At 50.1% G+C, this 121,896-nt stretch overlaps 5 protein-coding genes across 14 annotated transcripts; 2 read left to right on the top strand and 3 right to left on the bottom strand.

Annotated features, from left to right (window-relative positions):
* Window positions 1-7,627: 7,627 nt before the first annotated feature.
* Window positions 7,628-35,561, bottom strand: MXRA7 (matrix remodeling associated 7). The gene is made up of 4 exons (XM_026484067.4): window positions 35,279-35,561; window positions 20,017-20,116; window positions 16,849-16,945; window positions 7,628-10,070 (listed from the first exon to the last, which is right to left on the bottom strand). The coding sequence occupies exons 1-4, from the start codon at window positions 35,543-35,545 to the stop codon at window positions 9,956-9,958; spliced, it is 579 nt and encodes a 192-aa protein (XP_026339852.2). The 5' UTR covers window positions 35,546-35,561; the 3' UTR covers window positions 7,628-9,955.
* A 1,276-nt stretch (window positions 35,562-36,837) lies between these two features.
* On the bottom strand, window positions 36,838-47,681 carry JMJD6 (jumonji domain containing 6, arginine demethylase and lysine hydroxylase). Of its 2 annotated transcripts, XM_026484064.4 has the most exons (7): window positions 47,245-47,681; window positions 46,327-46,715; window positions 45,340-45,626; window positions 44,121-44,256; window positions 42,646-42,784; window positions 41,638-41,765; window positions 36,838-40,402 (listed from the first exon to the last, which is right to left on the bottom strand). In XM_026484064.4, the coding sequence occupies exons 1-7, from the start codon at window positions 47,371-47,373 to the stop codon at window positions 40,366-40,368; spliced, it is 1,245 nt and encodes a 414-aa protein (XP_026339849.2). In that variant the 5' UTR covers window positions 47,374-47,681; the 3' UTR covers window positions 36,838-40,365. The 2 variants fall into 2 exon arrangements, with proteins under 2 accessions (XP_026339849.2, XP_026339850.1); XM_026484065.4 differs by lacking the exon at window positions 36,838-40,402 and adding an exon at window positions 43,558-43,651 and having other exon boundaries at window positions 41,349-42,784.
* Window positions 47,682-47,737: 56 nt separating this feature from the next.
* On the top strand, window positions 47,738-53,033 carry METTL23 (methyltransferase 23, arginine). Of its 3 annotated transcripts, XM_057317706.1 has the most exons (5): window positions 47,959-48,157; window positions 50,735-50,839; window positions 52,094-52,331; window positions 52,417-52,501; window positions 52,650-53,033. In XM_057317706.1, the coding sequence occupies exons 2-5, from the start codon at window positions 50,756-50,758 to the stop codon at window positions 52,813-52,815; spliced, it is 573 nt and encodes a 190-aa protein (XP_057173689.1). In that variant the 5' UTR covers window positions 47,959-48,157; window positions 50,735-50,755; the 3' UTR covers window positions 52,816-53,033. The 3 variants fall into 3 exon arrangements, with proteins under 3 accessions (XP_026339848.2, XP_026339846.3, XP_057173689.1); XM_026484063.4 differs by having other exon boundaries at window positions 47,738-50,822; XM_026484061.4 differs by having other exon boundaries at window positions 47,740-50,839.
* Window positions 52,616-56,543, bottom strand: SRSF2 (serine and arginine rich splicing factor 2). Of its 6 annotated transcripts, XR_008961175.1 has the most exons (5): window positions 55,910-56,543; window positions 55,377-55,687; window positions 54,995-55,098; window positions 54,253-54,350; window positions 52,616-53,748 (listed from the first exon to the last, which is right to left on the bottom strand). XR_008961175.1 is itself a non-coding variant. In XM_044378772.3 (3 exons), the coding sequence occupies exons 1-2, from the start codon at window positions 56,269-56,271 to the stop codon at window positions 55,384-55,386; spliced, it is 666 nt and encodes a 221-aa protein (XP_044234707.1). In that variant the 5' UTR covers window positions 56,272-56,543; the 3' UTR covers window positions 52,616-55,098; window positions 55,377-55,383. The 6 variants fall into 6 exon arrangements, 2 of the variants coding, with proteins under 2 accessions (XP_044234707.1, XP_026339845.1); XR_008961174.1 differs by having other exon boundaries at window positions 54,253-55,098; XR_008961173.1 differs by having other exon boundaries at window positions 52,616-54,350.
* A 134-nt stretch (window positions 56,544-56,677) lies between these two features.
* Window positions 56,678-82,512, top strand: MFSD11 (major facilitator superfamily domain containing 11). Of its 2 annotated transcripts, XM_044378770.3 has the most exons (14): window positions 56,678-57,162; window positions 57,446-57,616; window positions 58,154-58,209; window positions 59,757-59,864; window positions 60,804-60,883; window positions 61,002-61,098; window positions 62,326-62,384; window positions 62,883-63,027; window positions 68,094-68,134; window positions 74,559-74,624; window positions 76,379-76,504; window positions 79,980-80,154; window positions 81,051-81,186; window positions 81,874-82,512. In XM_044378770.3, the coding sequence occupies exons 2-14, from the start codon at window positions 57,521-57,523 to the stop codon at window positions 82,036-82,038; spliced, it is 1,350 nt and encodes a 449-aa protein (XP_044234705.1). In that variant the 5' UTR covers window positions 56,678-57,162; window positions 57,446-57,520; the 3' UTR covers window positions 82,039-82,512. The 2 variants fall into 2 exon arrangements, with proteins under 2 accessions (XP_044234705.1, XP_048082420.1); XM_048226463.2 differs by having other exon boundaries at window positions 56,820-57,616.
* The last annotated feature ends 39,384 nt before the right edge of the window (window positions 82,513-121,896 follow it).

Raw genomic sequence — 121,896 nt, 5'->3', positions numbered from 1 at the left:
TGGTAAAGCCCCAGTTAAAAGCTGTGACTGAGTTTTATAAGTTGTTCTCGAGAAGTAACCGCTCAAGGATGTTCTCCCCTTAAGCCCCACAGTTCGAATCTTTGGCTATCCGCAACTGCGGAAACCAAGATGAAACACCCAAAAGAGCAGGAGAAATTTTGAACTATGGGAGAAGCCGATTAACTTCTTGCTAACAAGTATGATACAAAGAAAGAACATGTCAGAACTCCCCCGCCGCCCAGACAGAAACTTTAAGTGTAATACTCAAGTCTCAAGTAATAGTTGGGATGAAAGCGGAAAAGTTTAAATCCTACTACGGTTTGCACAGTGAACATCGATTCTTCAATTGTGATCATCTCTTTGCCACACAATTGATCTTTAATATTTGCCTGTCGCGGGATGGGTTTTTCTTCTTCTTCTCACCATCTTTTCTCCCTACCCCCCTGCCTGAGTGGGAATCTTTGATAAGCGGAGAAAAAAGACAGTTGTATCCTAAGAGAGACACAAAATGCAAGAGGAAAGTGTGTTTGTTCTCGACGTGTTTTGCCCTCGCGCTTGCAAGTGGCCCTAAGGGCTGCGTCCAGAGAGAACAGAGAGAACGTGGCAGGTGTTTGAGGAAGCGTCTGAACACAACGGAGCTCCTGGGGCAGCCAGCCAGGAGGTCCGGGTCCAAGAGTTCGTCAGGCCAGCTGCAAAGTTTGGGTGCTGGAAGCATCGCTGTCCCTTCAGGCCCAGTCTGGTTCTCCTGCCTCATGGTGACTTGATCTCCCAATTTCCTGGTAGCACGTTCCCCTTCCTCTTAAATCTGCCAGAGCTGGTTTCTATGACTAGCATGAACTCTGACCCATACAGGGTTTAAGCGAAAAACAGTACTTCCAGCCTTTGTAGAAACGATTTCCTATCCTTGACCCCACCTTTGGTGTCTGATATCTATATTATCCATATTATTCGTGTGCTCACCTCCCTGTGAGATCCCCTGTCCACATTTACATTAAGGGCTGCAGGGTTGCCTGGGGCGTGGGGAGGGGTGAGTCAGAAGCACTACCTGGCTCTACTGAGTTTCTTCTTGGGGGAGGGGAGCTTGGTGCTTCTGGGCTGATCTAAAGGGGGCGGGGCATGGAGGAGGTTCTCCAACCGGTCACAGGGTTGGTCCCAGAGGGGTCTAGGCTCCAGGGGCCACTTCAGGTTGTGCAGCACCCCCGGAGGGAGCTGTTCTCTGCAGTACCCTGGGCTCTGTGTTCTTTTTTTTTTTTTTTTTTTTAAGGTTTTATTTATTTGTGAGAGAGGGAGCACAAGCGGGGTAGCAGCAGGCAGAAGGGAGAAGCAGGCTCCCCGCTGAGCAGGGAGCCCGATGCGGGACTCGATCCCAGGACCGTGGATCATGACCTGAGCTGAAGGCAGACGCTTCACCAACTGAGCCACCCAGGCACTCCTGTGATTAGAAATTTTTAAAAATCCTCTCAAAAGACCAAAAGAGGCAACCTCAGTGGGTGCCCATGTTACCATTTGGACTGGAAGGCCAAAAACGAACACAGAAGCAAGAACCATCGGCTTTTTTGAGACCTAATTCACATACAATTCATCTATTGGAAGCAGACAGTTCAATGGCTTTTCGTATAGTCACAGAGTTGTACAAACATGACCACAGTCAATTTTAGAATGTTTTCATCACTTCCCCAAAATTCCCTGTGCCCATTGGTGGTGACTGCTCTTTCCTTCCACCCCACCCCCCGCTAGGTAACCACCAATCTACTTTCTGTGTGTATAACTTTGCCTATTCAGGACATTTCCTATAAATGGAATGATACAACGTGTGCTCCTTTGTGTCTGGGCTTTTCACTTAGCATAGTATTTTCAAGGTTTATCCATGCTGTAGTCACTTTGTTCCTTTTTATGGCTGAATAATATTCCATTGCGTGGCTAGACCACATTTCATTTATGCATTCACCAGGTGATGGACATTTGGGTTGTTTTCACCCTTTAGCTCTTATGCATAACGCGGCTATGAACATTCATGTAAAAGTTTTCTGTGGGCATAGGTTTTCGGTTTTTTTCCCCAGCTTTATTGAGCTGGAATTGACAGATAACATTGTGCAAGCCGAAGGTGCAGCACGTGTTGATTTGACACACACGGCAGAATGATCTCTCCCACGGTGTTAGCCAACACCTCCAGTCACGTCACGTGATGACCACTGGGGGGTTTTTTGGTGAGTGTGGACATACCTTTTGATTTCACTTGGCTATAAAGCTAGGAGTAAAATTTGCTGAATCATATGGCCATTCTTTAATTTTTGGAGAAATGGCCACTGTTTCTCAAAGCAGCTGCCTCATTTCATAGTCCCATTGTGAGTGTAAGGGTTCCAACTGCCCCACGTCCTCACCGACGGCTCCTTTTCATCTGTCTTTTTAACGTGCCCCGTGCAATGGCTGTGCAGTCGGGGCTCATGCTTTCGATTTGCATTTGATTTGCATGTGGACCATCTTTTCACGTGCTTATCAGCCATTTGTAGATCTTTGCAGATCTTTGCAGAAATGTCTACTCAGATCCTGTGCTTATCTTAAAATTGGGTTATCTTCAATATATATATATATATATTTTAAGGTTTAATTATTTATTTTAGAGCGAGAGGGAGCATGTATGCGGGCAAGTGGGATAAGGGACAGAGGGCGATGAAGAAAGGGAATCCGAGCAGACTCCCCGCCAAGGGTGGAGTGCCGCATGGGGCTCCGTCTCATGACCCTGAGATCATGACCGGAGTAGAAACCACGAGTCCGGTGATTAGCTGACTGGGCCACCCAGGCACCCCTGTCTTCAATATTTTTTGAATCTTGTTTCCCTCTTCTATAAAAGAAGGTTACTGTGTCCTCCACAGATTTGCCCTGCCGATTTCACGCAGTGCTCCGAACTTCGCATGCGCTCCAAAAAGTTAGCGAAACTTCACCTCACCTTGCCTTGAAAGTAGAAACCAAGTCAAATTCATTTAGCATTACATCACCCAGCGCAGTGCTTTGCATGAAGACAGGCGTCTGAAAGTCTAAATATGCCAATTCACAGCCCTCAATATTCTCGTTGGAATCTTATGTGCTTCGCCCCCTTGCTCCCATCACTTTCAGTGAACCTTTTCTTCTGAGAACAATTTTCTTAATTTTATTCCCCTTGCCAGCTGCCTCCTGTCCTGAAATTTAACTGGCAGTATCACTGAAGCTGATGACGAGACAAGCAGACACCACCCAACAGGCCTGATGTGAATATGAGAACCTTTTGAAGGAGCTAAAGGACTGACAGCCTGTCGATACAACCTGTCCCCTTTCAGAGAGCTCAACAAAAAGTAATTAAAATCATTACAGAAGTGAGAAAAATGAGATTCTCAAAAAACCCTGACTGCAGACTGACGGTTATTTAACAGTTCAGTGACCCCTAACGACCCAGTCTGGTCTGAGGCATGGCCCTCGTTCTCATTTGTAGAGGACCAGGCCACTGGCCGGCCCAAAGATTCGAGGGTGGGGGTCCTGCTTGGGTGTGGACAGGAAAACTCCCAGTGAGTTCTGCTTGATTGCGGCTGACTCAGCGGCGCTTCAGTAAACCTGGCTGAGCTGCCTGGGGCATAACGTAAAAGGTCAAGCGTAGGAGGGGCAAGTCGTCTCTTTCACCTTGCATTGTCTTGAAGGTCAGGCCAATACCAAAGGCACCCTGGTGGGAATCCTGGTGCGTGATCAGAAGGCTCCGGGATTTAACCTCAGGCCAGGGTATAACCAGGAATGTGAAAAACAAGGGGTGTGTGTGTGTTGGACTTAGCTGCGGGGGGTGGGGGGGTGGGGGTGGGGTGTGTGTTGGATTTCCGTGCAGGACCGGGTCTGAAACCCCGAAACCCTGGCCCACTTTCTCGAACCTACTGCAAGGCGGGTCTGGGGAGTGCAGGGATGAACGTGGAGATTGTCGGCTCCTGGGTGCAGGGGCCGACCCGCTTCATCTCCCTAGGCGGGGGTCTAGCACGTGCACTGCTCGGGGGCTGTCGAGCCGGGGGGGGGGGGGGGGGGGGCTCCTGGCCGGGTCGCGGGAGGGAACTGGGAGCCGGCTCCTGGCCGTCCGGCTCGCTAGGCCGCACATCGACGCGGCGGAGTACAGGCGCGGGGACCGACCTCCCGACTTGAGCCGCGGAGGGGCGGCGTCCGGACAGGACTGCGAGCACAGGGGTAACGGCGCCGACCTTGCGCGTTCCGGCAAAAGCAAGACCCCAGACCAGGCACCCAGCAGCTAGCTGTGACGAACGCGAGGCCTGGTGTGGGTGGGATGGGCCAGCTCGCACTTCTCATTGGACAAATGCCCTTGTCAATCACTGAGGAACTGCGACCGGACATCCGCGACTTCCCCACCTCGGGAGGAGACGGGCTCTGGGGAGATGGGCGGAAGCGGTACCCAGTAGCAGTCAAGCTCTTTGCCAGCGCGAGAGATTGGCAGATGCTCCAGCCACTGAGACGTCGCGGAGGGTTACCGGCTCTGCCAGGTGATTGGTGGTGGATCTTGGACTTTTTCAGGTGCGGGGCGCCTCATAGTCTGTAAATGGGGCGCGTAATTAAAGCATAAATGGGATGATGCTGTGGCGAGTTTACCGCTTTTTCTTGAATTAGACTTGAGGCTTTCACGGGGGCTCTTGAGTTTGGTAGGCTTTTCCCGGAATTACCCAGATTTTCTGGACCCCTTAATAAGGCACCCCCTTCCACATGCAGGATCAGGGCTGGACAAAAACGGGCGCTGCGCCCGCACTGATCACCGAGATCCCCGGAAACGTGCGTGTTCCGTGAGTTACAGCGAAGATTCAGTGGGCGACAGTCAGTAGAAAACAGGAAGCAAAGAGAACGGAAGTTTGCAGGGGGGTGGGAAATGCAAGGAGGCCCTAAAAATTTGGATGCTCAGCCTTTCTCATAATAGGAACGATGCATATTAAAACTTACCTGAGCTAACATTTCTTTTCTTTCTTTCTTTTCTTTCTTTCTTTCTTTCTTTCTTTCTTTCTTTCTTTCTTTCTCTTTTTTTTTTTTTTTAAGATTTTATTTATTTATTTGACAGAGAGCCAGCGAGAGAGGGAACACAAGCAGGGGGAGTGGGAGAGGAAGAAGCAGGCTCCCAGCAGAGGAGCCCGATGTGGGGCTCGATCCCATAACGCCGGGATCACGCCCTGAGCAGAAGGCGGACGCTTAACAACTGCGCCACCCAGGCGCCCCTGAGCTAACATTTCTGACCCGTCAGATAGGCAGGAATTCAGAGTTTGACGAGGTACTGCCTTGAGGACCCTGCAGAAACGGGCTTTCTCGTGTGTGGCCGCTGGAGTGCGAACTGGCCCAAGCCCCAAGCGTGGGTGGGGGCCTAACGAAATGTCATGTATTCATGCACCTCGGGCCCAGCGATCCATGTTTAGGGATCTGCTCTGAAAATACGCTCCCACGAGCAGGGAACTCCGTAAGCACAAAGTTTTATTCACAGTGCCATTGTTTGAATGAGCCTAAGATGGGAAACCCCACAAATGGCCATCAGCAGGGGAATGGTTGAAGAGGCTGCGGGACGTCAGTGCTAGGAGCATTATGTAGGAGACCAGGGAGCATTAGAGAGAATGAGGAAGCCAGCGGCACTTTCTGTGGCGTGATCTCCAGAGACCTACAGGTCGCTGCCTGTAGCAAAAAGATGCTGCAAGGGCGAAACCAACACTAAGAAAAATGGTTGCACGTCAGGGTTAGAGGTGGTGGTGGTGCATCTGGTGGGAGCCTTAGGGGGGAAACAGAATAAAAATAAAGTGTTACTTGGACGCCCGGGTGGCTCAGTCCATTAAGTGTCTGCCTTCGGCTCAGGTCATGATCCCAGGATTCTGGGATCGAATCCCACATCGGGCTCCCTGCTCAGGGGGGAGCCTGCTTTTCCCCCTCCCTCTGCCTGCTGCTCCCCCTGCTTGTGCTCTCTCTCTGTCAAAGAAATAAAATCTTAAAAAAAATAATAAAGTGCTGGTAATAATAATAGTAAAAGAAAAACAAAACAAAATCTGTGACCGTGGAAATCTGCCAAGCTTGGCCCCTGTTCTGGGACCCAGCATTAGATCCTGAAAGCACAGGCCTGCTGGGCTGGAGGGGCCTCAAGTTCTCTGTAATAGGGCCGCACTGTAGACGGGGCCAAGGATTCCTGGCATCCTGCCCCTCTCCAGGGCTCCTCCAGGGCCTGAAGACAGAAAGAAAATGACTTTCACCTGCTTCCAGGTAATACAAACTTCCGGTCCACGGTGAGAAGTAGAGACTGGAGGTGGACAGCATGAAGGGCCCAGTATGTGACTGTGGGCTTCTCTGTGCCCAGGCAGCCCTGCGGGTGTGGCTCAGAGGGAGACCGAGCTCTTCACGGCCCTTCTCCAGTGCTGCCTGGTTGCAGAGAAATGATGCCGTGGCCTTCAGAAGGCACGTGGCCTGGCTGGAGTGCTGACACTTGAGGTCTTCCAGGCCCAGAGGATAAACTGTTACTCTGAGTTTGGGGAGGTCCTGTGGACAAATGTGTTTTCTCACAATCAAATTGAGAGGAACAAAACAACCTCAAAGTGATGTTTTTAGGGCAACTATTTTCATTAAAAATTTGAGAACAAGGGACGGGGCTGGCTCAGTCGGTAGAGTGTGCGACTCGATCTCAGGGGTGTGAGTTCAAGCCCCCCATTGGGTGTAGAGAGTAATTAAAAAATTTGAGAGCAAGTACAAATCATCCAAAAAGGGAGGAAAAGAGCTGTATGCACAAGGGGTTCACAGAAAGTTTGCTACAGGTTTTAGGTTTTAGGCTGCCCTTAAAGCTGCTTAGGTCTCGCGTTTTATTGAACAGCCATTTTTAGTGCAGGAAGTGAGGAGACACCTAATTTTGTCCGGATGGTGGCAGTTACAATGGACATTTTTAAAAAAGATTTTATTTCTTTTTTTGAGACAGAGCACAAGCGGGGGGTGGGGTGCGGTTGGGAGGGGCAGAGGGAAAAGCAGGCTCCCCGCTGAGCAGGGAGCCTGATGCGGGGCTCGATCCCAGGACTCTGGGGTCATGACCTGGGCCGCAGGCAGATGCAAACCGACGGAGCCCCCCAGGCGCCCCTACAATGGGCATTCTGAGGAAGATAATCCTGAAGTTTCTAGCAAGCAGAGTTTGGTAAATAGAAATGAATTGTCTGTGGACTTGGTTTTTAGTGCACTGCGGGTGTGTGATGGGTGACAAGCCACTGCTATTTGTGACCCTCATCGAGGCCACCCTGTGCTCAGGGCTCCAAGGCAGAGTGGTGAGGGGGCGCAGGGGGAGGGACTGAGAGTTGCCGGGCGGAGACTCTGGGCCTCTGAAAGTCTCTCAAGCCCCAGACTGGAGAGAGTCCTTCAGATTGGCTTCCGTCAGCCCCTGTGGCTCCGGGCCCTGCACGGCGGTGCCACGTCGGTGGAGCCATGTCGTTGGCGGCCCGCCATGGCACGCCTTATGGAAGTCTCACTCCGTGTTTGCTCTCTCCCTCCCGCCCTGCTGCCTCCTTCCCCCGTACCTTCGCTTTTCAGCGGCCCTAATGGTATCAAGGTCGTTTTCTTCCGCCCAACACTGGGAGCAACGGGGTCTCCTCTTGGTTTTGGCTCAGAGGGTGGGATGGCACCTTGTGGGTGTGTGTGTTGATCTTGCCATCGCCTCTGACTCCAGGAAACTTCTGAGGACCGGTTCTGAATCTGCAGGTCCATTTGTTCCAGGCACTTTGAGTTTCCTGAGCCAGAGCAGTCCTGATTATCTGGTGGGACTCGTGTGTGTCAGTTTGAAGTGGGTTCTGAGAGGACTCTTCTGGCCACAGAGGGACTCGAGGGTGCCCCAGTGAGGCAGGTGAGGGCACAGGAATGGTATAAACACAGGTGGAAATGGCAGCAGAGCCACCCCCACAGTCCCAGAGTGCTCAGTGCTTCCTCGAAGCATCAGAGGCCCAGTGTGGAACCTGGGCAACAGGACCCCCACCCTGGACATGTGCAGGGTGCTGTACGCAGCATCCTTCAGAGGCTCCCAAGTCCCCACCAGGTGACCGAGTGGTCCCGCTGTTTACGCAGCAACCACCTCCCTCATCCCTTTCTCACAGAGTCCTGATGGGGTCCTGTTCTCTGCTTCCGTGAACGGCCCTGTGTTGAGGGGACGCTGCCCCAGCCCCAGGTACCTCAGCCAACCATGGTCGGCCCATCTCCTTGCTGGAGATTGGGTGAGGCTTGAACACATGACCTATTCTGGCCAACTGGGAGCTGAAGGGGGGGGCAGGTGCATGGGTTCCCTAACTCCTAGAGACACAAGCCAGACACGGCTCTTGTCCTGCATCTGGATGTGACACCCAAGCCCCTGCGGCCGTCTTGCAAGCCCGAGGAGGGCTATGGGCCACAAGAGCCCACAACGCGAGCAAGTCTGAGCCACAGGAACGGCCACTTGGGTCCATTCTGCTCCTGGGCTCCTCCGTGACCCAGCTCCTCTCTGGTGTAAGCCCGCGGAGTTGGACCTTTCTGCTCGTTGCTGTTGGAACATCTTAGTGGGTCCAAGGATACGAAAGTTCCTTGAGTTTACTTCCCACAGCCATGGCAGTTTGACTCAAGTACGCACGGGTCTTTCCTGTTCGGTATAATCAGAGAAGAAGGATCCAGGCAGGAGAAGAGGAAGGCCCATCATCCGGCATCGGGGCAACGCGATGGGCAGGGCGGCCCCAGGGGAGGTGGCCCTGCTCGCCGCTCGCATCCAGTGGGTAGGGAGAGGAAACGATGGGGAAGGGGTCCCTGGGAGGTGACAAAGGGAACAAAGAACTCTCAAATCAGAATTTTTTTAAAAAGCAGTGACAAAAAGATAATTTTTAAAAAAGAAAACCACCGACATTGGGCTAGAACAGCAGACCGTCCTCCTGTGCAGACTGTCAGCAAGGACGCAAAAGGAATCACAGCAACAGACAGGAGAGGTGCCCGAGGAGAATTCTAGTGGCGAGCAGAGAGGAAGGAGAGTAACTCGCCCCCCGCCACCCGAATGTCAGGTGCACAAAAGGCCACCGCTTCTTTGAGTTCACGGTGTTGACTTAGCTTTATTTCGGCAAATACACAATATTTATAAGAACTTCATAGCTCTGTCCTCAGCAGACCCTCCCCAGCTCCGTTTGCTACGGGTGAGCGGAAGCAGGGCCCGTGCAGCACGGAGGCGCCGCTGTATTCGCCTCGGCCCGCGCCGGCTGAGGCCCCAGGAGCCCCGGAGGCGTCCCAGCCACGGCCCCGTCAGGTCATTTCGGTGTTTTCGTGCATGCCGTCTGGGCAGGTGCCCTCTCCCTGCACACCCGGCCGTCTCCCCTGGAGGTCCTTCGTCTCCCTACGGGTGGGCACCGTGTCGCACCCTCGATGTCTCTCCCCAGCAGCGAGCCTCGCCCTGGGTGTGTTACAAGCGCTCCAACGAGCCTCCCTCCCTTGTGGGAAGTCAGTCTCAAGCTTAAATGGGAGCAGCGGTTCGCGGGTCTCGGCTCCGATTACACTGATCTGTGCGCCCGTGGAAGGTGCGTGTTGGCTGAGGGTTGCTGCTAGAAGGACGCTCAGGCCGGGGCAGGCAGCAGCTCGCACCCCCGGGCACCGGGCCCCCTCCCCGCAGCTGGTGTGGCAAGGATTCGGGGATGCTGTGGGAAGACGGGTCACAGGTCCTGCTGCCTGGGCGTCCAGTCTAACAACGCTGCCTCCTCCTGCTGCCTCAGAAGGCTTTCTGGAAGCCTCCGTAACTGCATGGGAGGAAGTGGCAGGGGAGCACTGTCTTAGCCGACAGGTCTACCTCTGACGACAGCGATCCTGATTCCTGTAACGTGAGGCCTAAACTGTGGGAGCTGCGCGAGCCGTGCGTCATCCTCCTCTACGGCTACGTATGGGAGAGGGAAGGAGCCCGCTGACGTCCGCCGTGAGGGCCAGGGCCTGGCGGGGCGAGGGCCGTCTACATGTCGTAGAGCCGGAGCTGCTCCTGCACGTCACCTGCGGACATCTCCCCAAACGTCTCCTTGTTGTCCTTCATGAGCTTGAAGATGGCCGCCAGCTGCTCCTTCTGCACTCTGCGGGGAAGAGAGGACACAGAGGAAAAGGGTGCTCCGAGCCCACAGCGGGGGGACGCCACGCGCGCCCGGGCCTGGGGCCCCGCTCTCTCGGCTGCTGCCGTGTCTGCTTCCCAGGACAAGAAGAAAATCAAACCGAAGCGAAACCCACTCAACACCCACGAGCTCGTGTGGCGGAATGACCTCAGCTGGAAGGTTCTAAAGGCGGGATCCACGTCTTGGCTGTTCCCTGCGGGTCTGGGGAGGACCCAAGTGACCCTGTGGGTTCCCGTGCCTCTGTTTTCCCTTGGGCCCCCTTTTAGTGTTGACCTCGCACCTCCTGGGAGATACTGGGGAGAGGCCCGTTCTGTTAAGTGACTGGAGAGCGAGCCCGGGAAGAAACAGGCTCTCGACAGCCTCCGTTTAGAGGGATGAGGACAAAAACCAGTACCAGGCGAGAAGTTGGGGGCGCCCGCGGAGGTGCACATGGGGGCTTGACCCAGGGGCACGGTTGGCATGGGTCTCACTGCTCAGAGGAAGGAGCGCCTTTTCCTGATGTGCACAGAGACCTTATGGCCAGCGGGGCCCTGCCCTTCCTACCACAGAACCGGCCTGCACACGCTGGGCAGCTGGGACTGACGGGAGGCTCGGCCACACCATCTGACCAGCACGGGACAACTCCCAGGAGCGCAAACATTTTGAAAGGGTGGGACAAGACTGCAGCGCAAAGCAGGGACGGTCTGGGGCTTGCTTGTTCTGCTGCATGCACGGGGCTGTCAGCAGGGCTGACTTCTGGCTTCTGTGCTGTCTCTGGGCCACCACACCCTGCGCCCCGGCCCTCTCAGCCCCTCCCTGCAGCCAGCAATGCTACAGACACAGCAGGTCCCGCGTGGCTGGGCTCTGGCATGACCTCTGGCCACCCAGAACGCTGCCAGGGTGGGGTGGGGTCCGAGCGTCTGGTCTTATGCAACAGATTCTTTCAGTGGGACCCCATACCTCCCATCCGGAAGTTGGTTTTCTGGCTACAGCAGCATCTAGAAACTGAAATATTGAAGTCCCAAATCCCAGCCTCTCTGTCACCCTGGGAATGTGATTTCTACAGTCTGTTTTCCCATCTGGAGGCGAAGGAGCCTGCCATAGGTGTTCTGTACCCTGCAGTCCGAAGACAGCACTGTGGATTGAAAGGTGTGTGTTGAGCTCCCTGGATGGAATCACATTCCCGCTGGCCCCGAGCGAACACAAATTCTCAGATATTTTTGGTGGTTGTGGCACTTGGGCATTTTTAACAGGGTGGACCTATGACTTATACTCTGCTAGAGAGTAACAGGCACCAGTATGAGAGAGAGCTCAAATTTTAACGGGTTCAAAGATTATTTCTTAAAAACAAAGCAAAACTGAAAAAACACACAATAACCAAGATCATCTACTCAACGTTTATTGGGCTGAACACAGGCTGAATATACAGATCCAAGCTGCCAGGAGTACGTGAGGCTTGGTGCCTACAAGCCACGTGCAGGAAGATTCCAGACAACTAACTAGTTAGATAACGGACCTGGAGAGAGTCGCCTGCTTACTGTATCAGTAAGATCCCAGCCTGGACACGGCTGTTATTGCTGTGTGGGGACATGTGTGGCGACAAGGGTACATCTGCTTGTCACGCGGCTGGCCCACTATTGCCCGATCTGCACTACACCCTAATCCTAAGCCTTTAGGCCCAGAGAAGGGCACTGGGAACGTAACATGCCCTAGGGGTTGGCATCCCGGCCTTCTTCTCAAACGGACAAATTTTTTCTATAAACTTACTGCTTTAAAAAAATGTTTTAGCCAACACATCTAAAAGCTGCAGATTAGTTTGCTATAGTATAAATATTGCCCAATATAAAATTCCAAGAAACGGATCTGGGACTGATCTCATTACCTGGTGAAATCCTGACTTCTCTGCGGCACCTTCTAGGAAACGGTATAGTCAAGAAATCTGTTTCAAGCAGACTATTCTTACTGCTCCCACCAAAGCGAAGGTGGAGACTCGGCTGAGCCAGTAAGAGCGTCAGTGAAAAGGCCTCGGAGCCGCAGAGGCCTGGCTTCCGGCCTCCTCTACCTGAGGGTCTAGAGCTGGTGCTGGTTCCCTGCGGTGGGGCCATCAGACTGGTGTCCCCCAGGGGGACCCGCAACACCCAAGCCCGCCAGACAGAAAGAGGGCAGTGGGCCCCCAGGGGAAGGAGGGCCGTCCACCATCCCTGAGGCAGCTAACGGACAGGAGCTTTGCCTCGGCTGCCTGCAATGCCTCAGAGTCTCTCACGGTTTGGCTCCAGTGAAGGGAAAGGCCAGTGGGTGGCTGGGTGGGGGGCACTGGAATGAAGCTGGTTTTAAATGACACTGGTGGTTTTAAATGACACGGTGGTTTTAAAATGACAAGGTGGCTGTCGCTGGTGACATCACAGGGGTGAAGGGTGAGTCGAGAGCATAAGAAAAACCAAAGTCTACGAAACCCTTGCTTAAACAAGCTAATCCGCACCAACGGGGAGGAACACCTCTACCCCGGGGCCCAAGGCACTCCCGGCACCCTCCCCGCCGAGGGACAGGTCCTGATGGAGGGTCTGGGTCCCAGCGGATTTATGCAGGCCAGAGGCACCTGGGAGCCTGCACGGCTCCGCTCTGGGGATTTCCATTTTATCTCTCAAGCTTTTTAGATGCCAAAAGAAAAGCCTTTAGCAGGAGGCTAAGGATAACTTCATTATTCTTCAGTTCTGTAAAGAGAAATAGGAAGAAAAGATCATTTATTTTACTTCTTCCATCTAACAAGTATTGTGGGGGAGGAACTGGGGAACGGGGATGAGGAGAAGGGTGTTTGGGATTGCAGACGCCAGGCTGGACACTGGTTTCTCAGACACGGTGCAGTTTGCTTTTCGTCACCTGCAGCAGGACACTATGTTTCCTAGAGCTGGCCCGACCCGGCACAGGACCTCAGCAGCCTGCCGCATCCCATTCTGAGTCCGGAGTCCGTGAGGCATTTAGTTAGGCCGGGAGGACCCTACTGCTCGGCCCGTGGGCAGGGCGGACCGTGGGTCAGATACTGGGTGCTTCTGATCTTTGGCTGTGTGCCTCACTGGGGCCATCCCGTCACGCTCGACTGTTTTGTCCCCCTGGGGACACTGGCACACTAGGGATGCTTGCCCACCTTTTCTAAAGGACACCCAGAAGCACACAGACTCCACAGGGGCTCTGACTTTGTCCCTCCGGCGCCCTCTTCTGGAGTCAGAGTCACGCGCGTTTCTAGACATTGACACCGGCAAATCCTTCGTGGACTCACCAGGTTGCAGACAGCAGAATATCCCACAGCCTGGGTTCTCCACTCCCCCCTGCCTGTTATGCCGTACAAAACACCTTCCACCAGAGTCGTGTCCCCTTCCAGAAAGGTCAGGACATTCTGAGGACCTTCAGAAGGGAGTGGGTGCTGGGGTCCCAGGTTCCCGCCTATCCGAGCCAGCCTGGGCCACTTTGCTCTGGACCAGAAGGTGGGAACAGATGGCGTACAAGGACAGGAGTGGGCAGGGGTGCTTTTTCTTTTTCCTGCCAAGCTCGCTGGCTTCGCTAGCTCTGGGAGCCGGAGGAGCAGTGGGCAGCCTGCAAGCCCACTGTCCCAGCCACACTGAAGCTGGATGTGGCACCTCCCAGAGAGACTGCGCTGGGAACGCACACCCCAGCAGCCAGGCACGGCAACGCCAAGGATGCCATGAGCCCTGAGCCCCAGGAGAAGCCTCGGAGGAGGGGGCAGGCCGTGACAGAGCAGGGTCCTCCTGGGGCAGCAGCCAGCTCTGGATCTGTAAACCTGACCACTTTCTGCCCCTTGGGCAGAAGGAAGCTGACCTGTGAGCAGTTCCAAGGATGGGAAGGTCCATTTAAACACGCAGAGGAACGATCTGGGCTCTTGATTTTAGCCCTGCTTCCTAAGTGCTGTGTCCTGAAAATTTGTAAAGTGACGCTTTAGGGGATGCTGGCTCATGTGACCACTAAGGACTTGGGCTCTGCATACGACTGTTCTGTTGGCTGTGTTGATAAATTTAAAGTCAGGGACTTGCAGCATTTTTTTCGTTAACTAGCTTGCAAGTCAGCTGGGACCCCGAGGGCCAGGAAAGGGATTAGAAACAGGCAGAGTTTGGTCGGAAAGAATCTGACAGGCAAAGAATAGAGCACACTTCGCTGGCCCGCAGTTTTAGTGGTTTGACGATAATGTGCATGTTCTTTTTCATACTGGAATCCCAGGGCCGTTTCCTAGACTCAGCGGGGACCAGAACGAACTTGCACCCGCCAGCTCTCCCGGGCCACAGGGGAACCACAGGAACTGCCGTGCTGGAGACGAAGAGACAGAGCCGAACTCGTCAGCCTCTGCAACCCCAAGCATCACCACGAGAGGGACAGAAGCAGCTGCAAGAGGGGTGCGAGTCAAGGGGCCCCATGCAGTGCCACGTGGGCTGGCCGCATGCAGGGGCAGGAGGCAGCAGGCAGACGGCACAGGCAGACGCGTGCAGCAGCCGCGGGGAGCATGCTGGGGAAGGGCAGGGGTGAAAATGAGCGTGAACTCCAGCTCCACCCTGAGCGAGGACCGAGTTTAAGTGCCTCAAAGTCCACCAGCCCCTCCTTCTCCACCTGGGGCACAGGCCTGCAGATGAGGAGGGAAGATCTCCTCCTTCACCCCAAGAGCAGCCCTGGGGCACGGTCTCCGCCCCACGGAATAGCCAAGTGCGTGAGAGGCCCCACAACCCTGTCGGGAAAGACCCTCTGCCCCCCGCGCGGCCGATGCAGAGTCGGCTGTCTAAACATAACAGAGAAGAGACTTTCCCTCCCTCTTCCTGAGGTCCTGGCTCGGAGCCCAGTGACAGTGGCCATCTGACCCCGCAGCCTGAGGCCTGGCATCCGTCCCCTAACTGTCTGTCCTTCCTGTTCCAGTGACTCCTCACGTCCACCAGGAGCACCTGCCCGAGCCCAAGGAATCAGGCCTGTCCTGACCGCAGCTCCGTCCACAGGGACCTTTGCGGGACCCCAAGCGCATCCAGCCCTCCCCATCCTTAATCCAGAGGCTGCGAATATTTTCGGTAAAGGGCCCGATTCTGACTCTTCTGGGCCCTGTGGGCCACGCGGCTCTCTTGCAACTTCTCACTCCGGTCACAGTGGTGCGGAAGCCACCACAGACCATGGGAAAACAAGAGTGGCCGTGTTCCAGTCACAGTGAGCTTACTGACCAGGGCTGCAGTTGGCCACCCCTTCCTGACCCGGAAAACCTGCCTGTCCCACCACTCGGGAGCACAGGGGTTTTTTGCCACACGAGGCTTTCTTCTTAGGGCGGGCCGAAGCGGCAGGGCGACACCCAGCGGTCCCAGAGGGGGACGACAGTTCAGCCCCAGCCTCACAAGGGGGCGCTAGCTCCCCACCAGCTGGTCCGTGAGGCCCACCAGGAACTTAGGTCCACTGGGTCCCAGAACTCTGCAGCCCTGGGAGGGGGGCGGTCACACAGCATCTCCCGTGCTGGCGAAGAAAGAGGCCACTCGGTGCATGGAATGTATCAACTGGTTATGAAGGTGGCGGAGGAGGGGAGGGCTCGACCGTGTCAGTCACGTTGAGGACACATCAACAGACAGGAGGGGGGATGCACCACTGGTCTAAGAAGTCAATCTCCTTACCAAAAGGATTTGCAAGACTATGTGTGGTTCAGGACCTAAGGAACTTGCTACAGGGAAGTGAGGTCAGAGGTCAGCTCAATCCTGAAATATAAAGGCAGCAAACCAGATCACACCCAGAGGCAGTGTCGCCAGCACCAAGGGGTGGCTCCCCTGGAGGCCACCTTCCCCTGCTCCCAGTCTTCCTCAGGCTGGGCCTGCCACCACCCCTCCACCCCAGGGGAAGAGCCTTCCAGGCCAGGTTTGGAAGAGCTGGTGACAGTTGCGGGAGGGGAAATGGGGATCCTCATGGGCAAAGCAGCTTCTGACTTTGGAGGGACCCTGGGTGGTGTGGCCAGCGGCAATGAAAGAGTGGCTGAGTTATGCATTCGAATAAGCCCTCCTGTCCTCTGTGACCCTAGAATCCCCCCCTGGGCTCCCGTTTAGACTCCTGCTTGAACCGGAGCACGGCTGGCTCCAGGCCGGCCGGAGGCGTGCAGGAGACAGCTGGACTGGGGGTCTGACCACCGGTTCCCTCCCCAGCTGTCCTGCTGCTTCCAGAGTGTTCCTCAGCACCCTAGCGGCATGGAGGGAGGCCCACGGGTGTGCAGTGGGTGTCCGGCGGGGGCGGGGGCCCGATTCTAAAGCTGAGAAGCTAGGCAGCTGCAGCTGTGGGAGCTCCGTGGAGCAGAACAGATAGGAACCGACCGCAGACGCCGGGCTGGGAGGGGCCGGAGGGGCAGGAGAGGAGGGGAGGGGAGCTGCCGAATGGATGAGCAGGAAGAATTGCGCCCTGTCCCGAAGTGATAGATTGGTTTTGTCATGAACTCTCTGGGTGAGGGAGCGGTCTGCTCCAGGCTCTTCCCTGGCGTCTAGCTTCTCCCTTTTCAGTGGGGGCGAGGGGCAGGGGAGGGACTCTGCGGCCCTCCCCTCCTCCCCAGCTATGCCGGAGCACCCCAAAGGGACTGTCTTCAGGGGAAACCGAGCCTGGCTGAACAGAGCCAGGACAGGAAAGAGCCCCTAAACAGAAAATGGGGGAGTGGCAGTGGGTTGGGGCAGCGGTTTGCCGCAGGCTCGCCCTGTCTCCCGGCACCCGAGCGCAGGGGCAGGACAGTCAGGGCTCACGGGTGCTGTGTGGTCCCTACCTCTGCTCTTCCTCCAGCTCCTCTTTGGTCATCATCTTCTTGTACTGGTTTCCCCGCAGCTTCCCGGGGCTGTATTTAAAGGAGAAGACCTCTCCCCCTGCAGAGAGGAGACTCGGTCAGAGCTGGCGCGAGGGTCTGAGTGCTGGGGGCCTCCCCCAGACTCCGGGTCCTCTTCCCCTTTTGTTAGTTTCAAAAGGGCCATCTCGGCTGGCGGGGATTCCCCCATCCCCCCCAATGCCCACACAGGTGCTGCCAGGCCTCAGAGAGGAAGCCATGCCCTTAAGTGGTCCTTCAGCCCAGCAGGTGTAGGGCAGACAGCCCCCCGCCACCCCCGGGGACAAAGACTCAACGGCTTATCTTGTCTAATTCCCATGAAGGCCTAAAGAATTGAGTAAGGGAAATGCGGAGGCCCGCAAATCACCCTCCCACACAGATACGGTCCTTCTCGGTTCTCTGGAGAGTTTACTTCTCTGTCACTCCAACGTCCGGAATCTCAAACACCTCCGCATCCTGCCCCGGGCCACCCTGACCTCCAGCTGGCAGCTGTCCCTGTTTGATCACACAGGCTGATGTGGGCCCAGGGGGAGGAAAATGCCTCGGGCCCTCGGATTCGGCTTCTCTCTGGGCTGAAGGAAGAAGGCTCTGGATGCAAATTCAGAACCCAAGTGTGATGTGATGGGGGCCGTGCTCTCTCCAAAACCTCGCCCAGGAGGAGGACGCTGGCGGGCTCCACAGCCCTCCTGTGGCCCCCTCACCCTGGCCAGCTGTCCAGGGGCTGAAGCCTTGCCTTAGGAAGAAGTGACTACATTTGTACAAGGATTCCTTTGCTCTTCATTCTTTCTGCAAATATTTAGTGAGCACTCTGCTAGGGGCTGGGGCCTTAGCAGTGAAGAAAACACACAGCAAGCAAAGACAAGTCAAATACAGTTAAGTTGGTCATGAGTGCTCTGCAGAAAGGACAGGGGAGTGGGAGGCAGGGCGGGGGCCGCTTGAAGTTTCATGGGGGTGGGGTGGGGGTAGCATCAGGGAGGGTTTTACAGACGGTAGTTGAGGGAGTGCGGTGAGTTGAGCCCTGCAGTGTCCGGGGAGACAGGTGCAGCAAAGAGAGGAGGCCAGTGGCACTGGATGGTAGAGAGGGGCCAGGTCATCATTGGGGCGGGGGGGGGGAGTCTTGGTTCATCCTCCAGGTGAGATGGGGCTTTGCGCAGAGACAGGGGAATCCATTCCCACCCCTCCTCACTGGGGACCCCAGCCCCCATGGGCCGGCTCTTCCTCCAGGCTGAGCTGAGCTCAGGTTGACAAGCAAGGGCTGGAAATTCCAGTACCATTCCTTGTGGGCCCACAGAATCAGGAGCTTCCAACAGCACCGGGTGTGCACTGCCTGCATCTGGGGATCTGGGTACTTTGCTGAGTAATTCAGAGCTGCTGTCTGAGGGGCCTGGGTCCCTGGTGATCAGGAAAGCCGGAAAAGCCTGCCAGAGGGGCGGGATCACACAGAGGCTACGGCCTCAGGATGAGCTCACAAGCAACGCTCGATTCTGGACCTCAGGAAGAGGCAACAGACAAAGAAAACCAATTAACCTCAACATCAAGGTCATTGTGTTGCTATGTTTTAGAAAAATAAAACATAAAAAATTCTGCCAGCTGCGTACGACTCAAGGTTTTCATTCATGGGGCAGGTCTGATGAGTCTGATGTTTTCCGGGCCAGGCAGGACGACTAGAAAAGGATTTCACCTAATCACATCATGTGTGGTGTACCAAGGGGTACACAGTCGCATCTAATTTTGCTAGAACGGGAGGTTTCGATGTGAGGGCCTCCTGGGAGCAGGACTTCCTCCTGCAGCCTTCTGTGAATCACCAGGTCGCTTAGGGAGGGCGTCTGAGCGACACTAATCAATTAGCCCCAGAGCTGAGCTGCTCACTGCAGAAGGGCTGGGGGCCTGTTCCTCTTATCCTCCGACAGCTGCGGCCATAAACCTCCCCTCCCTCACCCTGTCAGAGCTGGCAGGAGGTGGCGGGGGGATGGGGGATGTCCAGGAGGCAGCAGTCAGATAAGGAGGGGGGCCCGTGACAAGGCACAGGGCTGGCTGTAAGGCTGGTGAGCCTCCCCTTGTCCTGGCCAGGGGCCTCTGGCTCCGGCCCCTTCCTGTGTCCCAGAGTCGCAAACAGGATCCTGACTTCCAGCATCCCTGCAGCTGCCTGGGGCCACAAGGCAGGGACACAGGGCCACAGTTCCCGTGCGTCTCTAACCTGCAGATGACGGAGGAGAACCAACCGCGCCAAGGAGAGCAGGTCCCCCTGACCCGCCTCCGCAGCTGCCCGCCCTTCCCTGCTCCTCTGAGGCAGTACCAACAGAAGCCGCAGCCCTGTGGGGCCTCAGGGGAGGAGCTGTGGGCCCCCCCCCCCCCCCCAGCGCTGCCCTGCTGCCGGCCCACACGCCCATACCAGCCGCGGTCACGGCATTCCTGCAACCCACTCTTTCCACTGCCCCTGCCAGCCATCGGTCACGGCAACAGTTTGGCTTTTTAAAAAAATGATGAAATATTTCAAACATACACAGAAGTACAAGTAATAAGTCCTCCATGTACTTTCCACATAGATTTAACAAATGTTGACATGTTGCTTTCGTTTGTTTTTAAGAAATAAAACACGACAGACCCAGCAGACACGCAGACCACGTGTGGTTCTGTCTCTGTCTGTCTGGGGCACTGGCCCCCGTGGGTGCCCAGGGCAAAGCCTCCGCCCTCCACCCAGTCAGGTTCGAAGTGGCCAGTTTTCTTAATGCTCCCCGTCACTCCCGCTCCCTTCTCCTGGCCGGCCAGAGTCTGATGGCAGGGAAGTCCGGCCAGTTAGCCCGAGCTGCTCAGACATCTCCTCCCCTGGGGCCTCCATTGTGCAGAACGCCTGGGCAGCGGCGCTGTGAGCGGCTTCCGTCTCCATCAGATAGATTGGGAGACGTTTGGCGAGAAACCGAAATGCACAAGCAGTGACAGGAGGGGAGCTAGGAGGCAGGGCAGGAAATGGAAGGTCGGGGTGCTCGGTTTACTGGCGAGATGGGCCTTCCGTGTTTGAAGACAACTCACAGTTTAGAGACAGGAAAGTGGGGACAGAAAGAGCAGAAGCGACAGGGCCAGGGGCGTGCGGCCTGGAGGCTGGGTCTCACTCACCATCCTCTTCCTCAGGCCCTGCTTGGGGTGGGCCCTCCTGGCCATCCTGCTCCTGGTCCTGGTCCTGGTCCTGGTCCTGGTCCTGCTCCTGCTCCTGGTCCTGCAAGACAAGGAGAGAGTCAGCCCCGGGCGCCCGGAGCTCGAGACGGTTCATGCGGATACGGTCATCCAGGTGTCTGACTCCTTGGTGAAAGGCACCTGACTCTGGGGCCGCGGTCAACCAGCGGGGGGAGTCCGTACGACCTCTGTGCAAACGCTGTGTGGCCAAGATGACAATGGGGAGCCTGTGGGCCGAGGAGCTGTGCTTCTGACCTTTGAAACTCAGTCCCTTTACCCTTTCCGGGTGGGTGCCTGTCAAAGACTTTGGATGCCATTTTGGTAATGGGACTGGGGACTCCCACGATCCACCACCCCCACCCCCCCGCCCTGCCCCTGCTCCAGTGAGTAGAACGAAAGGCACGAGAGGATGGCTGGCGGGCGTCACAGAGGAGCGGCGCTCGCGGGCGCAGACTCCATCCCTGCCTCCTGGCACCTCGTTTCAACCCCTAACGGTTTCCATGTCCATCTTTCCAAAATTGGAGCTCCGCCTCCTTCAGGCCCGGCGCTCTCCCACGAATGGACTCAATAAACAGATGGCTGGAAGGAGTGTCCCAAGATGGCCTTCTTGGGAGGAAGGAGTGACTTCAACTTGCAGGAATGCTGGGGGGGACCAGGATGCGCCCATCCTCCAGCTACAGGGATTTTAGGGCAGTGGGGACACGCGGCCCAGGGGACTGCGGCGGGAAGCCGGCGGGCAAATACGGATATACCCCCCGGTTTAGAGAGGGAAGCACGCACAGGAGGAAGCCGCCCGCGGCGGAGAGGGCAGCACGCCCAGGCCTTTGGCACGCGGCTCCCAGGGCAGGAGCACGGAGCGGCCGGCGGCAGGCTCCCTCACAGAGCAGAGCGAGCAGAGCTGGCCTGCAAGTTTGCACAAGCCCAACAGCCGGTCATGAGTGGCAAACCCCGAAAGGCCGAGTTTCCTGTGACTTTCTCGCTCTCAGGACCACACAAAATGCAGCCAGGAGGAGCTGGGCGGGAGGCAGGAGCAGGACTTCTGCTCAGCACCACCGAGAGGGGAGCCGTGCTGCCCGGAGCACCGTTGGTCAGTACGTGGGGCTTGTCCAAATGCCCCTCTCTCACCCCCGGTTTTGCACAGGAAAACGTCTTTGTGGCTGTGGAGATTGGGGCAGGACTCTTCGGGGGAGGCAGGAAAAGGAGACAACCCTTTGACCCAGCAAACCCACTTCTAGGGATCTGCTCTGGACGGGAAAATCATCTGTTCAGGTTTTCATGCAAGAACTCTGCTTGTGTGAAGCAGAAAACACGCCAAACTGGAAACAAGGAAATGTTCATCCTTAGAGTTAAATATCTTACAGTTAAATAGATTTGGTTAACCACAATATTAACGGGTTAAATATATCACGGTGTGCACACGCCACGCAACACTGGGCTTTAAAAAGGAGGCAACCATACAAACTGATGTGAGAAATGCATCAGGGTCAATTACCAAGGGGAAAAACAAGAGGCTGCACAGTGTGAGGGGGCGATCTTCTTGCTGTAAATAAAAGATGGAAATGCACATACATGCTCATCAACGCTGAGGAAAGGTTTTCTGGAAGGACCCGCAAGGCACCCTTAGCAGTGATTACCTTTGGGGGTGAGGACCATGGGGGGAGGGGATACCGCTGGGGGAGAGACAGGCCTTCTGTGTTCATCTGATACATTTCAGTATATTTGGATTTTCTAATAAGATGCATGAATATGCATTAATTACTCCTAACATATTTTGAAAATGCTACACAGGGGTCTCTGAACTGTGAAATCTGATTTTTTTTTCTTTTTTTAAAGGAAGAGTAAAAGAAAAAAAGAGACACAAACAGCCATTAACCCATTCAGGGCTGGACCCCAGAAATCAGCCCAATATCGAGACTGGAGAGGAGGCTGATTCTCCCATTATGTGTGAGGGACACCAAGAAAAAAGAGAAATAAGCACAGTCCCTTCCTCAAGGAACTCATGATCCAGTCGGGAAGACATCTACACAAATAGTTGCTGTCCAGAGCGGAGGCAGACCCCACCATCCCAAAGGGACACAGTGAAGGGTGGCCTGCCAACACTGGCCTGGAGAGAGGCTGGTATACATTTGAATCTTGCACTTGACTTCTGAAGTGTGCTGTTTCTTAAACTGTACTTGTGATCCCGTTGGCAGGTTGGAAAGCAATTTAGAGGTTGCTACTGATATTTTTTTTAAATGTGCAACCCAGGGGCACCTGGGTGGCTCAGTCGGTTAAGCGTCTGCCTTCAGCTCAGGTCATGATCCCAGGGTCCTGGGATCGAGCCCCGCATTGGGCTCTCTGCTCAGCGGGGAGCCTGCTTCCCCCTCGCCCTCTGCCCCTCCTCCAGCTTATGCTCTTTCTCACTCTCTGTCTCTCAAATAAATAAAATTAAAATCTAAAAAAATAAAAATGTGCAACCCAAGTCTTAGTGTCATTTTCAGCTTTAATAATTTCAGAAGCATAAATGCTATAAACATACCCAAAAATGACCTTGGAAAGGTTATTTACATTTTAAATATATTGATGTTTCTCATTCAAATTCATGTAATTATCCCAGTCCAGTGCTAGACATGCCTCTAGTTGATTTTCTTTTCGCTCTTTTTTTAAAGATTTTATTTTTTTGTCAGAGAGAGAGCACAAGCAGGGGGAGTGGCAGAGGGAGAGGGAGAAGCAGGCTCCCTGCTGAGCAAGGAGGCCGATGTGGGGCTCAATCCCAGGACCCCGAGATCATGACCTGAGCCGAAGGCAGAAGCTTAACTGAGCCACCCAGGTGCCCCATTTTTTAAAAAAGATTTTATTTATTTATTTGAGAGAGAGAACACAAGGAGGGGGAGAGGCAGAGGGACAGGGAGAAGCAGGCTCCCCACTGAGCAGGGAGCCTGATGCTGGGCTCGATCCCAGGACCCTGAGATCATGATCTGAGCTGACGTTAGCCGCTTAACCGACTGAGCCCCCCAGGAGCCCCTCTAGTTGATTTTCAAACTTCAAAAACATATTCATGGCCCAAGGTTCACTGACCGGGGGATTGCCTTTGTGATTCGAGCCTGTCGATTTTACGAGGATTTGATGCGTACCTGACCGCCTGGACATGACTTTAGGGAGGCTGACCAGCTCACCAAGGTGCCGTGGGAGAGGACTCGTCCACCTGCCCACCCAGCCAGACTCCCGTTCGCACAGAGAATTAAAATGGAGAACTCGGCATTCAAATGTCAGGAAGCTAAGTAGACGAGGAATTTACATAGTAAATACTCAGCGGATGTGTGCTGTAGCTTCGTAGCATTTATACTTCTCAAGCTATTAAAACCTAAAACTGCACTAAAACTTTGGGGGTACCCCCGTATCCCGGAATTAAATGAAAGGTAAATAATGTTATGTGTGTGGTAGACAGAGATACCGTTTTATAAAATTTCTGGCATGCTGTGGCTTTATATACAGGGATGCAATTTAAAACAGACTTTTTATTGGAGACTTCATGAAGTCCGGAAAGCAGTGCTGGACTGGTCACTTACTGTTTTCTGTCTGTGCAGAAATCTCCTTCCTTTGGAAGATGCCTCTTGAAGCCCGTGGGCCCCGTGGGCAGTCAAAACCCCTCCCACAATAGACCAGCTTGCAGGTGGGACCCATGGCCCAACTCTGCTGGGGGAGAAGGAAGCTCTGGTCCTCGAGCTGTGAGCCTGGGCCTGTGGGTGGAGAGGCCCCTGGCTGCGGTTGTCCCGGAGGTCGCTCCACCCCCACCTTTCCCGGTTCTGCGCAAGCTGACCGAGCCGAGTGGCTGTCACCCCCGTCACCATCTGCTCACACTCCACTTTGCAAGCCCAGAGCAGGTCAGGTCCTCGCGGGGAGGGCTGCCCATGTCGGATACCAGTGGCGCAGCCGCTGAGGGCTGGGCGGTGGCGGGGGGTTCCCACAGCGCTGCAGGGAGCAGCCCCAGCCCGCAGGCTTCTCTAGGTTACCTTGTGAGCTTTGAGATGACATCCCCATCCTGGGAAGGAGTCCATGATTGAACAAAACAAAACACTGTTTGTTGCATTTTGCTTGTATTTTATAAAAAACGTGTACACGACAGAAAAACGGAAGTGGTGATACCGGTAATAAGATGGGCGGGTCCCGTACAAAGTGCGCATGGGACAAAGACGGCCATCCTTCTGGACGTGGTGGCCCTTCGGCCTCCCTCCAGGGCTCCCTGCCTGCAGATGGGGAACTGTGTGGGTGACAGCGAAGGAGGGCAATACGGCACAAGCACGAAATGCTGGAGCGTGAGCCGTCAGTAAGGGCTGTACCTCTGTGCCGTCCTTCCTACAGCACGTCCCACCTTCCATCCTGCTTTGGCACGTGCAGTTCTGAAGGTATGTTTTCTGGAAGCATCTAAGCCACATAGTAGAGGGGCCCCGAGGAGGGCAGCTCGGCTGAGTCTAAGGAGTCGGGCGAGGCCCCAGAGGGGACGCATCTCGGCTTTTGCAAGGACTTGCTGGAGTTTGGTGTGGCTGCAGGAGATCGCAGGGGTCAGGAAGCAGGGCTCCGACCCGGGCAGTCTTATAGGGGACAAAGCAACGAGGGGCCCCCGCGGCTTTTAAATGGGGAGAAACGGGAGGAGACCGGCATTTTTGGAGCAGGAAGTGGAATGGCGTGGCGAGGGCAAGACTGGAGGCAGGAAGAACTCCAAGAAGGGGGTTCAAAGCACAGGTGAGAGATGTCGGGCCTGAACCGAGAGGTGAAGGGACTCTGGCCCCCAGCTCAGTGTTTGTTGAATGAATCAGCAAAGGACTGGCTGCCTCTGGCTGAAGGCAATCCCCTGGGGTTCTCGAGGTCTGAGTCCCACCCTTGGGCTTGCTTCCCCACATAGCTGGGCTAGGACCACGCCTGGGGCCGCACAACCCGACAGCGCTCAGACTGCCGACTGCAAGCCAGCGAGAGGCCATCCCTGTGGGTTTCTGGTCAACGCCCTTGGTCCCACGCGTGCTGCATGGTACCCGTGTGTTGTGGGCTGAACTGTGTCCCTCCCCACATTCATATGTTGAGGTCCAAACTGCGAGTATCTCAGACTGTGACTGCATTTGGAGAGAGAGCCTTTGAAGAAGGAATTAAGTTAAAATGAGGCCGATGAGGGTGGGTCCCAACCCAATCTGACTGGTGTCCCTTTAAGAGGAAATCTGTAAGAAAGGACACACGCAAGAGACCCCGGGGTGCGTGTGCTCATGGAAAGACCCCGTGAGGATGCGGCGAGAAGGCGGCACCTGCACACCAGGGACAGAGGCCTTGGGAGCGAGCGGCCCTGCCCGCGCCGGGACCTCACAGTTCTGGAGAAAATACACGTCTGTGTTTCAAGCCGCCCAGTCTGTGGTACGTCGTTACGGCAGCCCCAGCAAACCGACACACCGTGCTCTAATGGAAGTAAATCAGTTTCGTGACAGCTGTGAATTGGCGACGCCCTCTGGGACAGACAGCTGGTGTCATCCTGGCTGGTCCCCAAAGCAGTCTCGGGCTGGGACCCAACCCCCTCACCTCACTGACCAGAGTCCCGGCATTCCACGACTGGATGGATAGAGCCCACGTTTAACTTCACATGTCCCGGGACACTTCTCCAATCCAACCTTTTCCTCCAGCGGAGGGATGGCTCGGCGGCGGGGTGGGGGGGGAGGCAAAGCACAGGGGCCAGGGTCTCCCGGAGGCTGAGGAGGGAGGCTTCTCGGAGCCAGTGTGAGCCTGCAGGCAGCACATTGCCATTTATGGCTGCCCTGGCTGATCCAAGCCCGATGCGCAGCGCTGAAGCAGAGGAGGGAGAGAGAGAGACCGAGAGAGAGAGAGAGAGACAGAGAGAGAGAGAGAGAGACAGAGACGGGGGGGGGGGGGCGGTGAGGACGAGGCAGACACACAGAGAGAAACAGTCATCTTTCTGTCTGCCCCAGGACATGGTTCTGCCCTGGGGTCCTGCACTCAGGACTCAGGACCTGCTGGGACTGTGTGACCAGCCACCAGAGCTGACTCGGGCTGTGGCTACAACAAGCCCCGCGGTCAATCCAGGCTGATTGTGTAGGACCACAGGTCCACTTCCACGGGGATGCCTGTCCCTCCCTCCCCTGCAGTAGCCAGCACAGAGAGCGGGAAGCGAGGCGAGGGCGAGCACGATTCCCCATGCACTTCTCCGCAGCCTGGGTCAGGCCCATCCCCGGCAGCACGTCTGCAGAAGGTTTCCAAGGCGGGCACCGAGACCAGGCAGGGCGCGGGGGCTGCCTCCCGGCTCCCACCGCAGGCAGAGCGGGTCTGACGAGGCTCCCCGCCTCCCAGAAAGATTCCATTAGGTAATCGGGCTGTTCATCTCCTGCATTCAGGGGGGAGCAGCCGCAGGCCAACAGAGAGCGCAGAGCTGGCGCCAGCTCCCAGAGCGCCCGTGCTGGGTGGGGAGGGCAGGCCGGCAGAGGTCACGGCTCTCTCCGCCCTCGAGTCTAAACAGCTCAGCCACGGCGCGCCTCAGTGACAGCTCCAGGCAGAGGACGCCCGGGCCAACACTCTAAATCCATAGTTGCAGCTGGATAAGGCACATCCCCGGAGACAATGAACTGACGTCTTATCCTCAACTGGCCCCTCTCATCAGTTTTTCTCTGTGGTCACAGCATCTTTGACACTTTGTCACGGCCTGGGAATGGTGATCCAAGGCTGTGGGTTCCTTTCCACTTCTCGACCGCCACCATCCCCTCGAACAGGCCCTGGGATTCACCCTCATTCTCCATGCTCCTGCCAATCACTCGGGGCCCCACACGGCACCGTGTCCTTGACCTCACTCTCCTCCAACTCATTTGCTCTGAGAACATCTTCAAATGCCAGCTTTATGATGTTTTTTTTCCCAATAAAACCCTAAAATCACCACGGCTGTGCTCAATTCAAATAATCCCCAGTCTCTGAGGTTCTCCTGCTTCCAGAGGCAGTGAGGTCAGTCTGTAACGCTTACTGGGAAGTGCTCTCCTCTCCTGCCCTTGGGGGGGGTGTGTGTGCCATGGGAGGGTGGGCAGGAACTTGGGGTCACCCTTGGAACCAAGGCCTTGGGCACACAGTCTGCCCTTCCCCATTCACCTCTAGGTGCTCGTCCTTCCTCTGTGTGCGTGGGGTCCTCTGAGGTCACAGGATCTGGGAAGAATGGTTTTCAGCTTGGGTTTTTGTCCTGGCCTCGGCAGGCAGAGCCCTGGAGCTCCGTGGGGAGGACAGAAGGGACTGCTGTAAGGAGGGAGGCGGGAATAGAGGGGCCAAGACTCCCCCCCCCCCCACCAACACACACACACAGGGCAGTTCTGCTTTCCCTTTACACACTGGACTTCCATCTAAGATTGAAGAAGAAAAATGGTATCTAGTACTTTAAAAAATGTGAGAAAACCACTGATCTAATGTGGCTTTGACCCAAGACAAAACCCTAGCTGATAAAACCTTTGATAAATTACCAGTTATCCAGTCTCTGAACACTTCTAGCCTCGGGGAGCTCACTACCTTACAGAGCAGTCTGCCCCTTTGGGGCATGACACACGGCTCTAGCGAACGCAGACAACACGTGAGGCCCTGGGTGGGAGGCCTGGGGCATGAAGAGAAATGGCCTTGGCCTGCTGCCCAGGACAGTGCTACGAGGAGGCAGCATTTGCCTTGTGGCAGGGGCTGCCAGTGTTCCTTCTCTTCGTTGTTCTTGAAGCTTTCGCATTCAACAAGCACGTACTGGGTGCTGCTGTGTGTTGAGCCTGCTGTAACAGCTGTGGACGTGGCCGTGAACGTGGCAGACCAGGCCCATTCTCCTGAGCCGACATTCTGCTGGGCAGACAATGGACACGGACATAAAGGACGACCCAGACCACATGGAGTGCCGTGAAGAAAGCCAGAGAGGGGGGCGTGCTGAAGTAGGGGTCGGGGGACACAGACGCTAGAAAGGTGAAGACGAACCATCGTCTGGAAGTCTGGGCCAGGAGGGGTCTGCCAGGCAGAGTGAAGAGCAAATCCCAGGCTCCAGCTGAGGTGTAGGCCTGGTGTGTGTGAGCTCGGGGACGCGGCGGAGGGAGTGCGGGGACAGCGGGGACCAGAGGCAGAGCCGGCCACGGGGACCGTGCTGAGAGTTCGGAATTGATTCTGCCTGTGACGGGAGCCACCGCAGGGCTTGGGGCAGGAGAGTTTGGGGTGTGGTTTCCATGTGATAAAGATGGTGCGCGCTGCTGGGTGGAACGTGGGCGGCAGGCTGGAGGTGGGGGGAGCCACTGGGAGGGAACAGCACAGCCCAGGTGAACCGTGGACCACAGTAGCAGCCAGGAAGGTGGAGAGGACAGCCTGAAAACAGGAGGTATTCTGCAGACAGAGGTGACAGGACTTGCTGATGGAGGGACTTCAGGCCGGAAAATAAGAAAACAAGGATGTTGTGTGGGCTTTCAGCCTGAGCAGCTCCGGGGGCCCGTGGAGGAATTCCAAGCAGATGACCAAGAACAGTGGGGGCAGGGAGGGGCCGAGGGCAGAAGTCAAGAACTCTTAACAGACACGGTGGTCTCAGGGGCTCACTGGACAACCTCGGGCAAGCGTTGAGGAGGTAGCCGGCCACCTGGGGTCAAGTTCAAGGAGAGGCTGGGCATCATCAGCTATTGATCAGGGGGATGACGGTAGGCAGCATGTTCTGGAAGACAGGTCTAGAAGTGAGTTCTCCAGTTGATATGGGCATGAGCTTTTCCAGCATAGACAAAGAACAAAGGACGAATACTGGACTGACTCATGAGGCAGGGCTCGGGGAGAGGGGCAGGGTGGTAGATTGAGATCTAGAGTTCAGGGCCCAGCACACAATGCCCCGGGGCAGGGAGGAGCCGGGCTGCGGAGCGGAGTTCAACCAGCCAGACTAAAACGGCCATCCTGGACTCCGACCTCATATCCCAAATGAGGGCACATTCATAAGCCCCACACACACACTCTGGCTCAGATGGCCAAGCATGCCAGATCCAATCCTATCAGATTAATGGTTTTTGGCATTGTTCCTACAAAGAGGATTTGGAGGGCAACAAAAGCTTCATAAAAAAAAAAAAAAACAAAACAAAACAAACCACCCAGGGGCAGAAATGCCCATTTTCCCCTTATCAGCAAAGATGAGGCAGAATTTGTGTGTCTACATTTGGGGGGGGGGGGGGACAGGCGATAAACAGAGACGCTTGAGCGCAGGGAGGAGAGTTCGTGGACTGACACAACCAGAACGAGAGGGGTGGGAGGAAATGAAACCACTCTGCTGGGGACCAACCAGGCTGAAGAACTTTGACCAGGACCAACTTTAAAGATCGTAACAGAAGACAGGGGTTTCGTGTTTAAAGTCTCTAAGGAGGCCTCAACCGCCGGCACAGGAACTGGTGAGACGTCATGAAAAATAAAGATAAGAATGGTTTGACCCTGGAGTAGGGTTTACTGATCTTCACAGGACACCACTGGGCTGGAGGTCTTTGCTAGTCTTGGGATCGATCTCAGAATGAGTCGTCGGCACATAGGCAACCGGCCAGGAGAAACACTAGTCATACCAAGGTCACAGAATTAGGTTCTTGCTGAGAACATGCCCAGGGTTGTCTCAACCAGAGGTCGGCTGGACAGAGTTAACAATGAGTGCAAGGAGTTCTTACTTGCAAATGCTAGACACAGGCTCACACGTGCACACCCCTCCCCCCCACAGGCCACGAAACAGGAGCTGGTAACTGGCGAGCAGATGACCATGCATCGCTAAGAGCTCTAGGAGAGATCCCAAGTGGTTTTAGTTCAACCCCTTCCATGTGGGGAAACGGAGGCCAGAAGTTATAGGACTTCCCCCAAGTCCTATGGCTATTCAGAGGCAAAACTATTAGGTGAACAAGTACCATGAATTCTCACACTGGGTTTCCTTAGCGCCCGTTACTGTCATTTGTTCTTTAGCCACTGTGGCCAGGAGGACGTGACCGATCCTTCTCCCTCCCGGGCAGGAGGGCAGGAACAGCCCGCTGCAGCGTCCCAGACCTCCTTCGTGGCTCGGACGGAGCAGCAGGACGGTCAGCAAGCCGCTCCGTCCGTGCAGAGCACCCCTTAGAGGAGGTTTCTGAGCCCCATCAAAGTCCTGCTTCATTCATCTGTCCCTATCGGTGGCCAAGCGAGTGTGGTCGGACTCAGGTTGTTCCAGAAATGCCTGAGCCACCAGGGATTGGGCATTTCTCAGGAAGCACATCCGCCCATGGTCTCCGGTCGTCTCAGCCCTCCCACACTGTGGCTGAGGCCGACGGTCTGGGAAAGAACGGGGCCACAGGGACTGTCTGAAAGGGCGCACGCGCTGTGCTTCCTTTCTAACCCTCCAAAGCTAGGCAGCTTTTTTCATAAGATACGTTCCTTAAAAATTTACTACTTCCCACTGAGTAGAAATTCTAACCGACAGCTACATTTTCTGTGTGCCAACAAGACTATCTCTGGAAGGAAGAACAAAGTTTAGCCATTAGGAAAGTCCACGGACTTCTTTCTCACATGGAAAAAAACCTGTGAGCTGGAATGACTGCCTAAAAGACGCTCTTGCACTACCGAACACTGAACTCTTGTTCGCAGCTCTGGGCACCGTCCTCTGTTTGGGGGTGTTCAAAACTGTCATTACTGTGAACACACTGTTTCATGATCTGCACTTTTCCTTACTTAGTTCTACCAGCTTGCTAAGTAATCCAACGTCCTAATTAATGAACATTTGGACTATTTCCAGTTTCCTTCCCAGCAAACCACTAGACCTGTCATAGACTCCCCAAATTCATATGCTGAAGCCCTAAGCCCCAGTGTGATGGTATTTGGGGGGGGGGCTTTGGAGGTAATTAGGGTTACATGAGGTCCAGAGAGTGGGGCCCCGAGGGTGGAATTATTGTTCTTATAAGAAGAGGAAGAGACCAGAGAGCTCCCTCTCCACCATGTGCAGACACAGCCAGAAGGCGGTTGTCCGCCAGCCAGGAAGCGGGCTCTTACTGGGAACTGAATCGGCCGGCACCTTGATCTTGGACTTGCCAACCTCCAGAGCTGTAAGAAATAAATGTCTACTGTTTAAGTCTCCCAGTCTGTGGTATTTTGTCATAGCAGCCTGAGCTGACTGAGACAAGATTCCAAAGTGATATGAACAACTGCCAAGTATCTATTTGGCCCTCCGCTAGCTGGCTTCTGTGTTTTTGTTAAGAGAACAGAAAGCGGGGCCATGTTGACATCATGAAGGTCGGGACAGATGATGGGGGAGGGGATTCGCTTGCTCCTAAATTATTCTGTGGCCTCTGCAGGGGGTGGGGGGCACAGGGGCACACCTGTGGTGAGGGTAGGGGACACAGCATGGACCTAACAGCAGGGTAACTTCAGAAGATGAACCAGCGGGGAGCCTGGGTGGCTCAGTTGGTTAAGCGTCTGCTTTTGGCTCAGGTCCTGATCTCAGGGTCCTGGGACTGAGTCCTGCATCAGGCTCCTTGCTCAGCGGGGAGCCTGCGTCTCCCTCTGCCTGCCGCTCTCTCTGCTTGTGTGCTCCCTCTCTCTCTCTTTCTGACAAATGAATAAATAAAACCTTAAAAAAAAAGGTGAACCAGGCCCCAGCTCCTCAGTGAGGGCAGCCGGAGGAGACTGTGCAGTCCAATCAGACACCACCACCCGAGTGTCTGAAAAACCAAGCCCTTTCCTGAGAAAATCCCCCACTGGGTTTCTTTTTTCCAACACCGTATTTTTTTTCCAGTACAATTAAAACGCAGTGTTATAAAACTTTCAGGTGTACAATATAATGATTCAACAATTCTATACATTTCTCAGTGTTCATCGCGGTAAGTGTGCTCTCCAACACTGTATTTTGGGGAATTCCAAACCCACAGAAAAATCGGAAGAATTAAACAATGAACACTCATACACCGTTCACCTAGATTCACCGATTCTTAACATTTTGCCATCTTTCCAGTCTCTCCTGTGCGCGTATATGTGTAACTATTAGAATTGTGACAAGTCATCCCTAAATGTTTGGCATGCATCTTCGTTCTTATTTTATTTTATTTTTTAAGATTTTATTTATTTATTTGTCAGAGAGAGGAAGACCACAAGCAGGGGAGCGGCAGGCAGAGGGAGAAGTACGCCTCCTGCTGAGCAAGGAGCCTGACGACGTGGGACTTGATCACAGGACCCTGGGATCATGATCTGGGCTGAAGGCAGACGCTTAACCGATTGAGTCATCCCGGTGTCCCAGGCATGCATCTGCCTAAGAACAAGGACATGTTTCTACATAATCACAATGTCAGCATGACAGGCAAGAAATTGAGCATCGATGCAATAAAATGATCTAATAAGCCGTTCATTTGAAACATCTTCCAGTTATCTGCAAGATGCTCTTTATAGCTCCCCACCCCCACCCCAATCCAGAATCCAATCAAGGATCAGGCATCGCATTTGTCTGTTTTGTCTCTTTAGTCTTGAATGGAGATGAGTCTCCCTGCCTGTTCTGTGTTTGGTGACGTTTTCCCGACTCCATGGCCGAGCAGAGCGAGGACCCAAGTGCCCAGAAGCCTGAGTTCTGGCACGGACGTAACTCTAGTACTATTCGGGTGACCCTTGACCTTCACCTTGACCACTGTTTGGGAATCCTATGACATAGCCTTGCTGGAATCCACACCTCCATTTGATAAGAAGCCCAGCCATCCTAAAATTGCAACCTACACCTCAGCCCCGCAAAGCACTGTTTCCAGGCCTTAAAAGGACCAACTCTTATTTGTGACCTTGTTCGCCGTGATTCTTTGTGAGGGTGCGGCATGCCTGTCATGCTTCCTCCGCTGCCCACCCCTACACTCACCCCTAGGAGACATGACAAGACAGAGGTTCTAATAATAGAGCTCTGCCCTCTGCCTGGCCTCCCTGTCCCGGCTGGCTGATCACCCCCCATTTCTTTAGTGGCTGCCTGGTGTCTCAGCCCATCACGCTACTTTCCCACCCAGCTCCGCCGGGCCGCTTCCCCGTGACCTATAGCCGCAGTGGGAGGCTGCTTTCCTGGGCTCCGATCCTTCTCAACAATCAGCTTTGTGAATCAGAGGCAGCAGCTGCCCTGGGCCTCCCGGGCCTGGCAGGGCAGGAAGATGATTGGATCAGAAGCACCATGAGTGAGGCAAGGTGGCTGCTCCGCCCCCCACCCCCACCCCCACCCGGCCTCATTTCCCCAGGGTCCTTCTCCCCGCTCTCCGGGCCCACAATATGATAATCAGATCTTGAAAATGCCCCAGTCCGTACGCAGTTTCTTAGCAGCTTCTTCCAGGGCTAATGCCACCACTGGGAAGGCAGAGCAGGGGACAGCGATATGTGTCCCCTCCCCCAGCACCTGACCCCAAGGCCTGAGGCACAGTCATGATTTAGTGTTTGCCAGCTGGAGTTGAGGGGGGCTCGCGCAGCAACTCAGCAAGGCTTGGGGATCTGAACCCACACGGGCAGGGCAAGAGCCCTGAGTGAGGAAACTGACTTCGAGGGGACCCTTACATTGGGATCATCTCGGGACAGGATGTCGCACAGGCAGGACAGACACAAGGCTCAGCTCTCAGAGTCATGGGGCAGCTGCCCCGCAGGTGAACCTCTATGATGTGTTTTGTCCTCCAAAGCGCCCCCTCAGCCCCGCAGGACGAGCATTTTCTTGACAGAGGCACACTGTGTTCTGGTTGAGCTGGACCGACGACTCTGAACCCACCCCGCCGGGATCTTGGATCTCGGATTGCTGAGGGCTCTCAGCCCGTGCAGAAAGCTCTCTCAGAGGTGCTGTCACCCAGAGAATCAAGACACAACTGAGCGCCACTGACAGGCGTTGCGAACTTCCGTCTAGAACTTGCTGCTGGGGGATAAAGGGCCCTGTGTAAGCTGTAGGAGCGGGGCTGGCTGAGAGCTAGGAGCAGGCTGAGAATGGCCCATAGGTCTCTCCTGTGCCCAGGAGCCTGTGAGCGCAGAAAGAATCCCAAAGATGGGAGCCAACCTAACACATCAGCACAGGTCCAAAACTCTCCCTGCCATCATCACAGGTGAGGTTGGCAAGAGCAGCTGGGCCTCCATTAAAGCGGAGTCTCTGTCCTCCCCGGGGGGAATACAACAGCCCTCCCCAGGCTGGTGAGAATCCGCTCTCCTGACACAATTAGTCACCCACTTGTCAAACAACGCGCCTGCTCAGAGGGGTCCGGCACACTTACTCAGCAAAGAGAAACGCCTTGGCCCAGCCTCACTGCCTTCTCCCCTCAAGGGCTCTCTTCAATGTAAACCATTGCGTCCAGCAAAATTCAAAAGGGCACTGCAGATACACTGACGGGGCACCCAAGCAGCTTGCTCACGGCTTCGACTGTTCCAGCCACCCTCCCATGCAGGAAGAGGGGCTTGGGAGTAAGAACAAGGCATTCTGATCCTCCTGATTCAGGGTCAAGGTTGCCGAAATCCTGGCAATGTGTCTGTCTCATGCCTGGCAAGTAGGTTTCCAATGTAAAGAGACGCACTGGAAAAAGTGTGTGGGGCTGGTGGGATGAGCGCACATCTCTCTGGATGTCCTGAAGCAAGGCGTGTAGTCAGGACAGAGCTGATGGACCGCAGGGAGTGGGCTTGGGGCAGAGCAGGAGGGCTGGTTTTGTGGGTTTGGGGGTGCTAGGCTGTGCTGTAGGAGGGCTTTATCTCACTCCTCCACTCCATCCGGGCCAGGCTTATCTGCAAGCCCAGGGGAGATGTGCCAAAGCATGTGTGCAGTTTGAAAACGACAATAGAAATGACTGCATTTGTGCAAGGCGTCTTCTTTCGGCCCCGCCCTATGCGCTTCCCAACCGAGACCTCACTGGCTCTGGAGTCTGGATTTCACATTGGCTTAACAAGAAAAATCAGCTTTTTTTTTTTTTTAAACTATGACTATTTTTTCGTTATCGAGACAACTCTCATTATTGCGGACCTTGAAATAAGCCACATGCACGTGGATCCGGGAAGCCCTGGGCCGGAGGGGTGCGGGGCGAGGGGTGGGTGTGACCCGAGCCGGGGGAGGAGGGAGCGGGGGCCGGGAAGTGGAACGCCAGAACACACTACACAACTCCGACAGGCTGGGCGCTCGCCGACACTTGGGGGGGGGGGATGGCGAGTTTGCTCTGCGCTCCCGGGGGGAGAGGGGGAGGCGGGCCCCGGGGTGGGGAAGGGGCGTCCGGGGGGGTGGTCGGGTCCGTACCTGTCTGGCCTCGGCGGCCTGCTCCTCCGCCACCGCCGGCGCCGCCTCGCGCTCCCCCGGCCCCTCGAGCTCCCCCGGGCCCTCCGGCGCGGCGGCCGGCTCTGGAGCGCAGGGGCCGGGCGCTGCGGGGGTCTCGGGGGCCTTGGCCGGGGGCACGGGCTCCGGGCTCGCGGTCGCCCCGCGCCGCACCAGCAGCCAGGCGAGCAGCAGCGCCAGCGCCGTGGCCAGCACCGGCAGCGCGGCCAGCAGCTCGGCCGGCGCCTCCATCGCGCCGCGGCCGCCCGAGTGCCCGCCCGCGGGGACCCCGAGGGAGCCCGCCGCGCCCCGCCCGCGCCCCGCCCCGAGGCGGAGCCCCTGCCCTCGCCCCGCCCCCTCGGGTCCCCGGGGGGTGGCTCGGATGCTAGGGGACCAGGGCCGTGACCCCTGCGGCGGCGCTCCCGAGTCCCGAGGAGGGCCAACCCCGCCCTGCACTGGGCAGGCCTGACGCTTTGCGCTTAGATGTGTTTTGAAAACCAGCTTGAAACGCTCTTTCCTCAGGCGCTCTTAGGTTATTGTCATTTTCAGCATCATTTCCGCCCTGTATAGAAGGTCCAGCACTTTGGAACCGCTGGTTGGGGAATGCTGTGGCCCCGTAAGGCCAGGAAGGCTACCTAAACCGTGGCACTGGGCTGCCTGTAAGACGATGAAAGGCAAACGTTAACTCCACTTACTCTCGGCCACTTCCAGACCTGGCCACAGCATTTTCGGGGAACACTTCCAGTTTCTGGCCAGTGAATGCCCCTTCCTGCCGGAGACCCAGCAGCCTTCAACACAGACCTCACTGTAACGTGGCTGGCCCCCAAAGGCTGCTTTCTGGAATTCAGCTCCAGGTGCCTTGGGGGTAACTCTTCTTCCCTACTGACTTTTCCTCTTGGAGTAATTCTCCAGTGTATGGGAGGGTGGAATGAAGGGAAGTCTACTGTTTTTGTTTCTCCAGATCCTTCCTTCTGTTGTATTTGTTTCAGACAGATAACGGTGTAACCAAAAAACTGTGTCTTTACCACTCCCAATAAACCCAGGGTAAAGTCTGTCAGGCACCAGTTGAAAAAAAGGGTGCCAGTTTTTGTCTAGGGTACATTTATTGCTTTTTGGGAAGAATTAGCCTCTGAGCTGGTACCTGGCGCAAGGCCAGTAGCTAGATGGAGTGCTGTTTACACGGAAGACCTAAGTATGTGCTCAGGCTTCTTCCTGAGCTCTAGTCATGACCAGCAGGCTTCCAGAAGACGGGAAGGTTAGTCCTGCTGCTTCACGTAATAGTAAGGGGTGCCAGCAAAAGGAATTGCAGTGGTGGTTGGTGAAAAATGCCCCGTAACTATAAAATGTGGAGAGGGGCTCCCATCTCAGCTACTGGCTTTTGACCCCCCAGGGGGGCTTTCCGCCAAAGCAGGCCTTCTCTGTTCGCTCCTTCACTGTTTGGAAGTATACATCTAAGAGGGCCCACCGTGCAACTCGGCTACATTCTGCACCCACTATCAGATATGAACCAGGAAACAAGAACAAAACAATGCAAAAACCCCAACTCCAAATCAAGTTGCTTTATTTAAAATGATGAACAAGTTTCATCCAAGTGGAAGTTAAAAATACCCATCGTACGGCGGAGCCACAGGCATCCCGTGGCGGAGCCCACGGCGAGACGAAAGCAGACGTAGCGGGCTGCTGGGTGTCTCTGTGGCAGCTGCAGGAGGCACGAGGACTCTGCCCGGTCCCCGTTCTTCTGCACTGTCCAGTCACCTTGGACACAGGAGGCCGGGCCAGTTCTCACGGGACATTCGGTGGGGGCTCGACGTCTCAAGTTTTTGAACTACCGATGAGACGAAAGTCAAGAGCCACCACCCGAGGGGGCCAGGGCACGAGCTTCACCTAGTTTTGCTCTATGTAATGTAACGTCAGCGGAACATCTTGACAGAAGGCAGGGAGGGAGGGGGGAGTGTGAGGAGAGACCAGACTCCACAGGGAACCGTCGGCAGTACCCAGCACACAATGACAGACAACTTATTTGTGGAAACACTACACACAATTCAGGGAGCCTACAGCTGTGCACGTACACGCCTACGTCCTAGAAAGCACTGTTTTTACAATATTTACGGCAAAACTCCTATTCTGTCCCACACTGTTGTCTAAAGTCCTAAATCACATCCAGGCTGAACCTCTAGTAAGTTCGTAAAGCACTTATACCGGCGACTTTCTTGCCAATCCTTAAATATCTTTAGCTAATTTAGAGAGAAACCAAATGCTAAGAACACAACTATGACGTTAATTATGTTCTTTTATGAAGACCTCATAAACTTGAATTTAGTAAGGCCTGACCTTGCTTTTCTGGTCGTGAAAATGGATGTGCTTGACTCTACCTACCCTGACCAGTGACCCTTGGGAACCGTGCATGGCACTCTCGCTGTCTTTCAGCACCACGAGGGGAGGGACGTGGGCTGGTCACTGCTGCACGTCCAGCACCTAGAACAGTGCCCGGCACTCGAACACAGGCTGATCGCTTGCATGATTCATAAACGGGCATCTGGAAGCCAGAGCCAACTGTGAACAACAGCCCTGTGTTTGGTGGCTCTCCCCTCAAAGGTGTCACCCTGAACACCCCAGCACTACTAATGACCCCAGAGACGCCCGTGTGTGGCACTGGATACTTCTGGCTGACCGTAAAGTCTTTGGTGCTCACTCCCAAAGCCCCAGAGCCCCATGCTGTCTTCCTCCACTCTGCTCCTCCCTGTCAGTAGTTACTGGTCCAAGAACCCTTCTTCTAGGACCCAGCTTGCTGGTTTTCAGTTGGAGAAGAATCCCTAAAAAAGTTTCAGGTCGTGTCCTTGCCCCTACTATTGCTGACACCACTCAGAAGAGCTCAAACCAGGTGGGGTGAAGGGTTAACTTTAGAACAGATGGACCCTGGTCCCCACTTCCTATCTTGTCCCTAGCACCCAGCCATCACAGCACTCCTCTCTCATGGTTTCCCCACCTCATCCCTGCTTTCTTTCCACAACGGTGTGCTTGGCTGGCCCACAGTGACAGTAACAGGGGTGGAGTGGGGGGTGTTGAATCTCTGGCCTGGCTAAAACAAAGACTGTCCCATGGTCACTCATGGGGTGGCAAGAGCCAAACGGCACCGTGCAAGCTGTGTGATCCAGATGCTTTCCGGTGAGGTGACTGCGGGCTCTCAGGTGGGCTGGATCCCTGATTTCTGGATATTGTTTGTCAAACGAGAATCACCTTTGGCCTCTCGGGAAGGCTAATCTCTCCCATTCAAACTTCTACCGTCATCACACAAAAGTGTCCTATCCTGCCCCCTGGTGGCAAACAGCCTTTTGGTTTTTTTTTTTTTTTTTCTTTACACTGACGTTTAGAGAGAAGTTGATATGAATTAGAGAGGAAGGCGTGATAGCCCGGTAGCAATAGTGGGGTAAAGAAAAAAGCATTCTAGAAGATGGCAAGAACATTTTAAAAAGGAGACGGAGGAACCCCATTCAGGTGTGAACACAGACGACACGTAGTTCAGGGTTTGACTTTACTCACACCCAAACACACCCTGGAATGGAAGCAGGGCTGCCTGAGCCCGGGTGGCCTGGTGGGAAAGGGGAGCAGCACCAAGGGACAGGTGACAGGCGCCAACACCGAGGAACGTGGTGGACGTTCTCCATCCAATGCGGCCACGTATTGGGACTGGCATTTGAGAATGCAGAAAATTAAGACAAAGCAGGGGACCAGCCTCCTAGAGGAAAGCCACATGACCAACCCAGTATCAAGAAATGATCATCACTCTGTTAAAAATACAGCCTTTGCACAGAAGAGCCCTGGATTCCCCAGGTCACACCCATGTTTAGGGAGGATCTGGGGAGGCAACACCATACAATCCCAGGCCCTCTGCACACGTGCCTCTGCCCCCCTGGGACACTGCAGCGAGAGCTCCTGCTGCCCTCTGGCGGCTCACGCCCTTCCCTACACCCCGGCCCAGAACACGGCACGCTGCTCAGTGCTTTTCACTGGGCACATCCTTGACAAGCCCACTCTTACTTTTATTTAAATTTAGCTGAATTTAGGGACAGATTAAGGCAAGCAGGTGAACTGAGAGGGCAAGAGATGGAACCTGCTGTCAATCCCCAAGGATTCATACCGGAGTTATTCAGAAGCCTAAACAGGTCCCAAAGACTAGAAGCACCATATATGGATGTATCCCAGACACGTAGCACAAGCCGCCCACCGAGTGTCTGCTGGTCAAACAGACAGGGACCCGAATCGTGAAGTCTCTTACAGAGTCAGAGCGTCTGCCTTACAGATCACGCGCAGGAAAGAACAGGACACATCTGTTAGAAGCTGGCCCTACTCACAACTTGAATTCTGCAATACGAACACATGGAACACCTTTCTCACTCTGCTCCCAGACAAAAACCCTGATATGTCATCCCTCCCCCAAAACACGCCACACGAAAACGCTGCCGGAGCTGAAGAGCCTCTCTGGCGGTGGCGAGAAGGTAACGCGGCCTAAGCCCGCGCTCGCGCCGGTGAGCGGTGCTGCCCGCGTGGGCTGGGTCCCGGCCACGGAGTGCGGCGCTGGACAAACGGTGACACACGGGGAGGTGGCGCGTGCGCGGCACTTTTTACGTGTAACTGGCTCACACACAAATCCGAGTCCACTCACCCCGCGGGGCCTGCTTGTGCGCAGCCGGCTCTCCGACAGCAGAGGTTCCTCACCAACGTCGCGGAGTGTCAGACGCCGCGAGACACTCAAGGGATCCCAGCCCTGCGGCCTCGAGGTCGAGCAGCGTGGCTTAGACGAGACAGCACAGACCTCCTCGCCCAGCAGCTCGCCAGCCTTCCGTGTTGCGCGCTTCACCGAGCTTGCTGAGCTCTGAAACTTCTTGACCATCTATTCTTAGTAAGCAGTAAAAACAGCATTTGACCGAAGACAGAAGCTTGGACCAGAGAAGGAGTATCCAAATTCAAAGAAGACAAAGGAGAAGGTGGGAGCAGAAGACGTGAAAACCGAGTCAGGTGGCCGCCAACAGCGTACACGGGAGCCACCTCAGGGAGAGAGTCTCTTTATCGGCTCAGGGGTGAGCCCGGCCTCCACAAGTGTCCCTAATCCTGCCAAGGAAAGTACAACTGCCTGTAATCAGCATGTAGACGGCACCACTGGCGCGAAGCTGGAAGGAAACGTTAGAGCAGAACCCCAGGACCCCACGTGCAGTTCAGGGCAGGGCTGTCCCTAAGACTTTCTCTGACAAAGTCACACATCACGGGCAGGTGGCAGTCACTAGCAACAGAAACACCTTAGAAAAAAGCCAGAAGAGAAATCTAACGACGGCTGTGAAGAGGACACCTTGGTTGAGAAATGCATATTCTAGTCCCGTAAGTTCACGTGACTAGGACTTCTGGAATTTCAGTCTGACTACAGAGAAAGAGGAAAACACACGGCAAGGCCTGTGGGTCCTAAACTTTCCTAACACATGTTAAGAAAACACCCAGCTGCTCAGAGATACAAAGAACACAACAGCAACGTCACCCGCGGCAGGCCAGCCTTCGGACACAGTCCTCCGACCTTACCTACTGAACCACCTCGAGACCTCCCCGCTTACTGCCGCCGCCAGACGCACTGCAGCCTGCACGTGAGAAGAGGCTCTGGGATCCAAACCTCACTGTAAGCCCATTACGTGCCCACCACGAAGGCTCGCGCTGGCAAAGAGATTACCTTACTGACTCTGATGCCAAGTTTTACCTTATTTCGACCCAATCCGGTAAACACAGACGTGGGAGACGTGAGAAGACCTTACAGAAAACCTGAGTTCTTCACGGCTGCCTCACTTGGTGTGAGCGCTCAAAGCGACAATGCAAGTGGGGGGAAAAGCAGGAGGCCACCCCTCAGGCTCTGGGGAGACACCGGGCACCTTCTCTCGGGCTGACCCCTGACTGCTATAACCACCACTTCCCCATCGAGGGCACACAGCAGTGGAGTCACTGCTTTCCCCAACACCATAGGAACAGCAACAAGGGGAGGTTCTGGTATTCTCAAAGGACAAAAGTTGCAAAGATATAAAATGTATTTAATTTTTATTAAATAATGTTAAGGGTTTCCTTGGCACCATCCACACAGATTCTTGCCTTTACGCATAAAATAAGCCACATTACTTTGCATTGGTAGCAGAGAAAGAAGCTACTGCAGCAAAAGCTAAGTGAACGGGCTCCTATTCCAAGGGTGTCCTCGTTCTCTGGCTTTCTCTGGCCCTCCCCTTGTCTGCAGATCCAAAAGGCTGCCCTCCCCAGGGCCCTGCCCCTCGCCATGGGCACGTCCTCCTACACAGACAACAGCCGTGCGTGGTCACCTGGAGGAGCTGCGCTCTTTGCTCACACAGTCGTCCTGGGAGGTGGTGTCCCCGTTTCCCATCATGCTGCACGTTCTCCGCTTCTTCCTGCGGTGCATCGTCCCATCACCTTCAGACCCAGACTCACACTGGACAGGGGAGGAAGAAAACAGGAACTCAACTAGATGCAACCCATTCTGCCCGTAAATAAACTTCTGACCTCAAGAGACAGGGCAAACGTCACCGGAGTGCTCCCAGAAGCGAGCAGCCATTTGCGACAGCTCCACCAGGAGGTCCGAATCACCATCTCCCTCAGCCGCTTCTGGATCCCAAACACTGCTCCTCCCCTCAACCGCCAGCTGTCCCTCCAGGGCTCTCCAACGGGAACGTTATTTGTCTGACATCGAGACACGCGCTCTAAGACTATTTTACAGTCAGCATTCTGAGACTGCGTTATGCAACTGCACTGAAGCCCACAGACCGCGAGGGGGGAGCAAGGAAGTATAGCACTTAACATTCATACCCCCCCGCCCCCGCAAACACCAATCCACAGAGTATGCAAAGTGCTAGGACAGAAATTTCATCTGGTAAGGGCCCAGGTTCCTCTTCCCCAAAATGATGTGAGCTTCTAACAAGCCACTGAATTCGCTGAGCTTCCAGGCTTACAATTTACATCCGCTGGGACAATTCTCAACGTGGCCTTTGAGGTGATAGTGCTCAAAGTCTGAGTCCCCATACTGCTGTTCATGAGCTGTGGGATCCCCAGCCGTTCACGTAACAAAATCCCCAAACACTCCTTTTACCTCTTGAAGTCATTGTAACGAGTCACACGTGCGTACACGCACACACACGTGCAAAGCTATAACATGGGCAAAATTCACCACCCAGCAGGAAAGGTGATAGTTGTAGTTCTTGGAACAAAGTGGAAAATGTTCACATCTTCCTTCCTCCTGGACAGGAGGAGGGAGAGTCACATCTGGTGTTTCCGGGGTGACTTGCCCCGAGGCCTGGGAGGGAGCAAGGCCTCACCTCTGAGTCCGAGTCGGACGAGCTGGAGCTGGAGGAGCTGGACGAGTCGCTGGAGCTGTCTGAGGCGATCCCTGTGGACTCCTGAAGGTCAACGGAGTCAGCCAGGACTGCCAACTCGGGGTGTTCTTGCTTCAAGATCCTGAGAGACAAGAAACATCGTTCCCAGTGCTGGGACCAGCAGTGATGCCCGTGCACAATAACCTGGACTCAAAGCTGAGGCCTGTCTCTCTCAGAAGCACCTGGGAATGTCAGGTGCCTTGGCTCAGAGTGGGTGCTGGACAGTGGTGAGGACACACGAATCCACAGGCTGGGAACAAAAGCCCTAACATGCTGCTCAGGCTTTTCTGAAAGGCGAACTAGCTCCACGCAAGTCCCTATGACCTTCGCAAAGGAGCCATCCGTGCTGCCGACGTGGGAGGCAAAGTGGCCCCGAGTTAGTCTTTTTTTTTTTTTGCCACCTGGGAGAAAGAGTCTCTCTTCCTTGTGTTTTTTCCCTGAACCTTTCCTAGCTGATTTTTTTAAACCCTTCCTGTCCACAACACAGCACTGAGTGACTGCAGCTGGGCTTGGTTAAGTTCCATTTTTAAGAGTAGCAACAATTAGGCTTGCAAGAAATAAGAAGTATCAAGCAACAGAGAGGGTCCCCCTCACTTGAAGATAAAACTGAACTGGACTTTCAGAGGCAGCAGCCCTCCCCTTGGGGACCTGATCTGGCATCCACTCTAACCAGGGACAAAAGACCAGCTGTATGGTAAGGCCTTTAAGATGACCAAATCACAGCACACAGTGGCCGAAGGGATGGAGTAAGCGGGCCTCAGGTGCCCGAGAGTCCGGGGAGAACAAAGCCACCACCCTTGCTGGCCCTCTCAGCAGGGAGGCTGAGCACTGACCAAGCCAGGATCCCTCTCTTACCCCGAGAGCTGGTCCCTCCAGGTCAGGGTTGGGACACAGTGGCACGGGGTGGCTGGGGGTGGCTTGCACTGCCGCTGCCCGTGCTGTATCTGTTCTGTGGATAAACAGAGGAGCTAAGTCTCCAGGGCAGTCACCTCACTCACAAGAACTGAAGGTAATAAGTTCAAAGGGGAATAAGGCTTCTCAGTAAGAAAAAGAACGAACAAAAATAAAACCCAAACAAAATGGCTTCCTTTGCTAGTGCTAGCTTTGGGGGAAAAAAAAACCAAAACAGAAAATAAAACAAAACAAAAAAAGCAGAAAATGAGAATCAATCCCAATTATGACCGTGTTTTGACTGACTGATCAAACATGCAGAGTCTTACCCTGTCACCTGGAGGCTGGCACGCATCCTGAGAACTAGCCCTGACCTTGGACCCACTCTCCTCTGCCCGTGAGGTTTTGCAGCCCCCGCTCTCCCAGGCCTAAGATCAGCACACGTTACTGTGGCAGCGGACTCTTGCCATTTCACCTCTGGGGTAGGAAGTGGAACAAGGCAAAAGTAAGAAAAAAATGTCTCTCACCTATACCATTTCCTCGATAACTTTGGTCTCCCTCTTACCGTCTTGTGCCATACAACAGGGAAGTTGGTGCTGCTGGCAAAATTCTGGGTGATGGCAATGGTGGTGTCAAGATTAAGGACAACATGCCACCAGCCTCCTGAAATCCAACATATAAACAGTTAAACAGGGTTTGGTTCTGTGCACAATCACAAATAACATAAGCTTCAGGAATAGAGGATTCCTATCTACCTATCTACAGGTGAGACAGGTAGAGACTCAATGTGACCCAGACTGGTCAATGCTTCTCCTGATTCAGGAATTGCAACCTAACTGTGGAAAGTTCTACTGGAGCACAGCCATGCCTGTTCATTTCCGGATTATCCACTGCTGCTTTCCTGCTCCACAGGCAGAGGTGAGCAGTTGGAACAGACCCTGTCTGGCCCACAGTACTGAAAATATTTACTCTCTGCCTTTTACAGAAAAAGTGTTTTGACCCCTGTTAACCCAAAACTGTGATCAAAACTGTAAAGGCAGCAAGTTCTTCAGCTCCTAGGAGGAGAACACCTATCTTCAATATTAAATACCCTCACTCTCAATACTTAGCCTATCAAAGCAAAGTGTAGTTTTCAGGTATGGGACGTCCTGCCTCTTGGCCCCAAGTTCCTATTTCCTGGCTCAACCCGGCCAATGCTGCACTGTATTAAAAACCCAATTTACTGGGGCGCCTGGGTGGCTCAGCCGGTTAAGCATCTGCCTTCTGCTCAGGTCATGATCCCGGGTCCTGGGGTCGAGCCCCGCATGGGACTCCCTGCTCAGTGGGGAGCCTGCTTCTCCCTGTTCACCTCTCCCTACTGTGCGCACTCTCTATCTGTCAAATAAGTAAATAAAATCTTTTAAAAAATAAAACAAATAAAATAAAAACCCAATTTACAGAAATATACACAAATCATGGTACATGCACAAAGAGACACCAGATAACCACTAGGCATAAAGATGAGTAGGATCTTTACATACAGGAAGTTTATCAATAGGCACTATGTGTTTAGGTTACAAGAAATGTGGACAGCGGCGCCCTAAGCACTTGACCACATAGCCGCACATCTCTGTCCAAGGTGGGAAGCAGTCTGTTCATTTAGTCAGCATGCAGACAGGTTTCTTTGACTCCTTCTATATACACTTGTGCTCCGAAATGACACATAACTGAAATCAAAGAATGTACTTTCTCTTAGTTCATCTATACCTGGTACAAAGACAGTCTCTCCTGGTTTTTGTAAGATTTCCAGGGGTTTGAATTCAGGTGGCCAGGTGGGAAGCTGGGTCCGGGGATGAATGATACTAAACCAGGTAATAGCTTCATCTTGCTGGTTCCCTCCTTCTTCACGGGTCACCTTGATGAGTTCCCTGGGTGTGCTGGTAGGAAACAGGCACCAGCGCTTGTGGCCCTGAACTAAGGCATTCCAGGCACTGGTTCCCAGAGGGTCGATGTGAATTCCAGTTCCAGAGCGCGGTGGCCCCATCACAAACCACCTAAAGCAGGGAAACGTCCAAGATATGAAAGGTAATTTAACTGTACACACACACTACCAAATAGTGAGCTTTTAGTCTTACACATTATACTTTTTTTTTTTTTAAAGATTTATTTATTCGACAGAGATAGAGACAGCCAGCGAGAGAGGGAACACAAGCAGGGGGAGTGGGAGAGGAAGAAGCAGGCTCACAGCAGAAGAACCTGATGTGGGGCTCGATCCCATAATGCCGGGATCACGCCCTGAGCCGAAGGCAGACGCTTAACCACTGTGCCACCCAGGCGCCCCTACACATTATACTCTTTATTTCAGAAACTACATAAATCCTACACAGAACACTAGACAGAACATTAAATGAATCACGCCTGAAATGCTCCACAACAGAAGGAAGAAAAAAAAAAATCACTGATGTGGCTTACTACTGGGCTTTAACTGTTAAAGATTCCTTTAAAAATCAGTGGCTTAACTTTGGTTGCATGTTTGAGTCACCTTAGAAATCCTGATGCCCAGGTGGCAACCCAGATCAGTGAAACCAGTCTGTGGCTATAGGACCTGGGCAGGCAGCAGTAACCCCCTAAGTAAGTTCCATGTGCAGCCAAGGAGAACCACTCACTGTTATGGAAAAAGATTAGCCAACGGAGCTCAGGTGACACATACTGTCCTACATTAGACTGTAAGGGCTTCACTGCCAGGTACTTTACCTGTAAGGGGGCCTGCGTTTCTCCCCGGCATACTGGAAGAGATCATCAGTGAAAAACTTGGGCACCTTGTAGTCTTCCAGAAGTTTCCTTCTTTTGGGGTGTTCACCATAGCTGCTGTCAAAGATGTAAAGGGGGCTGTCGTCCCGAGTGCTTTCCATGTACTCGATATAGTATTTCATCTTCATCTTTACGGAGTAGCCGTCATTATCCTCACCACACTTGAACTTCTGGTTCCGGTACTTCCTTTTTAGGCGCTCCAGGGTCCATTTCTCCTGCGCAGACCAACCCTCTTGGGCATTCAGCAGAACCACGGGCTTGTACGGTCTTTCATATCGCTCCACAAATTCTTCCACCGACAGCTGTAATGCGTCTGCCCTTTCCACGTTATCCTAAAGGAATCAGAAAAGACCTATCCAGTTATTTAAAAAAAAAAAAAAGTACAGCGGCAGCAAAGGGCGTCCCCCAGGACCAATTAGCAACGACATACCTACGGAGCCAGATTCTCGTTCTGGTTTATCTTGGCCGGGGGTGGGGGGGGAGGGAGAAGGGGGACAAGGACCTGCGTGTGGACTGACACGTCGCAACCGGCGCCGCCCCACCAAGGGAAGAGGGCTTCGCATCTCCCACTCGTGGGCCTCCACAGTCAAGTCCCCGGGGGCCCCATCGCCCAAAGGGGTTAAGGTGCAGCAGTCCTTCTTGTGGAGATCGACAAAGGCGTCAGCCTCCAGCCTCCAGGTGGCCGGGCAGGCGGCGGCTGCGGCGCGGGAGGAAGGAGGCCCGCCCTGGAACCCGGGCCCCTATGACCCGGACCCCCGCGGGGTGCGAGTGAGTCCATCGGAACTCGGGGGTGCCGCGCTGGGCGCCGGGGGAGGTGCGGAGCCTCCCGGAGGTACCCGTGCCCGGCCCCGGCCCACTCACCGCCACGGCCGCCGGGTTCAGCGAGAAGCTCTCGTAGTAGTTGTGACGGGTCCAGTCCAGCGAGTCTTTGAGCTCCGGCCGCGCACTCCGCTTGGCCTCGCGGATCCGCTTCTTGCTCTTGTGGTTCATCCTCCGGGGGTCACCAGCTGCTCCCGCGACCACTTCGGCGCTCCTCGCTTCCCGCTTCCAAAGCACCCCCTCCCCAGCCCGGACAGCGGCTGCGGCGGCGGCGGCGGCGGCACCCAAACGCCCTTAGCTCTGGCCCGGCGCCTTTAAAGTCGCCTTCCAGAAAATTCACTCTCCAACCACCTCCCGGGCCTCGGGTTGGGCACGCGGCTGCAGTCTTCCCCGCCCCCCGGCCTCTCGCGGTGAGCCATTGGCTTGGCCACCTCCGGGATCCGCCCTCACACTCGCCGGCTCTCCGCCATGTTGGGAAGGTCTCGCTGATCGAGGAGCCGCCTCACTGCGGCCCCGCCTATCCCGCGCCCGCTTCCGGTGTCTGCGTCACTTCCGGGCGTGAGCCGCTTTCCTCAAGGCCTGTTTCCGGCGTGCGAGTTTTCGAGGCCAACTGTCTTCCGTGTCTCTTGCCGGGCCTCCGGTGTCTTCTCACCGCGCGGCCACATCATCGCCCGAGGGGTGATTTCCCCGCCCTTGCTGTCGAGTTGCAGCGACCCGGCAGGGCCGCGAAGGGCCACGCGGCGCCGGTTAGGTGGCCTCAGCCGGCCTGGGGTTTCCCGCGCGCAGCCTGGCAGCCCGGCGCTCTTCGCAGTTCCCGGCCCGTCCGGGGGTCCCCGACTCCCCCCTGGGCAAGCGTAGCCTCCGAGAGTATGAGGTCCGGGCCCAGCGCTTTCGGTTCTCGGAGGAGCCGGGCCTGGGGGTTGCGGGGGCCGTGCTGGAGGTCACCGTCCCGCAGGTGCGTGCGGCGGCACCCGCTGAGAGGCGCTTCCAGCCCTTTGCGGTGGCGCCCCGGGCAAGAGCCGTTCCCAGCCGACCCGGGGGTGTTGGGAGGGGTGGGGGTGGGATTTGGCGGCTACCCTGCCTTAGGATGAATCTCAGGGCGGGAAGGTTTGTGGAGTGAAGCCCTTGGCAGTCTTTAGTAAGAAAGTTGGGGGCCCTGCCAGGAAGAGGGCCTTCCACATCGAGTATTTCCTGCCAGAAAGGTGGCGTGTTTTTTGTTTTGTTTTTTAAGATTTTTAAAATTTATTTGACAGAGCGCACAAGCAGAGGGAGCTGGAGAGGGAGAAGCAGGCCCACAGCCGAGCGGGGGGCCTGACGTGGGGCTGGATCCCAGTACCCTAGGATAGTGACCTGAGCTGAAGGCAGACGCTTAACGACAGAGCCACCCAGGCGCCCCTGAAAGGTGGCATTTTTGATACCAAATATTTTCTTTGATCTTGTTGAAAGGTTGAAGGGCTTCTTAATTCAGCTTTATCTAGGACCGGGGATTCCACCCACACTTTCCAAATAAAGTTCTTGGGTTGCCACTGCCTTGTTCCTTTCAGCTGGTGGCTGTCCCCAAACACTCAGCAATAACAGAAGTAATACCTTATGCGTCCGGTTTTTCAAAGCACTTGGACGTTGCAGTGTTTTTATTTTATTTTATTTTTATTTTATTTATTTATTTTTTAAAGATTTTATTTATTTATTGGACGGAGAGAGACACAGCAAGAGAGGGAACACCAGTAGGGGGAGAGAGAAGCAGGCTTCCCGCTGAGCAGGGAGCCTGATGCGGGGCTCGATCCCAGGACCCTGGGATCATGACCTGAGCAGAAGGTAGACTCTTTAACGACTGAGCCACCCAGGTGCCCCAGTGTTTTGATTTTAACAACAGTCTGTGAGGTAGGTAGTAGCAAAAACAATTTGAAGATGAAAAACCGTCTAAGAGGAGGTAAAGTCTCAAGTGAAACCCATTTCTGATAGTTTTTAAATGTCTTCGTGTTGAAATACCCACTGAGATTTCTTTCCAAGTTTAGGAGGTGATATTCTGTGAGAATAAAGACCCCTTTACACCCAAATCTGCAAACTCACTGCTGTGGTCAGAAATCCGTTATGGTATACTGGGTAAAATCTACCAGGGCAGGCATTTTATTCACACTGCATTCCCTACACTTAGAACTAGTGCCTAGGTACTAATATTTTTGTTGAGTGAATTGAATGATTGAATTCAGACCTTTAGTTCCTTTGCCTTTGATACTTTCACCGCTTCAGCCCCCTTTTCCAAGCAGTCCACTAGCAGCACCCTCTGCTCTAGAAAACAGACTTGCAATTTTGCAGTTGAATAACAGCTCGCTTTCCTTATTTTGTGCGGGGTGCTGTGCTAAGTAGTTTGCATTGAGGCTTCCAAGTCATCCTATGAGAAAGTATTTTGCAGGTGAGGAAACCGAAGCACAGACAGGTTAATGGGTGAGGTCACACAACCAGTAAGTTACACATCCACTGTTTGAACTCAGGCTCATTCCGAAGGTGTGTGCCATTATTTTGCCTCCCTAAGTACTGTGCTCTCTCACAATTCTGTATCTTTCCAAAGGTTGTGTAAGCTGCCTGCCTTCCTAACTCAAGGACCGAGCTGCACTCAAAACTTTTTTTTTTTTTAAAGATTTTATTTATTTATTTGACAGAGATAGAGACAGCCAGCGAGAGAGGGAACACAAGCAGGGGGAGTGGGAGAGGAAGAAGCAGGCTCATAGCAGAGGAGCCTGACGTGGGGCTCGATCCCACAACGCCGGGATCACGCCCTGAGCCGAAGGCAGACGCTTAACCGCTGTGCCACCCAGGCGCCCCTGCACTCAAAACTTCTGAGAGGTCTTCCTGGCGTCAGTTTCCCATTAGCATACCAAGTTATGCCTGTGATTATAACCCTCTGATACATTCTTAACTGCACTTAAAATAAAAGCTAAACTTCCTGTGGCCTACAAGACCCCGCAGGGCTGGTCCCTGCCTTCCCACTGACTTCTGTACCACCACAACTCTGCCTCCCAGCCCCCATGCCCCTGCTGTCAGTGCTTTCTGTGGTCCAGCCAGAGGCCTTTTAGTTCCTGCTTCAGGACCCTTGCCTGAATCATTCTCCCTATCTAGGACAGCCACCTGTGGTCCCTGTCTCCCCACCCCTCCCTGCCTCCACTACTCTCACATCACCCGGTTTTGTTGTTAGCATTATCACCAACTGAAAATATATTTGCTTACTTGTGGCTAATTTTTTCTCGGTAGGTATGTACGTGTGTGCCCATGTGTGTATTCCATGATAAACTAGTTATCCTTAGCCCACGAAGCCACTCAGTCCCTGGATAAATGCTTTTTGAGTGAATGAGTGAAGAGTGCTTATCACACGGTATTGCAGTTTTATATACCCCATGGGATGTGAATTGGACAGCAGGGAACTGTCGTTTTTGTAATAAGATGCCAGTGTCGGGCACTCTGATTGCTATAAAAATAAATATTATACAACTGCCAGCAGATGAGTTATTTTTGGCATACAAAAAATTCTTTTCAGGTGCTGCATCTCCAATATGGAATGTATGTTTGGCCCTGTGCGGTGGTCCTGGCTCAGTACCTATGGTTTCACAGAAGATCTCTGCTGGGCAAGGCTGTCTTAGAGGTACAAGTGCCCTTGAAGCTTCCTAAAATGCTCTGTTCAGCTATAAGTCTACGTGCCTGTTACTGACTTTTGTTAAATATTTTTAAATAGGGTGATTTGGCCAGCTTGTAAGTCATGTGAGCTAAAAATACTTTTTACATTTTAAGTTGTTTAAAAAAGGAACATGCACCAGAGACCACAGGATTCCCACCGAGACTAAAATATCATCTGGCCCTTTACATTATGCCGACCCTTATTCTAAGTGGAGCCGGTTGACTAATTCTAGTTGTAGAATCTTGGCATGGAAGCAATCATTAAGACCATCTTTCCAGGGTGTCCCAACAGGGTCATCCGGGGTCTACTGTGACACATGCAGTTTCTCATACAATAGCCCTTTCAATTTTTGGAAATCTTGAGAGTATCCCAAACTCCTTCTCATCACTCCACTTGACATGAGACTGCTAAAGGCTTGGAGAAATAAACTTTTGTCATGTTTGCAGAAATGGTACAAGGCTTAAGTCTGAAGGCTGAGGACATATCCACAACTTAGTAACACCAAACTTACCAAAACCATGTAAATGAGAGGTGTGAAGGTACTTGGCATACTCCTGGCCCTGAACAGTGGCAATCTGTAGACATTCAGAAAAGATGGAGAATCTCCAAGCTCATGCTGAGAACTGGAAAATGGGAAATTTATTTTTAGATTCAATACTTAGAAAGGCATTCCTTGGTTATTCCTTAGCATGCTTAAGACCTTGTCACTTTGAAGGCCCAACTGGAAAATCTCTTTTGTAGGAAGCCATGTTGCAGACCTGTCAGGTTATAGCCACATAAAAGCAGTAAAAATTGGTAGTAACAACCATAATGGCCAGGTGTTCAAGTCACCCATCAAGCTTCTAGAGACCCAATGTCCTATATAATTAGGAACTGCTTTATAGACCGAAGAACTGAAAATGACAGAACAAGTGTCTCAAACTGCCATGGGCAGATTAAGCAATGAACCTGCCAAATACACATGGAGTTTGGAAGCAGTTGTCAGTTGCAGAATACAGGGCCCTGTACAGGGCTTAACCTTCCCACCCAATTAAGAGGAAAGTAATTTCTACAAACTGAAAAGCTTAAGCTTCATATAGTGAAGCAATGTAATTGTGGTACATTTTGCAGATATGACAAGCTCATCATTGACCCTGATGTTCCCTTAGGGAAACTAAGTCCTTAAATGCCCTGCAATGGTAAGCAGAACTTTGAAATACTATCTTTTATTAAATGTATTAGATTGGAGCTGGAGTGAGCCTTCCAGGCATTATAGCTGCAAAATGCGGTGCTGAAGTAATCTTGTCAGACAGTTCGGAGCTGCCCTACTGTCTAGAAATCTGCCGGCAAAGCTGTGAAATGAATAACCTGCCACAGGTGCGTGTCATAGGACTGACATGGGGCCACGTATCTCAGAATCTTCTGGCTCTACCACCACAAGATATTATTCTTGCATCTGATGTGTTCTTTGAACCAGAAGGTAAACTTTTTTTGGTCTTCAATAGCAAATTTGGCTGGAGAGATGAATTAAGTACGAGTCCATTTAAGGAGTTCTTTCTTCCCAGATTTTGAAGACATCTTAACTACAGTCTACTTTCTGATGCAAAAAAACCCTAAAGTCCAATTGTGGTCCACTTACCAGGTAAGAAGGTAAGCCTGAATAATCTTGGTTTACTCTCAATTAAAAGTTAAATCCTTACTCCTCATGCAATATCTACTTTAAGGGTAAAATGAAAATGTATCTGAAGCAAAACAGGAAAAGCATAATTTTAAAAAACAATTTATTTTTCTTTTTCAGTGCTGACTGGTCACTTGAAGCTTTGCTCTACAAGTGGGATATGAAATGTGTCCACATTCCTCTGGAGTCTTTTGATGCAGACAAGGAAGATATAGCAGAATCTGCCCTTCCAGGAAGACATACTGTTGAAATGCTGGTCATCTCCTTTGCAAAGGACATTCTCTGAATTACACCTACATACAGGCTGTTCTGGGACAATGTCAATACTAATTAGCAACCTGGCATGCCAACTAAGACTCAGACCATTTTATAGCTTCTTGGGAGTACAAGCATTGAATTTGAAAATGGTCCGATCTGTCGGCCTTAAAGATTGTGATGGGTCACCTAGACAATACTCATGGGTTACAAAGCCATGAAAACAAAAATTAACACACCTCTAATAAACGGGATGTGGATTGTTCTTTAAAAAAAAAAAATCATTAAAAACGGCATAAATTAAGCTGAGAGGAGGGGATACCCACAACCTCAAGAAAGTGCTACCTTAGAGCATTGATTTTAGGGGTTATGGATGCTGAATGGCATTTCCACTTTTTAACTTAGGAAAAAGTCAACTACTACACATTTCACTTTCATACTGTACAGTCAGTAACAATTCACAAGGTAATTGCACAGGTCTTTCAAATAAAGGGGGGGAAAAAAGACCAAGACATATTCTGAGAAAAGCTAACACCAAGAAAACGTTTTAATTAAACTACAGAAACAATGGTTATAGTACAGGATTTTCATGAGCAAAAAGATACACCATGTTATAAGTACTTACAAAGTTACAAACCATTTTGCTTCCTTAACATTTTTCATATTTTAAGTTCATACATGAAGATGATCAGATATACCATTTTGGGGGGAAGGGGAAAAAAAGGTGTATTTATCATCAGCTAGATGTGCTCACTGTATGCTCCGTTATTTATATGCAAGGCCCGGGTGACTGGAAGTGCAGTTGTCAGGCATTTTAATAAACTGGACAGCCATTTGTTTCTGCACGACAAGGCATCTTTACACAGGAGCAATCAGGAGAAAACAGGAAACAGCCAAGCACTCTGCACTGCAACACGCCACCTTAACAGCTAACCAGCATTACTCAACTGCTACACAACTGCGCCTAGTGCACAAAAATACACAAGAGAAGAGATTAGAATTGTGTTTGGTAAACAATCCTTTCAAAAAATCAAGTCTTTTCACCTGAAAAGTCTTTATACAAATTTGGGTTCAGATTACCATTTAGATCTGAAGGTAAATAACATATACAAACAAATTTACACCGACTTTTGTAGGTTTTTAATTTTAATGAATGAAGGCAATGTTGAGTCAATCTCTTGACAGCTTTAGGCTGTGTGTAATGGCTGCACACGTTTCCTTAAAAGTCAGGAGGCCACAAATTAGGTTACCAATCTGTTTAATTTCAAACAAAAAAAGTCAGCACTATATAAACAAAAAGGAAAATTTACCTCAAATATCCAAGCCAATAATGAAATCTGAAGTCGTTCACCTCACTAAATTACAAGAAATTTGAATAACAGCAACAAAATGGCACATAAAATGAAGTTTGCCACCTGAGGCAAAGCTTAAAACAAGTAAAAAGTTAGACAAAATGTTACAAAATAACCTTTTCAATAGCCAGTTGCTTGTTCCAAGGACTCTTCGATGGACTGGGTGTGTTGTCCTTTTCCCCCAAGTCTTCTGTTATGTTGCTTGTTGACCCATCTAGGTTTGAAAAGAAAAAAGTTCAGTTTACCTTCCATTACAATGAAGTTACCGAAAGTGCACATGGTTTCAGTTTCAGGCATGTACGTACTAAGGCTCTGGTGAAACAAGTAGGTTACAGAAAGGTTCCACCCAGCCATTCTCAGATTTTTAAAGGCCCAATTAGGAAATTTTCAAAGGCTACCATCCACTTTTACAAATTTGTGTTTATGCAATCTTGGCCAAATAACCAAGGTGAAAAATGATAAGGGAGGGGAAAAGAAAAAGAAGAAAAAATAAAAATAAAAAAAGGACGGTATCCAAACAAAAACAACTCGAAATCAGAAAATCAGTCTATTTTAAAGTAACTTTTTAGTTCTCAAATGAAACATTTGGCAATTGAGAATAAAGCTTTAATATCTGAGCTACTTAGGGCCCTTTCCTTTTAAAAAATAGGACCAAACAATTTGAGAGTTAAAGACACACTATCCTTTCCCCACCCAGTGCAATACCTGTAAACTTTTTGGGGGTTCCAAAAGTTCATTGCTTCTTTTTGCAATTCGTTTGCCACATCCATTAAATATGAAGTCCCAGTCAGTACAACAATAGTTGAACTGATCGTTTTCTCTAAGAGGATAGTGCATCTTTAACATTTAAAGACAAACCTGCTCCAATACACGCCCACAGAAACTGGTCCCTGGAGGATCAGCCAAATCAGTTAAAATCTGCAATACTGGCCAATATTCTTTTATCAAACAGGAGACCGCAGCTTTAAAGGGGAAAATGCAGACGTTGGATAAAAACAGCAAGAAATAGTCATTTTCATTAATAGGTCTCAAACAGTTTACGAAACAGCCATTATTATCTAAGCTTTATGCACATCCTTTCTGCAGACCCCTCTCTTCAGTATTACTCCCAAAGCTGAGTTAGCTCACAGCCGCACTCCCGACATCAGGAGCCACTTTTATATTAACACGGATATAACAAGCTCCTGCAAACCCCATCTCTGAGTTCGGGTCATGTGTCTCGGATCCCCATTGACATTACCATTCGCTTAAGAGGACACCGCTCCTTCCTCCTCGGGAGACTTGGGGGGGCTCTTGGAGCGCGACCTGGACTTGGACTCCCTCTTGGACACGGGCGGAGGACTCCTGGACCGGGACCGGGACCTGGAGCGCGAGCGAGACCTGGACACCGACGAGGACTTGGACTTGGACCTTCGCGCCGACCTGGACTTGGACGTGGATCGCGACCTCGAGCGAGTGCGGGAGCGAGACTTGGAGCGGCTGTAGCGGGAGCGGCTGCGGGACCTGGACCGGCTCCGACTCCGGGAGCGGCTGCGGCGGCGCCGCCGAGGGCTGCGGGCGGACGGGCCGGGCGTCAGGGCGGCCCGAGGGCCCCGATGGCCGCGCCCCGCCCGCGTGCTACGCCCGCCCCGCCGCCATTACCGCGCCGCCCGCCGCTCGGGCGCCATTTCCCCGCCGCCCGCCGCGGCCCGGCGCCCGCCCGCCGCCGCCACGTGTCCGCGCGGACCTTTGTGCCCCTCGCCCACCGCCCTTCGCATCCCCCGGCCCGTCTACCTGCGGCTCCGGCGTCCGTAGCCGCCGCCCCCGTACCGGCGGGGCGGAGGGCCCCGGCGGCTGTGGTGCGAGTCCGGGGGTCGGCCGTAGCGCGCCATCTGCACCCGCAGCTCGCGGCCGTCCAGCACGGCCCCGTCCATAGCATCCATGGCGTCCTCGGCGTCGCGCTTGTCGTGGAAGCGGACGAAGGCGAAGCCGCGGGACTCCTTGGTGTAGCGGTCCCGCGGGATGTACACGTCGCCGACGCGCCCGTACTTCTCGAACACGCGCCTCAGGGTGTCGGGCGAGGTGCGGTAGGTCAGGTTGTCCACCTTGAGGGAGGTCATGCCCTCCACATCGGGAGGCGGGCGACCGTAACTCATGGCCCTGGGGAGCCGGCCGGGGGCCGCGACTGCGCGCCGACAAACTAACGCCCTGGGCGGGCCCGCGCGCTCGTCTGAGGCGGCGGTTTCCTCACACTAGCCCGGCTCGACGCCGCGCCGCGCCTCTGGCAGTTGGCTTCCGCGTGGAAACGCTGGGAGAGGCCGGACGTGGTAGGAGGGGGGGGAAACGCGACCAAAGCACCGCAACAGCCGACCCCACCAGCGAAACAACTGGGCGGGCAGCCGGCCCTAGCACCCATTTATATCCCTCCTCACAAAATGGCGCCCGCGCCACCCGGAAATGAATCCCCTGATTGGCTCGCCCCTCCCCGCCCCGCAACGCCGCGGCCACGCGCCCCGCCCCTGTCCGACGCGCCTGCGCAGAGCCCGGCGGGCGGGCCAAAATGCGCGGAGTCACTGTTGCTGGGAGGGGGGAGCGGAATTTGAGGGCAGTTGGAAAGCCCGCGAAACGCTCTTTCCGGTAGTGATGCCGTACGGGTTCTCTCCCGCAGGAGGAACAGGAAGCGCTCCCCTTCCAGGCCCCGCCTTCTTTTCGTGCCAATATTCGAGCTCCACGCAGCTTTTTTGCTCGGACCTCAGCAGAACGTTCCCGCTTCTATCAGAGGGGATACTCCTCCCCCACCCCCGTTTGCCCCGCGGTCTCCAGCCTTCTCAGGCCCCGCTACGACGTTTCCGGGCTCTCTCCCGCAGTTCCCGATTTCTACGCTGGGTTCCGCTTTGTAGCCCCTCCTTCGCTGGGGCGCGCGGGCTCCGCGCCGCTCCCCTCCTCAAGGCGCTTGCGCGTCTCGGGTCGCGCAGGACTACATTTCCCAGCGGGTCGAGCGGCCGGCGCCGAGCCTGCGGTCAGGTGACCCGGTCGCCTGACCCGCGGTGAGTCAGGGCCCGGCGGGCGGGGCCGCGGCGGCCGCTGCACCTCGGCCTTGGCCCCTAATCCCCCTCGCGGGCCCCTCAACCTGAAGCCACGACGTTATTGGCGCTTTTCCGGGTGTCGGGCCCTTCCCCGCTCGGATCGGACCCTGGGAATGTCCTAACTGCCTGTGGGGAGAACCTCACTCTCGGCCCGCGATTCTGATCCAAGAACTGGAAGTTGACAGCTTGGCAGCCTTGCTCCTGGATCTGCCACCTCTTCTCACCATCTCATTTCCTTCCCCAGGATTGTCAGTGGGTTCGCCCCGAGGAGAGCTGACCGCCCTGGGCCGCTGCTGACCGCCGGCAGAGTTGAGCCACAATGTCCCCGGAATCTAAAAAGCTTTTCAACATTATTATTTTAGGAGTTGCCTTTATGTTTATGTTCACCGCCTTTCAAACTTGTGGAAATGTGGCGGTGAGTCGGGATCTGTTCTCCCTCCTTTGAAGTGCCTCTCGTAACCGATTCCAAAAATGATAATAAACAGTAATTGTGCCTAACAGCGCGCTTAAGTTGCACCTTGTATTTTCCCACCCACCTTCCTCGTTTTTTATGCCTCAGTTTAATTTCGTGTGTCAGATGTTTCTTATTAATATTTTATCGGGATGGGGAGTTAAACTACTGCCTCTTCCTCTGATTTGACTTGGGGTTTGTATGTGACCTGTTATTTGTTGTCTGTATTAAGGTCTCCATTAGTACTGGGAGAATTGAGGAGAAAAGAACCCCAAGGCATAGCTACAGCTGATCTTTCCCCCTTTCCCTGTCATCGGTTTGCCTTTTCCTGTTCTGTAGTCCTTTTTCTTGTCTCATAGTTGATTTTTAATATGAAGTACTGAGTGTCTTGAATTCTACTTTACCAGGTGCTTCATTCTCAGTTCTTGGAGACAAACTTTGGTGGGGATGGGGAGGGAAACTGAGAAATGTTTTCATTGATTAGCTTTATCTTCCATGCAGCAAACTGTCATCAGGAGCTTAAATAGCACAGATTTTCATGGCAGTGGATATACCAGGTATTGTACCGTATGATTGGTTTTACTCCCTATGTTACAGTGGTTCCCTAAATCTTACCAGAATCTCCGGCAATAATACTGTGATTGAATTAGTAGTGGTTGCATTTTCTCCGTATCTGGTCTGTTTGGGAGAACATAATAGAATAAAGGTGATGAGTTTAGGTTTCATGTAGAATTTAATACTGGGTTTGAAATCCTGGTTTCATGACTTAACGCTGCGTTATGTTAGGCAAGTTACTTCTACGAGCCCAGTTTCCTTGCTCTGATGATGCGTGTAAAGCTCTTGGCACAGTGCCTGGCATTTAATAAACACTCAAATATTGTCATCATTACATCTTCTCAATCCTAAACAGAGGATGTTTTATGTGATTCTTGAAACATTCGGTCCTCCTGTTTTTGTAATTTGATAATGTTCAGCATAGTGTCATCAGGAGCTTTTAGGTTTTTGTTAAGGTGTTTAGTCCCACTTTTACAGAGAAAATAAAGTGCAAAGACCTTCATGAGTCACTAGTACATTGTGATTGAAGCTGGGAGTGTAATGCACGCATGGATGTAAACACACGGGTTTCTTAATTTCTCTGTGGTGAACTCTTAGATGCTGACCAACAGCCCCCCTCTTCCCCCACAACTCTTCTTATTTAGTTCTTACCTATCCTAAACCTGATCTTATATATATTTGAGAATAAAGGGGTGCTAATGTCCATCTTTTTACATGACTAGCAATACCACATTTTTCACTAGAGCTTTGTCTTCCAATTCCAGAGAACGTTTACTGTTTGAGAGGATCACAAAAGCCAAAGAATAATTTCCTTTGGGTTTGTAAGTAGCGTCTAGTAAATGAATTCAGGACCCTCAAAATGGTTTTAGTCACACTTTGCCGCAAGGCGTATGTACTAGGGCTGGGTCTATAGTGGCTGAATAATGTTCAAGTGAGACCATTAGATTGAGTTAAATCAACTCTGGTTTAAGCAACTGAGAACTCTGCTTATTATTTGTAACAGTGAAATTTCATGCAGTTGCCAGGAGTTGTTAACTAAGTTTGTAGAGCAGACTGGTTGACGAGGGCCTCTGGAGTGAGATTCCCAGGAATGGGATTCTGGCTCCACCACTCACCGGCTATTTAGCTGGACTTTTGGCAAGTAACTTAACCACTCTGCATCTCAGTTTTCTTTTCTGTGGAGTGAGGATAATAATACTATCTTTATAGAGCTGTCAGATTTAATAAGGAAAACATATAAAACGCTTGGCTCAGTGTCTGTTACGTGTTGTACGTTAGCTGTTGTTATAATTTACCAGTCCGTTAAAGGCGTATTGTCCAAGGCAAGCTGATTCAAAGGGAAATTTGACGAGACGTCAAGATTTTGTGTAAGTGAAAACCTCACTGTAGGATTCAGTTTAATGATAGGATTATTATTAATTCCAGCTGAAGAAATTAACGTTTGTGCCCCCGAAAATCTATAGACTCTAAGTAGATTTGAAAAAATGCATTTTTGAGACCGTGATTCAAGAGTTTTGTTTTTTCCTTCTCTGTGTTGTTATGTGTACAGCATGGCAATTATTTATGGAGTGTTCTCCGCTTCAAATTTGATTACACCGTCAGTGGTTGCCATTATAGGTCCTCAGCTCTCTATGTTTGCAAGTGGTTTATTTTACAGGTGAGTAGTGTGGTTTTCTTTCATTTAATCCAAGCACCCTCGGCACCTTTCAAGCATCCAGTAACAAGAAATTGCTGACTTGGGGGTGTGTGGCTGGCTCAGTTGGAAGGGCATGTGACACTCGATCTCCAGGTTGTAGGTTCAAGCCCCACATTGGGTGCAGAGATTACTTTAAAAAAAAAAAAAAAAAAAAGGTTTTTGCCAACTTGGACTGACTAGAATACAGGCAGTATTTTAGGGATTTGGTTCTCTCCTTGACGTCCCGGGATATCATGTTGTTTTATTTTTATTTATTTATTTATTTATTTTTTAAAGATTTTATTTATTTATGTGACAGAGATAGAGACAGCCAGCGAGAGAGGGAACACAGCAGGGGGAGTGGGAGAGGAAGAAACAGGCTCCCAGCGGAGGAGCCTGACGTGGGGCTCGATCCCAGAAACGCCGGGCTCACGCCCTGAGCCGAAGGCAGACGCTTAACGACTGCGCCACCCAGGCGCCCCTCATGTTGTTTTAACGTGACGGCGTGTGCGCATATACACGCTTTCATCTTACTATACATAAAAACAGTACCCCAGATCTCTCCGTGGGAGTTGAAAAGAACTTCCTGTGAAGTAATCTTATCTTAGATCAAGTTGATTAACAGGAATTCAGCCGAGATAACTAAGGTTTTTTTCTGGGTTGTAGAACTACCATCCCAGCATGTGCTGAGCTATTGGCAAAGGCCAATTATAAACCCTCATTCAATGTCCGATCTTACAAATTCGAAATAGTAAATAAATGAGTAGGTCACATTTGTCCCTTTTTTTCCAACGCTGGAGAAGTCCTTTACAGGTTCACTTTTTAAAAAAGAGAGTCCTCAGAACCGATCCCTAGAAGGCATGATCGGCCTCCTGTATGAGGTGCTGTTTGACCGTAATGCGTTGACCTGTTACATTTTAGCATGTACATTGCCGTTTTTATCCAGCCTCTCCCGTGGTCCTTCTACACGGCCTCTGTGTTCATTGGAATTGCAGCTGCCGGTAAGCGTCTTGATGTTTATTTTCTCTGTCTTCTGGGATTTATTTAAGAGTATCATGTGTTTCGTGTGTGAAGCCAAGTGATTTCATTCCCTTGACAAACTTTGGGTTTGAATTTCAGTGCTTTGGACAGCACAAGGAAATTGCCTGACAATAAACTCAGATGAGCACACTATTGGGAGAAACAGTGGAATTTTCTGGGCACTCTTACAATCTAGGTAATGATCCTTCTGGAGCTCAGTCTTTCCTTCAATTCTTTTGTCACACCATTTTTTTAGATCTTTGTTGTGTTGAAAATTCCGATCTTCTGTGTTCTTCGGCTTGAGTTCCTAGCTCCATGTGGTGCGGATTTAACGTTTGATAGAATTGCGTGAAATGCATGGACCTGCCTCATTGGGACTCGTGATTAGTAAAGAGAAAATCGTGTTAACCATAATGTATTTAGCACCTGCTATATTTCAGGCAGGGACTGTTGGCTTCGTTACTACATCTCAGTAATCCTTAGCCCCTCATGAGACCAGAAGGTATTATCTGTGTTCTACAGATGAGAAAACAGAGGCTTAAAAGTGAAGTAACTGATCTGATTTAAACCATCCTTATCTGGATTCCAAAGACCACATCCTTCCCACTGAGCTGCACCTGATAGCTATTAATGAATATATTAAAATTCAAAAGTGAGAGGTGCCTGGCTGGTTCAGTCCGGGGAGCGTGTGACTCTTGATCTCAGGGTTGTGAGTTTGAGCCACACGTTGGGTGTAGAGATTACTTAAAAATAAGTGAATTAAAAAAAATTTTTTTTAAGTGAGACTAATTATGTCAGTGCTGAATGATACAGCATGTTATATGTTTCCTAAGTAAAAAACAAAAGGGGTCATTCTGTCGTGGAATCTGTCCTGAGAATTTACCCTTGTGGGTATTGCCTAAAGTTGTGGTGTTGAGAAGTCTTCCTAAATGCAGATGTGTAGCTGTAAGGGGGTGTATATTAAGATACCAGAGTGTAGGCGAGTGACTCCTTCTCTGGGAGAGGGTGCTAGAGTATTAGATGCATTAGATGCAGGTAACTGAATCATGGATTACCCCCCACCCATAGATCCTTTGAAATACAGAATTTGAGAAGTAGCATAAGCTTGTTTCCCAGTAGTCGTTTCCAGAGTCCCAATACGTCACATGTTTCAAAGAGAGTCAAGTCTTGGTTCTGAGTCAGGTCACTGCCACGTAGAAGGAGATTGAATTCCATCTGTGTCAGTTAGTTTTTCAGAAAGAGTCAGGGTGGAGTCGATACTTTTAAATGACCTAGGGCAGGTAGATACTTTTAAAATTATATAAGCTTTAGAAATCTCTTTTTCTCTCTCTCTCTCTTTTAAACAAATAATGGAAAAACTGCTCTAAAACCATAAATATGGAAATAAATCCTCAACATCCTGTCCTCCCTTTTCCTCCCCCAGCTTGTTCTTCGGAAATCTCTACATATATTTTGCTTGGCAAGGGAAAACTCAGATATCAGGTTGGTGCTCTTCACTTTGCTTTATTCACACGTGTTCAAAGAATAATAATAGTTTCATAAAAATATCTATTATTGCTCTGTTCAGATTGTTCTCATGAACCTTGCTGCCTTAAGTCCTCTCAGATTTTAGTCTTTAGCCACTTTTTTCCTTATTAAGCTAAGATTTTAGTTTATGGCTATGCTTTGAGCAGCAGCTCAAGGTATAGGAGAAGGTTATGCTATGTGTGAGCATACTAGTCACTGGTTAGACTTTTGAGCCCTCATTTTGTCTGTGTGCTTCCTTTAAAGTTTCTTGTGCATTTTTTCTTTTGGCTTATTTCTTTAACTGAAAGACAAAGGTGGAGGTATTCTACTGAGTTTCTTGTTTGAGATTTTCACGAATGCAGTAAATATTTAACAAGGAAATGTCTGGATGGTTTTAAACAACTTCTGAACATAACACTAATTCGAATTGTTTGCGTGGCCAGTGCTATCTGCCTTCTTCTTTCTTTTCTCTAGAGAGTGACCGAAGAACGGTGTTTATTGCCCTGACAGTGATTAGCCTTGTGGGGACAGTTCTTTTCTTTCTCATTCGGCAACCAGATTCTGAAAATGTCCTGGGAGAAGATGAGTCTTCTGATGACCAGGACCTGGAAGTCAACGAGTAAGAAGTTGGCAATGTTCCTTCCTTTTTATTTGAAAATGTATTTTGTGGGGATGTGGTTTAGAGATTTCCAACCTTTGCATAGCCCTAACTGAGATCCAGCGTTGCGCAGACAGGAGGAAGAAGTTTTATTTGTGTTTATTTATTTATTTAAAGTAGGTTCCACACCCAACGTGGGGCTCAGACTCACAGCCCTGAAATCAAGAGTCGCAAGCTCAGGGCACCTGGGTGGCTCAGTCAGTTAAGCATCCAACTCTCGATCTCAGTTCAGGTCATGATCTCAGGGTCATGGGATTGAGCCCCACCTTGGGCTCTGCGCTCAGCAGGGAGCAGGGAGTCTGCTGAAGATTCTCTCCCTCTCCCTCTGCCTGCCTCCCTCAGCCACACGTGCTTGCACCTGCACGCGTGCACCCGCACATGGCGTGCGTTCTCTCTCTTTCTCTCTCTCTCTCAAATAAAATCTTTAAAAAAAAGGTTGCAGGCTTTACTGACTGAGCCAGCCAGGCGCCCCAAGGGAAAGGTTTTAAAGCCAATCTCTTCCGATTGGAGAGCAGTGGGGAGGAAGAAGGGAAAGGAAAGGAGAGGCAGGGGAAAGTTTACAGGGGATTTGAGTCTAATCCCAGGTTGTGGCTGACAAGTTGTATGACCCTGGATAGTAGCCATAATCCCTTTATTTCTCTGGGCCTCGATTTCCTCTTTCAGTTCAGCTGGCATCCCCTGTGTTTTAGTGTACCACGATGCGGGCTTACAAAGTTAAGTAGAAGACAGTCTCTGCCCTCCGTTAGGATTTCTCTGACCCAACCCTAAAATTTTCCCGTTCCTGTGGCGCATGTGAGTGGCAAGGCCATCAGCAGTCGTCCTCGATGATCCTCAGTCACACCCGTGCTCCTGTGCACAGAGCTGGGTTTTTGCACTAACCGACACGCGTGCTCTTCCCCAGAGGAGTCCAAATGGGGAAACAAGTGTATCGTCCTGTGTTTTTCTAAAAACTGTAAATTACCTTGAGCCTGTTTCATTTAGAAGTAACACTAAAACATCACAGACAATTTCCCTGCAGGTATTATCCAGGTTTGAGGGAAGGGAAATGAGAAATCTTTACGAGTCTTGTTTTGTTTGGCTTCTCGAACAGTCAAACGTGAAGGTTACGTATAGCTTTTTATCTATTGTTAAAATGTTGGCACTGAGCATTCTGTGCTGCCTTGTTTATCCCAAAAAGGCCTAAAATTCTCCAGAGGATCATTAAGCATTCAAAATTTCACTAAGTTTGTTTAAAGCAAAAGAGAGAGGTGTTACGTCTGATTTGAATATGTATGTATGCGTTTATGTATCTGTAATGCGTATATATAACATCAACTATGCGTATATATTTTTAATCATAAACATATTGGAGAAGGATTCTTTTTTTTTTTTTAAGATTTTATTTATGTATTTGACAGAGAGAGGCAGTGAGAGAAGGAACACAAGCAGGGGGAGTGGGAGAGGAAGAAGCAGGCTCCCAGCAGAGGAGCCTGATGTGGGGCTCGATCCCAGAACGCCGGGATCACGCCCTCAGCCGAAGGCAGACGCTTAATGACTGAGCCACCCAGGCGCCCCTGGAGAAGGATTCTGTGAGGATGAATACCACAGATTCAGCAAAAATTAAAACACCTGTCCATTTAGCAAATGTCAGATGTTGGTGCTGTGCGATAAATACAGCCCATCCTGTTTTCAAGGAACTCCGTGGATAGATGGGCTTGTATAACTGATAAGGTGCAGTGCTGAGGAGTATTACTCAGTCCTTTTAGCATTTTCTCTCCCTGAATTGTCTCCCAAACTCGAAGCTTCCTTGTCTTTATTCTATAAGTAGCACAGACTCTGTGCCAGCCCCCTTCTAAACCTGAGGGGTGTACAGCAGTGAACAAGACAGACGAGTCCCTGTTCTTCTGCGACTTAATTTTAGAGGGGGTGTAGACAATACTTGTGTGAAACCGCAAAGTAAGTGCTAGGAAGGCAGCGAAAGGGGGAGGTGATGAAGGGCCGAGTGGCTCCCCGAGGCCTGACTGGTGAGGAGGGAAGATGGGCTGATGGCCACTGCCAAGGCCAGGTGGTGGGAAGGGGTGCGGTGGGTGCCAGGGCTGCAGGGAGGCCTGTGGGACTCGGCGCAGGGAGGGAGTGGAGTGGGTGTGTCTGCAGTAGCAGGGAGTCGATTCTGGGAGCTGTGCCAGGAGCGCAGGTTCCGTGCTCGGTGGGGTTAGAAGCCACTGAGGGGAGGCGCCTGGCTGGCTTAGTCAGTTGAGCATCCGACTCTGGAGTTTGGGCTCAGGTCATGATCTCAGGGCCCTAAGATCGAGCCCAGTGTCGGGCTGTGCTCTCGGCACGGGGCTGGGGGGGGTTGGCAGAGGTGTCTGCTTGAGATTCTCGCTCTCCCCCTGCCCCCACCCCCCCCTCAAAAAAAAGCTGTTGAAGGAAAGAGTAGGATCTAATTTTAAGGGATTCCACTGAAGGCGTTACAGAAGATGATTTGAGGATGCGAGAAGGCAGCTCAGCGCCCTACCTCAGTGGTCCCCGTGTGCGTAATTTGCATGTGTGAGGCCCCGCGAGCTGGGCGATCTCTAAGAATTTCTTCATTGGCAGTTGTCTCTCTGGCCTCCCTCCCTTCGGTCTATATTTGAGTGTCTGTTCCAGGCATTGTTTGGAGAGTGTTTCGTTGAACACACAGGTGTTCGTGCACTCATGGAGCTTTCTAGTGGGTGAGAGAGAAGAGAAATAGGCATTTTTTTAAAACAGTTTTTATTGAGGTATAATTCACATGCTGTACAGTTTACCCATTGAAAGTGTACAGTTCAGAGGCACCTGGGTGGCTCTGTTGGTTAAGTGTCTCAGTCTTGATTTTGGCTCAGGTCATGGTCTCAGGATTCTGAGATTGAGCCTCACATCGGGCTCTGTGCTGGGCATATAACCTGCTTAAGATTTTTTTCTCCCTCTCCCCCCACTCATGCTCATACTCTCTCTCTCTCTCTTTCTCAAAAAAAAAAAAAAATAGAAGTGTACAATTCAGTGACTTTCAGGGTGTTCACAGAAGTGTGTGTCCATCGCCACAACCAATGCTAGAGCATTTTTATTACCCCCCAAAAGAATTCTGTACCTTTTAGCCATCTGATATTAGAATAGGAGAAGTCTAAAGGAGAGCAAGGTACAGAAATGTGGGCTGGAGGTGGGGGGCTGGCTTGCAACTTGATATTATAATAGTTATTTATATGTAACGTATACTGTATACGTAAAATTACAGATGGGGTTGCCAGGGAAGGCTGAGAAGGTAACATATAAGTAGTAGGGGATGAAAAATAATTTTCCCTTCACTCTCCTGTGTTCTTAGTTGAGACCCCTATAATAAAGATTAACAAGGAAAAAAAAGCAATCAAATTTATTAACACGTATGTCTCATGTATACATGAAGGAAACCCAGGGGAAAATGAGTAATCCCCAGGATGGCTTAGAATTTAGGCTTTATATACTGTCTAAATAGGGGAAGGGGAGGAGGGATGTAGGCCTCTTACAGGAGACTAAATGATTGTTTGGAAAGATGAACGGACCCTTAGAAGAGTAGATGGGAGATAGGATGGTTTGGGACATATTTTGATGTCTGGGCTCTCTTGTGACAAGAACCAATCTTCCCTGTCTGATGAAACTCCCAGAGCCGATTTATAACAGTTGAGTTCCTTTTGGAGGATCTGTCTTTAGGCAGATGAGGGGAGTTCAGAGAAAGCCTGTACCCATATTTGCTATTTTTTGAGTGCCTACAGCTCAACATAATCAATATACTAACGCAAGTTTTGGGGTGGCATGTTCTCCTAGCCTTCAAAGTCGAGACCTTGGGTAAGCTAGGAATGAGATGGGAGGGTACTGGAGGGTTTGAGAGAGATTGAACGTGATCTCACTGTGCCCCCTCCACCCTTGCAGGACCCGGGGATCGCCCTATTTTAGAATCCTATTAGAAATGGCTCCCTTTAATACCTCACTGAATTGAATGGGGAATGACTTGCACCTGAGTGCTGACTGGCTTGATTGTACTTTAATAGTCTGTAGGGTGGATGGATCGGTTCCTACGTGTTTGGAGCTTGAAATGTAAAATGCTAGAATCCTATACCTGATCCTGTCCAACTACAAGAAGACGATCAGTTACTTGGAGTCTGAAGAGATTTTCCTTCCAGGGAAGACATGAGTCCTTATGGTGAGGAAAAAAGGTTTTTCCTGTTGGTTAGAACAGACTCCCTTTTTTGTGTCACTAATTCATTTATGTAAGTCAACTAGATCTCCATGAGGTTCCTTTTTTTTTTCTTTTTTTTGTAAATGTTATTATTTAAAGATGGCGGACGAGTAGGTATCACCCTATTGCCCGGCAGAGTAAGAAACATAATCTTTTAAAAATGTCTTTCCCATAATCACAATGAACAACTATACTTTAGCTACATGGTCTCATTAAATTCTTTCAGGTAAGTGGTAATGCTCCTGTTTTGTAAAAGGGGAAGTGAAACCTGGAGGCATGAGGTAACCTGCCTAAAACCGTACAACGAACAAGTGGCAAGGCACAGTGCAGACTCTGAAGCCCGCGTGTTTGACCCCTCGCTTCTCCTGCACCCCGCTGTGCGGCGCAGGTGCTGGTGTTGCTTTTGCAGAGTTTTCACACGGCACGACTTCGTTTTGAAGGAGTCAGAGTGGAGGGAAATTGAGTTCTTACAAGTGGATTTTACAGTATGCGAACAGAAGGGTGGAGATTTCTGTCCTGCCTGACGTACCCTTTCTGAGAAGGACATGCGGGGATGTGTGCTTTCAACGTAGTATGAGAGGATTGGGTTCGGCTGTTATTAAAGGGTCACCTGGGTGGTGCTTTCTGCGTGTTCTCTGAAGCAAGGGTGGGGTCCCAGAGGGACACCCTGGAGCGAGGAGCATCTCGGCCAGTGGAAATGTTTGCCAGACCCTAGAGAGGATGGCGCTTTGACGAACGTCAATAAAAATGTGATACCATTTTTCTCCTCTTTTCTGCTTTTAGCGGAAAGCACGTTGATATTTCATTTTATTTTTTTCAGATCTGCCCAGAGCACTATGGGAAAAGCAGTAGATGCGTTCAGTAAGTATTTTCTGTGTCTGAAATGCAAGAGCTGTTCGGGAACAACTACAGCATTTGCCTTTCCCCCTTTCCCTGTTAACTTTGGATTGACGATCTTCCAGTGTTTTCGTTTTTCCAGGTATGTGGCTCTGAGGTCCAGTAGTCTTTTCAGCCAGTGTCTCTGTAACTGAGGGGTGTGTGGGATGCACGCGAACCTGACTGTCCGGCCCGGTGTGGTGCGAGGGAGGCACAGGGAGGTGCAGAGAGCTCAGGAACTGGTGCTTTACACAAGGCAGTGAGGACACACACACCATCTTCTCAGAACCGAGTTCGGAAGAACAGTTGGACTTGTCTGCGGAGGGTTCTTCCTGGTAACACCTCCCTGCGTGTTTATTTTTGTGTTATTCTCACAACCTCTCTGTGAGTATCCTAGAACACATACCTACCATTTTCTCTATTTGTTGGAAGAGAGAATTGAGACTTAGAGAAAGTATTTGCCCAAGGTCCGATAGCTAGTATATTGCTGAGCTGGGATTCGAGTCCCAACTGTGTGAGAGGCAAAGCCAGTGAATCCCAAAATGGCCATCTTGTGGTTCCTTCAGAAACTAGCAAACATGGCTTCCGGTTCTTGTAAGGCCTGATGTGGGCCAGTTCTTTGCTTCTGCCTATAGCTCCCTCAGCCTCTTTGTCGCCCAAGGAGAGAGAATCTGACCACTGTCTAGTGGGGAGGAGCCTTTTTGGGGCCATGTTGTTTCAGTTAGGCCCCTGGGCCTTATACACTTCTGTGCTTGTGGGTAACCTATAGGTTGCCTTGGGCTAGGGTGCAAATTCTTGATCTAATCAGCCATGGCCTGAGTCAGATAACACAAAGCACCCAACTTCTAGCCAAGAATTCCTGTTGTCCTCTTTTTTAGAAAAGACTTATGGGTGTGGTAGCCTGAGTTTCAAATATATAGTATGTTATCATTAGGGCTATTTAGTCAGGCTTTTATTACATGTATTTCTTATGTTTCAGGAACATATTCTTAATGATACACTATAATTAAAAAGGATGTAGCCTGACTGTGCCCCAGCAAGATGGGAGGTCATCATAGTTAAAGGTCCGGCTTTCAGCTTTGCAGGCCTAGAAACTCGTTTGTCACAACTCCCATTATTGATCAGAGGGACCAAAGGGGAAAGGATTCAACCTAAAGAAACCCACAGAAATCTTAATTTAACCATTTATTTTTTTTTTCAGATTTTATTTATTTATTAGAGAGAGAGCACAAGCAGGGGGAGCAGCAGAGGGAGAGGGAGAAACAGGCTCCTCGCTGAGCAGAGAGCCCGATGTGGGGCTTGATCTCAGCACCCTGGGGTCATGACCTGAGCTGAAGAAGGCAATCACTTAACCAACTGAGCCACCCAGGCGCCCCTCATTTCAACCATTTATGATGATGTTTAATATTTCTGAGTGAGCCCTTTCATAGATACTCCCTTCTTGTTCCCTTCTTGGCCTAGAAAGCCACATTGGCTTACTTGGTGGGCCTTGGAGTCAAGGAAAGGGAAGATTGATGACCCCCAGGCTTATGACATGGTCCCTCCAGCCTCAGTGAGGCTTGATGCAGCCTCCCTGCACCATCACTGAACCCCTGCTCTCCCTGGGTGCCTGTTGAAGTAACCAGATTCAGGATGTCCTTCCTCAATGTACAAACCTTGCTTCAGCTTCTCTGTAAAATGAGGCACTAACCCAATGGGGGCTGCACAGTTTCATCACAGAACTAGTTGGTTGCAGGAGTAATAGGATGTTGAGCTGTCTAGTTTGGGGGGAAAGAAGGAGCGGCCGAAAAGGTAAGGCATGTAAGATGCTACGTGGTAGGCAGATTTCGGAGCTGGTGCTGGGCCCTGGGGAGCAACGTGAGGTAATGAGGTAGCGAGGAAGCCAAAGAGAAGATAGGAAGGCAGAAGACAGTCCAAGCTTTAATCTGTCTTAGGCGGGGTGCTGCGTTTCCTTTATTCTTAATCATCACTTTCCCTCTGTTGATGCTGTGACGCATGTTGTACAGAAAAGGCTCCTGCTTATCTGTTTTTTTTTGTTTGTTTGTTTTTTAAAAGATTTTATTTATTTATTGGACAGAGAAAAACACAGCGAGAGAGGGAACACCAGCAGGGGGAGTGGGAGAGGGAGAAGCAGGCCTCCCGCTGAGCAGGGAGCCCGATGTGGTACTCGATGCGGGGCTAGATGTGGGGCTTGATGCGGGGCTTGATCCCAGGACCCTGGGATCATGACCTGAGCCGAAGGCAGACGCTTAACGACTGAGCCACCCAGGTGCCCCGGCTCCTGCTTATCTGAAAAGCACTTCATTCCTCAACCAAATGTATATGTTTAATGGGTTTCTAGAAAAAAAATTTTTTTTAAAGATTTTATTTCTTTATTCGATAGAGATAGAGACAGCCAGTGAGAGAGGGAACACAAGCAGGGGGAGTGGGAGAGGAAGAAGCAGGCTCATAGCAGAAGAGCCTGATGTGGGGCTCGATCCCAGATCGCTGGGATCACGCCCTGAGCCGAAGGCAGACGCTTAACCGCTGTGCCACCCAGGCGCCCCTCTAGAAAATTTTTTAAAATTTATTTCTTTGTCTTTAAATAATCGTGAAGTCCATCTGGAAGGATAAATGAGAATAGCCAAGAGAATTTTTGAAAAGGATAAGGACTTGCTCTAATAAATAGTAAAGTAAATGATTGTGAATTCATTTGAACACTTTGGAATACAAAGAGCAGTGGAACTGGATTCTAGAATCAAGCCTACGTCCACAATACAATAAATACAATAAAGGAGACTCTTAAATGAGCAAAGTTAGGGAGTAGAGTGTGTAGGAAAATAGACTCAAATGCCATATCTCCTAGCATTCCAGGTGGATTCAATGCAAAAACCAAACTAGAAAAGTAATTGAAGAAACTGGGTGGAGAACAGCCTTTTAAGCAGGTCCCTCAGACGGTAAGGGAAAAGAGTGCCCTTTCATTGCTTAAGCTGTAGAACTTCATCTGTCAAAGCAACCTAATAGCGTTAAAATGGCAGGGAAGGTACCTGCCTAAGCATAGGAAATGCAGATTTGAAAGTTTCCATCAAATTTCAAAAGATAAAAAAATAATTGTCCGTGTTATGGGGAGTAGGTATTTATATGCATAAGACCACGTTGCTCATAGGAACATATATTTGTATGATTTTCTGAAGAGCCAATTTGTCAGCAAGTTATCAGAAGCCTTAGAAATGTTTGTTCCTTTACCCCAACAATTCCACTAATAGGATTATCCTCAGGAAATAATTAAGAATTTTCGTCAAGATTTAATGGCTAAGATGTCTATATTAGTGAGTAACTGAAAGTAATTGAAATATTTCACAAGGCATCAGTACATGTATACAATCGATTATCCTAGCCATTAAAATGAGCTCGAATGTTAGAAAATATTGGCGTATTATGTGAAAACAAATTTTAAAATAGTATATACAATGAAACTTGTTTTTATTAAAATTTGTTTAAAGTCTGGAAGGAGATCCATTAAGCTGTTGGATGATATTTTTTGTCTTAATAGGTTTATTGAATATAATTCACACACTGTACGATCACCCATTTAAAGTGTACAGTTCAGTGGCCTTCCGTACGTTCACGGGGTTGGGCATCCATCACCACAGGCAGTTATAGGACCTATTCTTCACCCCAGAAGGAATTTCTGTACCTATCAGCATTCACTCCCCATTTCCTCCCCACCACCCCCATCCCTCACCCTGGACATCCATTAATCCGCTTTCTGTCTCTAGATTTGCCTATCCTGGATATTATTTCGTATACATAGAATCGTACTGTAAGTGCTGTTCCGTGACATGTTTCTCTCACTTAGGGTTTTGGTTTTACTTACGGTCATGGTTTTGAGGCTCATCCGTGTTCTAGCATGTTCTGCAGAAGGGGTTGTTTGTAGGCATCATGAATAATGCTGCTGTGAACATCCGTGCGTGGGTTTTTGTGTGAATGTACGTCTGCACGTGTCTGTGTAGATACCTGGGAGTCGTAGGATTGCTGGGTCCCGTGGTCGCCGTGTTTAACCTGAGGACAGATGTTTAGTGGCTGTACCATTTTATGGTCCCACTAGCCATGTGGGAAGGTTCCAGTTTCCCCACTTCCTTGAGTTCTTATCTGTCTTTCTGAAGATAGCTGTTCCCATGGGTGTAAAGTGGCGTCTCATGGTTTTGAACAGCATTTCCCTAATGGCTAAGGACTCGGGGCGTATTTTCACATATGGGGTCATCTGCATCACGTCTCTGGAGAACTGTCCACTCAGGTCCTTTGCCCGTTTTTTATGGGTTGTCTTTTTATTGCTGTGTTGTAAAAATTCTTTGTATATTTTAGATAAGAGTCTCTTACATATGATTTGCAGATATTTACTCCCATTCCTTAGGTTGACTTTTCATTTTCTTGATGGTATCTCTGAAAGCACAAAAGTTCTAAATTTTTGAGGAAGGCTGATTTATCCGTGTTGTCTTTTGCATGTGTTTTTGGTGTCCTAAGGTTTTGCCTAGCCCTGGGTCACAAAGATTTGCTCCTGTGTTTTCTTCTAAGACTTTTATAGTTTCAGTTCTGACATTTAGGTCTGGAATCTATTCTGAGTTCATTGTTGTATATGTTGTGAGGTAGGAGTCCAACTTCATTCCTCTGCATGTGGCCACCTAGGTGTCCTGGTGAAAAGACTGTTCTTCCCCACTGAATTGTGTTGGCACCCTTGTCGAAATCAGTTGACTGTAAATGTGAGTGTTTATTTCTAGATGCATGTGTCTGTCCTTATGCTGGTACCGCGCTCTGCTGATGACTGTCAAGACTTGAAGTTGGGAAGTGTGAACCCTCCAACTTTGTTCTTTTTCAAGATTATTTTGGCTATGGTGGCCCCTTGAATTTCCATATGAATTTTAGGATCGGTTTGTCTATTTCTGTAAATAGATGATATTGTGTTGTTGTTTTTAATAGACTTCATTTTTTTAGAGCCGTTTTAGATACTTTTTAAATTTATTTTTTTGAGAGAGGGAGTGAGCGAGAGAGAAGGGGCAGGGGGAGGGGCAGAGGAAGAGGGAGAAGCAGACTCACCACTGAGCAGGGAGCCCGACTTGGGGCCCGATCCCAGGACTCTGGGATCATGACCCGAGCCAAAGGCAGACACTTAACTGACTGAGCCATGGGAGGCGCCCCATTAGAGCTGTTTAGGTTCACAACAAAAGGAGGAGAGTTCTCTTATGCCCCCCCCCCCCCATGCTCAGCCTTTCCACACCATCCGCGTCCCCGGCCAGAGCGGCACATCTGTTACGGCGGGCGCACCTGCTGCATTCCCACATCATCATCACCCCGAGTCCGCAGTTTGCGTGAGGGTGCACGCTTGGTGGTGTACGTATTATGTGCTTGGACAAATGTATAATGACATACATGTAGTCACGGTTATAGTATCATTCCAGATTATGTTTTAAATTTTCTTTTTGTTTAATCTTCTGATTATTCAAAAACAAACATGCTTTGCTAATGTCATTTTTTTTAATTAAAAATACTTTTTTAAACCTCATATTGATCCTATATTTTTTCCTGGAAATGCGTGAAAAAGGTGAAAATGTCTTACTGCATTTATTCTCACTATGTTTCAGTGAGATAAGAGAAAAAAGTATCCTTTTCTGCCTGTGGCGAAATTCAGGACAGACCGTTTGTGTCTTGTGTAACTTTTGTAGTCAGCAGTTGAGTAAGACCTAAAATCTGGAGCCACTATTCATGTAGGACTAGGTTAGATCAGTGGCCTTAAATTATGAAATGTGAGCAGGTTCAGAAAGACAGTTAAAATATGCAGTTTTTAGACATGCATTTTCCATTGCAGATTGCCACCGCATTGAACAGCATAAAAACACACTTTAAAGTAGTCCTAAGCAATTACGCAGAACTAAAGCTTCAGTCCCCAGATCCAGAGAACTGAGAACCGCAGGAAGTGGTGTGGCAGCTTCTGTGCGGTCAGCAAGCTCCCTGGGTGGCAATTGTCATCTGGAATCCAGTCTTCAAGCCGCTCTGTGCTCGCTCCTTCCCCCCGGGACGTTAGCGCTGTGCCAGCCATTGACGCCCTTAGCCTAACCTTTGCTCAGGTCTGTTGACATAGTCTCGTTTGGTTTGATCCTGTTTCTTTTCTCCATTCCGTGTTGTTTTTTTAGATTCAAGCTGGAGAGTGTGTTGGGAAGACACCACTGTAGAATGTATTGAAGCAGGTGGAATAAACGTTTTATTTGCAGGGCAGACTCAGCTCATCCCTTCAGCATCTGAATCCTTAACCTCAGTCCCACTATATTTGTCTACTGGTGTTATTGACAGGGGGTGTCTGGGTTGAGTAAATGTTTGAGAATTTGGGGTAATTAAAATCTAATTAAGCAGTCTTACATTGTTTTCTTTCTTTCAGGAAAATCTCTTAAGTTATGTGTCACCAAGGAGATGCTGCTCCTTAGCGTTACAACTGCTTATACAGGTAATGGGGTTAATGGCGGTTTGGGTGTTCGGTGGCTGCATAATGACAATGAGGACTGAAAACAACCACTGTGTGATTCTTTCTCACAGCTCTGTGCAGTGGTGGGGCTTGGCTGAATGATTCTCCTGATGGTCTTAGTTGAGATCTCTTCTGGGTCCTGTTAGAGGCAGCTGGGGCCACAACATCTCAGTAGTTTCCATTGTGTGTCTGAAGGGGTCAAGTGCAAGGCTGGGTCTCTGTTCACAGTAGTCTCCGTGGCTGCATGACCCTCTCCCAAGTGATCCCTTCCTTCTGACCCAGCAGGAAGGCCATATTGCTTAGGGCCTCCAAAAAGAGCAAAAGGGGAAACAGCCAGACTTTGTGAAGGCTTAGGCCTGGCTTAGGCCCAGTGTTGCTTTGACTGCATTTCACTGGTGAAAGCATATCACAGGGCCGGCCCGATTCAGCGTGGGAGGGTTTTGTACAAGGGTTGCACCCTGGGCGGCATGGTTCATTGCAGCCGGTGATTTTAGGGCAGCATGGAGCTCTGCAGGAGATAACCCTGAGTAAGTCCTTGTGACTTCGTACGGATTCATATACTTTCTGTTGAAATGGAACGAGCTCTGTGCCTAACCTGAGTCGCTGGAGCACTGTCAGATCTTCAGAATGATGAGGGAATCTATTTCCTTTTAAAAAGTGCTGTCATGTCAGGGTGCCTGGGTGGTTCTGCCTTCAGCTCAGGTCATGATCCCAGGGTCCTGGGATTGAGCCCTGAGTCTAGCTCCAGGCTCAGTGGGGAATCGGGTTCTCCCTCTGCCCCTTCCCCTGCTCATGCTTGTGTGCGCGCCCCCCTCCCCTGAGAAATAAATAAAATCTTAAAAAAAAAAAAAGTGCTATCATGTTAAAAAAAAAAGTTATAATGTGCCAGTGATTACTTTTGCCTTTATTTACCTTATTGGTATAAACATTTTTTTTGAGAAATAGAATAAATGTTAAACATCTTTAAAATTTGTTAATTTTTTGTAGCATTAAGGAATGAGGTCTTCTACTGATTGACCTTAATTTTTTAGCCCTAATTTTTAAAACTTCTTTTTCTGGGAAAAAGAGTTTAATGAAAACATTTTGCCTTTAAGCAAAGGTGGATTATGCATGGGTTTTCCAAACCTACATTCCTGTTAACCTTGGAGAGCTATTAATAAGGGTAACAAGCACTTTAGAAATCACTATTACAGACTTACATGTGTACCGTCCTCTGTCCATCCCATCTCCACACAGAGGATCATTTTATTTGTTTTTAAGATTATTTTATTTGAGAGAGTGTGTGCGTGCATGCGTGTGCGTACCTGTGCACACGTGCACAAGCAAGGGGGAGGGGCAGAGAGAGAGAGAATCTCCAGCAGACTCCCTGCTGAGCACAGAGCCCAACACGGGGCTCGATCCCACAATCCTGAGATCATGACCTGAGCTGAAATCAAGACTCAGATGCTCAACTGACTGAGCCACCCAGGCGCCCGAAGGACGGTTTTTAAAAGAAGGGTTAAAGAGTTTGCTTATTTGAGTTGTCTTTTTGTCTGAGATACATGGCAACTGCCATCTTGTGGTTAATTCCATTTCATCAGCTACATAGCATAAAACTGCTCTGCTTTCAGGGAGTAACCTGTCAGGCTGAATGAATTCTGTTGTGTACGTATGTATAGCTCAAATATCACCAGCCATGAAGAAAAACCAGGAATGGAGGTTGTGAGTGTATAATTAAATCTGCTTTTTTCCTAAAGGTTTGGAATTGACGTTCTTCTCTGGTGTCTATGGAACGTGTATTGGTGCTGTAAATAAATTCGGAACAGAAGAGAAAAGCCTCATTGGACTTTCTGGCATTTTCATTGGTATTGGAGAAATCTTAGGTTGGTTCAAAAAATGTTTTTGTATGAAATCAGTTCGTTGTGGTTATCACAGATATTGTAAGTATACTTCACCTCTCTGTCCTTGAATTTTAATTTCCTTGCTTATTTTTACCCAGACAGGTATGTCTTTGTTTTTTTTATTCTCATCGTTCTAAGATAACCATGGGATGTTTGCCATACAATTCCCAATCAAAACCATAAATAGGAAAACATAGTCTCTCCCAGCTTTTTCTCTTAAAATACTTAGGGAAAGTGGGGCACCTGGGTGGCTCAGTCGTTAAGCGTCTGCCTTCGGCTCAGGGCGTGATCCCAGAGTCCTGGGATCGAGCCCCGCATCGGGCTCCCTGCTCCACTGGGAAACCTGCTTCTTCCTCTCCCACTCCCCCTGCTTGTGTTTCTCTCTCACTGGCTGTCTCTCTCTCTCTGTCAAATAAATAAAATCTTTAAAAAAAAAATTTTAGGGAAAGTGTCTTCTGAATCCCTGACACAAGCTGGATGTCCAGCAAGACAATCCACTTCTAACTCTTTAAGTTCTGGAGTTTGTGTCAGACTCCACACGTCCAAGGGCTCAGTCCCTCAAAGACACCCTCACTTCAGATGCCCCTTGTAAGTCCCGGGTCCCCAAGCTACCTTCTGTCTGACGTGGCTGTGAGTTTGGAGGTTCCCATGAGCCCCCAGGAAAATGCTGTACTTACTATTAATACTTATTATAAAGGATACAGGTGAACAGGCAGGTGAAGCAGCACGTAGGGCAAAGACCAGAAGGGTCCCGAGCACAGGAGCCTCTGTCCCCGTGGAGTCAGGGTACATTACCCTCCCAGTATGTGGATGTGTTCACAGCCAACCAGGGTCGCTCTCCCAAACCTGCCGTTTAAGGGTTTATACAGACATTTCATTACAGAGGCAGGGTTGATGAGATCACTGCCAATGATGATTGCACTCAATCTCCAACCCCTCTCCCCTGCCCCGAGCCTGGGGGCCAGGGCTGAAGGTTCCAACCCTCTAAGTAAGTCTTGGTCCTTCTGGCAACCAGCCCCCATCCTGAAGCTAGCTAGACCACCCTGAAAACCCCTCAGGAATCACCTCATTTGCATAAGCTCTGGTGTGGTCAGAAGGGAGTAACGGAAAACAAACAGAAGACACGCCTGACACTGAGGACATTCCCAAGGTTCTAGGAGCAGCTCTGGGCCAGAAAGTGGGATGGAGAATGGACAAGGCAAAGACCAATGTGTATTTTTAGTGTACCACACTAGGTATTCCTTTTTTTTTTTTTAACTTTTTTTATTCAAATTCCAGCATAATATTAGTTTCAGGTGTACGATGTAGTGATTGAACACTTCCATACCCGTCCCGGTGCGCGGCACAACGCCTGCAAGGTGTCCCTCCGTCAGCAAAGCTGGTTTTTTTTTTTTTTTTTTTTTTTTTAAAGATTTTATTTATTTATTCGACAGAGATAGAGACAGCCAGCGAGAGAGGGAACACAAGCAGGGGAGAGGAAGAAGCAGGCTCACAGCGGAGGAGCCCGATGTGGGGCTCGATCGCACGACACCGGGATCACGCCCTGAGCCGAAGGCAGACGCCCAACCGCTGTGCCACCCAGGCGCCCCAGCAAAGCTGGTTTGATGCCTGGAGCTGTGTGTTGAATATTGTCCTATAGGAGGAACTTTCCAGTTCATCAGATACTTACAGTGCATCCATTATATGAATAAGAGACTCCCTGCCCACCTGGAGCTTCTGGCTTGGGGAAGAGCACAGGCAATAAAAACCCATACGACCCTTAGAGTGGCCGGCGGTGGTCAGCACGATGGGGAGAGCAGACTTCAGTGGCTTTGTTTCCTGCTTTGCTGCCCACATCTGGAACCGTACTGGGTGTTTATATGTATTTGAACATGTGGAATACAGTTAGAGTAATTGTCTTAATGTTTTTGCTCATTCTAATATCTATGATGGTACTGGTTTTTTTTTAGTTTTCTACAGCTTTATTGAAATATAACTCACGTGCCATATATGTAACCCACTTACAGTGTACGGGTCAGTATTTTTTAGTACATTCACAGGGTTTTGAGTCAGCCCTACAGTCTAATTTTAGAACATGTTTATTGCCCTTCCCCAGGTAACTGCTAATGTACTTTCTCTATAGATTTGCTTATTCTAGACTTTTCATATAAATGGAATCACAGAATATGTGGTCTCTTGGGTCTGGCTTCTTTCATTTAGCATAATGTTTCCAAGGTTCTTCCACATTCTAGCACGTATCAGGCATCATCCTTTCTTATCACTAGGTGATAATTAATTGTATGGATATATCACATTTCATTTATCCATTTGTCATTCCATGGACATTTGGTTTGTTTCCACTTTTTGGCCGTTATAATTCATGCTGCTGTGAACGTGTGTGTACAGTTAATTGTGTGGATATATGTTTTCATTTCCCTTGGGTACATAACTAACACTGGAATTGCTGGGTCATATGGTAACCACATTTGGCTGCTTTTCCTCCTCATGATGGGTGCTGTTTTCCTGCTTCTTTGCCTGGTCATGCCGGAGATACCAGGCTTTGTGAACTTTACCTTGTGGGGTGCTGGATGGCTTTGTATTCTTATAAATATTCTTGAGCTTTGTTCTTGGCTGCAGTTCGTTTACTTGGAAACAATATGACTCTTTCAGGGCTTGCTTTTAAGTTTTGTTGGACAGGACCAGAGCAGTGCTCAGATGAGGGCTAATTATTCCTCGCTCTTGAGGGAAGACCCTTCTGTGCACACCCAGTGCCTGTGACTCATAGATTTCCTGTCTGGCTGCGGGGACGAGGCACTATTCCCAGCCCAGGGTGGGGCACTAGTACATCTAATACATGTAAGCCTCTTGGACGGTTCTTTCTCGGGCCTCTGCTAGTTACTCACAGTATGTGCTGATCAGCACTTAGGGAAGACTCAGAGGGACCCTCTGTAGATCTCTGGAATTGTCTCTCTCTGCAGCTTTCCTTTCTGATAGCCTGTTCTGGAACTCTGTAGCCACCTAGGTATCCCCAGACTCTCAGCCCTGTGTCCTCCACTCAGGGGGGCTGTGGGCCCCCCCCCGCCCCCCCTCCCTCCCTGCAGCCCAGCCTAAGTCTCTCTCTAGACCAGCAGCTGGGCAGTAGCAGGGCTCCCCTCCTTTGCTTCCTGTCTCGGAGATCACTGACCTTTGTCGTCTCATGTCTCGTGTCTTCAAGATTATTGCTTCATGTTTTTTGTACTTTTTTTTTTAAGCAGGTGCTAAATCCACTCCCTATTACCCCACTGACCTAGAAGTCTATTCTGATTTTTAAGATTTCTTCTGTTTCAATGGTTATTTTTTATTTTTAATATTTGTGCTTGCTTTCTGCTTGATTAAATTAGTTGTTAATCTGTTTTATCTATTTTTTTCAAAGAACCCAAGTTTTGATTTATTAATCTAGCCTTGTGTTTTTCTGTTCTCTACTTCATTGGTTCTGTAGGTGGAAGCCTCTTTGGTCTCCTGAGCAAGAATAATCGTTTTGGTAGAAATCCGGTTGTGTTGCTGGGCATCCTGGTGCATTTTATAGCTTTTTATTTGATATTTCTCAACATGCCCGGGGATGCCCCCATTGCTCCTGTGGAAGGAACTGATAGCAGTGCTTACATCAAATCCAGGTATAGTGACTGTCATTTTTCTAGTAAGTTAAGGAAGGGTGGGAGGTAACGGGTGGCTAGATACTCAGAATGGAGCAGTTAATCATTTTCTGAAAGTCTGTTCTCTTTATAAGGTCATCTGTCAAATGTTGATGGAGCCAGAATTATTTTAAATAGGAGCTTATAGAGAATCCCAAGTTGTTTTTGTAATTGTTGTTTTAACCTTTCAGCCCACTAAATGCTTTTCTTGACCTATGAAAGAGCATGTAAGTATCCGATGTGATTTTGTAGGTCTGCTTTCTGAGCAGTGAAGAACAGTGAGGAAAGGGTAGGCTCTCCGGTTCATTCACAGTCGGTTACGTCCGCTTTGAGGATCTTACTTTCTTGCGCTCAACTCAGATCCATTATAGATGTAGACATTTATGTCCAGGTCCACCATCCAGGGGTGGCCCTGCCAAACCCAGTGTCTGCTCCCAGATAGTTCATAGACCAGAGTTTGCTTGGACTGTGAAGGTGAATGCGTTTGAGCATAAATTCTTACTTTGTGGAGTCCAGTGTTTATTTCTTCTTGTTTCATAGTGTTTACAACTTGAAAGCGAAATGCTCTTGTAGGAGAGTTGCTTTTACATTAGAAAGGGCTCTAACAAATACTGTTAAGGGTGCTCTTTCTAGGGGCGCCTGGGTGGCTCAGTTGTTAAGCGTCTGCCTTTGGCTCAGGGCGTGATCCCAGAGTCCTGGGATCGAGCCCCGCATCGGGCTCCCTGCTCCACTGGGAAGCCTGCTTCTTCCTCTCCCACTCGCCCTGCTTGTGTTCCCTCTCTGTCTGGCTGCCTCTCTCTCTCTGTCAAATAAATAAATAAAATCTTTAAAAAAAAAAAAAGAGTGCTCTTTCTAAATTCATTTTCCTTTATATGCAGCAAAGAAGTCGCCATTTTCTGCAGTTTCCTGTTGGGCCTTGGGGACAGCTGCTTCAATACCCAGCTGCTGAGTATCTTAGGCTTTCTCTACTCTGAAGACAGTGCACCGGCCTTTGCAGTCTTCAAGTTTGTGCAGGTAAGCTCCCCTTCAGGCCGGGCTAAGGTGGGCTCTCTCTCTTTTTTTTTTTAAGTGCTTAAACACTGTTTTCTTGATGGTTGTGAAATGAGAGTCAGGGCCATCCTTTAAAGTATTTCTCATCGGACATAGGAAGCAGGGAGGGCTGTGATTTCTCCCCCTCGCTTGTGTAAGAGACTTTCCGTTCTGGTCTTAGTGCTCAGGTTAGAGGCTTCCCACCTTAGATACCGGAGTCCCTTCGTCACACAGACAAGCGCATTTCTGGCCTGGAGTATACGTTATTTTATTACTCAGTTTCTCACAAAATACTTTAATTTATTTATTTAAAGATTCTGTTTGAGACAGAGAGAGCAGGTGGGCACACAAAAGAGGAGGGGCCAGAGGGAGAAGCAGACTCCCCGCCGAGCAGGGAGCCTGATGTGGGGCTCGATCTCGGGACCCCGGGATCATGACCTGAGCCGAAGTGGAATGCTCAACGCACTGAGCCACCCAGGTGCCCCACAAAATAGTATTTTAAATAGCAGATCGCCGCTTGCCTGACGGTCGCCGGCTCTCAGTGGGAGTTTACGGTGCACGTGTGTGAGCTGGTGGCTGATGAAGTCCCATCTGGGCGGCGCTGAGGGTGGCGGGGCTCGCTGGGGAGCGGTGGGCTCGTCGCATCTTCTGACCGGTTCTGTTTCTTCTCAGTCCATTTGTGCAGCCGTGGCATTTTTCTACAGTAACTACCTTCTCCTCCACTGGCAACTCCTGGTCATGGTGATATTTGGATTCTTTGGGACCATTTCATTTTTCTCTGTGGAGTGGGCCGCCGCTGCCGTCGTGGCGCGGGGCTCCGACTACCGAAGTATTTGACCCGCGGCGCCTGGGAGGTGGGGCGCAGCTGCAGGCGGCACAGCGGGACCACGGCTCGGTTGAGGACGCCGCCTGTCCTTCCCGCAGAGCATCGGAGATGCTCAGGAAGGAAAGTCAAAGAATTAAGCCCGCTCGATCTGCCAGGGCTGGTGTTCAAGTTTACAGACATTAGCTATTTAAAACAAGCAGAATAAGGGAAACTTGTTCTGTCAATTATAATCGTTCAGAAATGTTGTTTTTCATTTCCTCTGTCTCGAGTTCCATATAATCATGTTACAGAATGTAAATGTCTTCTTCGCCCTCCTGTTCTCATTGAACGATGCTGCCCTGATTCAGAACACTAGGCCGTATGTCAGGTGAAGGTTCTTGCTGGGTGCGGGGTGTGTGCCACTATGTAATACAGGGAGCCTCTCCCCACCCCGCATATGTGTCTGGGAACGACATGTAAATAAATTGTGAGATGCTGAAGTGGAATCTTTGAAAAGATTTGCACTTTCTTCCTCCTTAAATGTTTTGTTTTGTAAGTTTTCCTACCTTGTCATTCGTAGCAAGGAGCAGCTAATTATTATAAAATGAGGTAAAAATTGTCCAAAGTTTTAAAAATGAATCTTAACATGTGAATGAACAAAAACACATCTTAAAAAAAGGTTTTTTTTTTAAAGATTTTATTTTCATTTATTTGAGAGAGCGAGAGTAAGAGAGCAAGCAGGAGCAGGGGCAGAGGCAGAGGGAGAAGCAGGCTCCCCTCTGAGCAGGGAGCCCGATACAGGACTCGATCCCGGGACCCGGAGGATCATGATCTGAGCAAAGGCAGACGTGTCACCGACTGAGCCACCCAGGCGCCCCCAAAAACACAGTTCAACAACAACAATACACATTTACCAGAGGAGGATTTTTGCTAGCATTTTCCTAGAAGATGCAGTGCAGAGAGAAAGAAAGAAAGAAAGAGAGAGAAAGGGACGTGTGAGCCGTCTGTCATAGAGGGAACATCATTCCTCACATGTGTCTGGGGATGCAGCGGAACTGTCTGAGGGGTGTTTAAATGGACTCATTCCCAATCTTCCATAAGAGCTTGCTTTACAAATTCTAATTGACATATAATTCAGATACCATGAAACTCACTATTCTAAAGTGTACAGTTTAGTGTTTCTCTTTTTGTATATTCACAAGGTTGTGCAGCTAATCACCATGATGTTATTCTAGAACATTCTCATCCCCCCAGAAAGAAACCCCATGCCTTTTAGCGGTCCTTCCCCATTGTCTGGCCTGGCGCTGGCAAGCACCGCTCTGCTTTCTGTCTCAATGGATTTGCCTGTTTGGACATTTCTTATGAATGGGAGAGCTAACTTTTACCTGTGAAGTTTAACTGTGCGAATGATGAATTTTACGGCAAGGTGAATTCAGCCAAGAGGACAGATAATACCTCATTTTCTATTGTGTGTGTGTGTGTTTTAAACCTGTTAGAAGTTTGTAGATTTTTATAGTTGGCTTACAGATTTGAAGAAATTCAGTAGAGTGTGATTTTCAGACTTGATGGCACGCGTCCTGCAGGGAGTCAGGAAGCCGTGTAGTTAGCGAGAATCTTAGAGAGATGTTGTTTGTGTGGAGCGCTAAGCTCTTGTTCCAGGGCGGATAACTTTTTGGTTTTCTTTCTCGAAAGAAAAACATAAACCCAGTTGTTTGTTGATCCTGTATAAATAATTTGTAAACGCTATGGCAGAATTAATGTAAGTGATCTTACTGTCTCTCTCAACACATGACTGCTTACCCAGGTGTATTAGTTTTCCATCCTGGTGTAATCATAGATTACCCCAAAACTTAGCCACTTAAAATGACGCATAGTTACCATCTCACAGTTTTCGCGGGTCAGGAATCGGCGTGGCCAGGCTGGGTCCTCGGCTCAGGCTCTCTCACAAAGCTGGGTTGGGCTCAGCCGGGGAAGGACCACTGCTCGGCTCACTCTTGTGGTTGTTGGCAGGAGTCAGCTCCTCGCAGGCTGCTGGATAAGAGTCTTCTTTTCTCATGGCTGTTGACTGAAGGTCACCCTCTCTCTTCCTTGTTACGTGGAGCTGTCCTCGGGGCAGCTCATAACATGGAAACTGTCTTCATCAGAGAAAGCAAGTAAGAAAAGCCAGAGAATGGTAGCAAGACAGAAGTCATAGTCTTTTGTAACTTAATCTCAAAAGTGACATCCCGTCCTGTGCTGTCTTCTCTTTGTTGGATGCAAGTTAGTAGTTCTGGATGGGATCCCACAAGGGGGGAGTGCCAGGAGTCCGCGATCCTCTGGACCGGCTTACGAGGCTTATCATACCAGGCTTAAACTCTCCTGCATTTCAGCTCACACTGGGCCCTGCATTCCCACGTCATACCTTCTCCTGGGCTCTTGCTCTTTGCTCACAATGGATCTGCAGAATGAGGCTGGCAGAGGAGGTTAGGAGCTTCTGTTAATGACACAGAATACTTCCCTCCAAGAAAGCCATAGCGTCTCATCCCCACTGGGAGGATTCTTGGTTACTCCTGTCAAGAAGGAAATGAAGTAGGGTGTGGTGCGTAGTCAGGAACGTGACTTCCGGGCTGCATTGCACCGATACCTGCAATCATACTCACTTGAAGTTCTGTACTCACATTGTGTTTTCTGGGGTGTTGGTTTTTTATGTCCATAAATAGTGTCGATCTTGGTGGGGTCCTTTAGATGACGGGTAACATTAAGCTCATCTTTTAAATTTTTTTCCTATTTGAGTTAAAAAGGAAACGTGACAATGAAATAAAGAGTTTAATTTTTATATTTGTCTCATACACTTTCAAATAATTTTATCTTCACATCTGTGCGTAGTAAAAGTCTTAGCTTGGTTTCACATGGGAGTGTGTGTGCGTAAATACGGGTGCACTGCTCTTTTATCGAAAATTTAATAAGGTATATATTGAAATTTGGTTGAAACCTTGAACAACCTTGATTGAACCACACATGTCTTCCCCACTAGTATGAAGATCTCCTCTCCCCCTCCCCAGAGCTTTCCTGTACCCAAAGGCTTGAAAACTTTTGGTGGGAACATAAAATAGTTTAGCCTCTATGGATAACAGTAGGGTGGTTCCAGAAAAAACTAAAACTAGCATTACCATGTGATCCGACAATTCCATTGCTGGGTATATACCCAAAACCATCGAGGGCAGGAACTTGAAGAGATACTGTACTATCCTGTTTATGGCAGTAATGTTTACAGTAGCCAATAGGTGACAACAACCCAAGTCTCCATCGACAGATGAATGAATAAGCAAAACCAGTCCATACAGTGGAGGGTTATTCAGCCGCGCAAAGGTGTGAAGTGCTGACACCAACACGGATGAGCCTTGAGAACACTGCGCTAGGCGAGATAAGCCTGTCACAGAAGGGCAAATACTCTACAATTCCACGTGTGTCAAATACCTAAAACGGTCAAATTCATAGAAAGTGGAATAGTAATTGCCAGGGCCTGGGTAGGTGGAGAATAGGGAAGTGTGCTTAATGGTGTTAAAAAGAAAACCACAGAACCAAAGTGGCATCTCTTCAACCAAGTCGCCAAATCTGGACTTGATACCTAAGCTCCTTGCAGTGTAGTCTGAACCCGTCAGTAAGGCATTTTCTCATCAGCATCGAGGAGGTTATCTGTCACATGGGCCTTCTCCGAACCACGAAAGAAGATGAGGGACTCTCTGTGGTAAGACCCCTTGCCCTTCCCATGAGGGAAGGTGATCTTGCCTCAAACAATCCTTTCTTTTTCCCTTTTTCTAACAACTTTCTTTTCCTACCCTCCTTCCTACGCAAATCTTTCTTTTTGTACAACTTCTCTACTTTCTAGATGAGATGCTGCCTGATTCACGCATCTCTTAATAAATCCAAGTGGGTCTTCAAATGTACTCAGATGAATTTTGTTTTTTGTCCTTTAAAGACTTTATTTATTTATCAGGGGAGGGGGGAGAGCTTACAAGCAGGAGGGGAGGGGTTGAAGGAGAAGCAGACTCCCCATCGAGCAGGGAGCCTGATGCAGGACTCGATCCCAGGATCCTGAGATCATGACCCCAGCTGAAGGCAGATGCTTAACCCATTGGAAGATTTACTAGAAGGAGTCATGGGATTTAGCTTATCAGTGTACCAACGGCTAAGGTTTATTACAGTGACATGGGAAGGATGGGTCACGGGGGACGAACACCCAGGCAGGTCTGGAGGAATCCAGGCACAGGCTTCCTTAAGCAATCCCTTCCCTTATAGCTGGGGCGCATGAGCACCTGGCCCTGGGGACCCCAAACAGACCAGGTTCAGCCACTTGCTGCTGACAAAATGCAAAGCCAGAGAAATAAGTAGTGGGGAGACAAGAAAGGAATTTCTTTCAGTGAAACCAGCACTGGCAAGACATCGTCTCAAAGACTGTCTCCAAAGTGCTGAAAACACTTCTAGGTTTATATAAGGGCAGCGTGGGACAAAGGTGAGTGGGTACATGCAGGTGGGCAGCGAAAGTCAGGTTGATCATGTCTTGGGGTCAATCATGTGAGGTCTTGCTGGCTCAGGGCAATCCTTATTGTTTGAGGAGGTATTTCCAGTTCCCCTGTGGGTCTTTTGCCCGAGTTAGGAGATAAGCTGGAAAGGAGAACATAATTAGAAAGTTCCGACTAAAGTCAGAATGGAGGGGGTTGATGTCTACTTTCACCCTGAGGGATCATTCACAGTGTGGAAAATGCAGCAACCCGTGTACGATGTGTCTGCGCAGGAGAGCCCACTGGGGACACAGCCCCCAAGGTTTGCACTGGGCGCAGGTCAAGTGGGCTCTCTCTGCCTGGTGCAAACAGGGATGCCAGAGCCCGGAGAGAAAGCAGATGTTTATGTAGCATGAACCACGTGGTCTGTCCCCACAGTCTGGGCACAGTGAGCCACCCTTAGCGGTTAACTAAATGCTGAGAGCCTGCATGCCAGCCAAGGACCAGGTCTGCAAGCAGCCCTCCAAGGGTGGTGGTCTCAGGCCAGGATGGTGGTCTCAGGCATGCTGTGTTAATCCTGTCATGCACAAGCCCAAAGCAGTGTTTAGAAGGGTCTTATAAATAAGGTTGGGATAGTTCTTCCTCATCACCGATGATCTAGAAAAGCCTACAGAGGGAAAGGTCTTGAAATGAATTAGCCCTGGGTTTAATGTCAGACATTTCCTTTAGGGCCACAATCCTTGGAATTGCTCTGCCTTGGGCACCTGGGTGGCTCAGTGGGTTAAGTGTCTGCCTTCGACTCTTGGTCATGATCCCAGGGTCCTGGGATTGAGCCCCTCCCCCCCAAATCAGACTCCCGGCTCAGCAGGGAGTCTGCTTCTCCCTCTGCCCCGCCCCCACTTGTGCACACATGCGTGCTCTCTCGCTCTCGGGCTTTCTCTCAAATAAAATCTTTTTTTAAAAAATTGCTCTGCCTTGCTTGTACTTGACTATATACCTGACTTTACTAGGTAAAAATCTCCAATTTCCTCCATTCTGAGACTTCTCAGGAAGGCTTTGTATCAGGGGACTTTAGAATTTCCCCAAGAATGATGATCTCTCCTTAACTTGTTTCTAGGCATGCCTCATTTGAATAAATGTCAAAAACAGGATAGTAAGGATTTGATTCTGATGAGGGAGCAGAAGGCTGGCTGAGGACAAAGCATAAGCTGACACCCTGCCCCCTGCCCTCCAGCCCCCACTCCTGGGTGGGACATGTGTGACTTTCCTCCAGGAATCTCTCAAAGATCTTAATGTTAATGCCTTGCTAGAGGGGAAAACCACCTTAACTTGACAATGGCAAGGCCTCAGGTATCTTGTAGGTCCTCTTTAGCATATGAAAGTTCTTCCGAAACCTCCCTTTTTCCTCACCTCCCCCAACCCCATAGTGTATAATCAGCCACCCCTCACACCCCCGTGCAGCCTCTCTGCCCTGGGGTCCTGTCCCAGAGCTTTAAGAAACCACCATTTTGGACCAGAGACTTCTCAAGAGTTCTTTCTTGGCCGTCGGCTCCGGACCTCACCCCACCAAACTTCACCTATATTCCAAAACCCCATCAATTCTAGAAACTGTCACTGCTGTTCTTGAATCAAGTTTTATTATAAATCATTTAAATAGAATATGCGTGTCTTTCCTTATTTCCTCAAATTGAGACACTCGTTTTGGTTTTTTGTTTTTTTAACACCTTTTTGAAATTTTATTTTATTTTTTTAAGACTGTATTTATTGTAGAACGATAGAGCATGAGCAGGGAGAGGGGCAGAAGGAGAGGAAGAGAGAAAAATCCCAAGCAGACTCCACACTGAGCGCAGAGCCCAATGTGGGGCTTGATCCCAGGACCCTGACACGACCCGAGCCGAACTTGAGTCAGATGCTTAACCAACTGAGCCACCCAGGCGCCCAACACCTTTTTTTTTTTTTAAGTAAACTCTACACCCAGTGTGGGCTCAAACTCATGACCCTGAGATCAAGAGTCACATGCTTTACCAACTGAGCGCCAGCCAGACGTCCCTTGAGACTCTCATTTTGTAATTGAAAAAAATATTCTTTGTAGTATTTTGGAATGTTGATAAGGTCCTGAGCCAACAGGGTTCTGAGCCTGTCCAGGGACAGGATCCATAGGCAGAAAGAGCTGCTGTGAGGAATGGCTGATTATATACTTGAGAGTTGGGGGTGGGGGGGTAAGGAAAAAGGGAGGTGTCCAAAAGGACTTCCATGCTAAAGAAGACCCTCAGGATACTGGAGGCCTGGTTATTATCAAGCTAAGGTTGTTTTTCCCTCTAGCAAAGCACTGAGACATTTGGGAGTTTCCTGGAGGAATTGTAACACATTTCCCCTGCCCAGGAATGGGAGGGGGCAGGTTGTGGGGTGTCAGCTTGTGCTTTGTCCTCAGCTTGCCTTTTGCTCCCTCATCAATAGAACCTAAGTGTCCACATCTGTTACTTTTGGTTCTCCAAGAAAAGAGGAGTCTTGGGCAAAGTGGATCAAATTCCAGCCAGAGTAGGACTGATGAATTAGCGAAGAGATAAGTGGGTTTGAAAAGTTAATGTCTCGTTAAACTCTAACTACTTTGGCTTGTTTGGTTGGGTTCTTTTGGTTTAGTTCCCAGCAAGTAAAATACAGACAACTCTTCTCTACAACTCTTATTTCTAAAGAAGAGAACTGTCTATATTTTCTTAAGAAATATGGAAACACATTCCATGGAAATACTCTCTTAAAAGTGTGTGTGATTTCTTTTTTTGCTTGTTTCTTTAAAACCTTTTTACTTTATTGAATTAAAAAAATAGACTGTTATTATTAACTGCTTGATTTTTAAAAATAGACTTTAATTTCTAGTGCAATTGGGGTTCAGAAAAAAATTGAGAGGAAGGTGCAGAGATTTCCCATACATCCGGCCCCCACTCATGTATAGTGTCCCCCACTATGGACACGGTACATTGGCTACCATTGATGAACGTCCACTCATGCGTCACCATCATCCAGAGTCCGTTGTTTCCATTAGGGTTGAGCTTCATGTACAATTTGTGGGTTTGGACAAATGTAGCATGTATCCAACATTACAGTGTCACACGGAGTAGTTTCACCGCCCTAAAGATGCTCTGTGCTCCTCCTATTTATCCTTCCTCCCGGCAACCCCTGATCTTTTTACTGTCTCCATAGTTCTGCCTTTTCCAGAATGTCATGTAGTTAGTTGGAAACACACAGTCTGCAGCCTTTTCATTATTGGCTTCTTCCACTTAGTGCTATGCATTTAAGATTCCTCCATGTCTTTTCATGGCTTGATGGCTCATTTCTTCTTAGCGCTGAATAATATTCCCTTGTCTGGGTTGTTAAAAACAAGACAAGACCAGGCCCAAATGAATTCCTTTATGCTAAGCCCCAAGTCACCCTCGCCATTACCATTTCAGCTCTCCCAGAAATGGAATCTTAAACCAGTCGATCAGGAATCACCTGATGGACCCATGGTATCCCCTAAAGGAAAAGAACCTTGCAATAACCAACCTGCTTTTTTTTTTTTTGCCTGGTATAACTCCCTTGTTCCTGCTTCCTGCTGCCTATAAAAGTCTTTCATTTTGTGCAGCTCCTCGGAGCTCCTTTCTATCTGCTGGATTGGATGCTGCCCGGTTCAAACACATTTTTGTTAAACTTTTAACGTGTTTAATATGCCTCAGTTTATCTTTCAGCACAGTATATACACCTTAGGTTTTGACATTATGAGTAAAGCTTCCGTAAACATCTCTGTGCAGCTTGTTGTATAGACATAAGTTTTCAACTCCTTTGGTAGATGCCAACAGGCATAATCGCTGGATTGTATGGTAAGAGTATGTTCATTTTGTAAGAAACTGACAAACCGCTTTCCAAGGCAGCTGCACCATTTTGCATTCTCCACCAGCAAGCAGGGACGTTCCTGTTGCTCCACGTCCTCAGCAACATTTGGTGATGTCAGTGTTGTGGGTTGTGGCCATTCTGATGGGTGTGTACCAGTATCTCGTTGTTGCTCTAATTTGCATTCCCTGAAGACACTGTGTGGAGCACTTTTTCATCTTTGTATTTGCCATCTGTTAACTTCTTTGGTGAAGTGTCTGTTAGGGTCTTTGTTTTTTCGTATTCTGAATACAGTCCTTTATCACATGTATCTTTGCAAATATTTTCTCCCAGTTGTCTGTGGCTTATTTTATTATTCTCTTGAGTGTGATTTCTTGTCGTTGATCCATAATGTATTAGATTTTAATATTAGGAAGTATGTTTTTTGTTAATGTGGTAGGCCAAGAAACTATAATGTTTTACAGTGGCTTTCAAATTTGACGTTACTTTCAACTTCGTATACAGATAGTCTGCAGTCTGTGAGCACTGGTGCATTTGGTTGTGACTGTTGGTTTTCTGAGCTGTTGTTAAATCTGGAAGGTTTGATGTTTTTATCAGGAGTAGTTCTGCCCTAACTCTGTGAGAACTGAGACAGATAATTTAAAGAAAAAACTGATTGCCATTTTAGAGACACCGAATCCAAAAGAGACTCATTTGGGCATTTCTTTCCGACTGCATTTCAATTCATAGGTCCTCTTATTTTCTTTTCTTCCTTAAAATGTTGTCAGATATTCCCAATTCTTCAATCTTCTTTGTTTATATTCTAAGCTTGTTTGATTTTTTTCCCCTTCTATTTTACATTTTAAAAGGGATCTTTTGGGATAATTGTCACATGAACTGAAAGCAAAGTCTTTTGATGACTCATCTTGTAGATACTGTGAGAGCATATTGAGAAACAAGCAGATGTTTTTTTCTCTACTTCTTTTATGTTGTCACAACCATTCAAATAAAAGAGGAGTAGAGCAAACGCTGTCAGCTGGCATGTTGGCTAAGTAGTCTGTCGAATTGATGTGGCTGTCAGAAGGAGCCAGGCAGGAGCATCTGGGCTCCCTTTCCTCCTGAAGGTGGCCGGACCCAAATCTGCACCATGTGTGTGCTCTTCTGCGAAAATGATTTGTTTTGCATCCAGAACTTGCTTTACACTGAAGGTCATCATGGGGCATCCCCATTGGATGGGGGTGCAGGTGAAAGAATTCCCCCAGGGCAGAACAAAAGAGAGAGGAGTTTATTGAATACAGGGCAAGGGAGGAGCAGGCAGGACAGCAAAGGAGAGACTGTCTGCCACGAGGCGGTGGTGAGGAGCTATAGTTGTAGCGTGGAGTGAGGGAGTACGGGGACGGGTGGAATTTCCCCTTTTTTGGTAACCTTAGGAACTGTGCCTGGTTGTAAGTAGCCCATTGGTCAGTTAGGGCCTATGGCTTAATGAGCCTGTTTGCATCAGCTCAGTGGTCACTGTGGGGCCCTTTTGCCTCGTTCAACTTTCCAGTGCTCAAGCCTGTTGCATAAAAGCAGCCTCTACAGTCATCACCTTGGCACCAGCAAACCCTCTGACTTAGGTACCATTTTGGCCTATCTCGTTACTTTGCAGATGCACTGTGTTTGGTACACAGTCTGTTTCCTTCCCTGAGAGATCAGCTTTATCATTTAATTCCTTTCTGGATCAGGATAATCATTGAAAGTGGAAGTGTAAATAGTGAAAGGTAAATAACCCAAAGCAGGGCATGATTCCGTCCATCTTTCATGTTAAATACCGATATACTAGGTGAGCCCCAGCACATTCACACAGTACCATCATGCCCTCCTAGACTGGACTTGCCAAGACTATTTTCTTTGTTTACAGACTTCACTATTATATACCTAGTGTTTAACTATACCAGACACTGTTGTAAGTACTTGGTCTTTCAGATAGCAGCCCCATCCTGAGGCTATCTAGGGGCCCCATCCTAATTATCCTCATTACCATAAACTCAGGGGTACTCAAAGGGGCTGATATGAACAGCAAGAGACACGCCTATCACCCAGGAAATCCCAGGGGTTTTAGGAGCTCTGTGCTACATCTGGGGACAAAGGCCAAATATATTTCTTATTATATTACAACTAGTATAGATCTGAGCTATAAGGTGACTCTTGGTAAGTAGTCAGCGACTGAATAGTTATTGCTCTATTATGCTTTTGAAAATATGGAAATGTAGCAGATTCAGAGGGCAGCCCTGGAATCATAAGGTGTAGACATGGAAGGAACCTCAGAGAATATTTAAAACTTAGGACACGGTTACGGAAAAGTCCTCATAATTCCCAATTATGGCACAGAAACACACCTCTGTATCCTAAATCTTGGTGCAAACTGATCCCCACCCCAACTCTGCCCAAAGCTAAGTCACCTAAATCTGTTGGGGTGCAGGACCCCAGTCCATCTCCTTATTATCTGATCAGATGCATCATTTCACACCCCACGGCCCATGATTTCCCTTGCCTGCCTTCTTTCTGTTCGAGCCACTCCTGCAGCCTTAAGTTTTGTTGTTTTCTCTCTTGCCAAATTTCTGACTAGAAGGATTTTCTTGGAGCCAAAGGACTGGAGCCGTGTCCTTAAAGGAGGTAAAAAGTCAAAAGCGAGCTTTAAGTGTCCAGTAGGAAACCACTCATTCTGGCACAGAGAGGGAAGAATTGCCTTGATAAAATGGTCACCTATGTAATCCTTTCTAATTAAGCAGCCTCCTCGTTTGTGCTGTGGTCTCTGGGTGGGCTTTTCATCTGTGGGTGGTAGTAGCCAGCTCACAATGGATTGTTGCTGCTATTGTTAACCTTAAAAATAAATACAACCAGCCATTTCACCAGCAAAAGATGGGTTTATTTGGGAAGAGTAAAGAATTGCTTTACAGGACACACGACATGTGCCAGAACCCCAGGCAGGTCCACAGAACAAAGAAGAGGAGGCCCTTTTATGGAGCAGAGCAGCCGCTTGGAGGGCTGTTGTAACCAGAAAGTCCATTGGAGTAAACTGGGAGTTGGACGTATGGGGGCTTCTCATTGGCTGGGCTGTGACAGTCTGTCATTGGCGGGGCTGTGACTGTCTCTCATTGGCTGAGCTGTGACTGTCTCTCATTGGCTGAGCTGTGACTGTCTCTCATTGGCTGGGCTGTGGCTGTCTCCCATTGGCTGGGCTGTGACTGTCTCTCATTGGCTGAGCTGTGACTGTCTTTCATTGTCTGGGTTGTTGCTGGGTGAGGAGGAAACCTTCCTTCCTCCTGCGGGCACAGAAAAGTAGTAGCTAACCTTCTTGAGGACTTGTGCTGTTGGTCTCTTCCTGTTGGTTCTGCAGTGGTAAACCCAACTCCGTTTTAGTGAGATTTTCCTTTATTAATTTTAACACTATTAATTTTTTTTTAAGTAAGCTCTACTCCCAGTGTGGGGCTTGAACTCATGACCCTGAGAGCAAGAGTCCTGTGCTTTACTGACTGAACCAGCCAGGCACCCCGATCTTTTTTTTTTTTTAAGAAAATTACACACATAATAACCTGTTTGAAAAAGAACCCTTAGTGGTACGTCATTATTTGTTTTCCTGGCTGCAGAACGATGAATACGGTGTACAGCTGTCTATAAACGTTTCTTATTACTGCAGAGCTGATCAACTGCAGTGAAGTGTGTTCTATGTTCCAGTGCAGAAGGTATGCATACCTCGAACTTCCTGTATTTGTACCTCTATAAATTCCCATCTCAAGTGCATGGTAGGGTGATGGATGTAGGGGCCAAGGGCAGGTCTCTCCAAGATGGGCCACTTTGGCATGAAGATTATTTTGAAATGCAATCAATCATTATTTTAAAAGCAATCAAAACCTATCAGATCCAGGAAAAACTCCTTACTTCTGATCAACTGCTTAAATTCACACCCGAAAGGAGAGACTGTATCAGGAAGAGGGCCACTAACAGAGGTTCCTTTTTACCTGAGAAACTTACTTGTGTAACGGGGCAATCTTCGTTTTCCAAACATCTCTAGTGGTATTCCTCCCCTTTGGATCCCCAGACTCTACCTTTCTCTTTAGCTCATCTAAGCCTCATGTTGTCTGGCTGTCTTGGAGTCTCATGTCTGTGTGGATTCCCCCTATGTACCAAACTAGATTTGGTTTTCTCCTGTTAATCTGTCTTATGTCAATCTGTTTCTTAGTCTAGTTAGAAGGACTAAGAAGGGAAGAGGACATGTCTCCCTCCTTGACATGGGAGGGTCAGGCTCTGCATCGATAATTGTAGGTGTAAATGTAGGGGTGAGCGAGAGTCAAAGAGGAAATGTTGCAACTTCCAGCATGAAATACATGGCATATTGATGAAAGTTAACTTCAGGAGGAGAAGGAGAATTTGACCACTCAGCTGAAATGGACAAACTCCTAGAAAGACACTGTAACAGACTCAAGAAGAATTAGGAAATCTGGAAAGACCTATAACAAATAAAGAAATTTAATTAATAATTAAAACTCTTCCCACAAAGAAATCTCCAGGCCCAGATGGCTTCATTTGTGAATTGTATCAAATATTTAAATTATCAAATTATTTCAGAACATAGAGGAAGAGGGGAATCCAGCTGATTCCATGAACCCAGTAGATCCCTGATACCAAAGCCAAAGACATCACAGGAAAAACTACAGTCAAATATTCACATTCCTCATGAACATAAAGGCCAACATACTAACAAACTGAATCCAGGTAAAACAAACATATAGGAAAGATTATACACCATGACCCAGCGGGATTTATCTCAGGAATGCAAGATAAGTTTCACATCCAAAAATCAATATGATTGTGTCATTTCCCAATACTAATAATTTTCCGACATCAACCGGAGGTCATACAAGTCATTTCAGTTCTGACTCTAAGTACCCAGAGTTAGCACAGACCCTATAAGTTGAGGGCTCAGTTCCAGACAGCCTCCACTTCAGATCCCAGCCACAAGTCGTGTCTGTCCCCAAGGCTGCCACACTGAGCACAAATTCAGGGGTTCCTACAACCCTTCCCTCAGATTTGATAATTCACTAGAGTACCTCACAAAATCAGGAAAATGCTATACTTAATATTGCAGTTTTATTATAAAGGACCCAGCTTAGGAACAGCCAATTAGAAGAGATGCTCAAGGGCCAGGTGGGGTAGAAGGCATGGAGCTCCCGTGTCCTATCTGGGCATGCTACCCTCCTAGCATAGCCATGTGTTCACCAACCTGAAGCTCCCTGAAGTTCAAGAATTTTTATCAAGATTTTATTACATAGGCATGACTGATAAGTCACTGGTGTTGGTGATTAATGCAGCCTCCAGCTCCTCTCCCCCCATTGGAGGTGGAGGAGGTAGGACTGAAGATCCAATTGTCTAATCACGTGGTTGGTTCTTTTGGCACTAGCCCCCATCTTGAAGCTATGTAAGAGCCCACCCAGTGTCACCTCATTAGCATAAACTCAGGTCTGATCTGAAGAGGCCCATTATGGTAAGGACAGATGCTCTTAGCACTCAGGAAATTCCAAGGGTTTTAGGAGCTCTGTGTCAGGAACGAGGGACAAAGGCTATATGTGTGTGTGTGTCTATATATATATATGTATAGTTTTTTTTTTTTTTTTGGTAAGATTTTTTTTTTTTTAAGTAATCTCTGCACCTAATGTGGGGCTTGAACTCACAACCCCAAGGTCAAGAGTCACATACTCCACCGAATGAGACAGCCAGGTGCCCCTGCCATGTGTGTTTCTTATTATACCACAGTGGTACACCATATAAATAAAATAAAGGGCAAAAAATGTGTGATCATTCACATTGCAGAAAAAGCACTTGACGGGGCGCCTGGGTGGCTCAGTCGTTAAGCGTCTGCCTTCGGCTCAGGGCGTGATCCCAGAGTCCTGGGATTGAGCCCTGCATCGGGCTCCCCGCTCTGCTGGGAGCCTGCTTCTTCCTCTCCCACTCCCCCTGCTGGTGTTCCCTCTCCCGCTGGCTGTCTCTCTCTCTGTCAAATAAATAAATAAAATCTTAAAAGAAAAGAAAAGAAAAGAAAAAGCACTTGACAAAATCTAACACCATGCTTAAACAAATACTAAGCACCTTTCATTAAAGCAGGAATAGAGAGGTTCTTCAACCAAGTAGAGGCATCAATGGAAAAATCCACAGCTAACATCATGCTTAATGCTGAAAGATTGATGCTCTTTTCCTAACAACAGGATCAAGGCCAAATGTACATTTTTGCCATTTCTGCAATAAGCCAAAAAAAAAAAAAAAAAAAGAAAAAGACACCCAGGTTGTCAAAGAAAACTGTCAATCACAGATAACATAATCTTATATGTAAATAATCCCAAGAATACACATACAGACAAGTAAACCTATTATAACTAACATATCTGGTAAGGTTGGGATACGAAATCACTATACAGAAACCAATTGTATTTTATATACAAATACTGGACAATCTGCAAATGAAACATATACAATTTCATTCATAATAGCATCAAAAGGCATAAAATGGTAATAAATTTAACAAAAAATGCAATTCTTATTTGCTGAAAACTATGCATTGCTGAGAGGAATTAAAGATATAAATAAATGGAGAAAATCCCCATGTTCATGGGTTGGAAGATTCAGTCTCATTCAAGAAGTCAACTCTCGCCACGTTGATCTATAAATTCAATGCAATCACTCTCAAAATCCCAGCTGGACATTTTTTATAGAAATCAACATGTTGAATTTAAGATTTGTAGGGAAATACAAAGAACCTGGAATTGGCAAAACAATTTTGAAAAAGAACAAAGTTGGAGGTGTTTTCACTTTTTTATTGCAGACTCACTCTGAAGAAAGTGTTACCAAGACGGTTCAGTGCTGGCATAAGGATGGATTCATATAAAATAATTGAGAGCCCCCAAATCCTTACATTTATGGTCAATTGACAAAGGTACCAAGATAATTCAAGTGGGGGAAAGACAGTCTTTTCCACAAGTGGCGCTGGGACAGTCGGACAGCCACGAGCAAAAGAAATGAACTTAGATATGAGATACTTTCATGACTGCCACTGGCAGATTGTTCTACGCAAACTCTCCTCTGTCTTTGGAGTTAGAATGTTTATGGGAAATGGAATTCAGGACCCCAAGAGAAGATCTATTCCCTGGAGCACAGTGGGGAGTGAATGCACAGACATTTATTGATGGAATTCACGCTGGGCCATTGAGTATGTATCTATGAATACAGATGGGACTTGTTTTCAAGATGGTGGGCCTCTCCAGGCTTTGTTCCTATCCTCAGGTTTGTTTTTCTTTTCTTTGGCCTGTTTAAACCCAGACCTGTAAACGTGCATCATTTCCTGATCCTAACCAAGAGTAACCTGGGGGAAAATTTGGACATCCCCTCTGACTCATGTCGATATTGGTAATGGAGGGATATTAAGGCATTCCTCCCAGTTACAGGGTGAGTGCCACACACCCACAGGGTAGGGTAGCAGGACTTAGGTTTTGACTGAGTTAGATATAAGCGACACTCCTACTTACATTGGTATCGTGCGTTATCCTTGCTAAAACACACGCGTCTTACTCCAACTGCAAGTGATGTGGGAAAGACGTGAGGGTTCAAAGTTTATGGTCATGAAAGAAATCTTGAGACGTCTTTGGTACAAAAAGGTAGTTTTGTTAAAGCATGGGGAACAAGACCCATGGGCAGAAAGAGCTGCACTGGGGTCATGAGCAGTGGCCCATTATACGCTTTCAAGTTGGGAGGGGGTTAGGGAGAGCGTAAGGCTCCCAGGTATTAAGACAAGGTTTCCAGGATCCTGAGGGGGCCAGCTAGTGTTAAGAAAAGGTTGTAAAAACTCAAGTCATGAGACTCTTCAGATGTCTATCAGTGGGTCATATGCTTGGGGGATGATCGCTAACATGTATCTTGGGGGGTTTAGAGATAAAGGAAGTTTCCAAAGGAATTTTTATATGTCGAAGTAGACTTACAGGGTCCTGGGGGTCAGGCTAAGATTGCCTTTTGCCCTTAGCAAAGTATTAACTTTGAGGCAGCTGCGTTCCTAGAGGAATGTCACTCTGCCTATTTGAAGGACTTGTCCATCAATGGGCTGTAGGTCATAAGCAAATATAATAATTCTTCTTCTGCCTTGTTTCCCTCATCACAGGGAGCAAAGCTTATTCCTACTATCATGTGAACATGCAAAATGGTGTAGGTTAAGTCGTAGACCAGGTCAAGAGCAAGTCACAAAATCGCAGCTCCGCTGTCAAGTTCAGGTTTGGGTTGCATTTTCTCCTTAGAATCTGGTGTGGGTCAGGCCGTGGGGCCCTTTCTGTTGCCCTTGCCTTCTCTGTGGAATAACACTTCCCATTTACACCACCTGACTTCGTAGAACCCTTTCAAGTACATTCTGACCTGAGCCTCCCAAGAACTCAGCACTGACGTTTGGAGAGATGGCTAGGAATTCCCATAGTAGGGCTCAGAACTGAGCGCAGAGAGGTGGGGGCCGGCCCAGGAGGGCAGGGAGGTGGTACCGCCCGCTCACGACAGGCTTCTCTCCACTGGGCTTGGCCCGGGTGCCCACCCCGTTGTTGGGTTAACTAGAATTCTAGAAGCTGAATTCAGAGCATTTGGCATCTCTTTTCTTCCATCCAGTCCAGGAGAATTTAGTTACTTAGCACCTCAGAGAAGCCTGTGGAAACATTGCCTTATCAGGATGTGGGGAGTATAGCCCCACGTGAGGCCCAGTTTTATTTATTTGTTTATTTATTTATTTATTTATTTAATTTATTTTTAAAGATTTTATTTATTTATTCGAGAGAGATAGAGACAGCCAGCGAGAGAGGGAACAGAAGCAGGGGGAGTGGGAGAGGAAGAAGCAGGCTCATAGCGGAGGAGCCTGATGTGGGGCTCGATCCCAGAACGCCGGGATCACGCCCTGAGCTGAAGGCAGATGCTTAAGCGCTGTGCCACCCAAGCGCCCCGCGGCCCAGTTTTATTGAAGGTCCAGTGGAGTTTGGGATTCATATTAATCATCAAATGAGGAATGTGGGCTAGGAAGATCTCAGAAGCACTGGGGAAGGAGTAAATGGTTTAAAGCTCCCAGGGGCCTCTGAAATGAAGCGTAGGGCTGAGGGGCCGAGCAGGTGCAGAGGGTCCATGGGTCCGGCATTTGCTGAGTCAGTTGTGTTCAGCTTCGTCTCCCAAATTATGCTCTTCTGTGCAGATTTTTTACCACTTGTCTCTCTGCGTTATTGGAAACTGCAAGCTATCCACAGTAAAGCCAATTTAAACCCAGTCAAGCCTGCAAGTATTAACACTCAGACTTGGAAATACGAAAAAAAATGAGAGAGGCCGCTGAAGGAAGAGCTCACTACGCTCTTTGCCAATGTCCCTGGGGGTGAGGATGACAAATGACCCCGGGCCCTGGGGTGGGGGGTGGGGGTGGGGTGGCCTGCTGAGTGGCTTTCATTTCATGCAAAGAAAAATGAGATTACAAATACCTCACGGCAACGAAGTACCTTCAAGTGTCTGCACTGGGCAAGGGAAACAGCAGTCACAGGTGTCGGGAGGGAAATGAGAGGGAGGAGCACGGTCTGTGCGGTGTGGGGGTTCAGTGCCCAGGGTGCTGGTGAGGTGAGAGTCACAGAGAGACGCCATGTGCCTTTAGGGTAGGGGAGTGCTGGGAGCCAGGTCTGGGCTGTCCCTGCCCCTGCGTCTTCAGTCTCCTGGCAGATCTGAAGGCGCATCTCTTCCATTCTGCCCAGAGCTGTGGGATGCCTCTTGCCCTCTCATGGCCCAGAGCCTTGCCCAGAGCAGGGTTTCTCAGCCCTGGCCCCTTTGACATCTGGGCCGGATCATTCTGTATTCTGGAACCCTCCAGCCAGACCTCACAGTAGCACCACCACCCGCCCCTCCCCTGCAAGTTGTGACAACCAAAAATATCTCTAGACATTGCCAAATGTCCCCTGTGTGGCAAAGTGGTCCCTAACCCCTCCCACTGAGAGCCCCTGTTCTCAGAGGTGGCAAAAATTGGCTGAGGCTGAAGGCTTGTGAGGCATTTTGGCATTGAGAGGGGCTGCCTTGCTGAGAATGGGTCAAATGCATCTCTTTGAGTAAAGTCATCTCCGTTTAACTTGTCACTTAACAGTTTGGTGGATGTGGCACACAGAATCACGGCCCCCAACATGTCCACGGTCCTAATGCCCGGAACCTGTGAACGTGTCACTCATATGGCGAAAGGGAATCCGTAGCTGTCATGAAGTGAAGGATCTTGAGATGGGAAGATTGTCCTGGGTGATCTGGATGGGCTCCACGTAATCACAGGGTCCTTGTAAGAGGGAGGCAGGAGGCTCAGAGACAGGGAAGGAGAGAGGGGTGTCAGAAGCAGAGGTGAGAGAGGGAGACTGCTGATCCTGAGCCAAGAAATGCCCCTGGAAGCTGGAGACGGCAAGGAAGCAGACCCTCTCCTCAGAGCCTCCAGAAGGAGCGCAGCCCAGCCAACACCTTGATGTGAGCCCACGGAGACCCGTTTTGGACTTGTGACCACCGGAGCTCTAAGAGAATGAATGTGTGTTGTTTGGGCAATTTGTCACAGCAGCCCGAGACATGAATCCAGTGGGTTATTCCTGGTTCTTCCTTGGCTGGCCTGTGCTTCTGAGGGTGGGAGCGCACCCTGGTTTTCTGCACCCCTCCCATTTGTTTGTTCGCGAGGGTACTTATGTCCCGACGAGCCAGAGCTTTCCACAAACTCTTTCCTGGAGGGGCTCACGTTTTGGATTTTGATGTAACCTCTAATCCGTTGGCTGATAGGATTGTGGTACCGGAAGTCAGGCTGCAAAGTAATGCACGACTTGCCTGGGGCCTACGGTCCGCCTTGGACACTCTTCCCCTTCGTGGCGCCTTGGCCATAAGTGTCCATTAGCCAGCATTTCTCTTGGAGTCCCTTGGGCTTTTTTTCCTGAGAATCAGCGCCACAGGGGTCTGTCAACTGCAGGTTGGACAGCATAAATGTGGGGGTCTTTCTCCCATCTACCATGGGAATCGGGTTGGGCAAAAACTCCCTGATTTCATAAATTCATTAAGTTTTACTTTAAAATTAAAAAAATAGGGGTGCCTGAGTGGCTCAGTTGGTGAAGCATCTGCCTTCAGCTCAGGTCATGATCTCAGGGTCCTGGGATCGAGCCCTGCGTTGGGCTCCCTGCTCAGCAGGAAGTTTGGTTTTCCCTCTCCGTTAGCGGCTCCCCCTGCTTGTGCTCTCTCTCTCTCTCAAATGAATAAATAAAAATTTTTAAAAAATTAAAAATGTTTTAATAAGTCTTAATTTTTTAGAGCAGTTTTAGGTTGATAGCAAAATCGAGTGGAAGGTACAGAGAGTTCTTGGATACCACCACCCCCCCCCAGCAATGCCCAGCTTTCCCCACGATCAATATCCCCACCAGGGGTGCATTTGCTACAATCGGTGAACAGGAGCTGACATGTCACCAGGGCAGGAAGCCCACAGTTAGCATTAGGGTTCCCTGGGTGCTTCGGAATCTTCGGGTCTGGACAAACACACAACAGCCCATATCCATCACTAGGGGATTGTGCGGTTCCTTTGTAATGCGGACTGCACACCTGATGTGCTGAAGGTAGATACTTGGTGTCATTCCCAGGCAGCCTCGCCCGGCACCTGCAGCTCTGGACACTTACCTGTTAAATTTATATTGTTTGTTATAAGGAGGAACAGGTGAGGGGGTGCAACCAGGTCAGCGGAAAATCTGCCCAACTTTATGAATATACGTTTATGGCATGCCCACTTGTGGGATAAATTCAGCAAACACGAAGCAGCTGCCATACGTGGGGAGCAAAGGTGATAGAGCTCTGCCCTCCTGGAACTTTAGGGAGCTTGGCAAGTGTTGGATACAAATGAGGTCTGCTCAGCTGGAATAAGGGGGCATCTGGCTAATAATCCAAGAGGATTTAGGAGAGGATAGAGTTGGGGTGCAGGCGCTACCTACCAGGTCCTGTATCACCCAAGCCCAGATGAAGCTCCAGATGCTGGAGCATGGGCCAGGGTCTCCCTTCCCGAGTCCCTTCCTTCCCCCTGAGATTGTTGCTTACTCTTCTGGGCAGATGAGGGAACTGGGGTTCTGGTCCCTACCGGGGGCCTGGAAGCAGCTCATGGACACTCTGAGACTGAATTTCCTCATCTGAAAATAGGGCATGAACACGATGGCACAGAGGGTTTCTGTGAGCTGAGACACAGTCTGATTCGTACGCAGGTGGAGGCCCCCACTGGACCAGGTCCACCTCTGTTTCCATATCCCTGGTCACCAAATACCACCAGCCCTTAGCTAGTAGCTTCAGATTAATTCCCAGTGCAAAAGTTTCAGCTGAGACCCCCCAGCCCTCAAATACTACACTACCTGCAAAATTAACAAGTGCTGGGTGGAGGGTGGACCTGGTCTCTTTCCAGCCAGGGGGCGTGGAGGGGTTGCTGTGCTGGTTGGCAATCTTGCAGGAAAGAAAAATCTGCAGGTGCAGAAATGGGGCTCCTTTGGCGCCCTGCGTTGGATGGCCTGCTCTTGTCTTTGGCTTGTGTGCACCTGGAGGCGGGTGTCTCCTTTGGTGTGGCTAACACGGAGGGCCGGGAAGGAAGACGACTCGAGCTGGTGTAGGAGACGCAAATGTGCTGTGAGCTTCCACTGGGCCCTCACGCGAAGATTCTGCCGGGCTCCCTCTGCACGATCCCCTCGGGGTCGGTGTGAGGCATCCCTCATTAGCCTGCGGCTTGTGGCCGTTTTCTGATGTTCCCATTTAAGTCCCCGAGTTCACAGATTGTCCGTATCTTTCATTCCCTCCTTGGAAGGAGCTGGTAACTCAATTTGTGGAAAATTGAAAACCTTTCCAGATATTACTCTTTTGAAAGTGGTTTTGCCTAAGAACATAATAACGTACAAGCTCCAGTAGGGGTGATTCATTTAGCTCTTGTTGCCCTTGACCTAAGAAGAAAACACAAACGGGAAAGCTGGAAAGTAACAGTTGAAACCAATATATGAGCTCATTTTAAACCAAGGGTCTGGTTTCCCCCCCCAGCTCTACAATTCCTAGAAAGTACAGGAGAATAGGAATATGTGTATTTTGCCTCGGAATGTTTAATGTTGCTGCACATTGCCGCGAGGGGGCTACAGGGCTAAACATGGGCTCAAAGGAAGGGTCCTGGTCCACTGTCACCCCCCTGTGGCAGAGTGCTTTTCCCCCCGAGGAGGAATTCAGTGGCTTTTTCTGGCCCTCAGTGCTCTCTGAGGCCCTCTGGGCTTTCTTCCATGAACACAGCCCAGGAACCCATAGGCTGATTCGGAGGTAGTTTGTCACCCCACCCCCCCATCCACGGTGATGGCACCCCCCAACACTTGGCCGCAGGAAGACTCAGCTGCCAACCAGCTTGAGCTGCCCTTACTGGGACTTAGGCGAATCTCCCTGTTCTTTTCTTTTTCTGGGATGAGCCAGTGACCCTTCTGTAGTGGGGTGAATAGTGTTATCCCCCTCCCAAAGATATTCCATATTCCAGCCCCTGGAAGCTGTGAACGTGACCTTACTTGGAAATAGGGTCTTGGCAGATGAACTTAAGTTTCTCAAGTTGAGGTCCCTGTGGATTTAGGGCCCTGAATCCGATGGCTGGTTTCTTCTAAGAGAGAGGAGGGGAATCTGAGACACAGAGCCGCAGAGGGAAAGGTGTGCGAAGACAGAGGCAGGGACGGGAGGGATGTAGCTACAAACCACAGAACGCCAAGGATTGCCAGTGACTCTGAGGAACCAGGCGAGAGGCTGGGACAGATTCTCCCTCGGAGATTCCAGAGGAACCAGTCCTGGCGGCACTTTGACCTCAGACCACTGGCCTCGGAACGGTGGGAGAGCACATTTCAGTTGTTTTAACCCCCCTAGTTTGTGGCATTTTGTTACGGTAGACCTGGAAAAACGAATACACCTCTCTCCCGAGCCCTATAGTGGGCCTGTCCACTGGCTTTGCTCCAGGGAATGCCCCTGGGGCCCACTGTGCGCCCTTCCTCCCTCCGTCACCGGGGTGGGCTGCTTATGCCCAGAGGGCTGATGGCATATGTCATTAGCTGCAGAGTCCCTGAGGGTCTGTGTTGTTTTCTCCTGCCTTGTCTTCAGTTCTCTGTTGATTTCCTGAAAATAGACTTATCTTTGGATAACTTCTCAGCTTGCCATAATTGCATAACTGCTTGGTCCCAGACTGTTAGGGAGAGGGGCCGGGAGCTGCTAATTCCTCCTGTGGTAGAGGGTGACTACTGCAGCTTCATCCCAGGGGGGCTGGCTTCCGGCTGGGGGTCCCCTGGCACAGATGAGCCCCACTCTGAAGGAGAGACTTCTGTCCTTCTGCTCTAACCTGGGGCTGAGTTCTGAGCCAACAGGGATCCCTTCTGCTCTGAGATGCCTCCTCTGGGTGGAAAATGACAGGCTGAATGGAGGGGACTGAAAAGCCCCGGGCAGGGGTCTTGGGAAGTTTACACCCTCCCCTTGTCTCCCAAGCTTCCTCTGGGAGCTCCACGTGGGAAGGATGAAGGTGCCTGGAAGTCTCTTTCTTCCTCCTCTCTGCAGTGAGAGGAAACTGCTCACTCCCTGAACAAAATCCAGTGTCTGCACTTAGGTGGGTGGGTGGGGGAGTAAGGACACTGACCTTGCAGTGGCCTCTTCTTACCCAAGATTCCAAGATTGACTCTCCCCATGGATATGGTCTCTAACTTCTCACTTGGTAAGACTGGGATTGGTTTTATTAGGGGGAGGGCGGGTCCCTGACACGCGTGCAGACATGGGGCATCTGGGAGGATATAAGGACAGGACACAATCAACGATAAGCTGAGAAAATCAGCTTGCTCACATCCATCGCAATGGCTCCAGGGCTGCTTCTCCAGCAGAAACCATTCTGCCTTTAGTCTCTGGGGCACCCAGGGAGCCTAGCCGCCTTTCGGGGCATCTGCTGGGAGCAGGTGGCAGAGGGCCCCTTGTTCAGGAGCAGGGCAGGAAGATACACCGTGTGGCCACTTGGGGCTGCTGAGGGGATGATCCTTACCCTGCACCACTGTAGTGGGGCACAGGGGTGCACGAGCATCCGGCTCCAGGGTCCCAAACAGACCAGGCTCGGCCTCTGGCCGCTGACAAAATCCAAAGGCAGAGAGATGAGTGGTGGGAAATGAGAAAGGGATTTATTTCAGTGAGGCCAGTACCGGGAAGACAGCATCTCGAAGACTGTCTCCAAAGTGCTGAATACATTTCTAGGTTTACATAAGGACAGTGTGGGACAAAGGTGGGTGGGTATGTGCAGGTGGGCAGCAAAGGTCAGGTTGATCATTGTCTTAGGAGTCAATCACTCGGGGGCTTCCTGGCTCAGGGCAGTCCTTGTGGCTTGAGTTTTGGTTCCCACCACTGGATACTTTACCCACAGGGTCTTTTGCCCAAGTTAGGAGAGAAGCTAGAAAGGAGAACTTAATTAGAAAGTACAGACTGGGTGCCCGGGTGATCAGTCTGAGTGTCTGTCTGCCTTTGGCTCAGGTCATGATCTCAGGGTCCTGGGATTGAGCCCCATCGGGCTCCCTGCTCAGTGGGGAGTCTGCTTCTTTGCCCCTCGCCTGGCTTGGGCACACGCGCTCTTTCTCTCTCTGTCAAATAAATAAATAAAATCTTCAAAAAAGTATAGATGGAAGTCGGAATGGAGGTTGTTGACTTCTACTTGGTTGGAGGGTCTCAGGGGCAAACCTGGCTTCAAATTATACTCTACCACTTCCTAGATGACATCCTGGGCAAGTGGTTTAACTTTTGGGGTCCTCAGTTTTTTGTTTTTTAAAGATCTTATTTATTTGACAGAGAGAGAGTGTACAAGCAGGGGGACTGCAGAGGCAGAGGGAGAAGCAGACTCCCCGCTGAGCAGGGAGCCCAATGAGGGACTTGATCCGAGAACCCTGAAATCATGACCTGAGCCGAAGGCAGACGCTTAACCGACTGAGCCACCCAGGCGCCCCATATTAAAAAAAAAAGCAAGAAAGAAAGAAAAAAGGAAATTTTCTATTTATGGAAAATTGTAAACATTTGGCTATGGACTAGATATTAGATGATTAGGTAGATCATTATATGACATCATGAAATTATTGTTAACTGTCTAATGCATGATTACAATTTTTTGATTATATACGAAATTGTCTTTATTAATTGATTATATATATGAAATTGTTCTAATATTTTGAAGACTTAAGCTGTTATATTTAGGGGTGAACTGTCATAATTTTTCCCACAGACTGAAATTTTACAGCAAAAATATATGAGAAAAATAAAGTCTGTACAGCAAAGTGCCAGAAAAAGATCAAATTATTCTTTTCGAGACTTTCCCCTGATACCCTTGATATTCTGTACCCCGCCCTTCCTGCGTGTGCACACACGCACGCGCACGCACGTAGTCGCACGGGACGCGCGCACGCACACACGCATGCGCACACCTTCTTGTCGCTGCTCTTCCCTCACTATGGCTCCTAGAAGATCCGGCGTGGCTGCAGTCGGTCCCGAAATAGAGCTGATTTGCTCCCACCTCATCTAAATTTTACCCAGCCTTGTGGGCCTTCCACCACGCCGGCTCCCCCTGGGTTCCTGTCGGTTCCCCGCAGCATTGCCTCTAGCCTTCTGGCTCCCCCTCGAAGGGGTCCTCCCCTCCTCTTGTTTCCCCAGCCCAGCACCAGCCTGCCTTCTCTTCGTGGGCTCCTCTCTCTCGGTGCTGGCCAGAGGAGGGGGGTTTCTCCGTGCCATTGCATGGCCATCCGTCCAGCCATTCCTGGCCTCTCACGTGGCTGAGCCTGGGAGGTGCGTTAGTGTCCTGGGGCTGCAATAACAAAACGTACTTTAAACTGCGTGGCCTAAAGCAACAGCAGTTTATTTTCTCACAGCTCTGGAAGGCAGCCATCAAAATCAACATGCCAGTAGAGCCACGCTCCATCCGAAGACTCCAGGGGGGCATCTTTCCTTCCTCTTCCAGCCTCTGGTGGCTCCAGGGGTCTTTGGCCGGCGGCTGAGTCCCTCCAGTCTCTGCCTCCGTCTTCACATGGCCTCTTCTCCTCCCTCCCAAATCTACCCCGGCCTTTCTCTTATAAGGAGACTTGTCCTTGGATCTAAGCCCAGCTGGATAATTTAGGATTATCTTGAGACCCTGACCTAATGACAACTGCAAAGACTTTTTCCAGATGAGGACACATGCACAGGTTCCAGGGAGTGGACAAATTTGGGGGAGGTCACCATCCGCAGAGTGAGCGTGCTTGGTGAGTAGGCACTGCTGTTTCTGAGCTGCCCTTCCCTCTGTTGATCTGAAGCCCTCCAGGGAGCTTGCTGGATGTAATCTGAAGCCGCCCCATAAGTGGAGGGCAGGGAGAGTGAAGAGGGAGGCAGGCTGCTCCTGGTTGGTAGGTGGCAGTTTTAGTAAGCAAAGGGAGCTTCATAAGAGGTTTATCTGGGGCGGCAGCAAGATGAATGGGTCCCTGTACCCACCTGCCATACTTAACTGGGTTCAGTTATAATACAGTGTGCAGATGTACTCAGCACCACATCACGATCTCGAGACTATGTCCTTGGAGCAGCCTCTGGGAGCGGGAAAGGCAAGCAGAACCCACATTCCAAGGACAGGAGTGGCGATGAGGAGCTTCTGAGTGCCTGGGTTCAGTTCAAGGGTTAATCGGCAGTCACTTTTTTCTGATGACCTTTCCCAGCACCTTCTCAGTGGTGTAGGAAAAGACATTAGGGTTTGAAGCCAACGGCCAAGAAAGAATTCTTGAGACGCCTTTGGTGCAAAAAGGTGGTTTTATTAAAGCACAGGGACAGGACCGGTGGGCAGAAAGAGCTGCGCTGTGGTGATGAGAGGCCTATTATATACTTTCAAGTTGGGAGGAGGTTAGGAATAGCATGACTGTCTAAGGAATTTTGGAAGCAAGGTTTCGAGGACCTTGAGGGGCTCGCTATGTGGGGAAAAGGTCCTTTATTACCGTCTAATAAAACCTTAGTCATGAGACCATTCAGATGTATATCAGTGGGTCATATGCTTGGGGGGTGATTGCCAACATATATCTTGGTTGTGGGGGCAGAGATAAAGGAAGTTTCCAAAGGAATTTTTATATGGTAAAGTAGACTTACACGATCCTGGGAGTTGGGATAAGATCGCCTTTTGCCTTTAGCAAAGTATCAACATCGAGGCAGCTGAGTCCCTAGAGGAAGGTCACTCTGACTGTTTCAAGGACTTGTCAATGAGCTATAGGTAGTCAGGAAATTTATTTTTCTTCTGCCTTTGTTTCCAACATCACCAGCACTCCCTAAAAGGTGGTCCGTCCGAGGGCCTGGCATCCTTTCTCACATCTGCGATGGTAAACAGACCTGGGTGGGTCTCGGCTCTACCCCTCACCAGCTGCCTACCGACGCTGAGCGAGGCATGTCTTCTCTGGGCCTTGGCAGGCTCAGCTGCACCACGATCACAGAGTGGAGGCGTTGAACGGGACAGTGTACCGGCAGGTGCACTGAGCCTCTTCTGCAGGTGGGGTGTCCTCCAGCTGAAGGTGAGCAGGATGTTCCTTCTCTCCCCACTCTGCTCTGAGGGTGAGACAGTAGGGGGCGGGGGGCGGATGCAGCCCAGTGTTTCTGAAGCCCCCGGATCTCCGGCTCAGGGCAGCTGCATCCTTCCAGTGCGATTGAGGGTTTCTTCCTGTGAAGTCTATTTGCAACCCGGGCATCAAGCGCTGGGTAATGAGGCTCAGCACCTGCTGTTTCCTGACCCGGGTGAATGTGCATGTCTGCTGATGAAATTCTGTGTGGATTAATTAAAACGGGAGAAAGCATTTCTCCTGAATTATTTACCAGCTTCCAGGGGAGCAAACAATCATTGCGGCGTCTTATTATTGATGTGCCAGAGCCTCTCTTTTGGGGGTGCTGCTCCAAGCCTGAGGCTTGGGGTCGGGCCGGCAGGGAGGGAGGTGGAGGCGGGGAGCTGGTCCCTTCTGTGGCTTTGAACAGCTTCATTTCAGGAAGCCTCAGCGATTCTCATTTGTACCATCAGAGGTGAGCTTCATCTTTAACGCTGGAAGGGAAATGCCCTTCATGGGGACAGTCCTCAAGGGAGCTCTTTAGAAAGTCCCTCCCACGGAGCCTCATCTTCCTTTCTTTTTTATTCGGAGAGGGCCCACCTTTTCCAGGTAGCCTCCCCCCCCCCCCCAAGCTCAGCTGTCGCCCCAGCCATGCTCTGGGGCAGTGATTCACTGGGTGTGGTGGAGGTCTGGGTGCAGGTGCGGGTCTCCATGGGCTTCTGGGCAGTGTGTGCCTGGGCTCTCAGGGTTATTTGTGGGTTGCTCGGTTGTCTGACTGCGGAGGATCGGCGGGAGTTTTTATGACTGTTGTCTGTGTGCACGTTCACGGAGTGCTTCTCTGCTGTGCAAGCCCCTCCCGAGCAATGCTGTCTACCTTCAAAGGCCAGGGACACTGTTCTGAATCCTTAGGATGGCCCTTCAGTCCCAAAACTGATTCTCGAGATGAGCTGGGCTGTCCTCCCCTATGTGGCTAGCTCCTGACCAGCCCCCTCTCATGTGCCCTCTTCATTCAGCCCTTTCGCTTCTCCCAGGGCATTCAGATCCTTAGTCCTGCTGAGTCCAGTTTCTCTTTAAAGGCTGCTTGTCTTCCCCTTCCGTGGTCTACTGTTGTCACACTTACTTTCCCATCCCCTTGGGCTAGTTTCCAAGCTGTGTCTGAGATCCACACTTAGCCAAGGTGAGCCCAGGTACATATGTGTGAACGAGCGCCCCATGGGCTTTTCCTTGGATGGTGGAGCTCTTTTTAAGAGACTAGTTATGTTAATGCTCTTCTCTCTCTCTCTTTTTTAAAATTACTTTCGGGATGATGAACACTTATATGCACCGCCAGGGGTATGGAGTTAATCCCAGAGCTGGTGGGACCTGGTGCAGGGTAATCGCTTTGGGTCTGGGCAGGGCGGGTGAGGCCAGCTTTCCCCTCTCTGTGTTGATGCCTGTAACTGCCTGGCCAAGGGGAGGCGAGCATTGTCCAGGGTCATTTGCCTTGGATCTGAGTTAATGAAATATTGAGGAGACTGTTTTGCAGGCTGATTCTTCTCATGCATTTAAGATATTCAAATTCAAATTATCCTTAAAAGCTAGAATTAGAAATAGAAGTGATGTGTCCTACGGTAAGCAGGGTAGAGACCTCTTTGGCTGCCACTTAAAGTTCTCCCAGACAGGCTACATTTTGGGGAGGAGAGGGAGAGAGTCATCAGAGGTGATATCTGCCTTTACTCCTCCTTTCCTCTTGCCTCAGGTCAAATGATTCCTCTGACTTTGGAAGAATTTGGAAAGTTTTAATATTAACAACAAGATGACAATTAACCCTGAAGATTTGATGTAAACATCTGTACTCATATGTGGGTTTTTTTTGGATGTAGGTCTTGCTTGTGACTCGGTACTTAACCGTATATCATGTACGTGGACAGATATCTGTGTATTAGTTAGCTATGGCTGTATAACAGATTACCCCAAAATGTAGAGGTCTAAAACGACAAACACTGTGTCACAGTTTCCGTGGGCCAGGAATGCAGGCACAGCGTAGCTCATGAAACCTGCAGTCAAGGTGCTGGCGCGGGCTGGATTCTCATCTGACAGCTAGGCTGGGGGAGGATCCACTTCCAAGCTCCCTTACAAGGTTGTCTGCAAGATTCAGTTCCTTGCTGGCTACTGGTCAGAAGCTGCCCGCAGTTTTCTGACGTACGGACCCCTTCAGAGAGCAGCTCACAGCATAGCAGCTGGCCTCCCTCAGACAGCAAGAAAGGATCAGGCAAGATAGAAGCCACAGATTTTTTTATAACCTAATTTTGGAAGTGACACCCCACCACTTTCTTTTATTCCAGATGTTAGAAGCAGGTCACTAGGTCCAGCCTACACTCAAGCAAAGGAGATTCCACAAGGACACAGAGGTGACGATTGCTGGGGCCACCTTGGAGCCTTCCTACAGTCTGCACTGTCTGTGGGAGTCAACATGTGTTGGGAGAGCTATTAACACCCACACATTTATGGATCAGGAACGTTTTCTTTCTGGCTATCTGGAAGGGATAGGCCTCCTCTGCAGTCTATTAATTTATTTGACTTTATCAGATTTTACACTTTGCAAACAACTTGCTTCTGTCTATGATAGAGCACCCAGTTAAAATCCACAGAGTACCGCTATATATAGCAGCAGGTAGCAGCGCGTATATGAAAATGCCAGCTGTAACATGTCAGCAGGAAAAGGTGTTTTGCCAGTGGTTGTAGTTTGCAGACGGGGCTCTGCCTGAGAGGCAGCTGAGTGAGACTGTCCTCCAGGGCAGCTGGGCCAGACCTGCTCGAACACATCCTCACGATCCCGCTCACCCGAGTGGAGTCAAGGTCCTTGCATGCCCTCCACTTCCACCGCCGATGAAAATGATGTGGCGAGCCTCAGCTCTGGCTAGAGGGGCCACCCTCACTGAGCAGAGCACGCCAGTTCCTTAGGCCACCGAGGGAGGGTGAGCAGGAATCGGGCCACTCTCTTCTCTTTCCTGAACAAGTACACATTTTAGTTTATGTATTTATTTTTTTAAAGATTTTATTTATTTATTTGACAGAGAGAGTAAAAGAGCACAAGCAGGGGGAGCAGCAGAGACAGAGGCTTCCTGCCGAGAAAGGAGCCTGACGTGGGGCTCAATCCCAGGACCCAGGGATCATGACCTGAGCCAAAGGCAGATGCTTCACCGACTGAGCCCCCCAGGTGCCCCACAAGAACACGTTTAAAGCAACTCAGCATCCGGGGAATTCACAGGGCATGCTAAATTCAATTCAGCAAAAGGGGACCTCCCAAGAATGACCACTTCTGATTGGGACCATCAGTCAGACTCTATTTCTCTTCCCCCCCACTCCAGTAATCTATTGCCCCCTGGGGGAGCCCCACTCAACCTGGGGAAGTCTCTGGTTCTTCTGGGAGTGTGATGTGGTAGAAAGTACATGGCTTTAGGATAGGACAGACCCTTTAGGATCCTGGCCTCATGCCTTCCCAGCTGTAAGAACTCTGTTTTCCTGTCTGTAAAATAGGGATAATACCATCTACTAATGAGGTCGTGTGATGATTAAATAATTTATGCAGAGCCTGGCAGGATTACAGACACATTAGGGTCACATGAAATGTCAATTCTCTCTTCTCTTTTCCCCATCCCCCCAAAACAAAGTCCTCTGCTTAGCATTTTACTCCTGGAGCATCTCCCAGTAAGTGGTGGCGCTGTGGACGCTCCGGACCTCCTGTTGGCGGGGGGCCTGCTGCGCTGATAGAGCCCCCCCCAGGGACAGCCTGGTCTGTTTCTCTGCAGTGAGTTTGATGGAGGAGCAGCCTCCCTGGTCCCTTGTGGGGGTTTAGCGGAGAGGGAGCCTTACAGAGTGATATGGACTGTTTGTGGCCCCCTAAATTCATAGGGAAGTGCTACCCCCCAGTGTGATGGTGTTTGGAGATGGAGCTTTGGGAGGTAATCAGGTTGGATGAGGTCGTGACAATGGAGCCCCCTATGATGGGATTAATGTCCTTGTGAAAGAGACACCAGAGCGCTTGCTTTCTGTCTGTATCATGGGAGGACAGTGAGAAGCCAGGGCAGGACTCTCATCAGAACCTGACCACGCTGCTACCCTGAGCTCAGACTTCCAGCCTCCAGAGCCGTGACACAGTAAATTTCTGTTTAAGTCACGCAGTGTGTGGTATTTTGTTAGGACAGCTGAGCAGAGAGCCTTCAAAACTGTCCCTCTGGAAGCTTCTGCCTTGCATGGGGGGAGCAACCATCCAGCGTAGTTACAGGACGTCCCTTTCTGTTGGAGGCTGGGGCCCAGAACCCTTGCGTGGAAGAGAGGCACCCTTCTTTTTTTTGTTGTTGTTTTTTTTAAAGATTTTATTTATTTATTTGACAGAGAGCATGTGAGAGTGTGAGAGAGAGCACAAGCAGGGGGAGCAGCGGGCAGAGGGAGAAGCAGGCTCCCTGCTGAGCAGGGAGCCCGATGCAGGGCTGGATCCCAGGGCCCTGGGATCGTGAACTGAGCCGAAGGCAGATGCTTAATCAGCTGAGCCACCCAGGCGCCCCAGGAAGCACCCTCTTAGGAAGACGTTGCTTGTCGTTTAGCAGAGGTTGGAGGTGGGGGAGGGTCAGTAACTGATTGACATTTGGTGGCCTCTTAGGACGGAGAGCAAGGCACTGGGTCCGTTCTGAGCCAGGTCCATTCTAAGTGTCTTTGGACCGTGGTTGGATCATATTCTTCCAATAGCCAATTGCAAATTCTGTTCTTGTGGAGACCCTGAGGGCCTCTTGGAGGCTTAATCAGGGAGGACAGTCACCCATCCTTGACCGAAAAGAGGTCCTCTCCAGCTTTGGGGGGCTGCCCCCACCAATCCCTGCAGCTTCAGCAAGGATCCCTCCCAGAGAGTGGTTGGATTTCCGTTGGTGGTCTTCAGGTCTGCCTCCAACCTGGCCCCTGTCATCCCATGGCCTCTGTGGACTTGGGGGCCAGATGGCACCCCAGCATACAGTTCCCAGGGGATGTTGTTCCCCACCCCCATGCGGCTGCATCACTTCCCTAGAAGATGGTCTCTTTCTGGTTAAACTTTTGTCTGTGCTGAATTATGCTTATTTTTTTCCTTCGCTGGCCTCTGAGCAGGGACAGGGAAGGGGAACAAAAAAAGGGAAAAGGATTTTTTCTCATTGTGTCCACAGAGTGCACATTTTCTTTGTGTGCCTGAGATGTCTGCGAGTCTGAGCTTTGAAAGCTTGTCTTAAACGATCTAATTGCGCCATCTCAATCCTGGCTTGGCGCCTTGCATTTGGCTTTTTGTGGATTTGAAGTGGGAGGGGCAGTTGCGGGGGTGGGGGCAGCTGCCTAGCTGATGGATATTTTTAGCAAATCAAAGTTTGCTTTTCTGGGTCGATTCTGTCCTCTCTCATCAACCTTCCGACCTGTTGTCTCTCATCTTGTCACTTCCCTTTGTCTCTGGGACCCGGTATAAGGCCACCCCTGTGCTCCTGACAATGTCCCTGGGGGGCTCAAACCAGGCGCGTCCACACTCCCGGCCAGGTTCACAGCTCCTGTTCATGCTGGGCCCGGGGTGCCAGAGCGAGCACGCGCCAGCACTTCTCAACCTGGGGTCCCTGTGAGGCTCCAGGAGTTCTTCACACACTTCGGTCGAAACTGGCCACAAATGCAGACACCAGAATCCAGCTGGCTTCGATGAAGCCAGACATCGAAGAGAATCGCCCTAATGCAGCACAGTACCTTTCTTTTCTCTAGGATTGTGTGGTTTTGGAAACTAGAATTTTTTTCACTAAAGAATGTGACTTATGGTTCCATGCAATAGTTTATGGCATTGCATTTATTATTTTGAAGTGAGTTAAACAAAAATTCACAATTTCCCCATTTTTAAAAATAATACAGTGAATATTGATCTATACCATGCGTATCAACAAAAGCTCCTTGGGATCTTCAATAATTTTTAAGAAGGTATAAGAGACAGAATGTTCGAGACTGCGGAGATAGGTAGTATATAATTACCCAGCCACTGATCTGGGAAGCAGCACTATCCTGATTGCACAGATGGCAAAGTGAAGCCCCTGACGAGGTATTTGCTCTTGGTTTCACAGTAAGTGACTGAACCGGGATTTGAAAAAATTAGTCATTAAAGACAACAGTTAATACATACTAACTGTAAAAAAAAAAATTGGAAAGTGAAAAAATTGTCATTTAAGATTTTGGAATATTTCCTTTGCCCCCAAACTTAATTTACATAATTTGGCTCATTACAGTGGGGAGAGGATTTGAACCCAGAGCTGGGTCACAGCGACAGCCTAGGCTGTGTCTGCTGGTGGCGGCGGAGGGTGATTCCTTGTGAGGAAGGGGCGTCTGCCTGTGCTGCCTCCTGTCTCCGGAGCGTCCAGGAGCAGGACCTGTAGACTGTTACAGGCTGAGCTATGTCCCTCCAAGATTGATATGCGGAAGCCCCAGCCCCCAGGGCCTCAACTGTGACCATAGCTGGAGACGGGGTCTCCCCCCAGGGCCTCAACTGTGACTATAGCTGGAGACGGGGTCTCGAGGAGGTGACCGCGCTCAAACAAGGCCCATGGGGGGGGGGGTCCTCCTGCCATGTGACCGGTGTCCTTACAGGAGGTGAATCTGGGAGACGCCAGGGGTGCTCGTGCTCACGGGAAGGACCCTGAGAGGACGGGGCGAGAAGGCTGCATCTGCATGCCAGAGAGAGAGGCCTCCAGAGAGGGCCACCCTGCCCAGGCCGGGACCTTGGACTTGCAGCCTCCAGGAGCACCAGAGAATAAATGTCTGGTTAGGCACCGCCCCCCCAACCCTGGTCGGCGGTACTTTGTGTGGGAGCCCCAGCAGAGGAATCCACTGTGTCTGATTCCCTCTGTGGGAACACGTACGAGTGGGGTGGGGCCCTCAGCTGACCCGGGCTGTTTCCCTGTGGGGGATCTGTGGGGTGATGGCTGTGACGTCACAAGAAGCAGCAGGGGCCTGGCCTTAGAACCCATGCTCGGGGCCTGCCCCTGGGGCCACCACCTTTGCCCTGAGCTCAAGGTGCCAGGAAGCAGCTCAGAGCCTTCCAGGCACGGGGCCCGGGAGTGTGTCCTCCCCAGCTACAAAGCTCTGACCCTGCCGAAATGGCTGTGCTGGCCCAGACCCCTGAGAGCAGTTCTATTCCCACTGAAGAGTTCAGCCCGACCTTGGAAGTGGGCCAGTGCCAATGAGACCTGGATCTGGAATCGGCAGAAAGCCCATTGCCGCTCTCACTCCCGGTCCAGGCAGCCGGCCGGGGTGGGAGGGTATGAGTGCGGAGGGACAGGGAGCCCCCTCCCCTTGCTGCCTCCCAGCCTTTCAAGGACACCTGGGAAAAGGCACGGTCATGCAGCCTACTAAGTGGCTGCTGGGCGTTGCTCCTGGCTCCTGGCTCTGCCTTCTTAACGACCACATTGACCTGAGCTGAGCGTCCTTCCTGTCTCCTGGTTATCGCGTTGAGCTACTGCCCATTTCTTCCCCCTTGTGGTCTACACTTCTGCGCCTCCCATTCTCTCCTCAGCCTGCTCCAGTCCCTTTCAGCCTTCAGTGGCTGGCCCTGTCAGCGCTATCTCCCACGGAGACTCCTGCTTCTAGAGCACCACGTATTCTGGGTTTCCTTGCTGGCCACGCCCTCCTTCCATGGTTCCTGGTGCTGGCTGCCCCAGACTTGGCCCCTGACTGGCCCCTCTGCCCCCCAAGCACTGCCCCATAGAGCTTTCTGCGATGCAGGGGGAGATCTCTCCCCACTGTGCATGTCGGAGCCCCGAGCCACGTGTACACTTGTGAGTGGCCACTACTGAGGTTTTCTTCCCACTTCATTTGAATTAATTTAAATGTAACGAATTGCAGTGGCTGTGGCTCCCCTCGTTAGGGACAGTGCTACTCTAGGGTCTTTAAACACCCGCTGCTGTCTTCCAGATCTCGACTCCCTGCACTGATGCCTGCCCTGGGCTCCCCTGGCAGGCACACAGGGTTTACCAAGCCAAAACTCTCGATCTCAGTCCCTTTTCTCAGATAAGCCACCGAGCACCACACTGCTTACCGCCTTGCTCAGGAGGCGTATTCGCTTCCTTGTTTCTCTTGCTCGTAACATCTCAGCCCTGAGAGGGGCTCTTCCCTCCAGACATATCCTCAACCACCACTTCCATCCTCCCCAGCTGGCCTCCCTGTCTCCCTTGCGTCCCTCCTCTACCCAGCAGCCTGAGCGATCTGTCTAGAGCATGAATCCTAGCTCCTCGCTCCCGCAACTCCAAAGGCACCAGAAAAGTCCACCTTTGGACCATGGCTGACAAGCCTGCCTGGGATCTGGCCTGCCTGCTTCTCACCCCACCCCACCTCCTTTTACTGCCCCCCTTGGGTGCTGTGGCCTTTCTTTGTGCCAGCCTCACGGCCAGGACTTCTGCTCAGGACCCTCTTCCCCTCGCTTCAGGCTGAGGTCACCTCCTCAGGGGGAGCTTGTCCCCCCAAACGCAGCCCATGGCCTTCTTCAGAGAGCACGCAGGCCCTGAGATGGGACATGTGCCTGGCTGCCCTGTGGGGAAACTAAGTCTGAGCTCTGGCTCATCTTTGGGCTCCCACTAAAAATATTGGAGTGGCCCAGGGTCCAGTTCCCACTGTCTCTCCCTCTCTGCACCCCTGCTGGCTTGGCCCTACCCTCACTGCCCCGGGATACTTCCCTGGTCCCGGTTTCTTCCTGGTTTCCCTCTTTTGGGCAGAGGGTAGAAGGAAACATGGAGGCTAAGGTTCCTGAGTAAGAGAAGTCCGCATCGTCATTGTTCCAGGGCTGAAGTTGGGACTTGCCGTTCATGCTGGGTCCTGCAAGGGGGTCCCACTCTCCTCTATTACTTGGCCTGGCCCCACCCCGACCAGACACGTCTTTGGGAGTATTTCCTGTTAGACCCAGTGGGTCCAGGGTGCCTGGATTAGTCCTTTGGTCTCTTTAGGTTTCAGACACCTCCTCTTGTAGCTCAGGGAACAAAGTCAGCTGTTCTTGGGGAGCAGGGCTGACCTGCCCTCACCAGGTTGGAGCTAGTGGCCAGCTCTCCTCTGTTAGAGGGCGGAGTGGGTGTGCTTTGATCAGGGGCCATCTGGGGCTTTAGACCCAGGTCTGTCCTGAGCCAAATGTGAGGAATTTGGCTGCAGTCTGCCTGCTTCGGCTGCCCCCTCCCCTCATTACAGAGCCTGGTAGCAGCAAACCCAAACTTCCCTGTGAGCACAGTCCCACCCTAATTATAAGGCAGGAGAGTGCCTGCTCTCCTCAGCTCTGACTTTAATTTCTCTAATTATAGCTGAGCCTCTGAGCAGTATTTCCCCTTTAATCTGCTTAATGCAGGCACACACTCCCCCCTCCCCAGCCCCCATCCTTGGCTTCTAACTTTAACCCCTTTGCTGCTGGGGGGCAGTTTCCTGAGTGGGCACCTGTTATGGGCTGAATCGTGCCCCCCTCCCTGGATTCACATATCAAAGCCCTAACCCCCAGCACTTCAGGGTGTGAAGTGGAGGTGGGTTTTTAAAGAGGAGATTAAGTTAAAATGAGATCATTAGGGTGGGCCCGAATCCAATATGACTGATGTCTTGTAAGAATGAAATTAGGACAAAGACGGACACAGAGGGCAGACCATATGAAGGTCCTACAAACCAAGGACAGAGGCCTCAGAAGAAACCAACCCTGCCCACAGCTTGATTTCAGACTTCTGGCCTCCAGAACTCTGAGCAAATAGATTTCTGGTTTTTAAGCTGCCCTGTCTGCAGTCCTTTGTTATGGTGGCCCTAGGAGACCGATCCAGCACTAGAGGCCACTGCCTGAGAAGCTTCCTCCCTCTAAGGAAGGACACCCAGGAGGGGCCAGGCTTCAGGACCCACCTGTGGTCAGTTGGTCAGATGGAGCTGGGCCTTCTCCTCTGGCCTGGCCTCAAAGTGCCAGTTCAGAGAGGAGACGTTCAGTTATGCATCCCTGCTGGTCCATGCATGCAGGGGTGAGGCGTGCCCACAAGAGTGTGCATACAGTGTTCTGTTCCTTTGTGTGTCTGTGTTGGCGTGTTTACCAATGGGAAAGACAGGTCAAGCTTAGCGTTAAGACCAAATTCCCCGCCTCTACCCCACGGAGCATGCAGGGCTCCCTTGCTTGCTTTCTTAAAAATACCAAACAAACCCAACTTTATTGAAGTATAGCTTTCAAAATGAAAATGCACACGTTATAAGTGTGTCAACCAATGTATTCACCTTGTCACCAACACCATAATCAAAATATATTTTTCCAGCCTTATTGAGGTATAATTGGCAAATAAAATTATAATATTTTTAGAGTGTGCGGTGTAATGATTTATTTGTACATTGTGAAAGACTTTCCGTTAATTCATCCCGTCACATGTTTACCTTTTTTCCATAAGAACACTTACGTTCTCCTAGCAAATTTCAACTATACAAGACAGTGTTACCAACTAGAGTTACCATGTTATACATTAGATCCTCAGACCTTATGACTTACTCATCTTATAACTGGACGTTTGTACCATTTACCAACCTCTCCCTATTTCCCCCACCCCCCGGCTCTGGTATCCACCTGTCTACTCTCTGTATCTTTGAATTCGGTGTCTTCCTTCTTTTCTAGATGCTGCATGTAAATGATACCATGCCGTGTGTGTCTTTCTCTGTCTGCTTATGTCCCTCAGCGTCATGCCCTGAAGGGGCACCCATATTGTTGCAAACGGCTGGATTTCCTTTTGTAAAGGCTGAAATGATACTCCGCTGTGCGTGTGTATGTGTGTATAGATATAGTAGTTTCTTTCCATTCATCTGCTGATAGACGCTGGGGTTGTTGCTACACCTTGGCCATTGGGATTAGCGCTACAACGAACATGGAGTATAGCCGCAGTGATTTCGTTCCCTTTGGAAGTGGGATCGCTGGATCATATCGTAGAGAGGTTTCATTTCTTGAGGACTCTCTGTACTGTTTCCCAGTTTGCATCCCCACCAGCAGCAGGTTCCTTTTCTCCACATCCGGGCCAGTGCTTGTTGTCTCTTGTTGGTGATGACCACACTAACAGGCCTGGGGCGACGTCTCCTGTGGTTTTGATTTTCATTTCCCTGACGATGAGGGATGCTGAGCACCTTTTCATGGACCTGTTGGCCATTTGTGTGTCTCCTTTGGAAAAATGTCTCTTCGGGTCCTTGGCCCATTTTTAAATTGGGTTATTTTTAAATTGAATTAAAACATTTTCTTTTTCGCTCCCGAGTTGTAGGAGTTCCTGGATATTAACCCCTTACTGAATATGTGGTTTGCAAATATTCTCTCCCATTCTGTAGGCTGTCTTTTCCCTGTGTTGACAGTTTCCTTCGCCGTGCAGAAGCTGTTTCAATTGCTGTGGTCACCCTTGCTTATTTTTGCATTTGCTGCCTTTGCTCTCATAGCGTGCCATTCTATAAGGATGTCAGAAAATCAGTCGGTGTCTGGTCAGGGCAGGCGCGGCTGAGCTCGGCTGGCGTTCCTCATGCTTCCTTGAATGTGGCTGTCCCAGACAATCTGTTCCGTGATGAGAGAATGAGGAGCAGAGATTGTGTGAAGCCGAGGAACGAGGCCCGGCACCCGGCAGGCCAGGTGCTGTCTGGGACTCTGAGTCATACGGTTGCTACCATTCCCCACGGTCACAGTCGTGCCCGTTGGGTACTCCCATTAGTGGAGACCTTCTGGAGGTCACTGCCAGATTGTTACGCTCTACTTGCATCGTGGGTCAAGAGGAGAGGAAGGGAGTCTCGCCCTTGACCGTGCACTCCCTGGTGCACTCACCCTCAAGACGAATCACCGGCGACCAGATGTATGACAGAGGAGGGGAGGGGGTGCAGATGTGGCGGCAAGATACCAGGCAGACTTCCCGTGGGACAGGTTGGAAGCTACAGCCCTGGGAGAGGGTGATGAAGTGAGCTGGGAAGGCCTAAAGAGAAAGGGTGTGGCCGGGCCCCATAGCCTGGAGCTGCCCACAGTTACCGTGCATGGGGAGCACGATTTTTGCCCTGGGGCACTCCTGTCCTAACAGTGGAGAAAGGCTGGGTGGCCCCCAAAGAGTAGACTGTCTACCCCCTGCCTGACTACTCACTGGGATGTTGAGCAGTTCTGTGAGGGTGACTCCCTACAACGCCCTTCTGAGACGGCATTCTGAATTCTGCCACTGCAGTCCTCACCTGGACAGCCCCTTCTGGTCTTCCATGACTGGTCTGCTAAAGGGGGTCTAAGTTTTCAGACCATTGGCAGCCAAGGGAACCCATAAATACAGCACACACCGATTCCTGTTTTGGATCCAGACAGTTTTTACTGGATTCCCATTTAGTCTCTTTATTTCTCCTGGGTTCTCCTGGGGTTTGGGGTCCCTGAGACTGCCCCCACATTCGGCGACTCCCTGGAAGGACTCGCAGGACTCAGCATGTAGTTGTACCCATGGCTAAGATTTATTGCAGCAAAAGGACACGCAGCAGCGTCAGCAGAGGAGAGAAGGCCCAGGCAGAGCCCGAAGAAATGTGGGCACAGGCTTCTGCTGCTCCCTTGCTCCTGGGAGGGGGCACAAGAGCAACGAAAGACACAGCAAGGGATGTGATGTGTCTGCCCAGGGATACCTACCGGAGACCCAGCTCCCAAGGTTTTTACTGGGGGCTGGTCATGTAAGCATCTCTGCTGAGCAACTGCCCAAATTCCAGCCTCCTATAAGCAAAGCAGGTGTTCGTCATAAACCACACTGTACAAACAGTGTAGGCACAGTAAACCACCCTTATCAGTTAGGGAAGGGAGGGAATGGTTCAAGCGCTAAGTGCCCAGAGGCCAGCTCCATACCACCTTTGCAAGCAGGACCTTCTAAAGATAGCTGCAAGCACCGAGTCAGGCCCCTCAGATGGCTAATCTCTTCTGCCCTAGTCTTCTTTCTCTAACAACAAC

Source organism: Ursus arctos, unplaced genomic scaffold (genome assembly GCF_023065955.2).
Source record: "Ursus arctos isolate Adak ecotype North America unplaced genomic scaffold, UrsArc2.0 scaffold_24, whole genome shotgun sequence".
In the NCBI taxonomy this organism is placed as follows: domain Eukaryota; kingdom Metazoa; phylum Chordata; class Mammalia; order Carnivora; family Ursidae; genus Ursus; species Ursus arctos.
The sequence above is the reverse complement of the archived record's forward strand: the minus strand, read 5'-3'. Positions and strand labels throughout refer to the sequence as shown.

Bases quoted from the DNA above. Each gene is read 5' to 3' on its own strand.
- MXRA7 (XM_026484067.4), bottom strand. From the start codon at position 35,545: ATGGAGGCGCCGGCCGAGCTGCTGGCCGCGCTGCCGGTGCTGGCCACG. The intron at 20,117-35,278 runs GTACGGACCCGA...CTTGTCTTGCAG, and splicing joins AGGCCGCCGAGGCCAGACAG to GACCAGGAGCAGGAGCAGGA. The intron at 10,071-16,848 runs GTAGGGACCACA...TCTTCCCCGCAG, and splicing joins GAGCTGGAGGAAGAGCAGAG to AGTGCAGAAGGAGCAGCTGG.
- JMJD6 (XM_026484064.4), bottom strand. From the start codon at position 47,373: ATGAACCACAAGAGCAAGAAGCGGATCCGCGAGGCCAAGCGGAGTGCG. The intron at 46,716-47,244 runs GTGAGTGGGCCG...TGATTCCTTTAG, and splicing joins TGAACCCGGCGGCCGTGGCG to GATAACGTGGAAAGGGCAGA. The intron at 42,785-44,120 runs GTGAGAGACATT...CTTGTCTCTCAG, and splicing joins TTATCGAGGAAATGGTATAG to GATCTTGAAGCAAGAACACC.
- METTL23 (XM_026484061.4), top strand. From the start codon at position 50,699: ATGAGTTATTTTTGGCATACAAAAAATTCTTTTCAGGTGCTGCATCTC. The intron at 52,332-52,416 runs GTAAACTTTTTT...CTTTCTTCCCAG, and splicing joins TGTGTTCTTTGAACCAGAAG to ATTTTGAAGACATCTTAACT. The intron at 52,502-52,649 runs GTAAGCCTGAAT...TTTCTTTTTCAG, and splicing joins TCCACTTACCAGGTAAGAAG to TGCTGACTGGTCACTTGAAG.
- SRSF2 (XM_044378772.3), bottom strand. From the start codon at position 56,271: ATGAGTTACGGTCGCCCGCCTCCCGATGTGGAGGGCATGACCTCCCTC. The intron at 55,688-55,909 runs GTAGACGGGCCG...GTCCGCCCGCAG, and splicing joins TACGGACGCCGGAGCCGCAG to CCCTCGGCGGCGCCGCCGCA.
- MFSD11 (XM_044378770.3), top strand. From the start codon at position 57,521: ATGTCCCCGGAATCTAAAAAGCTTTTCAACATTATTATTTTAGGAGTT. The intron at 59,865-60,803 runs GTGAGTAGTGTG...GTTACATTTTAG, and splicing joins GCAAGTGGTTTATTTTACAG to CATGTACATTGCCGTTTTTA. The intron at 68,135-74,558 runs GTAAGTATTTTC...TCTTTCTTTCAG, and splicing joins AAAAGCAGTAGATGCGTTCA to GAAAATCTCTTAAGTTATGT.